The sequence below is a fragment of the Periplaneta americana genome, chromosome 13 (genome assembly GCF_040183065.1).
Source record: "Periplaneta americana isolate PAMFEO1 chromosome 13, P.americana_PAMFEO1_priV1, whole genome shotgun sequence".
NCBI lineage: Eukaryota > Metazoa > Arthropoda > Insecta > Blattodea > Blattidae > Periplaneta > Periplaneta americana.
Genome location: NC_091129.1, coordinates 102,579,298 through 102,688,977, shown reverse-complemented (window position 1 = coordinate 102,688,977; position 109,680 = coordinate 102,579,298). Strand labels below are relative to the sequence as shown.

The 109,680-nt window shown below is 34.4% G+C and overlaps 3 protein-coding genes across 12 annotated transcripts; 2 read left to right on the top strand and 1 right to left on the bottom strand.

The window, feature by feature from the left end:
* Nucleotides 1-13,727: 13,727 nt before the first annotated feature.
* On the bottom strand, nucleotides 13,728-88,322 carry LOC138712183 (NKAP family protein CG6066-like). Of its 6 annotated transcripts, XR_011335655.1 has the most exons (8): nucleotides 87,392-88,262; nucleotides 86,234-86,345; nucleotides 81,378-81,507; nucleotides 75,835-76,066; nucleotides 74,376-74,555; nucleotides 32,442-32,666; nucleotides 22,244-22,413; nucleotides 13,728-14,685 (listed from the first exon to the last, which is right to left on the bottom strand). XR_011335655.1 is itself a non-coding variant. In XM_069843681.1 (6 exons), exons 1-5 carry the CDS (start codon nucleotides 87,991-87,993, stop codon nucleotides 74,378-74,380), a joined length of 1,251 nt encoding a protein of 416 aa, XP_069699782.1. In that variant the 5' UTR covers nucleotides 87,994-88,322; the 3' UTR covers nucleotides 22,648-32,666; nucleotides 74,376-74,377. The 6 variants fall into 6 exon arrangements, 2 of the variants coding, with proteins under 2 accessions (XP_069699782.1, XP_069699781.1); XR_011335654.1 differs by lacking the exons at nucleotides 13,728-14,685; nucleotides 22,244-22,413 and adding an exon at nucleotides 22,648-26,944 and having other exon boundaries at nucleotides 30,625-32,666; XR_011335653.1 differs by lacking the exons at nucleotides 13,728-14,685; nucleotides 22,244-22,413 and adding an exon at nucleotides 22,648-30,764.
* On the top strand, nucleotides 35,091-67,987 carry LOC138712184 (thiosulfate sulfurtransferase/rhodanese-like domain-containing protein 3). 5 transcript variants are annotated; one of them, XM_069843682.1, is made up of 5 exons: nucleotides 54,789-54,816; nucleotides 57,111-57,284; nucleotides 61,083-61,271; nucleotides 64,802-64,964; nucleotides 66,335-67,987. In XM_069843682.1, exons 1-5 carry the CDS (start codon nucleotides 54,804-54,806, stop codon nucleotides 66,387-66,389), a joined length of 594 nt encoding a protein of 197 aa, XP_069699783.1. In that variant the 5' UTR covers nucleotides 54,789-54,803; the 3' UTR covers nucleotides 66,390-67,987. The 5 variants fall into 5 exon arrangements, with proteins under 5 accessions (XP_069699787.1, XP_069699785.1, XP_069699786.1 ...); XM_069843686.1 differs by lacking the exons at nucleotides 54,789-54,816; nucleotides 57,111-57,284 and adding an exon at nucleotides 35,091-35,130; XM_069843684.1 differs by lacking the exons at nucleotides 54,789-54,816; nucleotides 57,111-57,284 and adding an exon at nucleotides 38,434-38,589.
* Nucleotides 88,323-88,345: 23 nt separating the features above from the next.
* Nmd3 (60S ribosomal export protein NMD3) lies at nucleotides 88,346-102,893 on the top strand. The gene is made up of 11 exons (XM_069843679.1): nucleotides 88,346-88,557; nucleotides 89,465-89,599; nucleotides 90,292-90,442; nucleotides 92,831-92,965; nucleotides 93,840-93,948; nucleotides 96,159-96,309; nucleotides 96,758-96,900; nucleotides 97,749-97,900; nucleotides 98,019-98,134; nucleotides 100,087-100,266; nucleotides 102,563-102,893. Exons 1-11 carry the CDS (start codon nucleotides 88,508-88,510, stop codon nucleotides 102,759-102,761), a joined length of 1,521 nt encoding a protein of 506 aa, XP_069699780.1. The 5' UTR covers nucleotides 88,346-88,507; the 3' UTR covers nucleotides 102,762-102,893.
* Nucleotides 102,894-109,680: the final 6,787 nt, after the last annotated feature.

The following is a 109,680-nucleotide window of genomic DNA, read 5'->3' as shown; positions in this document are numbered from 1 at the left end:
GTCAGAAATTTGGGCTCACACCCATCCCCGCCACATCAAGAAACTCGATGCCATTCAAAGAGCTGTGTGCAGAACCATCACAGGAGCTGATTTTTACATTACTAACGCATAGTTCTGTGGTGTTCGGGTAAAGGGGGATAAGTCATTTTTTTTAACAGATGAAATTTTGTTCCCTAGATGAACACACAATCTAATTATATAAGTGAGTGTGCGAAAATCAAAAGGATACTAGAAGTTGATGTGTTTTATTCGTGTAGAAATTTATTTGTAATAGAAGTTCCAAGTTTAATTTTAATTTATCTCCTAACTCTTTTTCTCCCTTTACCCAAACAACACAGAATTGCACAGTGATCTGGAAATCATTTTATTCAGTGACTACGTGCAGCACTTACGTAAAAATTATCTTCAGAAACTTCAAATACAACCTAACTCACTTATTAAACAGTAATTACACACAACATTCAGTGAACAATCAAGTAATGTTAACTTCTCTAAAATCAATGACTCCTACATATACAGCCTACTAGTCTCCGTTCCTGATGGAGGAGATGGTCACACTTCATTTACAAACTCATGTTATACTAAGCAATATTCTTGTTAAGGCAAGGGTCCATGTGATCTGGAACTTGTAATGACTTGTGTCTTTATTGACACCACCAAAAAAACGCATGCCGAGTTCGCACAAGCTGTATGACAGTACAAGCGAGTTTTAGACAAGACCAACTCCAACAGGTATTCTTGGCAGATTTAATAAACTCGGCCCCAAATATCAATTTACACATAAATTCGGCCCCAGCCATCCAGACTTAATCTAAATGTTTTGATTTAAGAATTTCCTTCAATTCACTATCTTATTTGGAATTCAGAACAGTTTCCACAATTATGATCTCATCAAACAAGTGAGACTCAACAATGTTTCAAATCTGCTAGCAGTTTGCTTCAAAGTATGAATTGTTTTAAGAACAATGTATACATTCAATGTCACCTCCAGTGTTGTCAATGTGGAGAATTCCAAAGTCACTAATACTGATGGAGACTGATATTATAATAAAATAGCAGTTGATATTACCAGTTTTGCTTTCTCATTCTCTAATTTTTATATATGGGACAAGAACACATCCCGAAGATCTTTTTCGTGACAACGGCAACCATAGGTAGGTAGGAAGGAAGTTCGTACCAAAACAGTAAATTTCAGTTGAGTACAGCGAGGAGTATAAATGACACCCGCGCCTCGCCCTGCTCCCGCTCGCTACAGACGATAAGCAGTTCACCGCATATTATCATTCTGTGAATCTGTATAGAGTCGTCGTGAATAGTTTGAAGAATATTGGTAATTTATATTAATATTTTAGATTCTGAACAAAGTGAGCTATTCTGTTAATATTGTATTATTTACGTAACGTTAATATTATGCATGATTCCAAAAAAGTAAATTCATCTGTTATTAAATAATTATGTAAACAGGAGTGTGTGATACGTTTATTTTTTCCCGGATTATTCTTCGTTAAATGTTGACGTCTCGTGCTGCTATGCATTCGGTTGCGCTACAGTCCAAGTTCAACATCGGAATTATGATACGAACTTCCTAGCTGACATTACAATTGAAATGAAAAAAATTTCTTGAAAACAACTATGGGTTTAATATTACGTTCCACATACGAAATACATTATTCGATTCACAAAGTAGTTGTTCACCTGATGATAGTACGATATACTATATCATATTTCAGATTTGCTCCAGTAACGTCTCGTGACGAGGAACGAATATTTTCAGAGTACAAATATCTTTTTTCTGAACATAAAAGGAATATTTATTTTGATAAAATGAAAATGTTCATTGTTATTTGTTATAATGAGCCTAGAATCATAATTGTATACAAGGTGTTTCAAAAATACGGGGCATAATTTCAGGTATGTATTTCCCACATGTAGACAATCTAAATAGTTCATTACAACATGTGTCCGGAAAGGCTTTATTTCCGAGTTATGGCCTTCACAACATTGAAATTCACCGGAACGTTTTTCTTTCCGCAGGTCGTTGTCATTACAGAAGATGTTCAAAATGTCCACCTCCTGCTTGAATACACACCTCACATCGATGTCTCATTGACCTGCGAACACGATCCCAAACTCCAGGAGTATTGCGTATGTCCTCAGAACATGCCACAATTCGATTCCGAAGGGATTCCAAATCAGGCACCGGAGACGAATAAACCAATGATTTTAAATGGCCCCACAAGTAGAAATCGAGAGGGTTCAGATCAGTGAGCGTGGAGGCCAAGCAATTGGGCCACCTCTACCTATCCATCGATCAGGAAACCTTCGATCCAAGTACCGGCAAGCCGTACGACTGAAGTGTGCAGGAGCGCCATCATGCAAGAAGTGAATGCGTTGACGATTGATCAGTGGAGTGTCTTCTAAAACATGAGGTATGGTGTTTTCCAGGAAGTTTGTGTACGCCTGCCCCGTAAGTCTGTTTACAAGTACATGGGGTCGATCGCCAATGATACCGGCCCACATGTTGAGGGAGAACCGCACCTGGTGATGAGATGGAACAGTTGCACGTGGGTTTTCATACGCCCATACATACTGATTGTGGAAATTTGTTATGCCATCTCGTGCGTGTGAACTGTGCTTCATCTGTAAATAATACTAAGGCAGGAAAGTTCGGATTTACACCACACTGCTGCAAGAACCACTGACAGAACCTAACTCGTGCAGGGTAATCTGGTGACAGGGCCTGTACACGTTGTAAATGATAAGGATACAATTGATACTCTTTCAACAGTCTCCAGACAGTCATATGAGGAACATTGACTTGCAACGCTACCCTTAGTGTGCTGATAGAAAGGAGTCATGTTCACAGCCTCCAGAATCTCCTCCTGTACTTCTGGAGTTGTAGATCTTGGTCGTCCCCTTTCCAAACCAGGAGAGTTAAATTTTCCATACTCGCACAGAAGGTAATGGAGACGTACAAATATCTTCCGATCTGGACATTGTCGCTGTGGGTACCTCTCCTGGTACAAACGACGAGCCAGCGCAGCATTGCCGTCCGCCTTACCGTACATGAAGTGTATCTCTGCCAGCTCTTGATTTGAATATATGTCGCACAGTCTAACGCCTACACAACACTGAATGTAACCTTCGCCTCGGAATGAACTGTCAGAGTGCCCTCTTAATGTCTCCTTTGACGGCAACGATCTGCGGAAAGAAAAACGTTCCGGTGAATTTCAATGTTGTGAAGGCCATAACTCGGAAATAAAGCATTTCCGGACACATGTTGTAATGAACTATTTTGATTGTCTACATGTGGGAAATGCATACCTGAAATTATGCCCCGTATTTTTTAAACATCCTGTATTTTGTATGATATTTTTATATGTATAAGTAAATTATTTTAGTTTGGGAATTACGAAATTTATAATTACAAATTATTGTTGTTTATATTATTTGTTTATTATTTTTTGTTCTGAGGCCGTGGACGATTGGAGCACAAGTTTGGTTACCACCCGGCTGTACATGTTTGTCGTTCTGGTGATATGCGCTACTTTCATTCGGTAGAGATATAGTCCAAGCTCACACAACTTTACACTTTTGGTACTAACTTCCTAGCTCTGATGGGAACCCTAGTCACGACCAGGTCGGGGATCGAACTCGAGCGGCCTGGGTGGAAGACAAGCGCGCAGCCACAGAGCGGAAAATGTTAATATTAGAACATAATTGCCCTATCTTCCGTATTTCTGTTGCTATTTCACAAAGTTATGAAACATATGGGTGCGGATGTACTGTAGAAGGGCAACTAGATTCCGATGAAAAGCAATACAGTTTATTTATCCTTCTGATAAAAGATTATATAACACCTATTAATGAAGGAAAATCACATTTCTCGCGCCGCTTTCCTCTTATATTTTGAAGTTGTTAAACAGGTGAAGCAAATCTGATAAATCTACAAAATTAGGTTTTCTTAATCTGGTAAAGGTATCCCCTACACACGCCATGAAGGTGTTTGGGGGCATGTAGCTACCTTCCATGCTTCTTGACCTCAGGACTAGAATGAGGTGCTGTGGTCAGCACCATGCTCCGATAGCTTTTCACTCTCGGAAAAGACTCGGTGCTCTATTTGGTAGGAGGCTGAGTGAACTTCGAAGCCGTTCTGGAAGTTCTGAAAACGAGAAAATTTCGCCACAACTCGGGATTGAACGTGGGACCTTCCAGTTCGTAGCCAGTTGCTGTCAACTTTTCTTAATATAGCTGCCATTAACTTTTAAAACAGGCAATGAACGATACTGTAAGTTAGTGTACTCTCATGGAATTTCCCCACATCACTTTGAACTCTTGGATCTCTGATATGACGAGGAAAAAAAAAATTGGTCAATGCAGCTCCACCTTCATTTTCGACATTACTTCCAGAAAATATCTATCACGTTATCCACTCGACATTTTTTTTATCAGATCTGTAAATAACATGATAATCAATTCCATGCGTATCTCTGTGAACTTTATGATACTTCCTGCACGTTTACCAGCAGTGCTGTAGTTGGAAACAAATTTTAGGGGGTACTGTTGAATCTCCTTGGTCAGACTAGACTGTATGGACTCGTACTGCACTTCTTTTCCAAAGTTACTTCTTTGCCATGCTGTCTCCTCTGCAGACCTCCTTCGAGATCGCAGCCACAATTTCATATAGGCCTAAGGCAAGAAATTAAACGCTGACACTAATGGGCCAACACTTTTTAGGAACAAAAGCCTACGAACTCTTTTACTGGAAGAGTATTTCTTTTCTTAGTGCAGTGATGTTCATTCACATTCTTTAGATGAAATTTGAATAGAATCTATAATATCTAACTGAATTCAAGATTCATGAACGTACGAAAAGTAACAATATTTCTCTCCTCTAGCAAACAGCTAGCATTACGTCTGAGCGAGTTTTAAAATTAGCGAATTACTGTACCAGAATTCTTGAGGCGCCACAACATAAAATTAGTGTTATGCGAAGACATCTACGCAAGTTCTGAAATTAGCGCATCAGTGTAGCAGATTTCTTGAGACGCCATGTCATAAAGTTAGTGTTAAATACTTATAGAAATACCACAGTGTTATGCAAGCTTGAAATTAACAAATCACAACTAGGCCTACTCCTGAAGTGCCAGGCCATGGCTTTCGATAAAACAACGAATAGACTAGCGTTTAAGAAAAAGATAGGCCTATGAGATGCCAGCCGCTACTTTCATGCTAGATATAAAAATCAAAACGTTTTTCAAATAGCTAACATCCTCCATTTCAATGTATATTAAAGTTTATTTAAACATAATTAATATATTTTCGAGTCTATATTTTTTCCGGTACGGTAACAGCGAGTTTTTATTTTAGATGGTACGACGTAACGGCCCAACTACAGCACTGTTTACCAGGCATAAGTTCAGCCATGTTAATAGGCTTAAACAACTTCATGAAATCAATCATCGCCTCAATTTACGGAATTTTTGCTCACTTTTGTTCATGCAAAAATTAAGTTCATACTCGAAAAGTGAGCATAGGGGTACTCATAGGAAATAGAACATTCCCTTGGTATTAATATTTTATTATTTATTTGATTAATATTTTATTAATAGTAACTTAAGCACCTGTAACTACTACCGGATGAAAACCCATTTGTAGTCATGTTCATTCATTCATACTAATGATTGGGAACCCTGGTTCCGGGATTAACACTAAATAACATTAAACATTAGGTTTTGCATTAAAACAACTTACCTTGACATTAAGTATTAATGTTTATACTCACGTTTATATTCGGTATTGATCTTTCTTGGTTTGGGTACAATAATACTAGATTAGAAATTATCTTCCTCTTCAAGTTTTCTTTTGCTATAAAGTCTATCCCTACAGCGTGTACAGGATATACGAAAAAAAGTGGACAAAACTTAAGGTGTAGATTCCTCATACGTATAGAAGAAAAAATGGTTATACCAACATGGGTCCGGAAATGCTTGGTTTCTGAGTAGCGCTTGCAAGTATGATCATAGCGCACTCCAGTACGTTTGTTTGCTGAAAATATTATGATGCATTTTGTTTGAATCTCCTTAGATGAACTGTTCAAAAAGTCGCTGAATACTGGTCGCAGGATGTAGTCTCATCGAGATCCGAACATGCTTGGCCTCCACGTTCACCATATCTCACTTGCACTTCTCTGTGTGGGGGCACTTAAAGTCGTTGGTTTATTCTACTTCTGTGGATAATAAGGAACTCTGTCAGCGGATTCTGCATGGCTGTCAGACAATAAAACTATGCCAGGAATTTGGGAGCATGTTCGGATCTCGATGAGACGACGAGTTGCGCCCTGTATCCAGGCAGTTGGTGGACATTTTGAACAGCTCATCTAAGTAAATGTAAACATAATGCATCGAAATAATTCCAGCAAACAAACGTACTGGAATTCATTATGATCTAGTTGCAAGCTCTACTCAGAAACCAAGCATTTCCGGACCGATGTGAATGTAATCATTTTCATCCTATACATATGAGGAATTCATACCTGACGTTTTGCCCAATTTTTTTCGTTACACTCCGTATACTGTGTGACAACCTACTTCCTAATTTATGGTAGGCCCTCACAAGAAAAAATTCGTTCGGCGTGTTCGGATTTTTTATAGCATCACTCACTTGTCCGCATTTCCGAATTAATCATCAAATAGTTTTGTAATTTATCGCTCACTTGTCCGAATTTCCGATTTAATCATCAAATGGTGTTGTAATTTACCGCTAGAGCGCATTATTTTATTGTAGTGTTCTGAATTGAACCCGGAAATAAAATAAATAACTCTGTGACTTAAATAAACTGTGAAGAACATATTTGTCGATTCAGTATTTCCCCAGTTTCATTCCATATGTTTTTTTTTTTTTTTTTTTTTTGCATATTACATTGCTATAATTCCAATTTGATAAAATGCAATGCTATTCATATTGTTTGGGTAAAGAAATAAGCTTTGCGTAAACCATTTCATTTACATCTTCAATATTACCACAGTCTAGTATATACAGTCACGAAGCTCAATACGTAGTAAACATGCATCCATAGATAGTTGCTAACCACTAGGATCGCTACTATCGCCTCATTACAGACAATGCAAAATAGTACCGGCACAGTCTATTGACCCTCAACAACTCAAGCCTCGTGACTGTATATTACCGCGATTCGAGGCCTTGAAATCGATATAATCTTCATGACATTCTCTATTTCGATCTTGGTCCGTACGGAAATCCGTTTAGAAAATTATCTGGCAAGAATTCTGGACGGAATCCGGTCATGTGGACAGAGGCGATACGGCCAAGTTGGCGATGTTCAATTTATAATAATGCAAAGAATAGAAATCTGAACGTTCAGAACGAATCCGATCTCATAAGTGAGCGCCTACCTTTATACAGCGATAAAAACATGTGAAAAGGACAGATGTTCAGTTTTATAAATACCACTCATTACTGTAAATCCAATAAACATTAATAAAATATTACTCGCCATTCCGCCACCAGTAACTTTTTGAAAGCGATCAGATCATTCTTTTCTTTCTACAAAAAATCGTCATTAAACTGGTCATGTTTTTCGTAAAATTTTAAAGAAATTTGGAAGCAGTGTTTCCACTAGGATGAGAATATAAAGAGGTTTTCAAAAGTAACAGGTAACTTTAATTGCTAATAATTATTTTCATTTTCTACATCATCTTAAAAATTCTGGCACTGGCTTATTACACAAAAAATGGGATTTTTTTGCACCACCACAATGAGTTTGTTTGTTTCTAATTGTAGCTACAGATGGTCGTGTTATAAGTAGGCAATTTTCTGTAACCTGGCCTGCAAGATCGCCAGATATTAACCCAGAAAATTGATTGTGTAGCTATCTGAAGGGTAGAGTGTTCTTGGCAAACTTACGACAATTTATTGTTGAGTTGGACTCCATCGCACACACTGTGGCAGATATTCCAGAACACGAACTTAGAGCTGCTGTATACAGCATTGACGACAGGCTGTTATTTGAACAAGAACAAAATTGTGGACACATATAACGTCTAAGATGAGGTTATGGTAATGGGTGGTGATGCAAAAAATTTCATTTCTTGTGTAACATGCCAGTGCTAGAATTTTTAAGACTGTGTAGAAACTGGAAAAAAACATGATCAATTGAAGACATCTCTTACTTAAAAAACAAATTATATTATATATAGCGTCATTAATAATAATAATAATAATAATAATAATAATAATAATAATAGTAGTAATAATAATAAAACTCAGGAGCATAACTAATGAGAATTAATTTTTTAGCCATACGCTGACTCAGCTCAACTTAGATACAATCTAGATTCTGACAACTAATAAAAGTTGTATTAAACGTCACTCACATTCAAGATATTGAAAGTGGTTACGTAAAGTTTCTAAACGATTATGGCGCCTTAAAAATACGGATCATTATCGGAGTTCTGATTAGGCGACGAAACTGTTTTCCGTCGTCAACTGGTTTTCGTATCTCCAAGGAGAGCACTTCTAACGTATCTAATCTTTCTTCATTAGGACATAACGTTTACACGTTTGTGTCCAGCAGATTCCGAAGTCCCTTGTTTTTCCAAGTTTCGCCACGGTTCGGTAAACAATTGAGGAAATCGGAAGATTGTAACCAAGAAACAATGGACCTTGAAATGTATATATCTCACGACCAGGTTGAAAATAGTTTTGAAATGTAAGAAAATTTAGGAGAAAAGAACTTACTGTTATTATAATTTCGACGTCATTCAAACGATGTCTGTTGGTATTGCGTAAAGTTCAGCAAAATCTGAAATACATATTATCAACGAAACTTTATTGGGGTTAAATGAACACACTGATTAGACCTCTTAGAATAATTATTTAATCCAAATTGTATGACATTTACAAAAAACCACTCTTTCGCTGTAACTACAAACCCTGTGGATTAAGGTTTGATCCCCGGAGGAGGAGAGACTGTGTGTCCTTAGTTACAATTTTGCCTTGAATTGTCACAAAGGAAAGTTTTGTGTCATATTGACAACATGGCTAGACATTATCACAGTTTTTCACTGTCAAGTGTTGGTTTAAAGTTATCACAAAAAGTGAGAAAGAAAAGGGCTTTATGCTTTAATTTTTTAAGGTAAATAAAATTATGATATATAATAAAACATGTGTAATTTATGTGCAAAACTTACAGTGGATAAAAAAAGCAATTGAATGTAAAATGTTTACTTCAGTATTACAGAAGTGTACGAAGTACTGTGGCGATGAAAAAATCTAGTTATAAAATTTCACGGAAATACACGTTTTAAACATTCTTGGCATGCAAAAAGCGGTTTTGGACATGTCTGTCTGTAGGGAAATGAATTTTGCTCATATTCACATTTACGAGTCAATTTATCCTGGTATGATGCATATGAAATAGGTATATTTCAGTAAAAAAATTGACGGGAAATTTCTTGAAATCAGAAACACAAAATGGCAAGACGTTTTTAAAATGGCAGACGACTTTCTTTGTGATTTATTGTATCACGCAGAATAAACAGAAAAATTAGACGACGGAATCAATATAAAACAAAAAATTATTTCCTAAGATAAAGTAATTACAGAAAAAGCCCCATATAATGCGACTGCCGGAGAATGTTTCATTTTATGGCCATACTTCGAGTGTTGCAACCCGAAAGGCATTTGAAAAGATGAGATGAAAATTGATCTATTCTTAATAATAGATTAGTATTTATAGATCGTGCAGTAAAATAGAACGATGGTAAACAAAATTAAACTGCATAATTAATTTAAAAAAACTCTTTCCTCAAGGGTATCCGAACCCTGAACTTTATAGTCTGTGAGCAAGCAGACTAGTACACAGCTATCGGAATGCTTGCGATGAACTGTCATAATCAAGGTTGTCAAACTGTATCGTGTTTGTATACATAATGACTCTTAGGCATTAATTTGTAAGGAAGTTTAGAGCTGAGAAAAACTGAATATGAGAGCTCCAGCCTGTTGGACACTTGTCTCACTCCAAGTTTCGCCGTACCACTGAAGAAACTTTAGAGAATTTGAACGGGAAAGCTGAAAATGGACGTCACCTAACAGCTACCAAATGAGGAAGGGGGAAGTACGGCAGAACCGGATCAAGTCCACACCCGTGGAGTAACGGCTAGCGAGTCTGGTCGCGAAACCAGATGGCCTGGGTTCGAATTCTGGTCGGGGCAAGTTACCTGATTGAGGTTTTTTTCGGAGTTTTCCCTCAACCAAATATGAGCAAATGCTGGGTAACTATCGGACTCATTCCACCGGCATTATCACTTTCATCTCATTCAGACGCTAAATAACCTAAGATGTTGATAGAACGTCGTGAAATAACCTACTAAAAAAACAGGATCAAGAAAAATGTTAAAGCCTGTACATTGAGAGGATTGCTGCAGTCCTCGCAAGAGGAAGGTTCCGAGCCCTTCCACTGTGCGAATGATAGGCTACTCAAGCAAACCCACCCTAGCACCGTAGGCAACACACGAAAACCAAGGCTCCTATTTCGAAGTTTTTATTTTGGAAAAAGTGTAGAAACGTTTGTGCGGCGTGTAGGTCCGTGGACCATTTCTTTTAGGGCTTATCCTGACATGTCCTAGCGCCTTAGGAAAACCATGGGAAAATCATAGGCAGGATGAGTTGTCTCAATTTAGGAGATTAACCAACAGGCTCTTAGGTTCTGTTATAATGCACTTATCACTCTTGTATCGCAACATACTATAATAAAATTTAAGTATCGTCATTTCCCATAACTATGGTCCTGGAACACAACTATACTCCATTCAAATCTTGTACTCCATAACGTAGTACCTCGTTTATCTACATTTTTGCCGTACTGTAGTTTGAAGTCAAGTCACTGCAACTATCTATGAACGGTCTATGTTACTTCTACAATGTTCTTTGAATAATTGTATCGTGGACCATAGTTGTGTTCCAGGACCATAGTTATGGGAAATGACGACATGTCTTTTGAATAATAGTTCAAAAACACTAATATAATTCCTAAGGGAACCGAATCGTTATGAAATGCGTAAAAGAAATGATGATAAGGTATTGTCTAATATAAGACAAACACAATTCATGATTTAGTAAGTTAAGTATTATTAAAATTTTGCTCAGGATAGCGACCGATGGGATAGCGGGCTTATGTGAGGGCGGCAATGAACCCCCGGGTTCTTTAAACGCCATTTGTAAGTAAGTAAGTATTATTCAAATTTCATCTTTGGCTAGCAGGACAGATATAGCGGACAGCAACGGGCCATTGAAACCTTCTGAATTCGCCCGAAAAGTAGAAATAATTCATGCGTACAATCAGGAGCTTACGCAAGGTGTTACCAAGTTTGAACCTCTCCCTTGAACTTATAAAAAAATGACATATGCTTTTAGATTTGAGTATTTTTTTAATCCATAATCGTTTTCCCTTCTCTAATTTTTCACTGTCAAACAAGTTCTACATCGATATAAGGCACAGTCCTCCTATCTCTCCTACAATATAATCCCTATGCTTGGTGCTGTGGCATGTTCGAATTATAACTATGCTATCTTTATTATAATAGAGACCTACCGTCTAGTACCGACCTTGTAAAAATAAAATGAAGCCGACACAATATGAAATTTAACTTATTTGTTAAAAATTGGATGTTTGTGAAAAAATTACGTTTCAAATATTTTAAGGATATTCATGAATATGTTCTGTAATATAAGATTTCCTTCATTAAACCCATTTCCTAATAGATATCCTAAAACCAGTGAAGTCAACAATAAAGAAAATAATGAAATAGGCGAAACATGTCACTTTTTGGATTTGCAGCAGTTGTTCAAATCTTTAAAAATTCCTCCTGTAAATTTTGCATAGAGTGACTTAAGCTCTTTCGCTCGCCCACCAGAGAAATATACTGTAACCTAACAATAACAATAATAATACACAAAATTTAAAATGGCGATAATGTAAATTGCAAACAATTTTATTATTAACCCCCTTGACAAAATTCTGCGTACGTCTTTGCGTACTATAATCAATTATCTACATCTACACCAACAACAAGTTCAGTGGTACAAGGAAAAGGCTTTCCATTTTGAAATAGCTCTGCCCACCCGAAAGCTTCCTTCTCAGAATTAAAAATGCTGAACCAATAAATTACAGTTAATTTCGTCAGAATATAGGTGTGTAAAAAAAATCCCATTGGCTTATTAAACAAATCGACGAATTAGTCATTTTCGTTTCTTTCACTTACGAAAGAGTAATTCCTCGGTGCACTGTCATAACGTTATGCAACACGCAAAATATTTCTAATGGTTTACGCGATATGATTAGATATACACTCAGCAAGTGTTCTTTTACAATAAATTGCACAATTTTTCGCTGTTTTCTGCAAATAAACAAATCTGTACGACTCCTTCAGATGTGCTAATTTATTTGTGCGAAAGATTGCGAAGAATTTTGACATAGAACTACGTCTTTGTATTCCACACGGTAAATCGCCAATCACTCGGTAACGATGTGCAAAAAAATGTTGCATTAGAATCGCTTTAACTTTTAAACAAACAAACATAGCGAAAAGAAAAGTGTACCAGAGTGTAGACAAAAGAGTCTCGTAACCGTAAACATCCGTACGAAACCGGTTGGATCCTCAAGGGCGGCGAGTCGGGTGGGACTAAACATGCCTAGAAAACTGCGTTTCTGCGGTCATTTTATGCGCGTAGCTCCGTGAGATCTCTACCGATCCGGGCGTTTGAGATGTCTATCGATCGAGCGCGACGAGATCGACTAAATAAACACGGAAAAAATGATGAGGGTTAAATTGGATCCTCAGTTTTAAAAAGATAGCCGTAAAAACATGAACTTTCAAAATGTGTCGAAATTCAAACGTTGAGTGAATGCAAAAGTGGATACGAGAATTACTGTAGAAAAGGACGATATATGTCACCGCAGCCGATTACATTTGCTCAAACAGTGCATCCGGGCAAACGTGGCAAAATAGTCACCAGGTCCAGTGGTGACCATGGGCACTGAATATCATTCTTGCTCAGAACCGCTCTCGCTGACAAACGTAGTTCCATGTGCATAAACTCTCCGAGCCACTTCACTAGTGAACCATTGCTATGATTTTTTTTCGAAATATGTTCAGTCTGTCGGTAAATATTACCTTATGATCGCAAAAATACAATTGAAGGGGTGAGAATGATACAGTCCTAAGCCACAAAGACAAGATTTTACAGGAGACCGTGTTGAAGGTTTAGAGTTCAATGCTGTTAGATGCTATATCTTAATTTCTTTGGAGTATATTTACGTCATTTGTTGAGTAATTTTTATAATATTTTACTAGCAGCTTCCTCATATGTGTAAGAAGTGAACTCGCACAAAAAACATTTTTCTTAAAAGTGTGGCTTTGGACTATCTCGTTCTCACCCCTTCAATTATCTACATATATTGAAAATTCTCACTTATGAGATACAACATTGTACACTAAAATAAGTATTTTTTTTAACTAATGGCGGGTATTTGACTGTTCGTCATTCATCCATAAGAAGCCAATTATGTAGACCAATTTACCGACAGTGCCGTATATATAGTACTATAGGATCAAGTAGGACTAATATAATACAGTGAAAAAGGTCGGGCTAATTTGATACAGACTTTAAAATGTACCAAAGGCTCAGTTTGTTTAAAACTGCGATTATGTATGTATGTATTTATTTACACTGCAAATGGGTAAATACCCGGTGGCAGTGGTAACTAATTACACTCAATAATTACAATTAATAATAAATTCATAATATTAATAATAAAATAATAGTAGCAATATATAATAATGTTAACAAGGAGCATCCTAAATTAAATGAATCACTTAATATAACACAGTTAATTAAAGTGAATCTAATTTATATCTTAACCCTAAGTTCGAACTTAAAACCACGAGTATATATGGAAGTACATTTTATGCTCTTTATGGAGAAAATCAAGCAAAGTTAAAAAAAAAAACATTATCAACCTCATAAATTTATTAAAAAAGGCAGTTTTGTTGCTTGACAAAACTTCCATGTGATATGTATTCCCTTACTTTTGTTATTGCTCTTACGTCCATTTGAAAAAACATATGCAGACACAAGACTTAGGAGAGTCTCTTAAATAAACTTACAGTTATTATACATACATACATACATACATACATACATACATACATACATACATACATACATACATACATACATGTGTTCTGCTCATGGGCAGTCTTTCACTGCAAACCCAGCATTCTCCAATCTTTCCTATTTTCTGCCTTCTTCTTAGTCTCCTCATATGATCCATATATCTTAATGTCGTCTATCATCTGATATCTTATTATTACAGCCCCTTCAGACGAGGCTACTTTTATAAGTACTGCCGCTTGTGAATATGGGTATAAATTAAATGAGGGCCTGCAGCCACAGCCACAGAACAGTGGCGCTGGAGACGGTCTGAGTGGTTGGCTTCGCCGCTGGTGGCAGCCATTAAAAGTGGCGCTTCACGTCGCGACACATGGAATTAAATTGTAGGTTTCAGACGGTGCCACAAACACGCCACTATTTTAGTGGCGCCGCTAACGGACGACTGTTGGGCCACCAATTCCTTACACCGTCCATGTGCATTGTCAACATCTAAAAAAGTGAAAATTTATAAATTGCTGATTAGATCAGTGCTTTTGTATGGTTCAACAGTACGAGGATATGCACCTAAGACAACGTTAAATCCCATTCGAGTAGTACAAAATAAAGTGTTACGTGTAATTCATAACAGCGGTTGGTACACAAGAAACGAACAGATACATCAAGATCTAAAAGTGAAAAGTATCCTAGTTATCATTAGGAGATTCGCTGAAACATTTTATAAGCAAGCACATTCCCACCAAAATGTGTATACATCAAAACTAGGAACTTATAACCCTCAGTACTACACAAGACATCGTACACCTTTGTTACTCTTCTCATAGTTATCTGTCAAATTTGTTTTCACGCTGTTCATCCTGGTTATGACGGGAGTGCAGCATCATAAATGAACTACCTCTCAGCAATACGTAAAAAGTAATTAGGAACAGTCGGGAGGTCACCCAAATGATTTCGATACTGTATCCAAAAAGTTGACGAATTAAAAAAAAATCCTTACACAGTCACAATATACAGCCTATTGTGTGACGGTATTTTTTTTTTAAATTTCATTGGTAATTCCTGCTAGAAGCTCTTGAAGTGATTTCTTAACATATGGGAGGGGCAGGGGGGGACTTTTTATAGTTCTGATGTAAATCGTCAAATAAAGTGTGAAATAGTCCTCGATTTTGTCCTTCCAAAACCAATGGATGGACCAGAATCGTCGTGCATTTTTACGTCTATTCTTTCTCGGTATGAGCAAAGTTACCAAAAGTATATCTCCCTTTATGTCCATGTTCACTTGAAGACTGAAACATTTGGTGTATTAAGTAATGCTTCAAACGTGCGTTCGCAGCGCCACTAACGAGTCACTAATGGCGCTGCTAAGTGGCCTCGTCTGAAGGGACTCTTATTCATTAGCCTAATTTCAAACAACTCATTGATGTGCAAATCGTTTCGACTACTCTATTAATGATTGCTTTGTTGTATCCAGAATAGGGCTGATGTAATGAGGAAGCAAATATGAAGAGAAATGAAAATAAATACAAACACTTTGTTTAAAATCCCAAACATCCTTATAATCCCAACCATGCTCACAATAACAATCACGAACAGCACATACGTTTCACTTTTTACATTAGTGTTTCACGATTTAGAAGATGAATTACGTTAGATCCTCAATGATTATCACATATATCTCTCACAAACTATTCGTGTACTTCTAGGAAAGGTCTGTTTCATTGTTTACGCGAAAAACAGATAATTACCTGTGTGATACGAAAAGATTGTTGTTGTGATTTCTCGTTATAATCTTGGAATTTTTTTTAGCAAAACATGACAGTCATCGAGAACTCATTAATAAGCAAGCAACACGTGAGTGATTTCGTGTAATCATTTATTGCCAAGTTACCAGCGATATAAATGGTGTAATTTTGCGGTAATAAATTCGATAAAGTATTATCTTGTTGGAATGACCTCTGCGCTGGAGCACTTTATGATAAATTAATAAGAACCGAAATACGTTTTTCGTGCACACTTGAACAGTGGCTGCAGAATCAGACGCATCCCAGTCAGAATTTCACCCTCGACTAGAAGTAACTTTTGGTTCAGGTAAATTCTACACTCTTAGCAATTTTATCATAACTTTGAATTAAGCATTTAAGCTTTCTCATTAGGAACTGCTGATGCATGTAAAACTAATGTACATCGTTGGAGGAATTTCAAGAAAGAAAAAAATTACTTAAAAATTAATAAAAAATCGTTGCCTTTCATGAGAATGTTTCCCATATTAACTAACTTCCATACACAAAATCTTGTAATTTAGGGTCACGAAAAGCTGCAAATTGACGAAATTATCATCGCCTAAATGCAAGGGTGAGATATGTTGCAAATCAATCGCTTTGAGAAAATGCAGAAAGAAAGAAAAATATTTCTTTCATCCGGCTTTTCAATCATACAATTTTCAGCTACAAAATATAAATTTGGTATGAATATATAATTTATGATATTTTATTTAGATTTATATTCGGTTTGTTAAATAATTAATTAAATTATTTAAGACAGTTTAATCAAATATCACATTATTGCGGCGACGTCATTAATATTGAACCGAGTTATCATATTCATTTTGTAAGATGATGCAATATTTCATTAAAGATCTGTTCCCATTTTAAAACTTCTTATAGGCTATTGTCAACTTTTTAAAGAACTTAAAGTTTAATTTCATATTCAAAAACAATTTGTTATGACAAACACAAAATGTTGCATCCACGTTAAAAATTTAATGGTGCATACTTTGACTTTAAATTTAATTTTAGAGGAGAGAAACACTTTAGCGGCAGCCGCTAAAGTTCAATTTTTCAGACTGATAACAGTTTGTTTTAGAGAACAAGTATTGAAAATATATTTATTAAAAACTTCGAACTGAATTGTAGGCAGTTAATCTTACTTTTGAGAATTCAAATTTATATAAAATATTTGTCGAATTTTAGGAATCAGATTGCTATTACATAGACTGATTCTCTTCCTTCGTTTAATGGAATTGCTGGAGAATCTCTATAGGCTGATTCAAGAGTTTCGAAGCTTACTTGTCGGTCAATACTTCTCCAATTGTGTTAGTATCAATTACTTTATATTAAACGTCAGCGTGGCTGGTCTTGTAATATATTCAATTTAGATTACCTTTATTGAACTAAGTTTTTTCACTTATTCCATATCATTTTTCATCCATAGTATTTGTTTGGTAGTTTTTCCAATCTGGCTGGATACTTTTCTCCGGTTAAAAATTTGATCTCTCTTTATTTCTTTTACTAGATACTAGATAAGGATTTCCACTTTTCTTGTACGTTTTGCAATCTGACTGGATACTTTTTTCCAGTTCAGAATTTAATGTCTTAATTTCTTTTACTAGTTAAGGATTTTCAATTTTCTTGCACGATTTGGGAATGGTAACAATTTCACTAGGCACATAAATTGGGACACTCATTAATACCCTCTTTTTTCCCTTTCTATACAGCAGCGCAAAATAATGCTACCTGATTTGCCATTGATCTCTTACATTCAACAATGAACATTTTAAAATATTCCAGTATCACATTTAATTAAAAAAGCTATGAGGATAAAGTAAAGGTCTGCAATACTGACACATAGAACATATCTCCTTATTGCATTTGCAAAAATGTCATTTTTAGGATATTTCCATAGCAGAACATGGGTTGTAGCATTTATCATTAATGGAAATATCATATAATCCTCTACTGAATAATGTCGAGGGAAAAATTGTTCCGGGGCCGGGTGTCGAACCCGGGACCTTTGGTTAAACATACCAACGCTCTCCCACTGAGCTACCCGGGAACTCTACCGACACGGATCCAATTTTTCCCTCTATATCCACAGACCTCAAAGTGGGCTGACAACCGTCAAGCAACCAACATTTGAGTGCACACTAACTCTGTGTGACTTTAAATTGTGGTTTTCTGTTACGTACAGTGACGTGTATTATGCAAATTAAGCTTACAGGAATAACTCCCTGTCCGGGGCCGGAACAATTTTTCCCTCGAAAATATTCAAATTAACTTTACAGGGAGTTATTCCTGAAAGCTTAATTTGCAATCCTCCACTGCATTGAAAAGGGCTTCATTTCCTGAATAAAATGGTATATTTATCTCAATTTTCAACGTTCTGTATCTTTCTGAATTGTTGCAATAATACGATTTCATTTCGAAGATTCAAGCCAATGTTAACCGAGTTCTCAGTTTTCAAATCTTTTCTTATTATTTTGATGAATGAGTTCCTCCTGTTTGTTTCCCCTATCAAACTTCTTCCTCTGAAGATGTGCATCTACTCTCTACACATATTTTAGGAGGTATTCCTCTTCCTCTCTCCTCATCTAATAGTCTAGCTTCTTTTGGCTCTTCTCACCATCCAATCCGGCTTCATTCTATCTACATATTCCTTCCAATATTTTATTCTGTCTTTAATAAATTTAGTGATGTCTTGAATTTGAACGCATGCTCCTGTATTAGACATTCTATCAAACAACGTCTTCCCTGAATATTCCTCAAAATTATAATTTCACAGATGCTCAGTTCTTGTTTAGTTTTCACTGTATCAGCTCTGGTTTCTGTTTGGTCTAACTGCTGTTTTGTAAATTCTTACATCTTTCATTTCGACTGTAAAATACTATACCTAAATAACCTATGATAGTTATCACCTTTTTTAGATATTTAAGGGAAGGTTGAAGACTAAAACGATCAAATTTATAAATATTTCGGATTTCTATAACTGTGTGCATAGGGTTGTTGCCTGCGGTTGTTTGCTAGTGATTAGAGACGTGAACCTAAAAATAGAACCCTATGTCAAGAGGGCTTTCTGAGAAAACAGCCAAAATCGACTCTGCAGAGTCAACTCTTTACTGTGTAGCCTACATAAGACGAGATCAGAGGCCAAATTTTGAAACAAAATTCTTTTTGTTCCACATATTTATGTGGAATTTTCGGCGTAATTTTCTATGTGATTTATTGGAAAATCGATGGTGTTAGTGTAAAGGGAGATAAGTCATAAAAATGAGTTTTGATATAAATAAAAATTAAACTTTTGACCCTTATTGCAAATAATTTTCTACACAAATAAAATACATCAAATTATATATATATATATATATATATATTTTTTTTTTTTTTTTTTTTTTTGCACGTCCACTTGTAGAATTTAACTCGTGTATTCACTTGCACAAAAATGCAAAAATGACTTAACCCCCTTTACCCGAACACCATCGAAATATTAATTGTAAGTGTTTTTAATTATACGTAATACGTTTTGTATGTCAAACTACATTTCTCTCGTCCTGCACCATTGCATAAAAATATAAATATCTCTGAAACTATTTAGTAAAAATGGTTGTGCTTTGGCATGTTTTGTAGCTGAATGTTTGTTTCATAAGTTAACGGCATTAATGAAGACTGTAACGGTTGACTTTGTTGTGAATTTTCAAAACAAATTTAGTATCCTGTTTTTTTTTTAATATAAGTTTTCTACTGTTCATTTTCTCATAAGTTAAAAATTCACAAAATAAGTACCTTTTTCTCGAAAACTAAGAAAACTAGAAGCATGACATTTTTAAGCTTACCTATATTATTATATTAATTGCTGAACTCTAGCTTCAGTTATTCGGATAACAATTTTTTTGTGCATGAATTTTATTCATTCATTAAGTGTTCTGCCCAGGTATTTCAGTCCAAACCCAGCTTTCTCCATCTTTCCTACTTTCTGCCTTCTTTGTCTCCTTATATGATCCATATATCTTAATGTCGTCTATCATCTGCCCCGAACTCTTCTCCCGTTCACCTTTCCTTCCAGTGCATCCTTCAATAGGCAGTTTCTTCTCAACCAGTGGTCCAACCAATTCCTTTTCCTCTTCCTGATCAGTTTCAGCATCATTCTTCCTCCAGCAACTCTTTCCAGCACAGCTCAATTTCTTATTCTGTCTGTCCACTTCACATGCTCCATTCTTTTCCATATCCACATTTCAAATGCTTCTATTCGCTTCTCTTCACTTCGACGAATTCGCAAGTTTACCTTCTTTATTTTTCTTCCTATGACCACGGTCTTCGTCTTATTTGCATTCATCTTCATCCCTTACTGCTCACAGCTATCATTTAGTTCCAGTAAATTTTATGCACTTTATTCTCTTCCTCCTACTATCACTCCTCCAATGTTCTGAAAACAGTTCTTTACTAAATCCTCCGAGTAGATGTTGAACAGGGTAGGTGATAAAGATAGTCTTAACGTACTCCTCTCCCAATTTCACTTCCTTCTGACATTTCTTCTTCTATCCTAACTTTGACTCGTTTCATATAAAGATTATTGAACAGTCTTCTCTCTTTCCAATCCACATCTATTTTCTTTAGGATCCCCATCAGTTTATTTCAATCTACTCTGTCGAAAGCCTTTTCTAACTCCACAAATACTACATATACTTCTTTATTGGTTTCATTAATTGAATTTCACTTTCCTTAAAAAGTAGTCAGTTACAAAGAAAATCATAACTTATTATTTTCACAAGGTATTCTTCCTAAACAAGAATTCAGTATATCTAAGATAATAAAGAATTAGCGGTAAAATGTTCGTAGAGATATTTGTAATACTTTCTGAGATAAAGGCACTTAAAGCTGATCAATCTAACATTATAGGACTCTGATTGATCTCACCTTAACTGGTTTAAAACCGCTATGAATTCAATGCACTTCACAAAACTATTCAGAATCATATCAGTTATGTGGAATTACAGTAATAGGGGGATAAAAATGGCATGGGACTCTCCTATCAACTCGAGATAGGTTTAGTGATAAACTTTAATGCAGCCTAATTTATTGAATCTACTTCTACATTAAGAATTCCACTAATAATGATGTTTTTCACGGTAAACATACTCTTCACCGCGTTATATTCGAACACGTAACGAAAACACTGTTCGTAGAATCGAAAAAATGTTTACGGAAAGTTGAGTCAACGGATTACCGCAATGAACGAAAATGCAGAAATGCTATTAAAAACTATACTTGAGATCGGTAATGCAAATCTAGCTTTCAGGTATAGCTCCCTGTGAAGCAGATATGCATAATTTCGAGAGAAAAATTGTTCCGGGGTCGGGTATCGATCCCGAGACCTTTGGCTTAGCGCACCAACGCTCTACCGACTGAGCTACCCAGGAACTGCACCCGATACCGTCTCAACTCTTCCTTTTATATCCACACAGCTCAGAAAATCACAATTGAAGTCACACAGAGTTTGTGCAAAGTTGGGTTTCTGGCGTCTTTTCAGCCCACTTGAGGTCTGTGGATATAAAGGGAAAAGTTGAGCGGTGTCGGGTGTAGTTACTTGGTAGCTCAGTCGGTACAGCGTTGGTGCGCTAAGCCAAAGGTCCCGGGATCGATACCCGGCCCCGGAACAATTTTTCCCTTGAAATTATTGAGATTAGTAAGTCAGCCGGACATATTAAAAACGAAGTTCACAAAATCAGGAACTGTGTGCAGAAGACAAAAGTCCTTCTATGTGTAAAACGTAAAATTAAGGCGTTTTCTGGAACAAGAACTTAACTACAAAATCTTGACTTTGAAATACAGAGCATCAAATATTTTATAGGGTGGCGCACGAAATGTTATACCATTTCTTTACACATAATACATATTTATTTATATTAAAATAGTGCAAAAACAGTACAGAATTAATCGTTATAGGCTGGAAAATGTTTCCTAGGGAATAACATGTTCAATATGATTGTCATTTTTCCTCAAAACCGCCTGCAAACGAACCATGTTATATACATTCCATTGCTGTACACCGACTAAAGTCTATTAATTGTTAAAAAATCTCAATGTAACTACAAGACGTTTGTGATATGAACTTTCTCATTAATATGTCTTTCTTCAATAAGAACGACGTTAATTTTCCAAACAGTTAATCGAGATTCCTATAAAAAAAATATAGAATTCGTCTTTTCTATAGGCTACAACTCGTAATTTACCAGAATGCGTCTGTACTATAAGCAGCACAAATTCAAGAAATAACTTACCTTAACTGTATTCAAATAAACTGCCCTGGACGAAAGACTAAGCATTTTAGGTTTTTCATCATTTTGTGTAGGGCGCATATTCTTTGTTGGGAATCAGTCCACAGTGACGCGTCCTAGTAAATTATCCAGAAGGCACTCGAACAGCTGATCAAGAACCATGAAAGCTGAAGCTGCGTGAAACAAAATTGTACCAAATAATGAAGTATTGTGTGTAAACAGTAAATGCAACTTTTTTTGTAGTCGCACCATTTATCAAGCTGTGCAACTATTATTGACTTAAGTGTGAACACGATATGAAACTTTTTTTGCGCAATTAAAAATTGCGTACAATAAAATTAATGTTGCACCGTGGACGAATATGTTAACAGCCCTGGCTTGAACATCGGACAACAAAGAAACAAACGTTTTCATTTAATAGTGTAAATACTTTATTATATTCAGTACAACACTGATAAAAAGTATCCAGCGTTTCTTGCAGAAATATACATATATAGAAAGGCTGTAATTTGTGATCAAGAAGTAATCTGTTGACTTTTAGTAAATAACAATTCCCAAGTAAAACCACTACAGTATGTAATTATGTTAGTAAGACTAGTAACAATAATAGATAGTACTGTACAATGTTATTTACAGAAATACAAACTACTGTATTATACCGGGTGATTCAATAAAAGCGTGCAAGAATTGGCAGGAAATAGAGGATTCTACTGAACATTTTGAGATAGAGAACTTGGGGTCTGCGAAGCCAAATTAAGGCAATCAAGTCGATTTCGCTGTAAATGTCTGGGTTGACCTAGACCATTTCATTGGGACATATCTCACACTTGTCCGTCTGAATGGCCACATGTACTCATGAACTTGCGGTTCGTGCAAAGAGTTTCACCTGAGTTGCTGGAAGACGTAACCTTAATCCGTGAAAGGATATGGCTGCAGCACGACGAAGCACCGCCTCACTTCAGTGCAGATGTCCGCAACCGTCTGAATGATACATTTCCTGGTCGCTGGATCGGACGGAGAGATCCTATTTTACCCTGCGAGGTAACCCGACATGAATCCACTCGATTATTTCCTACAGGGATATCTAAAACCACTTGTTTATAAAAACTCACTAAACAAGGATATCGAATTAGTTGCCAGGATTATAGCCCCCTGTGATGTGATAAAAAACACCACGGATATTTAAAAGGTGCGGCAGAATGTCGTACCGATGTCATGCTTGTATTGAGGTTGGTCACGGTAATTTTGAGCAACTGTTGCGAGGTACAAAATGTGGTACGTTGTTAACTCAGATGTGTAAATGATAATGAAAATAGTTTAAACATTAAATAATATGCGTAAATGTAAATAATATGAAAACAGTAAGCGATAACGATAGATATGTTTAAGCGTATATCTCCTTAATCTGTCGTCGCAGACCCCAAGTTCCTTCCCTATCTCAAAATATTCAGTAGAGTATCCCCTATTTCATGTTTAATTTTTGCATGCTTTTACTGAATCACCCTGTATAAAAGGCGCTATATTTATTACATTGTTCTCACAATAAAATCAATTAAGTATGTACATTATTACTCTTGTTTTGATTGGAATTGTACGCTATGAAGGTGACTGCAAATGAATCCTATAGATTCAAAATCCCTTATATTTACTTTCACAAATTAAAGTATTTTGACATTGAGGGAATTTTCAACCTAACAGTGACTTTTAACAAACCTTTTGCTTAAAATTTAGTGGCTTTTTGAATTCAAACTATATAAATCATTAGAATTCATTATTAGCAAGCAAAATGTGGGCATAACTCAATTCTGAACAAAATGGTCTTTAAAGGGTTTTGAATCTAGAGGATTCAAATATCAGTTAAAAAACATTACTTAGCATTATAACATGTATTTTTCTTTATGAACAACTTTGTTGGGCACATATTTAAAAACTGAAAACTACACAACTTTAACGATGACTTTAGATACAGCTTGTCCAAGTTAAGTCTGCGAGTGCGGATATCGGGATGGAATGTAGAGGCAAAACACAGTTGCCACATAGGTCACTTGACGCTCAGATTTCAACGTGTGCACATAGTTTAAAATACACTACGGAGCGCACGCATTTTTTGTCCTTGTCTTCAGATAAAGGCAACAGTTACGTTGTCTCCCAGCCCCCCCCCCATGCAACTTTCTCTCCTACGCCCACGCTTGCCAATCAGAACGCCAAACCTCACTCTCAAGCAGAAGTAGAAGTACAGTCTATTTCAAAGCGTCTTAAATTGTTCTTAAAATGAACTGAAGCGCAGTAGGAAAACTTTGCTGTCATATGAGACTGTACTGGTCTCCTCTCGTTACCGCCTCCTTTCACTACAGAACTGCCTCCAACTTCCCCTCTCGGCTCTCAGACTTAACTTCGTCGAGCTGTAAGATGTTTTACTATACTCAGAGCCGTGTTTTTTTTAACTAAAGATAAACGAGATGAGTCGAAATGTATGGACATGTTTTATATGAATTATTATCAGTGATTCATGGTCACACTTTTAACGTGATTATGAGCTATGTTTGCGAACTGATAAACACTACATACGTCATTTTCGTCACCACTATCGCTATTTCACGTTTCGCCTGATTAAGATAGGTCGGAATTTTGGCCAGGTCATCGCACTACTGTTATGTGAAATGAAAGGCAGATTATGTGTGAATCAAAGCTTTTTCAATGTAGTGAGAAGATTCTTGTTTTTGTATCGTGTCGTAGACTTAGAAAAGTCCGAAGTTCGGAGATATGTATCGGCTACATCAGAAAAGGTAATAAACCTATCCACTGCAGCTGGCAAAAGATTTATAAGGCTATTAAATTTCTTTTCCTCATGATGGAGTCGGTACGTTAACTAGAAACGCTGAATGTTTCTGCATCTGCTGCACAGTGCAAACACCCCGAAAACCTCGCCCTAAGAAGGGGATTATAATGACATTTGCCAACTTCGGTACTTTAACTCTCTTAGTTTTTGGAGGTAATTTCATTCGCTTTGCTTATTTGCTGTTATAAAAGTGACAGATGAAAAGACCGCATGTATTGTGTCTTTTCGTGTGAAGAAAAATATACTGAGAGATTCATTTATAATTTGAGAGCGGCTTTAGCGCATATCGATGCTACGTATAAGCGATCGTAACTTACGATAGCGACGTTACGAACGCACTGTATTTGTACAGGGACATCATTTTATTTTACTAACATTTTTAATATTAACCTGGCTATACCTTTGGATTAATGATTGAGACCCGGAAACACCGTTTGCTACCTTCTTCCACGACTGGAGTTCGATGATACTGGCGTAAAATATAAACAGATCACTTTACTAGGTACAGGAGGGAAGAAAAGTAGTTCATCCATTTACGTAAACTTGGAAATATCGCGATTTTGAGTGTTATAATTTTCATTAGGTTTTGTTTAATCAAAATACAATACAGTATTAACAATAAGTGTTTTTACTCACGAACTGAGTTATCTATGCGAACGTATTCATTATGCAGTGTATATTATACTGTCTACAGCACATTAGCGTACGATATAGAGAATGAAGTTAAAATGAAAAATAATCATAATATGGATACTTAAACACATTTTTGAAAATGGTGGCCGTTCATTTCGATACAGGCTTCAGTTCTTTTGTGCCTATTACCGCACTAGGTATAGACTATTGCATCTAATTCCAATTACCAGTTTCGTCCTTCATACTTAGTAACTCATGTTGAAATAATTCTGTACCTACTCTATAAAAGAGTACCTTACGTACTGTAAATTCAGTCTTCACTTCACCCGCACAGATAAAATTACTCAGACATGCTATCTACTGTCCGTCCAAGTGGTTATGTCGCAGGATCGTAGAAAGGGGGGGAGGGAATCACGTGATAGTTAATTACTTAACGAGGCCCTTTTATTTAAGTTATTTTAAACAGTTGCATAATATTATGTAGACGCCCAATTAATTCCTAACAGAAATTAATGTTTTCAGAAAAGAGCTAAGAAAGCCCAGCCACTAGTCTTTACAGTGGAGCGAGCAGAAACAGGTGGGGGAAATCGGGATGCGACGTAGGCAAACGGACGACAGTACCTGTGCGAAAATATGATTCAATATTGGAAATTTTCGTCACTGGAAAACGCGAACATATTTCTGAAACGTACTATAATCACTAACTCAGTACTGCGGCCTCGGTTCTGTGTGGAGGACAGTTGGAACTTCGTTAGTAGAAGGGGTGGGAGTGAAGTACATTAAAAAACTCAGGTACAATAAAAGTTGAAATAAAAATAAAACGATGTCCCTGTACATATTAAGAGATAAAGGTTTCGTGGGCTCCAAGTCTGCTGACGACTTGTCTCACTCCGATATTCGCGGTTTCCATTTGAAGGAACATTAGATAATGTTGAAGATAAAAAGCCGAAAATGGACGTATCCTAATAGGTATCACATGAGGGAGGGAGTACAAAGCACGAGAGAACAGCAACAGGGCAGGATCTCAAATTATAAATGGATCTATTCATTAATTTTATTTACATAAAAATAATGTTATGCACAGATTTTACAGTAATTTAATTGACTCCGCTTATTTGCTGTTAGAATGTAGTGTTTTAAGATGGAGTTGAAGCAACCATGTGTCTTTTCATTCGACGAAGTGTGATAAAACCGGACGGTTGACAGCAGACTTTACTTTTGGTTGGATCTCCCTGTATTATAAAAGGTTGCAACACAAATTAATAAAATGTTTGTTACATAGAGAGAAGACTTAGTAAATGTATTTATAAGCTTAATATTTTCTTTTCCTTTCAGAAGAAAAGTAGACTTTGACGAGTGGATAAATAAACACTGTGGGTAACCATGACATACATGTATCAAGAAAGATAATGACTTTGCTCTGCAGGCATTTTGTAATTTTATCTAAAACGGAAGTCTTAAAAAATAGTATTTCCCATTGCAATAGTGTAATGTATATAAAAAAAAACTACACGGTTTATTTAATACTTGTTTTCCCTGTACAAACTGGAAATACTGATAAAATGGAATAGCTATTTGCACTCTTGTAATCAAACCTGTACTTATTCATATGAACAGCAGATAACGTGTATTGAGAACTATTATTGATGGCAGTATATTTATCTTTGGACTGCCTATGACGAAATCACGTAGACTACGAATGACTTTACAAACACTAGATACTAGAGAAACTAGAACAGAATATAAATTTAATCACTCACTAAATCCAGTAATATTGTTTGCAATGAGAGATGTAAACGCTAAGGCAGTCAAGATAAGGACGAGAAAAATACATATTTGAATCTATAATAATCAATGTTATCTGAAGTCTGACTAGTGTAATATGTAGCTAGTCGGCGATATATTCAATGGAGGGGGGGAAGGAACTGGCCACCCTAACCCATTATCTCCTGGCCTAGTTGCCTCATAAGTGGTGCCTTGTTGGTATCACTTGTGAGGTTCAGACCTGTCTTCGGATAGTTGACTAAACAACAATCAATCAATCTTACTAAAAAACAATATTAAATAGTACTGTCGCGCTAGTTGCGTTTCCGTGCCTAAATAATATTGTAAAAGGAAGGGCCAGGTTGGCAACACTCGCTCTGACTAGCGTCGTGCATTACAGGCGCTATGTTCGGTTCAAGTTGGTCAAGTATGATGAAGTTGAATATTCGCCGATGTTCCTTATGCAGGAGGAGGCCTGTCACGTTTGTTTCACCGTGTTATAATAGTACATTATGCAACGAGCATATAATGGTAGTAATTAAGACGCGAGGATGTTTATGAAACGAGCGCAAGCGAGTTTCATAATTTTCATACGAGCGTCTTAATTACCATTATAGGCAAGTTTCATACGACTTTTTATGCTCGACCATATTTCTAACTTTAAATTATTCATAATTATTCATGTTATTGTTATGTGAGTGAGTGCAATAGCCTACCTCATGAATTGTGAGATGTCCGCAGACGCGAAAGTATTTATTTTTTCCGGGAAACGAATGCCGATGGCCTTGATATAATCTAGAGAGTAAGATAAACATTAGTCTTGAAATTGAATTCGACATTGAAAAACGAGATGACAAATTGAATTTATTTGAATATATTTACAATTAACGCTAATTATTATAGTAACAGAACATAACCTTCTGCGACAGTATTGGATTTCCAACCTCCGTGACCTTTCGATAGTTGTCTTTCGATTGCATATCCGAGAATAATCGAAAACCTGAACTTTAATGAATAGGTGTACTTTAATGACATGCATTAAAGGACTGCTACCAGGTGTATAATTACTACATTTCGGCATGGTCGAGCATAAAAAATATTCGTTGTCCTCCACTCCATCCCTTCATGTTTTAACCGCTTAATGATTTTAGCACTGACCTTATTAGTTTTTCACATGAAATAAGACGAAATTTGTAATGTCTTGGCTGCCTCTCTCATGTTCGAACGTTGCAGGACATTAGCTCTGACGACTCGCGGCGAAGCTGAGAGAAGCAAAATAGCTATTCGGAGACAGAGAAACAACCTGTCACATTTCTTTCTGGAAGTTAGAGTATAATTCCGCATTTTATTTCCAATGTGTGTAGCGCCCCAAAAGCAGTGGTGTCATTCAGCCGGTTCGCACGGGTTCGACCGAACAGCTTGTTAAATTTGTCACATTTCGTAGAACCGGTTATTAAATAATGTTTTAAGTTTAAAAAAATACAAAAAGAAAGAATATTAATTTAACACGAAATTCTGTAGCTGCTTAAATACAATGGAGTATACATGTTGCAATAATAAACTGCAACACAGCTCGAAGCAATCATATTAATAATAATAATAATAATAATAATAATAATAATAATAATATTATTATTATTATTATTATTATTATTATTATTATTATTATTACGTTGCTGTTTTATGTCGTGTGCAAGCAGTCAGGACAATAAAATGACATGTCTGCAACCTTGAAACCCATCTCTGCGATTATTTTGGCAGTCGTCCACTCTTTCTCTCTTCAATGCTAATACTCCACGCGTAGGTAACAATGAAACATAGTGTTCAAAAACAAAAAAAATAAAAATAAAAATAAAATAAATGGACTTTTAACTACAAAATCCACTATTAAGCACATAATATATGCTTCGTTTTCCTCTTTTAATACTTTCCGTACAATTTTTTATTCCAATAGAACGAAATAATCTTGTCTTTATTAAGATTACTGACAATACTGAATGCATTATTGGTCACTGAGCCGGTAGCATTAGCTATCATTTAAGCTGCGCATATGTTTAAATCTTATTCGCATAGAGCAATACTAGTGTAGTTCAATGAAGCGTTTAGCGTTCGATCAAGCTTCTTTAGTAGTGATGGCAGCGGTAGGCTATGAATAAGAAAAGTATAATAGCTTATGTACAGTGATTAATGTTTCAGTAAGTGGAAAGTTAAAGTGGCGGTGATATTCTAAACCTTTAGAGCCGTATTCATAGACATTTTTAGCGCGGGCTTCCGGTGGATGATCAGAGTTTTTCCTATTCATAAACCAGTGTTAGCGATAGGATATGATTTGAATTCTGTACTAGTAACCAGTGGATAGCCGGGGCTAGCTTAGTACGCTCGTAGCGCGTGCTGCGAAATGTCTATGAATAGCACCCTTAATGTTAAATGAACTTAATGTAACAGTGGATGGTATAAGTGCATGTGCACATGCGTCTACCGATGTTTCATGCAATTTGTTGATGTGGTCAGATATTCAAAGTTAATTGTGAATATTCTGTACTCCCTTCTTTGTGACACGAATCAACATTTGCGAGTTTTTAAATTATTCTACACATAATTCTGCAATAGCATGTTGCGTTACAATTTTCCTTCATTTGTAGCCCCTTATTATTACCTTATTTAATATTTTTATATTAAAACTATGAAATTTGTAGTTATTAGGGAGGAGAAAACCGGTTTAAAAATTCGAATGACACCACTACTTAAATGCAATTAACAAAACTACTTATTGGTATGCACGAAACTGTCTTGTATGGGAGAACTATTGGAATGTTAGGGAACCGGAGTACCCGAAGAAAACTCTATATTGCCTGGATCACAGGCTTGTCCAGCACAAATTATAAATTCAGAGTGCATCGACCAGGATTTGAACCTGATCTCCCCTGTCTTATAGCTAATCCCAGCATATAGAACTGAGCCACCGTGGCGATTTATTATTATTATTATTATTATTATTATTATTATTATTATTATTATTATTATACACATATTTCATCAATGCTAGTTACATTCCTTTTCACTTTTAAAACAGTACTTTCAAGAGAAATATCAGATGAATTATCTCTATAGGCCTAATACATAGATATGCACACGATGGAAGGCATACTGTAATCTTTGACGTCACTTGTGTGCACACCGTTGAAAACAGGTTGGCAGGTATACTGTATCTGCTTCATCATGCGCCCTTTTCGTGCTAATGGTGTCGATTATCTTCGAGTAGATACCTTGCTTCTTTTGTAAGAGTACCTGATGTAGGAAATTTTGACATGCTTGATCTCTCCGTTGAACGTACAAATAGGGTTCGGATTTCTATGACATGTCATATTTTTATCATGGTCTCTTTTTACAAACTTAATTTAAAATAAACACACTGCTAGCTTTTATGAACACGATTACATCGTTTATATTTGTCATAGAAATACATATTTTACCATATTTTGGCACTAAGTCATATTTGACGAAAAAATGATATAATAGTAATATGCGTTACAAGAGCGGTATGTTGACGTTTTCATGTTCGAGGAAAAGATTGAAAAAGCGAAACGTAGTTGAGCTTTTTTAATTTCCGAGAACATGAAAACAAACATACCGCTCGTGTATCGTACATTATTTTGTGCGAAGATAGTTTATTACATACCTGAAAGAGGAATTTCTAATTAGTTGCAATGAAATCTCCATCTTGGTTTCTGTTCAATGACGGCAACTTTGGAAAACAAATATATCTATCTTCAACATTGTTCCTATAAAATGTTTTCTGTGTTTACTATACTGCAGCAGGCCGTGATATATGTCTGTCTTTTTTTTCCCCCCCAGTCTATGATGAGTCTGGAATCTTGTTGATTTTTTCACGGCTTCCTTAATGTTACTTGCATTACAAATGCAGTAACTTTTGTGGTGTTGTAGAGTTTACTTAATTTTTACAAATATTTAAAAACAGTAATTAACAGTGCAATTTAGGTGAAATTGCAGTGGTAAGTTTCCAATTTATAATTATTACTATATTGAACGTCTTTAAAAATAATATGTTAAAAGCCTAAAGCAGTAAAATGAATATGACGCTTAAGCGGTAAGAATAGGGAAATTGTTATGTGTGTTACGTTGGGAATACTGAATGTGGTATTTCACACTTACCACGTATTGGTTTTGTGCGGAAAGCAAGCAAATACGCACGATCTCGCACAAAAGCATTTTTTGGTCATATTACAATAGTTTTAACAGTTCTTCAAGTATTATTCACAGGCTTTATATCAATAATGACAAGAGATTTTGTTTACGTTTGGTTATTTTATTTATTTATTCTGGCGTAGTTAAGGCCATCAGGCCTTCTTTTGTATTTCTTCTGAGAATTTTTTTATGATTAAATTAAGTTTGAAGGTAACTGAATTCGCCAGCAGTAAGTTGTCAAAACACAAAGGACAAAGGAATATGGCCAGATTGTTACTAATCGAGATCGCCTTCAACCTCTCCACCCTCCCAAACATGTGACTCTTAAGAGATTTCAACCTCACTGTTGTCAGGTGATTCATAAACAGTCAGTGACCTTGTTAACATAACGTAAAAGTATTAGTCATGCAGAGGACAGACGTTGCGACATTTTTCACCCCTCTTTTCCCCTTTCTATTTTTTTAGGCTGAACAGTCCGCTATAGCCAATACAGAGTTAATATTCAGAAAACAATTTTGTAAAATGGTGAATAAAAATGTTCCTTAAGTAATTTTTGGACAATATTTAATTTGTTTAGGGTCATATTTCCAAGTTATTGTGTAAAATTTGGTAATGTTACTGGCATAAGTGCACGCATATTTTCAGTTTTTTTTATGTCATAGAAATCCGAGCACTAGTTATAAATAATCTTTTCAAATATTATTTATAAATAATTCAAATACTAACAAATAATTTATGATGTATTGGTGGTCCACGTACCTGTTCAAAGTTCACGATAAACCTACAAAATAGATTATATTCTGTTTACAGTACTAATATATTTTCTTCGTAAGGATAATGTAAAGATCGCCATTAGTCTATTTCCATGGCATAGCTAGCACCTATGACGTACAAAGCTCAGTCAAGAACACTGGTATAGAGGATTCAAGATCCTCTAGTTTGTATGACGATCCACGGTCCATTGTTCTTCAATAATTCTCCATCCTGGAAGAAAGAACAAATAATTCCACATGTTATAAAACCTCATGCCACCTAAGCCAGTGATTCCCAACCAGGTAGCCGCGGCCTCCTGGGGGTGCGCAGAACAGTTAATGGAATGCCGCAAACAAAATAATAATAATAATAATAATAATAATAATAATAATAATAATAATAATAATAATAATAACAGTTATTCTATGAAAATTTAAACGCAACTATTTTGTGTTAAATAAAAACATAGTTTTAATAAATTATTTTCTTTCAAAATTGATAACAAATTTCACATTACTATGTTCTACATTCTACTCTAGATTTTAGGGCACGGGGCCGCATTAAAGTAATGTGAGGAAAAGGAGAGGTCTCATTATGAAAGAGGTTGATAAACATTGACCTAAGGCAAAGAATATAGATTGTTAATAAATTTGTTGTGAAATATATTAAAATTAATTAGCTTGATTGTATTGTTCAATAATGTTCAAGTAACATGTGAAATACGGGCATATTGTTCTGAGTACTATACCGCTACTATAGCAGCAGCAGCAGTAGTAGTAGTACAGAGAGAGGCAGCGAAAAGTTATCGCACTATGCAGGGGACGTCGGGGAACAGATTGCCCGCAATCCATTGCTGGACTCACCGGTAAGCGTAGCAGCGCGGGCGGGCATTCAGTTTCATTACGGTAGGCCTAAAATTCCCGAATGGTGGGGATGGAGTGCGCGAACAGCGGGAAGCGTACGGAGTGTTTAGTTGACGAGTGGAGTCACAAATAACACAAGTAACAAGTAGTAATGCAATACTACGTAATAACGTGCTCTGAAAAAAACACGTCCCCTGCATAGCATGGTAACTTTTCGCTGCCTCTCTCTGCAGTAGCAGTAGCAGCAGCAGTAGCAGTACTTTCGAATGTATTTATTTCGCAATAAAAATGTACGTTTATGGACTTCAGAATTTTCCTACAAAAAAATTCTACGCTGTATCAGGAACATACCGATACGCAGAATATATCACTCAGTTTCGGGAATGAAACTACAATTGTGTTGGTTTGAATGTTTTATTTTTGTTTCGGTTTACAAATGGAGAGTATGGGTCTATGGTAAGAGAAGTAATTAATGAAGGGCATACAATATAATATATTTTCTTTTTCTATGAAGCGACATGCTGAAATTAATCCCAGCTCACAACAAATTTTTCACTATGGTTCGTCCAAAGTGTAGGCCTACCGTACGTATCTATTATCACTTTAATATTGAAAACACGCGATTACACATCGATCGAACGACAGTCTGTAGCTGCTCTCGATGCAGAGACATTGCTAAGAGAGGCTTCGCAGCTCGGCGCTTTCATGCCCGCAGCGAAAAGAGGTGGCGTCATTGGGCGTGGTCACGCAAGTACAGCTTGATTAAGGGATTTTGGCCCCTGCAAAAAGTACGTAGATAGATTGAGAGCGAGTTACTCATCACTACTGGCGGGCTGGGTCACACAGGTCAGGCCGCGTAGTCATAACACCTTACACTTACTTCTTATCATATCACGGTACACTCCGTCTTGAAACACAATATTCTTCCACACGTCCTGTTACTAACCGATACGTCTGTTGACTAAACAATGTCATGATGACATATTTTCTTGACATGAATGTCTCTCAGTTTCGAGCATAGATATTATTTTCGTTCTTCCTCTTTCCTCTTCCCCTCCTATGCACATTTGTGATTAAATTTCTTTCTTATGACGCTACACACAGCTCGCTCACTAGCCAAACAACCAAGGATAGGGGCCATTAACGCTGAATCGAGCTGTACATTGGTTCATGGCCTACTTACTAATAACATTAGCATTTGGCTGTGGTTCATAGTGTTGTTATAGTAAGCATTTTAAATTCTGAAGCGAATAACATACAAATAAATTTCTTATAATTTAGAATTAATTTTTATGTAATTAAATGTAATTTTGCCAGGACCTGTTCATAATTACGTATAACCCAGGTTTTACTGTATCTCAATCAAGAACAATGCTGTAAGATACTGTACATCCACAGTACTTCTTTTTGAAGAAAACTGTAATGATAATATTTATCACCAGCTAATATCAATGGTTATTTAAAATAAATAATTGATTACGGGGCTACTACTTGCTACTTGCTACTTGCTACTTACTACTTACTACTACTACTACTACTACTACTACTACTACTACTTATTGGCATAAGGGGCTTATAACCGTACTATTAATATCTTCGAAATGGTGCAGGTGCATTATGTTCTAAATAAATTACTTTATTAGGGCTAACATAATAAGCGAGAAAATTTAATGAAATCATTGTTCTGTTACAGACAGAACTATTGAATGTCAGTGAAACGCCTATTAAAGCAGGCAATTGCATATCCTCATCAGTAAGCTGAGTCACTTCCTTCGCAGCCAAACGTAGGTTCCAACAGTCTACAAAGATGCAAAGGCATTTCCATAAACTAGGTAAACTTTTGTAATTCGAAGTATTGAGGAAGAATATAGTACACATAATATAATACATAATTAACGTATGTATACTTTATGATTCAAACATTAAAATTTACTGTTTAATAGGCTTCACCACTAACCGTCAAACTTTGTAGTTAGATATAACTAGAGGGAATTTTAATTAAAAATTTACTTGCAATACATTTCATAATTTTTCTCGTTGCGTTAAATATTCTGTCCTCACTCTTTCACTAGAACAGAATACTGTGCCAAACACTGAACACTTTCTCTCGATTTGAGCAGGAACCGTTCGAAGTGCAGTTTATTTCCTTTTCTTTTCTCTTCCTCACTCTCACCTCTCTTTCACAACTACATAATTCCATCAAATGATCAAATGCATCGCGGACCTCCTGAGACCTGTTTTAAATCGACACTAGACAAGAAACAAGAAAATGTAATCACAAGCAATTGCTAAAGTAGGGCCTAATATTTTACAAAGAAGTTGGGAAATGGGCAATGAAACCAGTACCGATGTGTTGCAACTCTCTAACAGTGCAGAATAATGCCGGAAAAAATATAATTATAGCACATTCAGTTATGTATATAAAATAATTGGGGATCGTATTTTTGGCGAAATAAAGTGGTTGATTTCGGTGTTAAACTTGCCACTATTTTGGTGGGTATTTTGTGAATTAAGTTGTAAAGTCTGTGGATATTTCGTAAAATAAGTTGTCAGTTAAATGTGTTATCTCATCTTTAATATGTTACTATTTTTTCTAACACACGTCACATATCAGCATCACCAAAATAAAACTAAGCATGATTTCGTTCCTACATTGTCCGCACGTGAATCTGTGCAGCAGTCATGAGTGGGTATTTTCTTGTACGCAAGAAAGCCCCTCTCACCGTCCACACTGTCTGCAAATAATTCACACCAAATTCATTGTGGTCATCTACTAGTCCCTTCAAACCCTATTCGCATAAAAATATAGTCTCTGGATAGTAACGTACTGCAGTCAACTACAGCAACAGATTTTTTTTTTATATTCATAGAGGTAGCAAAAGTGAGTGTACAAAACACCCATAAAAAATACAGAAATATTGGTGTTACCAAGCGATTAACAAATTGACTCAAACGAAAGTCGCCAAACATGTTCTTTTATTGATTAACATTTTGGTGCATATTTAATAGTTTTTACGATAGAGGGGGGGTATATTTTGTGAATTTGCTTAAATATGGTATTTTAGGTATCTAGAAGGATAAATGTAACAAAGAAAGTAATTGTGGAAAATTTAGCGTATATTGTTATTACCAACAAATACGGTCTCTAACAATAATTACCAATGTACTTGGAATATACAATCTTTTTTATCCTTTTCCCCCATTATATACCTAAGATTTGACTGAGGTGTTATCTTATTTCAGAATTCAATCAATTTTAAGTCCACAATGTAGGATAATTTGCACTAGTAATCCTGGCTTCAGAACTCGTGTTCAAAAAGTGCCCCTTCCAAGATGTAACATTGCACAACAATTTAAAGGATTTGTATTTTAAAAAAATCGAGTTCTAGCAGACGACATCGTTAACAATATACATCATTAAATGATCGAATGTTTATTTTTTGAATAGACAACACAATTCTTAATACCTATTCCAGATATTTTTTTTTATTTATTTTTTTTTTTGGCTTGTAACGTCTATATTCGGTCTACATTAACAGAAAAAATAAAAAGATTTTGTGAAACGGAAATTCACCTTCGGTTGCCATAGAAATGCTTACGTCATATCCGATAAAATGATGAACCAGTCCATTAGAACACACGAAAAGAGTCCGCATATACGTACGTACACATGACTACTTGAGTGAGATGATTGCAATATATTTTTAACATAACGTTATTCAGTTGTGCTCTGATAAGGTCGAGAAACAAACGGGTGCACAATACATGTTTAACTATAAAAAGTTAATACAAGGTTGGCATTACTTACATTCAGATGGATAATAATTAATAACAATAATATTTACGGGATATTCTCAAGTGCATGGCCTACATACACGAAACCAGTTAATTACTGTGGCTCGAAAAGAGTTCTTACTTGTCTTAACAGTACATTATTTCAATGCATTATTATTATTATTATTATTATTATTATTATTATTATTATTATTATTATTATTATTGGAAGATTGGTTGTTACTCATCCAGCTTTTTTAATTTCGTTCATTAAATAATGAAATCTTACAGAAAATTGTATTTATCCTAATTCCTGTAAAGACGTTACACGCAATTATTGAGATTTTCTCAAATCCCATGCTACTTTTTTATTTGACTATTTGCCTTGGAAATCTGTGTGTAGATTGAGGAGAGGTTTCGAAATGAACTCATTAACTGTTCCTTACAAAATTTTAATCGCTTCAGTGTAGTCATTTTCGGTATTGGAAATCCCCTCTGTAACCATGATGGTGTGGGAGGAGAGAATGGGACGGGTACATTGTCAACGCCAAGAGAACACTATTTTTATACTTATTCTACGTCTTAACGATTCAATTCAAAATGAACACTAAATACGAAAGCAAACTGAAAAATCAAAAGTTTTATGTCAGCCGTAACAAAAATATTGAACAAAATTTGTCATCCAGAACCACGTATTGCTTTTAAAATTGTATGATATTTAATTATATAGACTTGTGGGCAATAGTGAGGAGGGAGGGGTAAATAAGTGTAATCAATTTACGAAGGAAATCAGAAAAAAAAACTATTAATGTTAGGCAGAATATGTATTATTATCATCAATAAAATAACTTATTTTCACAGTTTACAGTAATAAATAATGATTAAAATGTAGAATTGGTTTGCGGATCCTAGAGAGGGAACCAGTGTCTCAATGTTTATTTCCATGAAAATCGAGTTGCTCCTTGTCGAGCCTTGGCTCCTTGTTGCATATTGACGTAAAGGAATTCGCGGAAGCTGCGCTACGTGTATGAATACACCCTATGCTACGCACTGCTCCGCAGAAAAACAGGACTGCCAACTTTAAAACTTTCTCACCAGTCATCCATGACCTATGACAGTAATTGATTTTAAAGATGTCACGGAGTTCATTGATCTCAAACAGGTATTACAAGCTTTCGCATATATACGTGGCGAAGTCAGAAAATTTCGTTCCCTCAACAATCTGGTAAGTGTAATATTTGGTAACATTTCAGATCATGTTTTGTGAGGCTATTCGCTCATCGGTAAGAAAGTCATAATCATGTTATCATCTTTGCCGGAGGCAAACAAACCGTGTTTGTGCAACTATGGTTACGCAAAGTTTACACATATGTGAGAGATGTAAAACGATGTACGATTGAGCAGTACAATGGCGAACCGTCTGGTGAGAAGTTTGCTACCGGTTGTTTCAAAAGTAAAATTTTATGTTAATATACCAAAACATGTTGAAAAGTGCTGTTGTGTATATCCGAAAAAAAGTATGTATACAATGTGATTCATTAAAGGTAACAAATTCATATGTCAGGTGATATATAAATAATTAGAATATAATATACCGGTATTATAAACATAGCAACAATTTACAGATATAATTAGTACAAGCTATATTAAAATAACTTGCGTAAATTGCTGTATTAAAATAACTTGCGTAAATTGCTGAGTTCAGTAATTAGTATTTAAGTACAAAGGCCCAATTATAAACAGTCTTTTACTCTTTTGTAGAATTAAATGAAAATGTTGCCAGTGATGTTTGTATTAGGGATAGAATACTTTTAGGTCTCCTATACATTTACTAACTTAAATGACACATTATCTGGTTTCACTGCTACGATTATCAGAGAAATAACTGAACCGCATTGAACCCTATCGTGAATTGGCTTGACCCAGTTCACACTTAATAATCAATCTTCATAATAGTTTGCCTCTTACAATACTTCTAATTCCAGCACTGTCCCAGTAACTTACACATGTTTCTACAGCATTCAAGCATATACTATATACAGTAAATTATCAGTAAGACACACCCAAAAAAAGTGATAGGGTTTGATGGGCTGTATCTCTTTCACACACAATATTGAAATCATTTTAAATAAGTTAATTGGGTATTTTAGTTGCAAGTGTGATTCCAAAACAGTTATATTCTAGATAACTACTATGCCATCAAAAGAAACATTTTGAAACTTGTGTATACATGCCTGTGAAGAATCAAAGTTCTAAATTTGGAAACTTAAAATTTAACAATTGCTATAAATACAGTAAAATTTACATAGTGTTGTATAATGGCAGAATTTCTACTTCGTGTTTTGTGTAGTAGGTAAAATACTGGCGTTTAAAAGAACTTAAATGACACATTATCTCGTTTCACTGCTACGATTATCAGAGATACAACTGAATCGCATTGAACCCTATCGTGAATTGGCTTGACCCAGTTCACACTTAATAATCAATCTTCATAGTAGTTTGTTTCTTACAATACTTCTAATTCCAACACTGTCCTAAGTAACGTACACATGTTTCTAAAATAATCAAGCATATATAAATTATCAGTAAGACACACCCAAAAAAACTGATAGGGTTTATCTCTTTCACACACAATAATGAAAGCATTTTAAATAAATAGGTACTGTCTTGTGTCATTTTATTGCAGGTAATAAAAAAAAATAAACTTTAAGCTTTCAACATCAGTCAGTAAGGTGATTTTTTTTCTGTATTTGCATTATATTCGAAACAAAGAATATAACACTAGAATAACGTGACTATAATAAATTGTAACAGCCAAAAGTTGGATACTGTCATTAACCCACGTAAAAAATATCTTGTAGAAGTTTATTTTAGAAACACGAACAGTATTATTGAATTAATAATTAATTTTGCAATAAAACATTATTATGTAATGAACAAATAACTATACAATGTAAAGCTAGACCTATATTGTTATATTATGTCCACTGTACCATACGTATATTAGCATATGCAATGAGCAAAAAATTGTAACGAAACATCATCTATGTCAGTATGCCATAAAAGGGGTGGGATTTACTGAGGTTTATTATTCCAGTCGTATTTGAGTCTCTGCTGCATTCAATAAGTCAGATTTATGAAGTAAATAACTATAAAAGTCACTGCAACTAAATTTCTTGAAATTGAAATGAGTGAAAAAAGCACAATAATTAATGCTCCTGGTACTGAATCTGTTTCTCTCTTCCGTTCACTGTGAAGACATAAGACTAAAAACTCTATATTGGCATTGCTGGGAGTGAGAAGAAATACTGTACTATATTTAGGGATTTACTGAAGTACTCATCGGTATAACAAGGATAAAAAAATAGATAATGAGCCATTAGCTCATCCTAGTGTTCCCTGTCAATTTCAATTTTATTTTGCGCAAATGACTTGACATTCATTATTTAATTAAATGAATTGTCACTTACAGCATCTTTATCTTTCAACCATGTAACATAGTTTTCAACTACTGGCCAATTTTGTGGTTCTTTTAGCAACAGCCATGAAAATATGGAAAAGTTAGTCTGTCATAAGTAATATCAAGAAGTTAATAATTTAACTGCATCATAAATAATTTATTGTTCAACTTTAAATTTATCATTGCAGTGCTATAGTAAAATTATAAAGGTTTTTTACACGTTGCCATTAAAAATTGGGACAAAACACAATTTTCTATTTACAAAATCGGACATATGGTCACCCTACAATAAAAAAATACTAACTTTAATTCCTGCGACGCTCTTTAATACCATTAAACGCACGCGGCTTCACCTTATCAGTACATAAAACGAGTCATAGAGGAAGTATTTAAGTACAAAATTTAACAAGTCAGAATTTCTGACAAATTTGTTTTGGCATGCCATACGTTTTCACAGTAAATGACTGAGCCCCTGAAGTAAACAAATGATTATTCATTGCGTCAGTGAAAACCACATATTAAGCAAACATAAACATGAATGACCAAGTTAATTACCTTACATAAACAATTTTATAGTAACATGTCACCATCATGAGACAATAAAACATGCTATAATAAATCATAATTATGGTTACTAAAAATTTCTAGGATACCTTTACTTCGTCCCACAATGTCTGACAGGAGACGTAAACACTGCCGAAGAAAGAAGTATTGCTATTCAATCAATGAAGTTAGGTGGGGGCAGAACGCTTTAGATCGCCCTACTTCAAGACAAGCGTGGAATGAGACATCTGCCATTGGCTGAATAGCAATTATACTTCTCTCCTCTTCTACTGGCAATGTTTATATCTCCTGTCAGACATTATGGAACACAGTAAATGTAAATTACTTTTGATAATGAAAATATTAGCATTTACGAGCGTAGTAACAGATATGAATGATTTTTACCTTTTCTCTGGATTATTTCAATTCTGTTCAGTTTAGTTATATTTACTGGTGTTTCTAATGGGGTTTTATCAAATAACATAATGTAGTGACAGTAAGCTATAATTTTTAATGCACAAGTGTTCATGGCGTAAAAAAGTTAAATAGCGTAACTGAACATTCCTTATCACACATGAGAAAAAGGATGAAACAACCAGGTAGATATCAGTTTTAGTAGTGTGAGTCCTAATTACATAGACACATGTAGGTATAAGTTACTGATTTACTTAATAGTAACCTACACGTAATTTTTTTTTAAAACTCCCTCGTTACGTACCAAGTTGAATAAACATACTACACATCCATTAAAAGTGAATATTCACTGATAGGCCTATCCCTTTTCCCTTTATATAAAATAAGTAGTTACGTACGGATTTATACACAGTGAGGTTATTTAGTGTGCTAGTGATGATTCGACACTTGTTTTAGCTGTTGTCATCCCTACTAAATCGAAATATGAAAAAAAAAAAAAAAAAATTATCTGTCCTTATACTGCTTGTTATACATTAAATAAAATATTAAAAGATTTTGGGATGGAAATTTCAGCACAAAAATCAAAAGTAATGGCATTTTTAGGACAAGACCCAGTCAGAAGTAAGATAATACACAATAACCAATGCCTCGAACAAGTGCAAAATTTCAATTATCTGGGTTGTGAAATATCTTATCAAAATGAAAAAGATGTGAACAAGAAAATTACCAAATTTACACAAATTCTAGGAATAATAAACAATGCATTAAAAGCTAAATTAGTACAAAAATCTACAAGAATAAAAATATATAATACACTAGCATTACCCACCCTTTTATACGGAAGCGAAATTTGGTCATTAAAGAAAAAAGACATGAACAGAATCAAAGCAACGGAAATGAAATTTTTGAGGAGGACAGCAGGATATACTCTTTTAGACCGAAAAAGGAATGACGAAATTTTAGAACAATTAGAAGTAGAGTCAGTAGAAGAAAAAAACAGCAGATACAAATTCAATTGGCTAGATCATGTAAGAAGAATGGAAAATTCAAGAATCCCAAAAATTATGATGCAATATAAACCTAGAGGACATCGTCGACCAGGAAGACCTTTAAGAAGACTGCTAGATGGGGCCGAAACAGGTCTACAGAGGCCTAATTCGTGAAGGATGATGATGATGATGATGATGAAAAAAAAATCCCGTCTCACATTACATTTAGTGTGCAGTCATACACAATTTGTGTAGTAATAAAACAAATTATGTGCAGCAATAAAAATTATACAATAGATTACGTTAAAGCAATAGTCTAATATTCATGAACATTTTCATTGTGTAAGTTACTTGATACAGTCACAAATATAAACAATTATAGAAAAAATTATGTAGAAGTAAGGAAAAAAATATCTTGTAAGAGTCATACTATCTTGGAATTCTAATTCTTTATTGTTGTGGCGTTAGTTTCCTGCGAGTTGTTTTCTTGACATTTCTCGGCACGTCTTAATACACTAGTGAAGTACTTCATCAGAATCACCCGACTTTAAAAATTAAACTCTCTAAAGATACTAACTTGCCACGTTGGCAACCCTAACCATTGTTAACTCGTTAGTCATTCAATTTTACACAGTTAAAATCCACTATTTATTTTGCCGTTATTATTTCAGGAGTCTGGGGTTTCTTCTAATGAGTCCGATTTAATATTTAACGTTTTTACTTTATCATTATACAAAGTATTAACTCTCTAGTGCTCGCGCCATAATTTGTGATAGCACTGATAGCAGTACCGGTACTCGCGCGGATTACGTAAGGCCTATGCAATCTCTCTCTCTCTCTCTCTCTCAATAATCAGTTATTTTGCACGTATGTATATCTAATTTTACAACATACCTGTTTGTGATAGAACGGTGTAACTCTGTGCTTGAAATTTAATATTTAAATCAGTGGTCTGAATTTAATATAGGGTGCGGCAGTGGGATATGACGGTTTTTATAGCCCATTTGTGGGACACTCAGGACGAACTAAAAGAAAACACATATACGGGATGTACTTGGTGTATAATAATTTTCGTAAAAAAAAAAATGGTGATAAATTCGAAACGACTTTTCCATAAATTTGGTTTTTGCGTAAGAAATGAGCTGAATATTATGTTCCCAGACCTCTAATTTTCCGATAAATAATTTGGTATTATTATATCGTATTTTATTGCTACATACTACAATATAAAATGAATACACAGAATATACATAGCGCACACCCATCTGAGCAAGCTTGTGTTTGGGGGCAGTTCCTATAAATAACTATTTTGCATTAAAATACAATATAACAAAAATTGAATAAAATTACAAAATTAATGCAATAATTACAGAACACAAATTGAGATAAAAATCAGAGAATAAAATCAACAACTGAACATAAATCGAGAACAGAATAATCTATTTAAATTTGAATGAATAAATATATTGACAATATGAAAAGAAAAAAAAAAAAGAAATTATTCTTAATTGGGCTTGAATTTATTATCAATATGGGGCTGTATAACCTTGGCCCATAACTCTGGCTGTGATTTAGTCCAGTGGCCGTGTAACATTCAGTTCAGCTAAAGGATATGTCAAATTTCTTCTGATAGAATAAACATGCAGTTTTTGTTTATATATTTAACGATTTTTATCATAATATTTTAATAGTGTATATTTATGTATTTGTTCAATTTAAAAAAAAAATCATTAAAATAGGAATAAATAAAATTTGTTGGATAATCAGTTGATTTCTTTAAGGACATTTTAATTATCAGCTTTTCAAGCACTGTCAGTGGAGAATGTGTACATTTTGTTGCTTGTTCTCATACAATTATATCATATTGGATGACAGAACCAAACCTACATAAAATAATCGCAGAATAACTTATTTGTAGGAATATAACAACGAAAGATAAACTTATAAATTGTTTTACGAAGTCTGTTACATCAATCAATCAATCTTCTTAATGTATCCAGCTGTTTGCTGACAACATAAAGTCCACTATAATCTATTCATTTATTGTTTTTCACGAGAAATGAGGGGTATTTTGATCGGTGTTCATTATAGATGACTATTACTAGTAGCCAGAGTTGGGTTAAGTCTGTTACATAAATAAGAAACTTATTTCGCCTTAAATGTTGGTCAATAATAATTCCTAAGTACCGGTACTTCACTAAATAAAATGCTTCGATATAGGACATTTGCAGTCACCATTAAGAGAAACGACGACAAAAACAAAACAGGAAAATTCGCCCAAAAATTTCGCACAATTATCACCAAAAAAAAAAAAAAAAAAAAGCAATGTATTATATAGGCCGAAACAACAAAACATGGGATGTCAATGATAACTTCTGAAAATCATACCAAGAATGTTAACATGTGAAGAACAGTTGCTGTCTGTAGTATGTTTGAATTGTTTCTTGCTGTATGAATTCACTGTGCATGTGCTGGAAAAGTAAGGGAAGGTTGATTTAAGAACAATAGTTGAACCTTCTCTAGTCTTTCAGTAACCTTACTGTCTAACCATATCACGTAATTTATTTTTTTCACTGAACTATTTTTAAAGAAAAGTTCATGTTTTCATAAATATACGTGTACAAATTGTTGAGAAAATGACGTAGTCAATGATTATGATTAACATATCAGTATCCAATTTTTATGATAACCAACGGCCAAAGCCGAACAGCCAACTGCTGGCCTCACATCCATATTGCCTCAGCAGAGATTAATGGCCATGCAACTAGAATGGGGATAACATGTGGTAAGCATGATAATTTCCCCAGCCGTTATAGCTGGTTTTCGAAATCGGATCTCTGTACTTTTCGTAACTCCCCAAATTCATCACAATGCTTGGCGGGCACTGGCCGAAATTTCATGAGAAAATTCCTTCCCCACGAGAACTCATTCAATAACACAATTCCTAAACATGAAACCGTGGGCCAGCGGTGACCAATTCAGCCGCTCTTATTAAGCAGTGTGTGCACTCATGAGCAAAATAAACATTACATGTTCTGCTCTTGCATACTGGGCATATGCAGCGAAGACTGCTTTTGGTCAATGCCTTAGGCTATGGTGTGGGACAGAGTACAAGATGTATCCATTTCTTTAAACACTACTACTACATTTTGTGAAAACATGAAAAAGCATTATATCGGGTTAATGGATTGCTATAAATACTGTAGTTATAAACTTAACTTTAATTAAACCTTTGAAAACAAGTTGGTGAGCATTTGCATTGCATTAACTACACTTTGTATATTGTAATATTTTTCACATTTGTTTGTTTATATAATTTATTTTGCTAGCAACTGAACATTGACACATCATTTTTTTTTGTTCCAAACCCTTAAGATATGTCTAATACAACATTGACATTACGTTTTATATATATTGTCTATGTCCTACCATATTTTTCTAACATTGCTGTGATTTTGTTTCACCATTTCTATTACAACATATCATATCACTGGTACATATCATATTGGTACCTTGTAATACCTTGTCATGCTCAATCTTGCTGGCAATGTTTAAAAATCCATTTGCAGTCTCCACCAGTCACTTTTTTAGGACTTTCTTACCATTATGATTAATATGCTCTTCACTATGAATTAAGCAAAGTTTCTTCTATATTCCGAAGTATGTTTTGCTCTTTTTTTTGGAATACACACCAATGAGCTTGTCCATTGTGAACACACATGCAACTGGACGTGATACAGTACTTATCCTTCTACATTAAGTTGCTAAGCTCCAGTAGAGCCAACTGCTGCCTTTTGAATGCAAAAACAGTGGAATTCTGCACTTTGGGTGTTTTTACACTCAACGGAATATGGATGCCTGGTGCTTCAGAGTACTTAATTGTCACTTCGGTTATTTTTCTGATGAGACTGATGCAACTGTATGCGAAGTAGCCATTACAACACTCAACTAATTATCAGTCAAAATGTGTCTTAGGGTGTTTTTGCAATCAGCAATTTAGTTTATGGAAGAGGTTATTTATTTTTACAAATGCTTTCATCTTGTGGGTTTGTAAGTTAACTGTTTATTATTTATGCTTGCAAACAAGTAGTACGTGATAATACTTGTAATGGTTATTTGGAAACAAATTCTGTTAACAGTTTCGGTTGTTGTGATCAGTTATGTTTATCTGATGATGCCATTTCCTTTTGTAGGCATTTTACAACAAATTGCGCAAAATGGTGTAAATCATAATACATATTAAATTATAAGTATTATTGCTAATTTTCCCTGATAGCCACCCACTTTAGGTACCGTAAACTTATTACTTTACCTTAAAGTGTACACAAACAGTTATATAGCGTCAGTAGACATGTTCATTTATAAACCTGACACTATGAGGAAAGGTCTTTCTGTCGTTCTTAAGCAGATTGGTACTGGTAAGTCTTAACTCATTTCTCAGTGAAATATCTTTTAAAAATATGATCGAAGAAACAACATTCCATCTTGCATTCTGTGAACTATATGGTTTAATTTTTAAGTTATTTTCAATGCTTCATACTGAGGACATCATGCCAGAAGGGCGTATCAACAAAACTGGAAGTATACATTAGAGCCATCTAAATATAGAATCATTTTTGCTATTCTCGTCTACTTAACAGAGTATTTTCTTTGATTCTTCCTAATGTCCAGTGTAATTCTTAAACGATTGTTTTCAAACATAAAAAGGCTCCATTGAAATATTTCATTAACAGTGCACTTGTTGATACGCCCTTCTAGTATGATGTCCTCGATATGCTATTTACTTTGGAAACCCACTTAAAGGCTTCAAACAACAGCATTTGAAATAACAATAGCTAATAATTTGCTCAGGATATTTCCTGTGGTTTTATTTAATTTTGTTAATTACTGAATTTTTTAGTGCCACCTAGGGTGACCAACTTCAGATCACAAAAACACGGGAGACTTGATCACGATAAATTTTAGCACAATTTTTTGGGATGTGAAGCAAGAATTCATTGATGGAATGGTTTATATGAAATAATGTAAAACTATCTATTTAATTATAATACAAATTAATACGAATTAGGTCACAGCATTGAATACAATAATATTTCAAACTGCGCATGTTTCTTAGTTGTCAAAAGGATGCTGCAGAACATTTGATTTTATTTTTTTATCTTGCTACTGAAGCTGAAAATGATATTCTTTAGAATCATACATGCATATAGTTACACCAAACATTACAAGATCACCGGAAGAGATTTTCTGTACAGATTGCTACCTACTAAACTATCGATATGAATGTCAGTTTATATCTAAATATATTTAGCGGTTATTATTATTAGGTTACATTAAAAAATTGGTGATCATGATTAATAAAGAAAAGTATGGGAGGATTACAATACCAGTATCAGAGCCAAGAAGACTGAAAAAATTAGATCATACGGGAGTTTCTGGAAAATACGAAAGAGTTGGTCACCCTAGTGCCATCTTAAACATTTTAAGAGCTCTTCAATTATTTATTATTTAACCAATATTTCTGTCACTACAATTACTATGAGAAAACAATATCAGACAATTTCAATAGGAAAACACTAGTGCAAATTGCGCGTACATATTACAATAAACTTTTTTGAAATCAGAAAAATAAATACACTAAATTACATTAAATGGTATGTAAAATTGTTATTCATATGAAAATTTATAGATGTGGGTTCTTCTTATTACATATACTGTATAAATGGTTTCGCAAAATTTGAATAGAGTATCTCAAAACAAGAAGACCTACTTCGTGACATAAGTGTTGGCTAATGGAAAAGGATTTACATAAATTTATAAAAGTCTTCGTGATAGTTCCACGACTACCAATCATTATTCTGATGATAGAAGCTGTCTTCAAACTATACACCCTACTTTTTTTTTTTTTAAGTATTGTGTTGTGGGTTTGTACATCTTTTTCTCACTGTCTACCTTTTGAGGCTGGGGATCAATTATGAAACTCAATTTCTTTTTCTGGCCAATGCAATGATGTCCACTCTTCTGTGCTCCAGCTATTATCAGCAATACAGTGAACTTCTTGAAATACTTCAAAACACTTTTGAGAGAGGAAGATCGCAATTTTGCTCCCAACATGGTGGTGATTGGCATTTTGCAAGAATTCACCATGGGGACTATAGAGCTAAAACGTGTGCCAATGTTTCGATCAAAGTGCAATGTCTGCAGCAGTTTCCGTCTAGACTGCATCCACGAATGGCCCTTATAGGAGCTACATTTACTTGAAATTTACTGCCGTCTCTCCATTCAGAGCTGCTAAGGCCTTTCTTAGTTTTGAGCCATCTGTTAGCCGATAGGCATACATCATAGAGAATAGCGCCTTTATCATGTGTATGTAATTGGTACCATTTCTTAAATGTGTATGTAATAACCATTCCTGCTCTTTATTGCATAACGATATTCACGATAATATTCAGTTTATGTGGGAACATGGCTGCCATATGTCCTGGGAAACTGGAAATATCCTGGTTTAAGTATAAAAAAAGTCCCAGTTAGATAGTCGGAAAAAAAAAAAAAACGGATTATGTCAAATATCTTAGAAATTTGATAAATTTAGTATAAAAGTATTATTTAAGAAACACCAAGTGGTGGATTTAAGTGAGTTTCTGCTGAAGAATACCAGAATTTTACTGTATTTGAAAAAATATTACAAAGTATTTGATACAATTAAAAGACACTAGACTGCATGGTAACTATACCTAGATGCTAAGCCAATGTACAACCATTTTATTTTTCTAAGATTAGGATAATGCAGACATGTAATGAGTGCTTTATGAATTCTCAGTAAACAGAAGAAAAACATAACAGATTCTGCCAGAAAAATTGCACAATTTCGGTATAACATGACACATATAAGCAGATCAATCCCGGGAAATGATGAGCAAATATCTGGGCTCTGTAAAAAAAATAATAGTGTATAATTTATTTATAATTTCATTATTCTTGCTTAAATAAAGCTAATGGTATCTTAGGCGCGATCATAGCTTTCTACACATTACAGATTCATTATTTGTCCCAGGTTTCTTCAGTTCGGTTATGACAACTCAAAGTGGAAGCAAAACAAATAAATCACTGAGGTATTTGCCAATTCAATTAAAGATATTAGCATCTTTAGTCAAACTGGTATTACCACTCGAGGAATACAAAAACAACTAGATAACGGACTGGTAATAACCAGTTTAAAACCTCATAACAGTAATTTGCTGCTTCGTCTAATCTAATGTTCTTATTTGGTACATTATCTCACCACTTCATATTTGTTTGGTTATCTAACATCTCGAAATATCTTCTATTACGATCTTGTTGTGCTCGTAGGTAATCTAATGGTTAACATTGAACTCGAGGTTTGCAGGTTCAATCCCAGCAAAGGGCGATAAAATCCTTACCATGGCTTCCTAGAGTAGAGGAGTAAAACTTTGGGTCCCATGTCAGATATTATGGCACATAAAAGAATCTTAGTCATCAAGAGAAGGCTCCAAACGAAATTTGTCGGCTATTTCTTGTTCACGTTGAATTTCGACACTGAATAATATTTCCAATTACAGACTACCGGTATTATTATTATTATTATTATTATTATTACATGGTGTCTACCGAAAATGCGAAACAAAATTTAGTTACTTTTAGTTTACCACAACTTAATAATTACCATCAGTCATCTTATGATCTGTCATCTGACTTGTTTCTTAAGTTCTCTTATCTTCATTTCATTGGACAACTTCTTTCCTTTTCTTACAACAACAATTTTATTTTTGCAACTGCAGCGTTTCAACTCCACTTAATCAATATTAAATATATGAGCAATATGTGTAATTTCGTTACCCACGATCATTCGAGTCTTTTGAATTCGTTACTTCTGTTACCAATTGCTTAAAGTGTTACTTTTTAGTTACTGGTAAATACCCTGTTACTATTACTATTATTATTATCTTCCTAAGCACTACAAGACTGGCAATATAAGGACACTAATACAGCGAAATTCATTATCCTTCATGATAAGGCAATAGACGAGGATGATAAGAACGAGAAATGTCTGATCAATTTTTTCCTGAACTATTTAGAAAAAAGTTGTTTTACTTGCAGTAAATTAACACACGTATCTCCCGGTTTTTCTTCTCATCTGATAAAAGCTATGCTTATGATTTTATTTCTTTTAAAGATCCATCATCACTGAGTGGGTTTGAATGTGATCATTTGGATTTTATGGCAAGTATGGTGACCATTTGGTTTAGCCTACACTTTACATTTGATGCTGAAATCATTTATACCTATTTGTAGAAAAAATTCAAGGAGATATATAAACATTAAATTTGTGAAGAATGAGGAACACTGCAATAATTGTTTTCATTTAATGTTCATCCTCGTATGTTTCTGCTCCATGATTTATTATTTTAACACAATGTGACTGAATGCGTCCAAGCAATACTAGGTGTCAAAGAACAACAACTGCAAGAATTTTTGAAGTTATGAGAGAATAGGTCAAGACAGTATAAATGATAGGGAGGAGTGAATTGGGTGAGATAAGTTAGCGATGAGTTTAATTTTGTTCAAATTACTGTCTTGTATTTGGTTAATTTGTTCAGTATAACATTAACTGTCATAATTATATTTTATATATGTAAACATTTTCGTGGAATTTCATTTAGTATACATTTTCAGTATATTTATCATGTGGCATGGTTTTCCTTATTCATTACGTCAATATTGTACTGTAAACCTAACAACTGAGTAACTTCTAATCATACCATTTTTGTTGTCCTTGATAATATGATAGTTATCAGGTTGCTATCAGATTCAAAGTTCATGGAGCCAAACCTGGTCGTGTACACTTTATTCTTAAAGGAAGACAGAAATCATTAGTATGGCGAAAAATGCAATGGTCTCGTGCCACATAAACGAGCTGTCTCAAAATAAGAGGGTTCAAGGCAAATTTTACTAGCTGGGTCTTGTTCGGCCTCGTCTCATCAAGTTCCTTTCTTTGCAAACAAAATTTCACTGCAAGATGTCTTGTGATACAATAGACACATCTTGATGAACAAAGCAGGAAGTGAAGATAATATCTGTAGTGCTCGGAAAAGTGGCACAAGTCAAAAATGTTAATTTTACAGGAGGAGGAAAAAAAACCGTCTTCACACTAGTTTATGTCGATTTGATTTTCTTCTGTATGAATTATTGTAATGGGAGAAATATTTACGTCTCTTTTCCCAAGCGAGCAGATGTTCGTAAGTTGTCAATAAATTAATAAAAAAATGTTTCTGGGAACTGACTTATGCCACTTTTTCCAAGCATTGCAGATATTACAAAGGGAACAATAAGCTAATAGGCTGCAATGTATCTGGAAATGGGCAGAAGGTGAAGTCTTATATTTCTGAATTGATTCGAAAGTGTGAATATTTTCCCCACTAAAGAAGCTTATGAAATAATTTATTATTCAATAATTAATTTCATTGGGAGAGGAATCAATAACTAATCTGGTGCTTTGTGGCCTTCTAGATGTATTGTGTTACACTTTGTTTATAAATTATAGTAAAACTGTTAAAATGTTTCGTTAAAACCCGTTTCGTAAAAACTGTTTGACCAGAATGGGAAGAAGAATGCATAAACAGAAAACAACTGTGTCTTCCGTAATTTTTTCCAGACGAACTGCACTGTAATCTGTGCTATGCGTATGGATTCTAGTATTCAACTGTCACTATTGTCATAACAAAAAACAATAATATCGGGATATTGCAAATTTTCGTGTATAAACATCATGTAGTTAAATATAAATGTAACAAATTATATGAAATCAAGTTATGTCTTATTTTAATATGTTTCCGGCATTCTTTTAGAAATTCGACATGCAAGAGATATGGTTTATAATGCATATTAATTAAATTCTTCACCATTCCTTTTTCATATAGTCTTGTTTGGCAAGAGGTAAACCTACATTTAAATTTTGTCTATCAATTAGAGAAATTAAATTGCTATATATTTTGAAGACTGTATAATCATGGTGTAATTTCACACTCATCCTCGATTTAATGTACATATAAGAAGTCTATTAATAATACGGAAGCCTCAAATATTGCTATGACTATAGTGTTTGGTTATTTGCACTTTAATTAGCACTTTTCAACTCGTGATATGCAGAATTCCTTATTCTTATTTTTCTTACAATACACGAAGATTAGGCCAACTTAATTGTAATCCCCTCTTGAGTAATAGTGGTAATTGAAAATACTTTTTAAATATTTGGGGTCTTCGAAACACATCGAAATCCAATTTCTAAGGGCAAAAGTTTCAATATACTACTTAATTTAATTATTTTTGTATAACAGTCTACGAATTTATGCATACAAAAACCCTGAAACAAATTTGAAGTGTAACCTTTGCTTCCTACAATCACAATAATTTGAAATAGCCAAAAACTTTAGTACCAGTAATTGATATTGTTTAATTTAAGGCAATGAAATCAATTAACTGGAATATCTTCAAAAACTGCGAAAATCTGTCTACATAGCATTACTATAAAAATTGATTTAACTATTTGATAACGAACATATTTTATGAGTTTGGGAACAATGTACAGCACTATAAGGTAAAGGTAAACGTATCCCCTAGATATACCATGAAGACGCTTGGAGAGCATGGATGTAGAGCTCCATACTTTCTTGACCCCTGAACTAGGATGAGGTGGTGTGATCAGCACCACGCTCTGACTATGTTTTACTCCCGGGAAAGACCTGGTATTCAACTTCATAGGAGACTAAGTGAACCTTGCGGCTATTCTGTAAGTTTTGGCGATGAGAAAAATCCTGTCATCACCTGGGACTTAACCCAGGGTCTTCCAATACCTAACCAGTTGCTCTATCAACATTACCTGGTCGCCTTATACAAATTCGTAAGCTTACTAATTAAATGGTATCACGACAAGCTTGGTAATAGAAGCAGAAAGTCAAAAAGTCTACTATACATTCCTCTTGTAGTTTCTTTTAACATCTTCAATAAAAGAATCACTATTATCGTAACGATGGTGTTTAGGTGACTTTTTTTTGCTTTAATTAGTTAAAATTGAATTACAATACGTGAAGATATGTTTTTTTGACAATTATGTATACATTCTTTCATATATAAAGTAACAAATAATAATAATGTGCTAAAATTTAATTATAGCTGTTTCTTAACATTTTTCTTTTGTGGGATAAGCCCTTTTACCTGAATGTCATCGATAATATGTATAGTAAAATCCCTTGTAACCGACACTCAAATAACTGGCACTACCAAAACAACAGCACTTTTGGCTGGGCCAAAAAAAAAAAAAAGTTTAAATATGCCACATTCCCAGTCTGGGCCAACAGTTTTGCCACATTAGAAAGTTCGCACAAACTTTCGTTTTCAGTTAATATTCGAACCTAAAATTAGTGTATTAATTTTGTGTTGTGTGATGTGTTCTAATAAAGAAAATCCAACAGTTTTTATGTTTATTCAGTTATGAGCAAGTGACAAAAAAAAAAAAGATTCACATGGCTGCAGTTTAAATATTTGGTACCATGAAATACGAACTTTTTTTTGTATATACAAGTAATTTATTCAATTATCCGACAAAATTTCGTATCCGGAACTAGCCTGGTCCCTTTGGTGCTGGTTAAGAGTGATTCTACTGTAGTATTATAGGAACAGCTAAAATGTTCGGGAGCATGTATTGCGACAGATTTTCTATGCAAAAATTGTTGAAATTCACTGAAGTTAATCATAATCATTATTTATTTCAAACAAAATAATGAAAATTGTTTCTAGTACTTAAATATGTAATCTTAACTAAATAAAAGACGAGTATTTTCCCTGGACCAAATATACAATATGGCGTTGCTACGAAGTGACAGTTATGTGCTGAACATTTAATTATGTTTCATTTTCTTTGTCATGTTATGAATATCTTTGTAGCAGTACAGTACCATAGTTTTAGTCTGAATTACATAATATCACAAGAAAACAGGATGTGGTTTTAGGTCAAACTAACAGGACAACAAGTACCTCCAAGTGTGTATTATGCCCACTGAAAACCTATATATAATTTATTTAGAGAAAGTGTATTAAATATATTTGCATCGAATTTTACAACAAAATAATATATGTTTAATATTTACACAGTCAAAGTATCATAGTGATGATGATTACGTTTTCCTGGGCCTACATCAGACTAATGTTTCAAGCAAATTTTTATGCCATATCACATATACCGCGCAGTTCTTTTATTCTGCCTTTTACGAAGATTTATGCAACTGGAAGAACTTCAAATAAAATCAGCATGTGTGAAAATGGTAAGTTTCTGTGAATATAACGTAAAACAATGTATAATGTAGTACAACAACTATTCGGAAATTAAGGTCAAGTATCGTATATCTATTTTCTTAACTCCATTTTCATTTATATGTTTCTGGACACAAAGTCTAATAAGCTTATTTTTGTATCCAAATTATAACACACATATTTCATTCCATACTATCTTTTATCTATTATCAAGCAGTACATCTCATTTGACGATGTGTGTCAGAGAACAACTGTTCGTATGCATCTGAAGTTTGATAAGTGTAATATGTAGCTAATCAGTGATGTATGCAATGGAGGGGAACGAAACTGGCCACCCTATCCCATTATCTTCTGGCCTAGTTGCCTCACAAGTGGTGCCTTGTTGGTATCACTTGTGAGGTTCAGACCTGTCTTCGAACAGTTGACTAAACAACTATCATTTGACCATTATGAATATTTATGGAAAGAAATGAAAATAATAGAATAGTCAGTTTTTTTCTTCTGTGCTGCTGTAATGAAACTTATTTTAACTGAGATTTTTTTCGTGGAACTTACACATATTTCTCAGAAGAATATTTTACACAGTGCAGATGTTCTCTCTGCTTCCCAAGACATTACCATTACTCACAGTTTACATAAATGTAGGAGTGCTTTATTTACTTAAGCAGTCATGTGGGCCTATTGAAATGATTACGATTTTTCTTGCAGTAAGTGATTGTCATAAAAATAACAGTTTCTTAATAAATGTGATTTTCAAACACAAATATCAATAAAATAAAGTACCATGGATATTCTCTTGCATACGAAATATTCTTCTACAAAAATACCTACCTATTCTAAGTGCGTAAATGTATGTAGCATCATTGATCAATCATAAATATAGAGTGGACCATATTGATGAGACACATTTCAAATGTATATTTCTAGGCATGGAAAACGCATATTTATTAAGCACTACGTGTAACACATAACCAAAATACAGGACTTCAGCACCGTGTTCATAGTTTGAATACCACATCCCATAGATAGACACCATCTTGATGATAACATTCTTGGGTTCTCGTAATCATTCTCTCCACAGTGTGGTGCAGCAAATCGGCCAGAATGGTCTTTATCTCCTTCTGGATGTTTTCTTTGAGTTCAACAATCATATTGGGTCTCGTGATGTATACTTTTTTCCTTTAGGTATCCCCACAGGAAGTAGTCAGTGGGGTTAGGTCCTGGGATCTGGATGGCCAATGGATATAGCCAAATCTGGAAATGAGGCGTCCAGGGAATTGTCAGCAACATGTTACTCACCTTTTTCGTACCCGAAATAAGAGCTCGGTCTTATTAGAGACATATGGGTGTAACAGGATGGTGCCATTAGTCATACAAGATTAGTGTCAATGACAACCCTTCGACGACAATTCCCTGGATCTATTTCCTGTGGGGTTACTTGAAGGAAAAGGTATACACAATGAGACCCAATACGATTGTTGAACTAAAAGAAAACATTTGGAACATGATAGAAGCCATTCCGGCTGATATGCTGCACCACATTATGAAGAGCATGACTAAAAGAGCCCAAGAATGATCTTGTCACGGTGGTGCCCATCTATGGGATGTGGTATTCAAACGATGAACATAATTTTTGTTATGAGTTACACATAATGCTTAATAAATGTGATACTTCCATGCTTAGGAATTTGCATTTGAAATGTCCCATCAATATGGTCCACCCTGCATAAATATATATATATATATATATATGAAGGGTACACGGGAATAACGATCAAGGTCCATTTTAGAAAGTTTCGAGAAAAACGAATTTTAAAGTTTAAGCACTTAATACTTTGTTATGTGTGTATTTAATAGAAATTGACGTAGTGGAGTATCAAGAATGATTATTTCTTATTACTAGCTAGACCACATGATAGTACTTCCTTTCCATTATAAGATGGCATTATTAACTCAATTTCGATTTCTGATGGACCTTGATCATTTTTCCCGTGTACCCTTAATATATTTTTAATAATTTCCTGCAAATGTTTTCAAAATGTTAAATGTAAGAAGTCTTTTACATATACGTTAGGGGTTACACTTGTTACATACAGTAATTTATATAAAAAAAAAAAATGTTCGATTTATTTAGCAGAACTCGTCTGTTGGTAAAAGCCTCTTAATATTACACATACTGATTCATAAAATGCATTTTATTTTAAGAAATTAAAAATTCAAGACAGTATTCTCGCATATATAGTAGAATTAAACATGAGGAAATAGCAGTACAATATTTATAAGTTTAATTAATTTTATTATCCAGTTCGACCGAGAATCTGCAGATTTATATGGCAGTCCAAAAGAGCTGGAAATATGTCTGGTTCTGTCTGCTATGATGACATACAGCAGTTCAAAAATGATGTTATTTTGATTGACGTTAGAGACAGATATGAAATTCAAGAGTCTGGTTTAATACCAGGGAGTATAAATATACCACGTATGTATATGGTAGTTAAATTCCATTTCATATAGTTTTCTAATTATTTTATTTAAATCTTTTATATCTTAGGAATAATTTGCAAATTTAAGAATGACCACATCTTATAATTCACCCACGATTTAGTAGCCAAGTAAATTAAACTCTCTCTCCCTTTTTTTCAGTCATCATAAGAATGTTTTATATCTGTATTTTCAGTTCTGGAGTTAAATTACGCATTTCGACATCTTGATGATAAATGCTTCAGGAAAATGTACGGCATTAACAAACCAAACAAGAATGCACATCTTGTGTTTTGCTGTTTATATGGAGGAAGAGCTAAAGAAGCTATGATGAGAGCTAAACAGATTGGATTTAAAAAGTTAATACACATACGTTTGGCATTAATCAAGTTTAATCTTTTAATATTAGATGAGAGAGGGGGAAATTTAGGTATACAGGATGATTGAAAAAGGTGTTATCAAAGGAGTATGCACAAGGTTCCAAGTAGATCTTTAAACAGGAACTCTTAATCAGCAGATTCAAACTGTGGTAACATGACCCTCTCCAGGCCCTGTCACATTGAAAGTGTTCTGTGGACGTGATGATGATAGCAAAGCAGTGAAAAAAAATTATAAATTTATTCCCTGGCTTGTCCTCGTTTTTATTATTATTTATAAGAGTATCAAATTAGATAACAGCAACCAACCTCCAGCATCAATGTAGTTTCCTTACATAAAACATTTAACAAGCAATAATCCTCTTATTGCCATGGCCTGCAAGGTCTCCTGATTTCAACATAACTGAAAATGCATGGGATCAATTGGAGAAAGCTATGAGCAAGAGGAAGATTGCGTCATTAAAACAATCATACTACCCTTGCTGTAGAATTTTGAAAATAGTAATATGTACTTATTCTATTACTCTAACAGTTTGCTAATGTTATAAAATTATATTTCATTTCAGAGTTTCATTTTATCCAGGAGGTTACAAAGACTGGAAAGTGCGATCTGGAGAGTAATTCCACATTACTTTTGTAATTGTTACAACATTTAATATGATCATTTCGGATAACAATCTACTGTATCTTTCAAGTGTTTAATATTCTGTTTTTGTAAATATTTGCATACAATAAATTTCTGTTACAGCATATCAAATATACATTTTACTATACTGTAAAACAGTCTGTACCTATAAAGATTCTCATTACTCTTTTTTATTCACTGCAAAAAGCATTTTTAAATTGTTGTGCATTATGTATAGACAATGTGTCAGCAACGTAAAAATTTGTTTAAATGCAGTGGACAAAATGGAAATAAAATCACTAAAATGCGAAATCATTTTAGATCACAATCAGATGAAATTATTTTTATAACTTTTTATAATCTCCAGAATTATTTTATATAAACCGTTTCGTGAAATTGAAAGAAAATTTTCTTCACGGCAATGAAATTTAATTTATTGTATATATACTTAACGAAATTCAAAGGGAGAAATTACTCCCATATTCTAAAGTAACAGGAAGAATAGAGAATATTATTACATCGGTAGTGAAGTTTTGCTTCTAGTTTTTTCTCAGAAACTTTAATTGCTGTAACGATGCATGACAAAAAAAATATCCCCCTTTTGCATAACTCTTGAGAAACTCCGAACAAATGTCTTTCCAGTCCTGGTTTTGCTTGTCTGTCAGTATTTTCGGTACCCACAGGGAGCAAACCTTTTTGCAACCAAGTTCCTTAATGGTGGCTATCAAAGCTGGTTTTCCAATCTTACTGCATCACACAGTTAATGTATTGCGATACGGCAGTCTTTTTGATGAGTGTGTCAATTCGATCCTTGTTGCATTCTATCACTGCTGTTGCTAGCCAGCCACTTTGAGGCTTGTCAACTATGTTCATTTCTCAGTTCTTGAAATGTCTTACCCAGCATCTAACTGTATTGATATCTACAGTGTTGAAATGATACATATTCTTAGATGAGTAAGGATCAAAATTGGACTAATTTTCTCCACAGTGAGGAATTCGATCATCTTTGTGTTACACGGATATCGGAAACATTCACTATTCTGAACAGCTATTGTTTCGCTTTCATCATTTCATGTGACGTATCACATTGTCGTTTGGTACGGTGAAACTAGAAACATCTTGTGGTCACTAAATGAAATTCGTAACATTATGGGTAGGTAGAAAAGAGAAGATATAACTTTCGTACCAACTCACGTAAATAAATTCAACCAAGTTTTAATCTACTTTCAAATTCGTCTCTGTCTGATTCTGTCTTTCTCGCTTGTAGCTTCTTTACACTTTGAGTTTAGTCTTGGCTTCGTTTATGATTGATATCAACTGCTAACGATCCAATGACTTTTTCACTTTTTCCTCCATATTTTCATGTCTAGCTCCCTGAAATCGTCCTTCACATCATTAACACATTCCATGTAGCCAAAAACTTATTCTGCTTATTTTGTTCGCCCTATCGTCTCCAGAAACCAATCCCAGTATGCAGGACCAGACCTCTGTATTCATGTCCCCCATTTTACTACCAAGCCTGGGTATCCATAATGATCGTTTCTTACGACCATACGAGTTATGATAGAACTATTCTACTACTCGATCTCCATGTGAGGAATTCCTATTGGTTTAGAAGCACTAACACAGGCCTGCAAAATTAAGGGTCATAAAAACTTTTCTAACCTTATGGTTTCTTGTGGTGCTGTATCCAATTCTGAGTTCAGATTTTCTCTATCACATACCTTTTGTCCGCAACATGCTTGACACTTTTAGCAATGTGATTGTAGCATTATTGAATTTAATATGAAAAAGTGATGAAGTGAAATATGTCCTGTGGCAAATATTAAAGGTATATTTTACAAAAACTATTAGATTATCATAATTAATAACTCATATTTCGTCAAATGCTTTACTGCCTTTCTCTCTTCATGGAGTAGTTGCATTCGTTGCTTTTCCTCTTAAGTGAGGTTCAAGAGATATTCTTTGTAGCCAGAGCTGTCCCATTCACAGAGGACATAGGGAAACTTAGTATATCCCTCCACAAATCATCCAGTTATAATCTTTATATTTTATCTTTGTAAGAACAAGTACAAGATTCTCATAAGTTTCTTTAAGGTGTACTGAATGACCGACAGGTAACGAAGCATACTTGTTGCCATTCTGCGAAAACACTCTTCACTGCCTTCAGACTCTTTTGGAGGAACTGATAAAAGTTTCCCTTCATCCACTTCGTACTGAACACTAAACTTTTGTATCACTGCAGTATACTAAGGCACCCTCTTATGAAGAGTAAGGCGTAAAATCCTCTTCTGTACTCCTGTACTAATGAAGAAATGTTACTGCTGCCAGCAAATTTATTTATTTTAATCTGGAGCATAAAAGCTCGGCTTTTTCCTTGGGTAATCCTAAATCTCTTATTAAATCATTGAGTTCAAATTGATAAACTCTTCAGGACTTTCACTCTCTATATCACACAGCTTCTAGATTATGTTTCTGATCTTCATCAATTGGTTAGTACAAAATTTTACATTAGAGCACTGAGTTATGGATGCAGCAAAATCACTAGTATGTTAATGATATGGAAAATAAAATATAGTTTTGTGTAAAAATGGTGCATGATGTGCCATTTTTTATATAATTTCTGGCTTCACTACATAAAGGAGAGCTAAGTTTTTTCATCGCAGGCCTGTATAATTAATGTCACATAATAACTTCTAGATATTGTCCTGCTTACCATTTGAAAAACTGAAGCCAAAGTATTGTATGGTATGGAGACGTATGATGATGACAGGAACTTTCTGAATTGTTTCAGTTGACTCATTCCGACCAATTAAAATCAGAAGTATGGCCAGCACTCCAGCAAGTGGACCTGCAGTAAAGGACTTGGCCTATGATGACGTTGTTGAATTGAAAAGAAAAAATGAAATAATTCTTATTGATGTTCGAGAACCATCTGAAATTAAAGAAACCGGGAAACTGCCTGGAAGTGTACATATACCACGTAAGTACAGCTCTAGTAAGTAATGTTATTAAATTACATACCATGACATGATGAATGTACATTGTACATATAGTTTGCATAAAGAAATTAAGCTTATACATGTGTAACTTCACTTAAATTAATAAATATATCGCGAAATTTAGCTTGGATATCTTGCCATGTTTCATATACTGAATGCAAGTCACTGTAGGTTCTTAACTTCACTGTTCACTATGTGAATCTGTGAATTTCCACAAAAAAAAAAATCTTTATTTTGTAGAGCCGGTCACTGAAAAATGAACACACAAATTTTATTTCTGGGAGAGCAATGGTGAAAGTAATTTAAAATTATTCTAGGAGAAGAGAGAAAGACATTAGCCTTCTTACATAGCTGAAAGTGCATCCTGAAACATTATTTAGGTGCACAAAAGACAGGAAGATAGAGCTCTCATATTATGTTCTTGACCTCAGCACTAGAAGGAAGTGATATGGTCAACATTACTCTGTGACTGAACAGGAAAGATCCAGTATTTAATTTTATAGCAGACTGAGTGGATCCTGGAACCATTCTGAAAATTATGACGAAATAAAAATTCCTGCCTACACCTGGGCTTGAACCTGAGCTCTTCTGGTGTGCAGTCTGTCACTTTACTGAGAGAGCTACCTCGACTACTCTCCTGACCTCTGATAAACAGTTGTGCAGAATGTGATAAATACTGTACAATAAAGGTTATTCTCTTTCTCTTCCAAGTGAACAGTTGCTGAGAGACCAAAAGGGCTTCTGGTTGAGAAAACCCGACTATTAGAACACTTTATGTGTGCAGTGGCTGGAGAGCATTTAGTCTGTTTCTAATCAATCATGAAATGTTACTAAACTGAACTTCAGATCAAGAGTATGGGTTTGTGTAATTCATGATCAGAGGTCACTAAACTGGATTGTGTGTGTTAATCTGCTGAAGTGTTTACTCCTTTTGCAATAATGATAAACTTTAAGTGCATATTACATTAATAAATATGGCATTTGAAGATAAAAGTGAGAGATACAAAATGAATATTAATACATGGAAAGTGAAAGCACTTCTTTTTGGCGCTAGGGGAACTTCATTTAAGTTAACCAAAACCATTCACCTTTCTCTTAAATTTTCTAATGAGGACATTAACAAAATTTGTCTAATTGAGAGATTCATTATCCATTTTACACAATCACTTGTATAATACTATGTATTTTTTTTTACTTCATTTCATTACTCTTCAATGTATTTTCATCTCATGTTTCTCCGAAATCAAATTGTACTTTATTTTTAAATTCATCATTGTTCCGTATTCTCTCCACAATCATATTGTATTTTTAATTTAACCTCTGCTTTGTATTCTGGATCCTAGTGGTCAGCCGTAGATTTCGGCCAATGTCCCAAATCGTGGAATTTGTGTGTTAGAGATGATAGTTATGCTTCAGCAATCTAATCCGTTGTGATTTTTGTGGGGAAACCTAAAAGACATTATTTATAAAAGCAGTGCTCACATGTTGGAGAAACTAAAAGCCTATTTTTGGAGGGACATAGCAATTCCTTCATCATAGGATATCAGTACAAACAATTATCTTATTGAGGAAAATCGTCACAAAATAGATTATAACAGAAATTATGAAATTACTTCCTTTCTATGTACCATTTGTTAAGTCACACAAAAAAATACTTTTCCAAATACCAAGATCAAGGACAGTCAATCACAAGAACTCACTTCTAATTAGAATGCTGTCGCTTTTTACACATTAAATTATTTAAATAATATTGATTTATTTCCTCAAACAGATGATGCATTTAAAAAATAAATTTATTCAAACATGACTAATTAAGTAGCTACTTTTCTTTGGCATTACAGTCTGATTTCTTATTGTACAAATGATAAATTCTGCTGAATGCATTGTGTTTTATTTATGTAAATTATTATTTCTTTTTGTAATGAAGTTAGGCCCATTTATATGGCTCCATAAGAATACTGCAGATATGGTGTTAAATCAAACAGAAGACAGAATCAAATCACCTAGACAGAAACCATGCTCTTTCTCCAGCTTATAAATTTTTTACAGCATTAAGGTATTATGATCAGGAAATTTTCAAATAAATGTTTGGGGCCATTACGGCATACATCAGAATACTGTAAGTGATATATGAAGTTTCTCAGACAATAGCAGGATTATCATAAAGGTATATTAAAATGTCATCTACAAGAGAAGAGATGAACACTGTGAAGCATAGTTTTTATCAAAACGCAAGATTTCCTCTGTGTATTGAAGCAGTTGATTGTATAACGTCCTTCTTTTCCTTTACTAATTCTAAAATTAATAAAATTAATTTGCATTCCTTTTTTCTGAAACTTTTTATTATATTTTATTTCAAACTAGTTATCATACTATGCCTATGAGGTAAGAAATCAAACTGCCTGATTTCAGCCTTTTGTTTTTCTTTATTGTTGCACCATCATAATGCGATAATATGAATCTAATTAACATTATTTAATTTGTAAGATATTAAATAAAATATTGATTTTAAATACAAAATAAGATAATATAAATGATTTATTAAGAACAATTAAAATAAACTTTCGTTAATGAACAATTAATCTGTAACATAGGATTACCAACTGATTGTTTTAAATTCAGAACTTCAAGGCTTAGGTTTAAACAATAGTTTAAAGTAATCTGCCTTCAAGAGTGTGTTGAAAATATGGAGTATGGTTTAAGCCATGGATTAAGTTGCAAGAAGTTTAAATTAAACACAGTTTAAACTACTATTGAGAATATGGCCCGTGTTCAGAATGGAAAAAAAATTCCATGGTTATACAATAAATCATTCTGAATTCACTGGTATAAAAGACAACTAATTATCAGTAGTTTCTTATTCAAATGGAATGAAAAGCCCTGACTGATGAACTGTTTTCCCATTTTGCCAAATGTACCTCACTCATATAACTTGCTACAATCTTCACTCATATAACTTGTATTTTTTTAAATTATCAAATAACATATTTTTAAATTCTAAAGCAAAATTTAGTTAAATATTTCACTCTTAGTGAAACAGAAAAACATTAAATTTTGATTAACAATTTTTGTCATTTTTTTCAATGAATATATTTTTTCCCCCCTCATATTGTGTGTATGGTATTCATAAACCCGTACATCTAGTCTACTTTGTAGAACCGAAAACTCTGTAAGAATTTCATGTAAATAGATTCAGTAATTCATGAGAAAAATGCACTTAAGTTTGAAAAATATCAACTTATGGAAAATTGCATTAAAAAAAAAGGATGTATGAATTACATGTGCTGCCAAATTTGAAGAGACATTTAAAGAGCTTATCTGCAGAGATACCCCCTCCCCCCGACAATATATAGTGTATATTGCTATAAAGAGTAAGTTTTGTATTTTTTTCTGAAATACAAAATAAAAAATCGGATTTTTGACCCTTAATCATTACCCAGTTCCCTTAAGAATATTCTGCTTGTTGAGGCTATTACAAATACCTAATGTACATAACTGGTTCTGTTTACAGTTGGTGATGTTAAAAACGCTTTGGAGTCATTATCACCAGAGGAGTTCCTAAAGATGTATGGTATTGAGAAACCGAAGCTTGATGCAAATTTAGTATTTTCTTGTCGGTCTGGGAAGAGAAGCAGAAGTGCGATGGAAACTGCTATGTCCATTGGCTTCCTGAAGTAAGTCAAGTTCTGTTCTTTCCATTTTTATACAATATCTTGATGACATTTCATATATTATGATGATGATGATGATGATGATGATGATGATGATACAATGACGATTTAATCAAATCAAAGCCAAGCAATTTCTTTCGTCACTTTTCATAATAGAACAGTCTTACAAATGAAATAAATGGTATACAATTCGAACTGAACTGAGAAAAGAAATTTATTATTATTATTATTATTATTATTATTATTATTATTATTACATAAAGAATTATTTATAATTTTTGTTGCAAATTCGGTCTCAAACCTTGAAGACTACACAGTTAGTCCCTTTTCCGTAAAGGGATTGGCAGTTACTATTTGCATATCCCTCTGGTTATGGGTGGGCTAATTTCCACAGAAGCAATTAGATTAACTATGATCTCAATAACAGTAATGCAGGAATATGCTTAGTATTCCATTGTAAACCACTGACAGCTTTAACACTTATATCACTTTTGAAGGCCGATTTTTGTAAAATATTAAATTATACAATTTAAATCTGTGGTTCTAAGGCAAAAGCTGATATGTCAATTTTTTACGAAAATGAGATGCTGTGATATGTTGTGCAACCTGATCACTGATGGTATCTTTATTGTGGCAAAAGATGACATACATATCTCTGTAACTTTTCTCTCTAATCGTTGTTATAAAACACGATTACTACGACTTTATACAGTTGTTCAAACTTTAAATGCTTGCTCCTGAAAAACTGTAAGAAATGACATATCACATTTTACCTTGGAGGCACAGAAATTAAGTGAAATACCTTATTTTTTACATTGTAATATAAAAAAACGCTGTATCTTACGTGTACAATTCAGAAAACGAAAGTTTATCTTGTCATTTGGATGTAGAGTTAGAGCTTTTACTGTAACACAAAGATCTTTTTCATTCATTATCATTTTCTAAGTCAGTAAGGGGCAGGATTAATTTCTAATTCAAAACATATCTCCATTTTCAATGTCTGATTTACGTGTATTCGTAATCAATCAATCAATCAATCAATCAAAATGTATCCAGCTGTTTGCTGACAACATAAGGTCCACTGTAGTCTTTTCAGTTCTTGTTTTTCATGAGAAATGAGGGGTATTTTCATCAGTGCTCATTATAGATGCCTGCTGTTAGTAGCTAGAATTGGGGTGTAATCAATATATACTGCAGAGCTGTCTCTTCTGCAACTGGTACTGATGATTTTAATTTACTTTTTTTTGTGGTTTACGAATGGACAATAAAGAAGAATGTGGTTATGAACTAATCAATGAAAACAGATGTCCACTTTCAGTTTTTAGGTCTCAATTATGGTTATATTTAATCTGAATATCATCTTTCATTTTCAGCTCCCGTCATTACGATGGAGGTTTTCTTGACTGGCAAAAGCATCATCCTGCATAGTTATTTCACCGAAATTTGCAGCAAAAAATACAGCTATGGACAGTAGACATAAATTTAGAAATTAATTAACATTAATTAGACAGAAAAATTACAATTTTATATTTTAATGCTTAAAATTGTTAACTGACAACCATCAACTTTTTTTCTCCCCTCTCTCTGGATCCTATTGTAGCTTGAAGGTTTATATCAAACTTCATGAGGAAATGGTAGAGATATTATGCGACTTATTTCTTGACTGGTTAAGGAATGTAATTATTTTTTATTTATCGTAGTATGACAATGAATTTTTTTTACGGACTTAAAGTAAGATTATTAACTGAGATGTAATGACATTTGTTTGTAAGCCCAAACTATTTGTGATATATTTATTCTCTACTGCAGAGGTTAAAATTATGAATTCGAAATTGTGATGTCCTGTGTTATTTTATATGTGGTATAACGATAAATATTAGTGTTTTCCCCATAAAACATTTTTTGCCTAGTGGGCACACAGTTACTGTATACTAATTCACACCCCATCCACCTGATTTATATAATATTTTATGCATATTTTTCACACTTTTCTCCTTTTCTGCATACATATTTTTTAATTTCTATTAAGATCTTTAAAATTATCATACTACTGACTTACAAATCACTTGCCTTTCAAATAAATTTTCTTTATTAAACCAGAATACAATGCTTTTAAAATAATATAAAAATTACTATTATTATTATTATTATTATTATTATTAAAACTTCCTACAATCTGTAGGTTGCCTAATATGACAAAGTGTACCCTACATAAACTGATTTGATAAAAGCAAAAGAAAGGATTGTCAAACAGTGTGGTTGCATGAGGGGAAAAACTGCTACATTAATATGTTTTATAGTTTACATACTGTATAAATGATTTCGTATGATCTGTAGGGATCCTTTAATAGCCAAAATTGATAAATTAACAAGTGGGATTCAGTTACAAAATAAAATTAATTGGTCAGTCTGCACGGCTAAAATGGTCTGGGGAAAATACTGAATATACAGCACCGTAATTAAAAAGGATACTGAACATTGCAGAGATAATTGAATGCGTCTATTTTATACTACCTCATTCTGGTAGAGCCTTTTTATTTGTAAAATTTACTCTACTTAATATTCTAATTTTAATTTAACTGCTATGAATTTAAGCCCATTATGAAATGTTACAATTAAACATTTATATTTGATATGTTACTTCATACTATTTCAAAAATATAAATGTCACAAATTTAATTTTTATAAGTCTTCTGCTTGTGGAAATATATATTTATCGAAATATCGAATATTGCAGAGATAACATCACAAATTTGATCTATTTTTTTATATGTTATTCTCTTAATGACTATCATTGGATAGTTTATCTTTTAAATTTGTGAGCATTCACCATTACACCTGAATGATATTGTATTGAAGTATAGTATTATATCTGTAATGATATGTGAAGGTATATGTAGTAGTAAATTGTCATTTATTTTGTGATCAGTCTATGTAATGAAGCGTCCTTCTTGTTTCAATTTTTTATTTTACTAATGTTTGTAATATATATTGAACATGCTTTGAATAAAAAGATTAATAAATCACGCAGTTTCTGATTCTTAATATAAAAGAAATTTAAGGAACAACACAAGGTGGAAGGTATTCAATGACAGTAATTTTTGGGACAAATCCTTAGCATAGCACAAATGAAGCAGTTCTCTATCATTTTGTTTCTTTGCACTTAGATTTCCCAGAAATAATTATTTTACATGATATTTTTGATCCCATTATTTTTAAAACACACTGAGAAAAAAATATTTTATAAATGTTTTTACTTTAGAGTTCTGAGTGCCAATAAATATTTTATGCTCGACCATGCCGAAATGTAGTAATTATAAACCTGGTAGCAGCCCTTTAATGGACCTCATTAAAGTACACCTATTCATTAAAGTTCAGGTGTTCCACCAATCAGAAAACATCATTGTAGCAATATGAAAGCGCAAGTATCGATTATGCTCGGATATGCAATCGAAAGACAACTAGTGAAACGTCACGGAAGCTGGAAATCCAATACTGTCGCAGAAGGTTATGTTCTGTTACTATAATAATTAGCGTTAATTGTAAATAATATTCAAATAAATTCAATTTGTCATCTCGTTTTTCAATGTCTAAATCAATTTCAAGATTATATCAAGATCAATGTTTATTTTACTCTCTAGATTATATCAAGGTCAGTGACATTTGTGTCTCGGAAAAAATCAATACTTTCGCGTCTGCGCACATCTCACAATTTACGAGATATTGCACAAGGTCAGTTCCGCTCCCCAGTCAGATAAGAATAACATGAATACTTATGAATAATTTCAAGTTAGAAATATAGTCGAGCATAAAAAGTCGTATGAAACTTGCCTATAATGGTAATTAAGACGCTTGTATGAAAATTATGAAACTCGCTTGCGCTTGTTTCATAAACATACTCGCGTCTTAATTATTACCATTATAGGCTCATTGCATAATGTACTATTGCATAATGTTTCTGTCACATTTATGGTTTAAGAGTATTTGAGTAATTCAATTATTAATAGATTACTTTAAGTAATGGATGTTTGGCGATACTATTACTGAATTGTAGATGCAAGCTTCACCCTAAAGCCCGAATTCTGCAGAACATAGGTCTTGGAGCATTTTGTAGAGTGCAAAATGCAGCAGACAGCGTTTGTTTACATAATTTCCCTTCACTTCTGTGGAGAAGGGGTGCAAGTGCTAGAATTTACTGCTACGTAATTTTTTCTACAAAGTCGATTTCTCACTAAATAAAAATAAATAACCAAAATGGCAAAGAAAAATTCTGTTCCTTTCACCTTATTGATTTACTCTGTGATGTTATTGTCACTAAACACCTTCCATCCTGTATACATTCATTTATTTATCTCACTGGATTTTGTAAAGTGAAATTTGTAAATTTCATGGCGAATGACTTCCTCAGATCAGTAGAAATGTCTACATTAGAGGTCTGTAGCAATAAAATAAACGAAATATTTTACTGTAAGCAAGAGTGTCTAGAAAAATGACAATTAATTTGATATGGTCATGCAAAAGGGATGATGAATAGAAGGTTGCTCAAAAATATAATAGAACAGACGTCTCTGGCTTACCAAAGAGAGTGATATGTTGGAAAATCACAAACTGGAAGTGTGATAGGATCAGGAAGTGTAGTACTAAGAGAGCTGTATCAAGATCAATGAACATAAATGGCCTAACGCATTCGTATACAATTACGCCAACTGTTAGTCTGGATGGTAAATTGGCTGGGAAGTTATTTATTGTGCTGTGAGAAGTTGGAGGTGCTCTGCCCCCTACGATTCTTTCTCGTGTCAGTGAGCTTGCAAGAGCAGTAGGGAATATTTGCATCACAGCAAGCAAGAGTGGGAAAATGGGCTTAGCAGAACTACAGCTATGGTATGAGCACTGCTTTTGGCCAATAGCTGGTGAAAATAACTTTCTTTTGCATATAAAAATCATACTCCTTTAGAGCAAACTATCCCTCCTGAAAAGTGTGTGGCATTGCAATTCATACCACCTGGAATCACTGAACAAATTCAGCCTTTGATGTTTGTTTTTTCCAAGCCTATAAAACATATTATCACACCATCTGCAGTTACGTCTTAAAGGTTAGCCAGTTTCACGATAAACTCCACAACAGACTGTTTCGCATTTGTTGCATGCCATCACATTCCATCAGTTCTCATCACCACGTTATATCAATATGATTCTATATGCATTCTTTAAGACTGGATACCTAGCTGTATGTCCTGAACAGTTTATAACTCCCAGGAAGTTTGCCTTCGATCTTGATGGCGCGAACCTTTGTGATTGATCACTGTGGCGTGTCATTTTTCATTTGGTGTTCATGGTGCAAGTTAATGGTTTGTTTTGAACATTTCTTGAATGTCGACGATGTCCATTTTGTGAAATATAATACATACATCCCGTAGAGGATTGATCTCTGCACCTCCTGGACACTCATTTTCTCTCGCTCTCCTGATGCACATAGTGAGTCATTAGCAGCCAATATTTTTCCTGTCATAATTTTTAACATAACACTTTCAAATGAGCCTTACTGGAGATTGAACTTGCGACCTCGCACTCAAGGGGTTCCTTGTTAGTCTCTCAATAGGTTATCTAAAATCTGTACTGTAACCTTTTCAATCCATAACGACGTACATATCTGCAATATATAAAACGAAATAGTCGCGAAACTACAATATAAAATAAAACTGTGATAAACTCCAATTTTTTTCAGTGTACAATTTTCGTATACAAGTCTCAGATGATAATGACATGCTGTAATTAGTTTTGGTTTTATCACTCATGTATCACATCTTAGCTGCATAGCCTAAGGAGACAGTCTGATAGCTGCGTTAGTAGTGGCTATGATTGCACACTTTCACTATATACAAATACTATTGTTGTGTAGTGCACATTATTCATAATGAAGCTCGATGCGGATAAATTAGTTGTTTTAATACAGGAAATATAGCCTACATTGTGTAAAATCTTTGAAACAATATCACGAAAATAATGTGGTTTCTAAAAATATGTGAGAAATTGCAAATGAGATGAAAGCACCAGGTGAATAATAATACTGATAATAATAATTTGTAGTAGACCTACTTCTCTGTTCTATACTATCACTCATTATTGATTTAATATACTATTTTTCTTTATTGTGAGTTATTAAGTAGTCATAAACATAGAAAATGACGTTTGTGCACTACATTAATAGTATTTAATTTTAAAGGCCCATTCACAATGAAAATTAAACATAACCATAACATAAACACAGACATTAACATTGCCTTTAGATATTAACATGAAAGTTTGCGAACTCCAAACTTTCATGCTTATGTTTACATGATTTGCAAACAGTACACAATCATGGAGCGCTGAAGTATAAGACAGAAAATGAGGAAATGGCGTTGTTGTTATGTTTCCGTGGTACTAAGTATCTTTGCGGTTATATTTATGTCCCCATCATGAATGATGTGATTTTACCATAACGTTTAAATTTTTAAGTTAACGCTTACATTATGTGTAATTTTCATTGTGAATGGACCTTAAGACACTTTCAATTAGGAAATAATAACCAAATACAACAGAATTTCTCATACAGACAGTCCTCTTTCATTGACGCCATTTTCTAGTCTAGGCCAGTTTTCCAAACCCACACAGCCAGCAAATCAGTTGTCGTGAGCATACCGTGTTAAGCTGTCACAAGGCGTTGTAAAGCAAAACATCACACTGCATTGCGTCACATCTGATTCTGTGTGCACCCGGCCTAAAGGTGTTAATTTAAAATCCAGCGGCGTTCGCTGAATGTTGACTATTGTGGACTCACTTTTTTACTACTCTTTCCACTTTTACTTTTCCAATTTACTACAATAACCTGTACTATTTTCATTTTCTCACGGCACACTGGTTGAAAATGGTTGGTCTAAGGCATCATGCCTTGGACTAGTGTTACCGAATGAGTGTTGGTTCGAGTCTTCATGGGAGAAGAAATTTTATCATGAAATTTCGGCCAGTGTATGGGACTGATGCTTATCAGCACTGTGAAGAAATGGGGGAGCTACAGTGAGTGTAAATCCAGTTTCGAAAGCCAGCTACTGCCTGGGAGGAGAGGGGGATATCATGCTAATCACATGTTATTCCTGTACTGGTTGGATGACACTTCATCTCTCCCGAGGCATGTGGACATGAGACCAGCAGTTGGTTGGTTGGTAGGCCTTCAACTTATTTTGTTGATTTGTATCACTCATGTCTAAAATGCTAATTTGTTACCTATCTCAAACTCCCAAGAATCCAAGATTTACTTTTTAGTTCTGAGAGCTGGTAGCTTATTTTGCTCTTTACTAACAAAACATTAACTTCTTAGAGAACCAAAATCAGATTGTAAGTTATTGTATTACTCAACTAAGCTTGGAATAGGATGAACTGGCAGCGCTGCTATAATGAGTGAGAGAGCTGACAGCCATGTTCCAGAGAATTATGCTCTATCATGTTCTAGTCATGACACAGTCTCCGAAATTTATGAAAATGAGTGCAGGGAGACTAATTACAAGAGCGTCAAGTGTGGGATACCGAATTGCTTGAAGCGTTCTAAGAAGTTATGCAACAAATGTCTAAAGAAATTGTGATTTTTATTTTGCTGTTGTGAATGGTTATTTACAAAGTTCAAACTTATAAACAAGAAAGACATTAATGAACATAATTTATTATTATTATTATTATTATTATTATTATTATTATTATTATTATTATGTGAAATAAATTGAAGTGTCAATGTAAAAGTGAGGTATCTCAAACTGAATTTCACTCTAGCTTCATAATTTTGTAACATGTAATTAGTTTCTGCTTTAAATTTTAATGTATGTTTAAAAATTATTTTATTACTGTATATTAAAACTATCAAACAAATATATATATATATAAGAAGTAAATTCAATAATATAAAGAAGAATAAAAGCAAATGAAAATTACAGGGACCAACGTTACCTACAACGTAATAAAATTTGTGTTACCACTTGAGAGTTAACAAGTTCTAAATCAACTGTCAATATCCTTGGTCCAATGTAGACCCTTTTCATGTGGGTCACAACACATCTACGAGATGTGATTATTAAATTCCGAGACCTGTCCCATAAATGGAAATAGAATTACCTGATTTAAATTTGGCTGCCATCCCCTTCAAAGTAGTCCCCTTGGACAGCTATACACTGATTCCAACATGTCTGCCATTTTTGGAATGCCTCCTGGAAATAGTGTTCTTGAAGCCTGTCAAGCACCTTCTGTGATTCGAGTTTGATCTCCTCCACTGTGCCAAAAGTCTTTAGCTTCAATTTCATCTTCGGAAACAAAAAAAAAGTCGCAGGAGGCCAAATCTTATAAATACAGGGATGAGAAACGACGACCATCTTGTTATGGGTGCAAAACTGGCGTGTTGCGAGAGCTCTGTGAGCTGGCACATTGTCGTCATGGAGCATCCATTTGTTCTCTGTCCAGAGTTGTGGTCGTTCATGTTCAAAATGGACGTGAGGATCATTTGAACGTCTCTAAATGACAAGTTGACGATGTCGGCAACTTCTCTGATGGTGATGCATCGATCATCAAGGTCAATTAGTCGAATTTTTTTTACATTTTCCGCAATGTTGCACGTGTGGGGTCGACCTGGCCTCTCGTCGTCCTCCAGCGATGTTCTGCCTTTTCTGAAACGCGAATGCCACTCAAAACACCTCGCCTGACTTACTGCTTCATTCCCTTAGGCTTGCTTCAACATGGGTTTCGGTTGCCAAGTTCCCAAGGAATTGGATGTTGGCTCTCTGCTCCAGTTTCGTTTCCATTGTCATTTCGTAAATGCGCTGATCCACAAGCTAACAAAACCTTGTGTAACACAGGTCTCAATGAAGATAGTACTTTGACATTTTGTGTCATATCTCTTCAAGGTCATCTAGCGTCACTGCTGTGCGTGCGTGTCAATCACGTGATCCCTTCGCCCACAGCAGACACAGTCTCGGAATTTAATGATTACATCTCGTGTATCTAAAATGGCAACGTGAACTAAGGCTTCAGTGCATTAATCCTGAAAGGAGATGTCTGGATCAACAAGGAGGAGAATGAACAGGTTATATGAAGACCTATCAGCATTATGGATAATATAGAGTTCTGTTCCAAATGGAGAGAGGCATAGGATTATGATTTTGAATATTTAAAATGTTCTAGTGTTATGTTCTCTTATATAAAACGCCACTTACATTAACTGTACAGTATGTATTTTATTTAACAATCTAAAGCTTTGGTAACAATCTTTACATAAATACCAATATAAGTTTTATTTATGATATTACCTTATAAAATACAATGATTGATACTGGTTGAACTAACAGATGTCACAGTAAAATATTATTTTGTATGTCAGAGGTTTCTTTCACTCACCTTCATCCACTATCTTTCTCACTGGCCAATTTGCTACTGACCATCTCCTTAAATTGACTCAAGATCCTATTCTCACGCTTCTGTCGCTCTTCCTTACTGAACATAGCAAGTGCACGCTTTTCATCAGCTGAATAAATCTGGTTTTCCTTTCGGATACGCACAGCTTCCATGCGCCGATGTCTGAAATAAAAATATATATTATACAATGTGTGCTTTTAAATCCAGAGGCTACATGAAATTATTGTAATATTTATGAAACCTATACAAGATACGCAAATTCCTCTGTATATGACACTATTGACAGAGTACAGAGACGCTGCCTCCTATAATGCACCTGTCTTATGTGCCGAAGTTCGAGGCGTTTATCAGGTGTAGCATGCATGCAGTTCATCTCAGTCTGTTCTGAGCTACTGAAGGTATTGCTCATTTGTGCGTAATGTAGTGCAAGCTATTGTTTTTTTCTAATGGTTTGAGAATAATGAAGGGATTACTCATTCGTGTATAGTGTAGCTATTTTTTTTCAGTTATGTTGTAATAGAAAAAAAGTCATATGTGTATGATCTGGCAAGTTAGTATATCGTATTTTAAAGCACGTAAATTTGGGACTATTTTGGCACAGAACTACGTCATTGACAGTCACATAAAAATGCGATCCCATCTCCTGATTTTCCTTGTTTTCTCCTTGTTATCCTTGTATTTCCTTTGTTCTCATTGCATTTCCCTGCTTTTCCATAGCTTTCCTTTGTTCTTCTTGTCTTCCCCTTCTTCTTATCTTTCCTTTGTTTCCCCTTATTTTCCTAGTATTCTCCTTGTTCTCTTTGTATTCCCCTTGCCTATCTTGTATTCCTCGTGTTGTCTTTGTTTTCCCCTTGTTGTCCTTGTATTTCCCGTTTTCCTTGTAGTTCATTTCTTCTCCATGTATTCCCTTTTTTCTCATAGTATTCTTTTTCTCCTTCTAGCTCCCTTGTTTTCTCCTTGTTCTCTTTGTATTCCCCTTGCCTACCTTGTATTCCTCGTGTTGTCTTTGTTTTCCCCTTGTTGTCCTTGTATTTCCCGTTTTCCTTGTAGTTCATTTCTTCTCCATGTATTCCCTTTTTTCTCATAGTATTCTTTTTCTCCTTCTAGCTCCCTTGTTTTCTCCTTGTTCTCTTTGTGTTCCCTTTATTCTCCTTGCATTCCCCTTGTTCTTTTTTGTATTCCCCTTTCTCTCCTAGTATTTACCTTGCATTATCGCAGCCACAATTATTTCTAACTAAAGTTCTGCAGCATAGTAACGCTATGCACCTGTAGATTTTTTTTTCCCCGCTGGAAGAAAATTATGACTATCAGCTTGTCCATAACAAATGACTACAATAGCGATGTCCTAAGCAGGATGCATTGTGAAAGTATAAATTATCCTCCACATCTATGAATATGTATAAATTAAGTAATATGTTTCCTAATATTTCATTTCACTTACCTGCTCCCACTCATAACATAGCCAACAGCTTCAAAAGAAGCAATCTGTTCTGAAGTAAGCCCAATTTCTCCTCTTCGAGGGATTCGTTTTCCCTCTGCTACATATGCAGCCATGGCAGCTCCTTCTCCTGGCAGGAGAGCCTTTCCATAATCTTTGGTAGACAATGTTACATGCTGTTTTTGTACTGGTCCCACAGCACCATCCTCATCGTCAGAACCTGAGCCCTCAGCTTCTGCAAACACAAACACAGTCATCAAACATTATAAACTACATTTAAAAGTGTTAATTTGGAGTCCTCTGCAGTTAATTCATGCAATAATGTTTCTAGTCACGAATTCAGAGAAAGCTAGAAGTTTCTCTTTCTTCCTTAGGAAATGGGTGCATGAATCTGGGCTTGTCTATATACTGGTAAGTGATTTGTGCCGTAGTAATAATATAATCGGGCAGTCCTGCTGTCTATATATGACGATGGTTTATTATGTCACAAGAATATGAATGGGACGGGCAAAGGGTTCTGTCCCTGAGGACAAATGATTATGTAATTTAAAGGTATGAGACTGAGCTCATGCTAAATTGTATACTCCTTCAATCAAGAAATGGAACCAAGGTACACACAGTCCCCGACTTAAAGTGGATAGTTTGCAGTAAAAGTCTGAGGAATTACAATAACAGAACAATGAATACACCATTAATTTTAAATTTTTGGCATCGCAAACAAACAAACAAAATAAATCTAATTTTTGGAAATAAAATAAATCTAATTTTTGGAAATATCAATCTAATTCAACAATTTTCAACCAGTGTGTTGCAAAGGGTCTGTAGATGCGCCTGGAGCTTGCAGAAAGAGCAAAAAGAAGCGAGAAACAGTTTAAGAGTAAAAAACAAACTATGTTTTCCACAAAAAACCAATAAGAACCTTCTGCAATACAGTAAATTTTATCAATCATTCAACGCCTGACCAACATTAAAGTGGTATTGAAAGGCAACAGTGTTCCATGTAGGCTTATTGCGGGTTATTCCTACAATACACTTTATTTTATTTTTTTAATTTCCCCCACAAATAGAAATCATATAAGGTATTACAAGAATATCCACTGTAAGATCTCGAAATTAATGAGTCTAATGAAAAATAGCCATGTAACACCTTATTGTATTTGTTCAGGAATGCACCCACGTGATAATGCGAGTTGAGTAAATTTCAACAATTGGGTGTTGGATAATGCTAATAATGATTTTACTGATCCACATTAATTTTTTTCAGGGATGAAGCCTGGTTATATTTACACGAAATGCCACTGTATGACCAAACAATTGGTATAAGTGTGCAGTGAATGTTTAAAGAATTATAAAACATATATATATATATATATATATATATATATATATATATATATATATACATACATACAGTTGAACCTCTACTATCCGTGGAAATCAAGGGGGTGTACTGAACGGTTAATCGAAAAAATAGGATAATCCGTATTATAAAATACTTTCGTAAATTAAGTGCATAACAGTTTCATAATTTCCACCGTAGTCTTGGGTTTAACATGCTAGATAGTGAGTCAGAAATTTACCGGTAATAAATAAGTCCGGTTGTCAACAATGGTTTTATAAGGGCCAAGTAAATTCCTTGCGTTGATTCTTTGTGGAAAGATAGAAGTAGTAGAGGTTTCTTGTTGTAGATTTACAGATTTTATACACTTCATTCTTGTTTTTAATTAAATCGCGCACCTTTGTAATGCCAATCTCGTATTCTGATGCGAGAGGAGCCGCGATTTCTCTTAAGTACGAGCACTGGAACAGTAGAACAAGGACTGAATGCTGCACGGGTTTGCTCTAAATTTTGCGGAAGTTCTTGGGACCATTTCTTTGAAAGCAGGTAGTGATTATTTTACAATTTTGGAAAAACACCTTGGAGTAGGTCTACCAGTAACTGTTCCTATTTCTGGCAGTACACTTGTAATATGTAAGGATAAAGGCTTATAATAATAGACTCTAGAAAAGAAAAGGTACATATTTTTTTCCGCAGCAAAGAAAGAAAGAATAGAGTGAGAGAAAGACAGTCGGATAATCCGCTAATCGGTTAATAGGGTGACGGATAATCGGGGTTCTACTGTATATGTATATGTGTATATATATATTAAATACCGTAAATGCGCAGAGGTACAGGAATAACATAATCACACAAAACCTGGAAGAATTATCTAACATTGACTGTACACAGGCATTTTTTCAACAAGACTCCACTACAGCACATACAGCTGGATCTTTCACTAGCATTAATTGTGGAATTTTTTGAAGATGGGTCATCAGTAAGAGAATATGGCAAATGCAATCCCTGGACTGTACTGTATGCAATTTATATTTATGGGGGAATTAAAAAAAATAAATGTACCCCATCAGAATAACCCAGTGGAATGCTGCCAGTGTTATGGGGACATTTCCTCAAACAATGGCTTTGGAGGAAATATTTTATTTTTAAAATTCAATATATTGGCCTACTACCGAAATCAACTGTGTTTGTTGACGCAACAAGACTTGAAGAGTCTTGCAGGAATTCTGTTGGAAGACGTTCAGGAATCTTTGCCACATTGTAATAAAACCCTCAAGGCTCTGCAGAATGAGATCATTATACATCTCGCGACCGATTGACAAGAAGATTGTGTTCTTCACAAACAAGGCAGCAGCTCTGCCTGTGGACGATGAGTTCCAGAAACTCTGGCATTCTGTGGTAGTTGAGAGCACGGATAACCTGAAGATAGAGGAATATCTGGAGAAACAGGGAATCCACTCCATGGAAGATCACAGAAGGCGACACTCCACAAGTGCCAAGGACATCAAAGTGCTAGAAACTGAATTTAACTCAGAGTTTGTTCTGAGAATAATTCCAAAACTGGACTGGGAAACATTCTGGAATGCTGCTGATAGTATTGGCCATTCTGGTGACTTGCCGCAGACCCTGAGTGATGATTATGAAAATGATATTTTGAATTCCTGAAGAAAGTTCACCATGTTTTGCTTGAGGTCGAATTCATCAATGGAGAATTAGTCTGCCCAGAATCGGGAAGAAAATTTCCCATAAATAAAGGGATACCAAACATGCTTCTTCATGAAGATGAACTCTAATTAAGTAAATTAAATTTGTACTGTGCTGCTATATTGTTTGTGCACAAACTTGTATTGCCACTGTCCTATCATTTAATGTGTTTTATATTAAGTTGTTTCATAGATTGTAATATGTGACTTAGGATTGTGAAAGTTATGTAGCCTATAACAACTTGTAATGCAATATAAGTAAAATTTTAATAAATAATAATAATAATAATACTAATACTAATAATAATAATAATAATAATTCAACCATAAAAGATGAACAATAAACTGAATGATTAAAAAAACATAAAGACAATATAAGAAGGGACATTGCAGCTGTAGGCCTATCAGAAGAGCTAATGTGTGTTAATGCAATTTTTTTTAAAGGTGTGAGAGACGTATGGCAGCACAAGGACATAATTTTCAACATTTTCTAGAACAAAGGAAGGTGGTTACTGTAATTATAATTTGCAAGAGCAATCTATGCACTTGACTTAAGGGGCTGTGAACATCCGATTCTGCTGGCAAACAGCATTTTTCCAGCTGCAACGCGCGGCCGCATACTCACGGATGAACGTTAATTTGAAGGTTCTGTACATGCACAATAAAATGCATGTAAAATAGCTGACCAAAGCATAATTGAAAAAAAAAAGTCACCAAGGCGTAAATAATTATACCCGGTGCGAGTATTTACGTAAAAAAAGAATTATTTTAAACTTGCATAGGCTACACAGCCTACATACATAAAACGGTATTCATGATAATGTACGGTAAGCAATAGTCTTCATTAAAAAAAAAAAACTGATGAACCCATAATCCAAATTGGCTTAATCGTCATACAGCTGGGTCGACATATTATTTATAACCCTACTTTCACAATGATATAAAACAGGAGGACACTAATACAAAAGATCACTTAACACAGGCTCATAATAATCAATCACCAGTATTCCGAACGGTTTTCGATAATGAAACAAAACCAATGATGCCGACAACATGCAAGAAAAGGCTTTTTTTTTTTCTTGAATTAAAATACGGTATTTGTATTCATATTATTTAAAATAAAAATTTACACAAATTACACTTACACATTCGTTCTATAAGTTATCTTTAGTTTTCTCTTCACGTAGGCCTAAACAAACAGCACTTCGAACAAGAATGTAGCAGCTTTCCGTTCAAAACACTTAAAGAAAAGCACGAAAGTATCACTCGTCACTTCACGTTTTCCTATATACAGGTAAGCTATTCCATTATGTAACACGAATTTATTCCTACGTCGATAACGTTTTTTAATAAAAATAAATTAATAAAATAACTTTGAAAAATCTGTAAATGCGTATAATAAGTATATTTTACTCACTACTTCATTGTTACACATTTCAATGCATCATCAATCATGATCAGAAAATTCGATATGAGAACTACCTATTTAATTCGAACAGTAGTATAAATATACAGGAGACATAATTAATTATGTTCATGTGGAAACAACTTATGCCATATCGTTCATTGTCCTGTGAAGCGAAAAACTAAGTGCACTACGCTACTTGTAATAGAATACTGCTCCTTATTGTTCTCACTTTTTTTTTTTTATCAGACCTACAAGTCTATGTGCCACTGTAGCGAGCGCGTGTTGTCAGAATCGATCGCAACCTTGAGGTTGCACCAGTAACAGTTAATGTCAAATCAGTATAGTGAAAAAAGTGTAAGTTTACAGATTACAGTAACAATATTCCCTACAATGAACACAACTGGTGTAACCATGACATTTTCGGATAACAGGAAATAAATAACACTATAAGCCAAATGCACTTCAATTACCCTATTTATAATGAAATTTTCTTTTGAATGTGAAATTATTACGAGTAATCGAAAGAATATAATTATAAAGAAAATTAAAATAGGCTATCACTATAACTTACATAACGTTGGTAACAACCTAGTATGTCATTTATCAGATGAAAGCAGTAACGTAATTTTCTACCAGAAATTTTAAACTCGCCCTACAGTTCTAATACACATATGAGTGGAATACTGCTCGTTTTTTTCTTCCTTTCACATTCAGCAATTTATTGATAAGTACCAAAACAAATAGCCTATGTTTTCTGCCTTTTCACATTTAGTGTAAAATTCAAATAATAATGCACAATATTGTTCATGTCCAGATGTCAATACAATTGGGCATGGAGTCGTTAATATAGATTTTAGGAAGTCTGAGGTTGTGGAAAAGTGCATGTTATTCACTTTAAAAAATTTTGATGTTCTGTGCTTCTTGTAGAAGTTTCCATTGTATTGGCCAAGACACTTGATGAATGTTTGCATATTCAGTAATAATAATAATAATAATAATAATAATAATAATAATAATAATAATAATAATAATAATAATAATAATAATAATAATAGCAATAATAATAATACATAGAATGCGATATCGAATAGCTTACTGTTCTTCTCGACCCACAACTCTGTCTCAGCTTCATCTGAAGAACTGGATGAACTACTTGTTTCCTTCTTTTTCTTTTTCTTCTTTTTCTTTGACTTCTTTTCTTTCTTGGTCCTCTTGTGTGAATTCTTCTGGAACAAGTTTAATACAAGTCACAATTTCTGCAGACAGAAGAGTTACAATTTTAAGTTACTTTATGGTTGTGTTGATAAATAAGATAAAGCATTCTTTCACAACTCGCATGATTCATGTAAAATATATATTCAGTTTGTACAAACAACTATTACAGATCAGGTATTCTGAGCAGTGATGAATTCAGAACTGGTCTGAAGGAGAGGGTACGGGAATCCTCCTTATACAAGTGGTACCCCTGCCTAACACAACTTTACTGGCATTTGTAGGGTAATAAGGACGCGAACATTTTGGATTCAATTTGTTTCAAACACTTGTTTAATGGTTATTTACATATATGAGTCTACAAACTTATTAACTCAATTTACATACTCTTTTTGCGTAGCAAAATCGGTAGCACAATTATTTAAAATAGCACGATAAAGTAACCGCTCAATAAACATTTGTTGGTGCAACCTCTGAGCGGAAGTCTTACCGGTTTCCATTTAATAGCTTTAGCTTGAGCATAAATGCTTTTAACTTTATTCGAAGTACCGCTACGTGTCGGTTGACATCGGAGGCTAAATAATACAGTGACTGTAGAGGCTAAGCAAAATAAGCGCCAAATAAAAATAATCACGAGCAAAACACAAAGAATTTGCAGAAAGTAAAACAATATTTTATAAGTATATAAATAGAATCGAAATTCTGAATAAAATTATACTATATAATAAACCAATACTTAATTACAATAATTATTTTAGCATTTTTATTTCTTCTTAACCCTCACTGCAGTTGAAAAAAAAAAAGATAACATTTCAACAGAATCATTATAGCCTAACAAACTTATGAATAAATATCTTTTTTCTCACATCATACTAACTAACGGGAGTTTCTTGAAGCTTCAATATTTGATATTTGTTTCAATAATTCTTTTCCCCACAGCATATGAATGCAAAAACAGTTCCGTTTCAAGATCAAATTCAAACTTATATCCACTTTGATTATGTAATGTGGGCTTCACATCACTAATAAAAATGTTGTACATACATTCATTACGCAACTAGTTAGGTAATGATACTACTATTACGCAACTATCTTACATGGGATTTTGATGATACCAAACATTCAATTGTAGAATTTGCAGCATTTTCAATATCTGAATCCTCGTTTGAACTCATTTTAACAATGTTTGTTTATTTCTCCTAACACTGCTGTTCTATTATAAACAAAAATCTATCGTGTTAAAATCTAATACAACAAACATAAAGAAGCGCCTCTCGCAGGAAGAAACTATACAATCGCCTCTCTACAAGACATGTTCAAAACTAATAAAAATAATACAATTACTTTTATTAAAAATTATTTTTTTATCAAAGTGGATAAAACGTTGTACGATATAATTATCGTAACTTCATGTTACAATACTCGACAGGTTATGAAACTCGGCCTGCTGCCTCGTTGGCAACTTTCCAATCTCGTATTGTAATGTGAAATGTTACGATACTCATATCGCAAACAAAGTTATTTAGCTGGCAGGGCTGCCAGTAACAAAATAGAAAAACTAATTGGCGCTGCACGTCTGGCTGCGCTGCCATCAAAATACATGAAGTTAGATCAAGTATCTCACATTCCAATGCCAGCAGAGCTGCCAGTCATTATTTCAGCACTTGTTGCCTTGTTCCATTGTGATTTTTTTTAAACATGGACAATTTGATACCTGGATGACTGTGATACTGCACTTTACTTACTGCAAAGAATTTTACGAGAAAATTTCCTTAAGAAATGTCGCCTTCAGGCGGAGTTATCGGCAAACCCCAAAACAATAGCTGACATACATCATACGAGTAGACGATTAAGTTGAGGGTAGATCAGTTTTTTCTGTTGCAAAACTTAAATGTACCAATTGATAATGAGATATAATAGTAGGCCTATATGAATCCCATGATGATGACAACCTTCAGCGTTTAGGACAATGTAAAGCCTGGCTAAAGCTTTTGTCACCAATATTAACCCAAATATTTCCTGTTAATGAATTATATGAAAAACATGTAAGCCTATTTTCCCTAAAAACATAAACATGACAACCCGGAACATATACTGAGTGTGAACTCACTGGCATATGCAGAAGTAAAGCATGTCAATCGGTTAGATACGGAACAATTTGAAACAGTAAGGTTCATTACAGAATTACAAAACAAATGAGCGATATGAGATTCGTCGTTGATTAGGGAAATCGCAAGTTGAAAAAAATAAAAAGCAAACCATGTGTGTTACGATCTCCATCACAAGGATGCACCCACAACCAACACTTTTTTCCTTCCTTTTTACTTGAAAGATAACATAAATAGCAATGTGTAGCAGTGGCGGCTCGTGGGTATTGAATTCAGGGGGGGCTGCATACAAAAATAAAGGATACAACTTTCCTTATTTAAAGATTAGTTCCATGCGCCTTGTCTTGTAGGTTGCAAACTTTTGAATTATCTTCTTATTAAAATCCGATATGTCGTTTAACATAGCCTTTACAATGGAAAACATAGCTAATGCGGTCAGTCTCTCTTCTCTCATCGTATTTCTGAGATAGGATTTTACTCTCTTCAAACACGAAAAGCAACGTTCTGGTTCGGAAGTTGTCATTGGTATGGTGATAGCTATGCGTAGTAGTTCCACAACTTCTGAAAATGAGGCCTGCAAGTTCTCAGATAGAAGAAACTGCAAGAGTGTGACTGCATCACTGATATTTCTGAATTCTTGTCTCTGATACAACACAGTGAGTTCCGTTTTTAGTTTGTCTTTATCGAACATTGGAAAAAGCTTCACACATACATTTAGATCATTTTCAGGAAATGAGCTTTTGTAGCATTCAAATTTTTCTTGACACAGAAGGGAAGATATCAGATCTATGAACTGGAATCGGGTGTTAGCTTGTGCGATAATGAGGTCACACACTTCCTTGGCTACCTCAACCCTTGTCTGAATCACTTCGAAATTTACGACGCTTTTTAGGATTTTCATTTTCACAGATCTCGCTGCTCAACTGTGCACTGTTTCGTATTGTCTGTATGGCATTAACAAAGCTTGATATACAGATTCGGCCTCGGTAGCATAGTCGGTTGCGGGTTCGATCCCGGACCAGGTCGATGGCATTTAAGTGTGTTTAAATGAGACAGGCTCATGTCAGTAGATTTACCGGCATTTAAAAGAATCCTGCAGGACAAAATTCCGGCACATCGGCGACGCTAATATGACCCCTGCAGTTGCGAGTGTCGTGAAATAAACCATAATTTTATTTTTATATGCATATTTGAATCTTAGAAATATCTAACTGGCGATAATGTTGTTAGTTGTATAAAATATCTACATGGTACATCAATAAATGAGAAAACTGAGCCAGAAATTGAATTCAGCATCTTCGAGAGTACGAACCAGGGCGCTGGCCTCATTTATTGTGATGTTGTTAGATGTTTCAGATTCCATTATGGTTTGAAAACATTCTAGCAATGGCTCCTTCTCATGAACAACATTTACTGTTCTTATTTTAAAACTCCATCTTGTTGCCGCAGCTGATGGAATTGTCTTTGAAACACATTAATGTAATACAGACTGTGTGGAAATCGAGAGAAGAAAGCAGGGATACTGGATAAATTAGCAAACAATATGCGAGCTTCGTAGGCTATTTTGTTTAGCGAATCTTTCCATTATGAGATTCAAATGATTGGCACTTAATTCCACATTTCTCCTGAATTGTTAAGGTACTGACTGTAAATATTGTACAGAATTAAACATTGTTGCACTTGTTATACTCGCAACATTAAAAAAAATGTATTTAAAACTGCGCGCTACTGACAAACTGCTGCAAATTTTGCAGCGCCTGGATTCATGGCGAGGGGCAGCAGGGGGGAGGGGTGAAACTAACGCACAAAGCATCTGGGATGAGACCGGCAGCTCCAGGGGAGGAAGTGGCTTCACCAATCCGTCCTTGTCTTTCGTTTCGCTCTGGCAGCACCAGGGGAGGAAGTGACTTCACTAACGATTGCGTGCATGTCAATGAGAGCAAAATTAAAAAAAAAAAAAATTCGAGCCGCCAAATAGAGACTGTATAATAAATAAATGTATTTCACAACATGAAACGAGACAAGAGCTACAAATGTCTAGGGGTGCTGCAGCTCCGCAGCCCTCCTTCGAAAGCCGCCCCTGATGTGTAGGCCTACTAACATTTCAGCTTCCATTTTGAGACTGTAGCATACGCTGGCACCTTGGTTGGCATCAGGCTGGCAGACCGTACAGATGCTAGCACCGTTGCTAGCAGAGCTGTTATGGCATCCTAATGTGACACGGGCCTATATGGCAGTTATATCATTTGCCTCATCCTATGGCACGCAGCAGAAATGTTGTTACTATAAAGTATTGAACTGGGGAAAAACTTTGATCGTGTACAAGCAGTTTAACACGGGTTAGTGATGCTTAAATATAGATCAAAAGCACAAACTAAACATACTTGAGAAAAATCGCACATAGCGACTTCTTCCTACGAATTACAAAAACACACACTTGAATAAAAGTGCAGTCTAGTAATCTTTCACAATGGAATGCAAACAAAGACTATCCCTAATTGCCAGGCTTTCATGACTGACATTCTTGGAATGAATGATAACTCTATCTTCTAGCCACATAGTAACAATTGACTGATGGAATAGCAAGAAAATAACTACATAATAATTTTTTAAGTAAATATTGAATACTCACCTTCTTCTTCTTGCTTGATTTTAGTTTCTTTTTCTTTTTCTTAGGCTCTGATATGTCTGATTCACCATCCTTCTTCCTTGCTAACTCAGATGTTGAACCCACCTCATCCGAACTGTAATGAAACAAAATTTTAGTTACATGCCAGTTACGAAGTTGAGAGAAAAACAAATTCTTCTTCGATTTCATAACACAGTGAACGTGAAATTAATAAAATATACTGAAGGTGAGTGTTTACTTAATGTTTCAATTAATGACGACCTCAATTGCAGAATTTATTCAGTATCCATGATATAACTGACATCTATCATCTGTGACACAGTGCATGAGGGTTGGCCACTAAAGAGAAACAAAGAGGTGGAGCTTAAACTGAGAGGATTCAATCTGGCATCGGAATTGGAATCCAATATGGCTTAGTGGGTAGAGCGTCAGCACATAGAACTGAAAACCCGGGTTCTAGTCCCGGTGCCGGAGAGAATTTTTCTCCGTTCCACCGATCCTTCATCATTAATTTGAAATGTTTAATGTAATGGAATGCTAGATTAGTTTTGTACATCCTTAAGCGGAAGAGAAGCCAAGTTCATGTGATGTAAACACGTCCGAAATATTGTGGAAAGAGTGAACTGGATCATATTTATCTCTCCTCCATTATACCCATGTCTGGATTAGTGTAATATGTCACTAGACAGTGATGTATGGAATGGAAGGGGAAAGAAACTGGTTACCCTACCCTATTATCTCCTGGCTTAGTTGTCTCAAGAGTGACACTTTATTGGTGTCACTTATGAGGTTCGAACCCGTCTTCGGACAGTTGACTAAACAACAGGATGGACAATACTTACCGCAGCTACTGTAAGAAGGCTGTTGTTAATGTAGGCCTAACATATATAGTACGTAAATTTAATGCAGTGAAACGCCTTGAGTTCACGGGTGCAAGCAGCGATAGTAACGGCAAGTGGGGAACGGCAACTGGTTGGTCGGCAGAAACATAGGGAAAATTCACTGAGATTCACTGTAGGACTAGTACGGCGGTGGTTCACTTCTACTGAAGAATTACCCCATATTGCAGCATCGGCGACATAAAAGGTCATTGAGCTAAAGAAAGGCTTAATGACTTTAATGTCTACACAAATATAAATACAATATACGTTCATTACTTACTCTTCCGACCGAGGTGGTGATTTTCCCCATACTTGTGCAACTCCAATTAAGCCAATTCTCTCTCGCTCTTGCCTGCGTTGGTCCATGAAGTCATCTTCTTGCAGACGCCGATGTCTGTCTCTGTAATTATGGTATCCTTGACCACCGGAACTTGTTTGCTCACTATCAGAAAACTTGTCATGTGGCCATCGATTTAACTGTCCATTAAAATCTTGATTATCTTTTATCCCTGTGCTTTTGCTCTGTGAACATTTATCACTTCTACTGCTGCGTGATTTATCATTTTTTTCTCTGTGCCTATTTGAACTGTGAAATGAATCTTGATCCCTTGAAGACACTTGATGTCTGTTTCTTTCACGATCTTTTTCCCCTTCTCTGAATTTTGACTTCGGTGATGTGATTCTGTTCCTTTCATACTTCGCCTTGTCGGATGCTCTCTTTCTCTCCCCAGATCTGGAACGAGATCTAACCTCATGTACTTTGGATCTAAAGTTATTACTTCCATAATGAGCACGCTTGTTGCGTTTATCTGGTGATGGAGAAGAAGACTTTCGCTTTCTGTGAAGAGGACTACGTGAAGGAGATCTCGAATCTGGACTCATTATTTAACAACTTATCTAACAAAATTCCACGCTAGCATATTTCGTACAGCACACTAATATTGCTGGAATTTATACTATTACTGACACATTATATACATTAACTTGAACACAACTTAGCTCGTATTTATACTTATGACAAACGTACACACTAAAAACATTGCAATTATCTTGCAATCACATCGCATATGTAATAAAGAAACAAAAGACAATCTATTATTTTACAGTGGCAGAAATCGTACCAGAACAGAATTTTCACAGCAATGTGTTGTTTCGTATACATTTTGTAGGCGGAGAGAATTACTATGTTGGTGGACCTGCTCTCATATGCTAGAATGTTTTATTGCCCATTCTCGATCGAGAGATTAAAAAAAAAAAAAAGTCTCGGTCGCTCCGAAGCGGATCGGAGTTTCCAGTTTCCTAAATTTCTATTCCTTTGTACATAGGAGAAGTTTGAGTAAAGTTGTACGCGTCTGCAGCCAGTACATCTATATTTCGAAATATTTCAGCAATTGTCATGGAATACATGACTGAAGAAAAAGATGTTGGAGATGGAATAGGGAAAATGTTAGTACAAGGCCACGTGTGCATGTCTCTTAATTTTGAGGTTATGAAAGATTATTATATTTAAATTGTATAGTTTTAAACTGAGGTGTATTATAAGAAAAACTCGGCTCTTCTTTCTCAGCTGGGCTCGATATTTGTTATATCTTCTTAAAATAACATGTCCGAGTATATGATTAATTATATTTTATGACTGACAGCTTATGCATAATATCAATATCGTAAGTATACTGCCTTTGAAACGAGACATAAGTGGATTTATAATGTTGTCAGAACAACAGCGATGTAGGATTGTAGCAATTAACGTAACATAATTTATGATATATTTCTCACTTTGGTTAGCTTAAATGGTAAAGTGGCTGACAGTTGGAAGTTTAGGTACCATGGTCAATTCAGTGTTTTTCTCCCCCCCGGTCTCTTCTTACGGAATGATTCTAGACCCCCCTCTAAAATTGGTAAGAGTGGTCATTTCTCTTAATTAGGCCCTAATTAATTATAACCAGGCTTCTCTCTTGTGAGTTACAGCAGTACATTGTAGTAAATACACATGTATTTCGTAGTTTTTTTGGAGAATTTATGCTTTCAAAACAGTTTTAAGAGTTTGTGTAGCATAGTATACGACAGGAACTCAATAATACGTGATTGAATCATTGTAATATCAAAAATGATGTTGGGTATGCGTAACTTACTGTTCTTGCACTTTTCACAGTGTAAGAATTGAATAGGTCCTAAGTTTATAGTATCTTCTAACTACACCTACATATTAAACATAATTTTCATTATATTATATTAAAATCAAATTGATAAGCTAAGCAGTTATTGTCAGAATATAATAATACAATAATATCGGTAACTTAGTTATGTTGTCAAAGTACAATCAGTATTATTACACTCTGTTGATGTGTTTCAGATTATGTTGCCAGTGTGGTACTCTCATAGAACCAAATCCATCAAATATGTGTGTTGCTTGTTTGAGAACTCAAGTAGATATTACAGAAGGAATACCAAAACAAGCAACATTGCATTTCTGCAAAGGTTGTGAAAGGTAAGTTAAGTGTGAAATAAATTAATGATGATTCTTAAATCCTTTACTTAGACACATACCCTAGCTTTATGCGACCACTGACGACGACTCCATACGTATTAATTTCTTTCTTCATAACAAATTAAATTATTACCTGCATGGAGTTATTGTCACGCCGCCTGCGTGACAGTTTGAAGGTCTGACCATTCAGCCACCGCAGGGAAGTGCAATGAAAACTAAGATGATATATACTTTTTCTTAGTAAACTTGCCTACATATAATTATGGTGAACATTGGTCATGGGAAAAAACAGAAAAGTGGTTCGCCAGCGACCATAATTATTTCTATTAAAGACGATTTTTACCATTTATAATAAATTATACGATTTTTGCGACAAATTTTACATTTTAAAAATTGATTATTATTTAACGACTTGATTTTCTAGCGTTAGTAGATTTGGTGATAGCGAGATAGCATTTTGGCAAAATGAGACCGAGCATTTGCCATGGATTACTTGATATTCTCCTTACAGTGGTGAAAAGCCCTGAAAAAAACAAGCGGGATTCGAACCCACGTGCAGGCGCAGCCTCAGACCAAGAGATAGTTCTCATTTCTCAGCTACACAAGTGGCCCAATTCTATATTGTAGAGAAGTAATTCTGTACAGGATTTAAGAAATAATAATAGATGTGATGTGCTACAATGTATGTTCAGGTATCTGCAGCCGCCATCTGAATGGGTTTCTTGTGCCTTGGAATCAAGAGAACTGCTAACCCTTTGCTTGAAGAAGCTAAAGGGGCTTAATAGAGTAAAACTGGTTGATGCTGGTTTTGTTTGGACAGAACCACATTCTAAAAGAATAAAGGTAATGTTTTATATATTCCATAACTTATCCCGAAAATTTCTGTTTATATTTACAACACTTATTGTTGCTGTCTAAAGGCCTTTCTGGATTCTAGATTTCTAGAAGAGGATATAGTATGGCAATGGTGAATTATATCTCTGAGTTAATAGTATCTGAAAGATGGAATTAAATTTCTACGATGATGGACTGGAGATGAGGATTGAAAACTGAATTTTGACATGAGCGAGAAATAGTCTGTAAATTTTGCCTGGAGCCCTCTCGTTCATGGACAGCTGTTTCACATGCTAGATGTTGACGACACATCGTATTTACTCCCATAATTTTTCCCCTTTTTTCTAATAATTCGGAGGTGAAAATCGAGGGGACAAAATCAAAATGTTTGTAATAAATGGTAATAAATATCGAACACCTCATGCAGTGGCGGTTCCTCGGGGGAGGGAAGGGAGGAACGTCCTCCTCACATTTTTATTCTTTTGAAAGTAAATACCAAATAAAATATGTGCCTTGAAATTCGAGGAAGATTCGATAATTTTTAAGTTCACAGCTATAAGAAAAACTCGGTTGATCGAGTTTTAAACGACGCGCGCTCATGTGCTGTAGAAAACTGTGAGAAAGATGCGAGATTGTCTGTGTAGAGGAAAGGCACTCCAGTCTTCCTCTACTGCAGTTAACACACATAGATAACAGCGCACTAGCGGCCAGAGAAAGAACCAGAGTTTTAAAGAGAGTACATGAACGGAGAGGGAGGAGATCCTCCTCTGAATCAGCGCATGGGCGGGAAATAGAAACCAACTGGTCGTGCAGGAAGCTCGTTACTGCTGCCATCTAACGATCTTGCATTCAACTAGACTAGAACACATCTAGGAGGAGGCACAACAAAAACAGTTTTAACGCAACGCTATGAAAGACACCATATAAACTTTTTTTTTTTTAATTATAAATCAAAAATATTATTCATTGCACTTTATATAGGCTGCTATTCATGGTTTGAAACTTTCGTGGATATTTGAAAGTTAAAGTCGGGTTAATGTAAAACAAAGAGGAAGTAGTTCTATGTAGTTGGCCCCTGAAATTCACTTCTATTCACTGTTTACTAGACAGGGCAACAGCCAAGTTGTCAGTTTTGTACAAATATATTTGAAACTGAAAGTAGGTACTCCAAACTACATCATTTTTAACATAAAAAATTAATCGGCCACCGGCAGCTTTGAACAATAATGATAGTATGACTTTACAAGAACTGACATTCTTCAAAAGCATGTGATACTGAACTTGTAAAATGTACATGTGGCAACAGGGACCACGTGGGTGGGTGCAGTGTTCTCGCTTTCCTCAGATTATTTCCCATTCCCATTTCCATTTCCGTAAAACGGTTCCGGTTACGAGTTAGTAGCTAGTCTCTTCCAACACGTGTGATGCTGCAGTGTGCTCGAAAAATGCTACGAGGTTGTGAATTTCCTTGTAATTGTTAATTTGCGCAATTAATCAACAATGAAAGGAAGTGAAAACATGATATATTTTGGACAATTTAGGAAACTCAGTTTACAAGAACAGATTATTGCTATACAGAAGGGAAGGCCAACCCCAACACTACCTGGTCTTACAGGTATGCATGTAGGCTAATTTGTAGAATATTTCATTCAAGAAGGTGTCATTTCATGCTGTTAACCTCTTTCCTCCTCTTAAGAAATATGCAGGAGCCGCCACTGACCTCATGCACTAATCAAATTAATGTTTAATGCTAAATAACTACAAATGTAATGAAGTAATGACATAGAATTTGATAATTATGAATAATTTTGCTGTTTTTCTTTGTACCGCTGTTTGTCATTTCTAATGCCGGTAACCTGACCTTGACTAACCTCAGATCATGGTGTTAATTTTAATAATATTTTTCGCGCGAAGTCCAACTTAATTACGTAAAGAAAATAAATGTATATGCATTTTACACTGCACTACTTTAATCAGACAACAAATCCTTGCATCAGAGGACTCATAGGCGTTTTTTACTATAGAAGGGTTTTTCATTCGTATTCTTATCATACTTGGAATCTTCACGAAAGACTCTCTTGAAGGGATTTAGGTGTCCTAATTTTTTTAACGTTAGATGGGGAAATTACTTGAGGGAAATGGAATTCTGAAAATGTCATAAAATCTGGGGAGAAGGAAATTACGCGAGTAAATATAAGTTCCTCACCTTTACTTTTTTTTTTTTTCTTTAAAGGAAGCAATGCTAAGTGTTTTCATTACCCTCAGAAATTCCTCACTGTTAGCTGGACGTGATTCTATGAACTTTAATGCAATTACAAGCATGGTAGCAACATAGAACAATCAATTCTTTCGTCACATGTTTTAAAAGTCTTTATGTTTGATCATTTTTTATTACAGGTGAAGCTGACAGTTCATGGAGAAGTGCTGGGTGGGGCAATTCTACAGCAAGTTTTTGTTGTTGAATACACAGTAAGTCACCAGATGTGTGAAGACTGTCATCGATCAGAAGCTCAAGATTATTGGCGTGCTCTTGTAAGTAATGTGAAGTGTGATTGTGTCTGATGGAAGTTGTGTCACATTGACATAAGAATCCCGTCATTTTTCTGTCCAATAAGGGTTAAACTCCAACAGTGTATGAAAACCCTCAATACATGTAAGCCCAATCTCAGAACAGGATTCTTCTTCATAAATGCCAAAAAAGTAGGCAAGGGCACAAATGGCTACACACCAATATGCTGGGCATTAAAAAACACATAGGTGTATGCATATTTATATACCTCTATAAATAAGATTACATATCTACACAAGGATTTTATTCAAAGTAACGTCATTGTGCGTTTTACATTTGCTGATCTTCATACATACAGTCTTTAAAAATATTGGGCCTTCATGTCAGCAGATTTTCTTTTGTCAAAACCGTATATTCTTGAATTTTGGTGTTTTGTTATGTACGTGTCTTATGGTTTAAATATAATAATGAGGAAAGTAGTATACAAAGAAAAGCAGTAAACCTAATAAATGCTGATAAATTGGTTTTCTCTTAAGTCTCAATTTAATTTACTTGATGTAATAGAGCTTGTAGAGTATACTGTACTATTTGGAAATTGTATGACTACAAAATGCTGTCCAAGTATACTCATTACACTGGCTGATTTTAAATAATTGATTAAATGGCGATCTTACTTGTGTTAATTGTGTAAGCATGTGCGGCTTACAGCTGTTTCGGTGCTTCTTCACACCATCCTCCGAAACACCTGTAACAGCTGTAAGCCGCACATGCTTACACAATTAACACGAGTAAGATCGCCATTTAATCAATTATTTATATTCAAGTGTTAAAAGTAGTGTACGAAAGATTCAACATTGACTGATTTTGTTGAAATTTTTTGTGTAATTTTGTTTGCAGGTTCAAATTCGACAGAAAGCAGAAAATAAGAAAACATTTTACTACTTGGAGCAGCTAATTTTAAAGCACAAAGCTCACGAGCATACTCTGGGAATTAAGCCTATACACGGTGCGTGTTGGATTTACTTCAAATTTAAAACCAAACATTTACACTGAACATATCGAAAAAGATAAATACTAGACTCATATGTTATAGATATTGTTACTCAAAATATGTCTCTCCCCAATGTCAGGGATTTCATGTTTACGTTTTTTATGTTTCACAATGATAAGACTGCAAATCTCTCAGGAAGTTCTAAGGTTGCCTTGCAAACTGTAAAAATGACGAGTTTTAATAATAAACGCAAAAAAAATAATTTTAAAGCTATAAAAGAAGAATCTTCTGTATTTGTTAAAGAAATAATCCCTCTTTTAACTTCTCCTTATCTCCATCTTTCGAATTCAAAGGATGAATGTAAAACAGAAAGTGTTAAGATATCCGAAAGATTTTCTTTTGTATCTGAATTTTAATATTGCTACTTACAGACCTGTTACTAAATCTACGTATTACTCTGTGAAAAGATTTATTAAATCTACATACTTAGAATTCAACAAACAAAATTTGATAATACAATCTCAAGGGGAAAATGGAACTCTCTGCATCATAATCCACAGTTAATTCCCGATTTACCACGAAAATCGTCTGTAGCTGCATTTAAACTGGCAACAGGCCATGACTGTTTGGCCAAACACCTGTATAGAATTGGAATATATCAGTCCCCTAACTGCCCAGTGTGCAACTCAAACCAAGAAATGGATTCGGGACACCTCAAAAACTATGCTTCAGTGGCTGACCATGATAATATTTAAAAAAAAAATATTGGAGTGCAAGAGGTCAAATGACTTTGTCAAATGCCTGCCATTAGAAAACAACAACAACATATGGTAGAAATATATTTTCAGTCAAATGGAAATAGTATGAGGGATACATGGTTAGCATTTCTAGATTTCAGTATGATGCATATTTCAAACCATGGAAACAATGTGAGAGATCTGTGGATAAAATTTTGATTACGTAATGAAAATAACATGAGAGCGGTGAATAAAATTTTTATATTTTCAATATTTTGCAATAATTATATTTTCAATCAGTTAAATTAATATGAAAGATCTGTAAACCTTTTTTTTTTAGATATGAAAGATCTGGGAACTTTTTTATTAATATACTTGATGGCTTTTAAGGAACCCGCAGGTACATTGTCACATTCACATAAGCTCACCATCGGTCCCTATCCTGTGCAAGCTTAATCCAGTCTCTATCATCATATCCCACCTCCATCAAATACATTTTAATATTATTCTTCCATCTACGTCTCGGCCTCCCCAAAGGTCTTTTTCCCTCAGGTCTTCCAGCTAATACTCTAAATGCATTTCTGGATTCGCCCATATGTGCTACATGCCCTGCCCATTTCAAACATCTGGATTTAATGTTCCTAATTATGTCAGGTGAAGAATACAATGCATGCAGTTCTACGTTGTGTAACTTTCGCCATTCTCCTGTAACTTCATCCCTCTTAGCCCCAAATTTTCCTAAGAACCTTATTCTCAAACATCTCTCTCAAAGTGAGAGTCCAAGTTTCACAACCATTTTATATATATATATATATATATATATATATATATAATACAATTATATCGTATTTTCAATTAATGACGATGTAATAAGTGAAAAAATTGCGAGACATTTGTGGATAAAATAGTTATATTTTAATACGATACAATTAGATTTTCAAAGCAGAAGACGGAGAAGGTCGAAAAACACTCTAAAACTACAAATAAGACATGAGGCATACATACATAATGTTCTGCCCGAGGGCAGGGATACCAAACAGATAATGAAACACGAAAACAAAAATGCACGCACTACAAGAATACACACTGGCTGTCATTACTGATTCTTCTTAAGTTAGTTGCAGCCATCTGAAAGAAACTCTAGTGTTATTTCGATTTCATTCTGTAGAAAAGACGTGATTCAGACAATACTGGAAGTCTGAAATTCTCGTTTAAATTCGTCTTCATAGTTAATAATTTTTAGTAGTTTATTTTCATATCAAACATTCATATAAAATCAGTCGTATTGTGCAGAAAAAATTATTTAAGATGTCGGATGTATGTGAAGGAACAAAAGTTATATGATTGGCTCAATTTTTTTAACTCCATGATTTGGTTACCGGTATTTTCTGCAGACTGTACTGTAATTCTTTTATGAAAGCATCTATCAGATTAATATAGGTAATGTATAATAATAAACCTTTCCTATTTGTTTTTTTTTTTATACAGAGGGTCTGGACTTTTTCTACTCTACAGAAGCTTATGCAAGGAAAATGATTGATTTCTTAACATCAGTTTTACCTTGTCGATATCAACATTCCAAAAAACTGATATCCCATGATATCCACAGCAACTTATACAACTACAAATTCACATACAGGTAAGTTGTACAATGTTATGCCTAGAAACCAGTGCTGCTATGTTACAAGAGACTGTGCAGCAGTTTCTGTTAATTGATTAATTTAGGAGAAACTTATGCAATAAATATGAGAAAAGTAAGTTTCAAGATTCCTTAAAATGTTCATATTTCTGTAAATTGCTACTGACAATACAGATCTTTCAGCAGGAGAAGTCAATCAGACTGTATACATGGTGATGGGAGATGAGTTCCATTACAGACTGTTTTAAAACAAAAGTCAGAGTGGCACGACTTCTATATATTTTAAAACTATGACAGTTTTTAGACTCAGATTAACGAAATTAATTAAATCATGAACAAATGAATGGGAAGTGGTAAGTATCATGGCAACAATTTAGAACTGCTGTTGTTCTAATAGAAGCTGTGTTTTCTATTTGACTTACTGTGATTTTTGTTTGTATTTTTACAGTGTGGAGATTGTTCCCGTTTCTAAAGACAGTGTTGTGTGTTTACCACAGAAACTCACACGTCAGCTTGGTGGAATCAGTTCTCTGTGTCTTATTTATAGAGTGACTAATTCTGTACATCTTATAGACCCAGCTACAGCCCAAAGTAAGACTTACTGATAATCAGCTATAGTAATTAATGATAAGGTGATAGAATGATGATGACAGAGCCAAGAGAAGTGATTAAAATGTGATGCTGGTGTTACAAATAATAATAATAATAAAAATAAAAATAATAATAATAATAATAATAATAATAATAATAATAATAATAATAATAATGTAGAAGGAAGTATTTGTAGTTGCTTTGCGTGTATTTTTCAGACCTCTATTTCAAGTTAAAAAAAAAATGAAATCCCTTAACCTTAAATTGCATGAAACGTCTTTTTTCTTGGTATGCTATAATATTATAAGGATGGATTTAGCCATAGCATTGTGCTGTAAGGCATTATACCTAGGACTCGAGTTATCGAATGCATGCTGGTTCGAATTCTCATGGGGGAAGAAATTTCCTCATGAAATTTCAGCCAGTGTATGAGACCAGTGCTGCCCACTTAGCATCATGATAAATTTGGGGAGCTATGCTAGTTAGGAAAATACTGTTTCAAGAATCAACTATAATGGCTGGAGGAATCATTGAGCTGACCACTTATCTCCATGCTGGTTGGATGATCGTTCACCTCTGCTGAGGAATATGGACGTGGCTGGTCGATTGACCCTTCATGGGCTATCGCACCACGGATAAAAATTAAAAAATTAGGATGGATTTAAGATTTAAATAAAACTGTAATTCTTGCAGAGTTCTGTTCACCTGACAAAGAAATTGAATTCATTCCAACAGTAAACAAAATGGCTAATACTAGTAATGTGGTAAATTCCAGATTTAAATATGAATTTTGGAATAAATAAATAGTAATACAGATTTGATATTCAGTATATGTGTGTGTGTTATAGTTGCAGAAGTAAACAGCACCACCTTTTGGCGTTATCCTTTCGACAGCATATGTAACCCCAAGCAGTTGACTGAATATGTTGTAATGGATATAGAAATGATTATGGATAAGGATCGGAAAACATTTCCTGGCCAAGGAGCTATTTCAAACAAGGTACTCGAATTTATTAGTGTTAGCATAAAAAGGAATTCTGCAATACTGTTTAGAAATTATTAACTATATTGTAACACAGTGTTCAGATACACTCATTTAGTATTGTACACTGTTTCAGCATGTTGTGGCAGACGTGTGGGTGGTAAAATCTTCTGAATTGGGAATGACTGAAAATGTAATTCATACACGAACTCACTTAGGACATATTCTAAAGCCTGGAGATTCTGCTCTTGGGTAAGTATGTGTATTAGTAGGGACACCCATAGAACGGTGAATAAAATACAAAAGTCTGTAAATAAAACTGCTGCAATTCGTGAAAAAAAAAATAGTTATTTAAATATGTAAATCGTGAAAAAAAGTCTGTATTTAAACATGTAAATTGTGAAGAAAAGTTTGAATTCAACATGGAACTCACTTTATAAAAATTGGTAATAAAACACTCATTCCCCTACATTATTCCATAGTCTTCGTTGCGTACTCTTGCTGAAAATATGGTCAATATATTTGACACATTTCTTCTTATTGTGTTAGTATGTAATAAACCTAAACATTGCACATATGTGAGAGACAGATTTTTCATTTTTCAGAACTGAGCAGTCATACTTTCCACATGACGAAACATGAAAGACAAACCCTTTTCTCGTACTTATTTTGAGGGTTTCATTGTCGAAAATGAAATAATGGAATTTTATGACCAATGAATGTATAATTCAGAGATATTCGTAAAAGAATTCGTGTTTACGGAAAAAAAAAAAAAAAAGAGCAAAATTTGTGACAAATCGCGATTGTAAAACATGTCTATGGAACGAGTCTTGTTCATACCTATACAAATTTTAATTTTCTGACTCAATTAGCAGAAATTCGTGAAAATCGTGTGTCTCTATATATTAGTGACTTAGCTATAAAATAAATACATTGAAATGTTAGATCTGTATAAAATGCTGTTTATTTTAATGTAATGAATAATGCTTAAAATTTCTTTGGTTCTCTGCTTCTTAGGGCTGGTTTCACCAAACAAGATTATTGTCGCAATTAACTTAATCTCAGTAAATAGTTAATCTCATTTGTTAATCGAGATTATTTTGTGTGTGTTTCACGAATTTTATTCAGGCAGAAACTAATCTCAGTTACTTTAATCCAGATATATTTATATTTTCCAGAGATGATGTGAAGACGCACAGAAAACAAATTAAATTTGGGAAGGATTTGTGTAATAAAAAGTGCCCGATTCTTTATTACTTCTTTTGTTTCTAACCTAAAATCTGTTAACTTCAAAATGTCATCAGCAGAAAAGAGATCAAGAAGCTTACATTTAACTGCAGAAGGAAAAAATACATTGGTTGATCTCGTTACAAAGCATTTCGAAATTGTAGAAAATAAAAGAACAGATGCTATGACACAACAGACGAAGCTTAAGGAATGGAATATAATTGCACAAGAATATAACTCCATATATATTTATCATCACACAGCCAAGTGAAGCACTCTGTTCTGTTCATCTTGAAATTATTTCTGAAGATGTCACTACCATAAGTAATTCTGCAGAAGGTAATGATGATCCATCCACCACCAAGGATAGAGAGGGAACATGAAAGAATACAGCTTCGACAGCGACACCACCAACTACAAATCCATCTTGGACTAGGAGGAGGAGACCTAATCTGCAGAGAGATAACAATGACCTGGCTCTTCTGCAGAGAACAAAAAGTGAATTACTTGAACTGCAGAAGATACATGCCATCGAACAGCAAAATATGCTTAAAAAATAGATCTTCGTTTATATAATCATCAGACGAAATTTCATAGGCAATATTATTCATTTGAGCAGCCATGATAATCGTCATTAATCTAGATTAATGCTGTAAACCAGCGAGATTTGAACAGTTAATATTTCATCTCGATTTTGTCTTATTAATCTGGGTTATATCAGAAAAACACAATGGTGAAACACAATAACAGAAAATCTCAGATTAAAAAAAGCATTATCCGAGTTTAAGAAAATAATCTATGACATAAGCTAATGATAGAGCCTATTACGGGATAATGAGAGGTACACTTTTGTCAGCATAACAAACAATAAAATTTAATTATAGAATCTGTATATTCATAAGCATTTGACCTGTGAAATGCAGGTTTTGGTAAGTTAGTCTAATTTTTACGACTTAAGCTGTTTCTTGACTTTCAAGGTATGCCTTGGGTGACAGCAACATTAATGATCCAAACTTTGAGAAGTTAGATGCAAGCAAGGTACCAGATGTGATTCTAGTGAAGAAGTATTACGGAGATAGATCAGCTAGAAGACGACTCCGTAATTGGAAATTGAAGCACCTTGCAGAAGAGAATACAAACCTGAACACAGGCACAAAGTGAGTACTAATTTATAGTAGTAAATCAAATATTCATTTACTTGCACTTGATTAACGGAACTTCCTTCCCAGGCAAGGACTTTATCCCCCCCAACCACAATTCCACTGTCATCAGTTGCCTCATGACCACAGAGTAATCAAGTGCTGGTTCTGTTCACAGTATTACACGCAGTCCTTTCTGTGGAAATTATTTTAAAACATTCCTTTATTATCACTTGTAGCATACAAATTCCAAAAATGATCCTCCATACATTCTTAAGTTAGATTCCATGGAACTACTCTGCAGTACATATAAGGATCACCTTCAAATTTATACAGATGGATCTCTAAATCCTAATAATGGGACATCAGGAGCAGGGTATTATATTCCAAAATATCAAAGTTATTTCATACCATGTTCATCCTCCTCCAGTCTTGACACTGAATTGCTAGGTATTGATGCTGCTCTTCAGTGTGTTACTCAAATTTCTGAAAAATATATTTACATATTTACCGACTCCAAGGGGGCTATATTTAATATAATTAAATATGTACCAAACCTATATGCACATAGAATTATTCCAATTCAGAAACAACTAAGTAAACTAAAAGAACTCCAAAAGGAAATAACATTTCAATGGATACCTAGTCATTGTGGTATACCTGGAAACAAAGTCGATAATATTGCAAAACAGGCAACATATTTGCAACCAAGACCTCAAGTGATATCTCTATCCAATGCTTTTGCTTCAATAAAGTCTCATTTTACAAACCTATGGATCAACAATTTCCTCTCTTCTGACAAAGTAAAATTTTACAGTCTGTACAAAAGAAACCAAATGACCTGGAATGTACAAAAACTTGCCCAGACATGTTCAAACATTTTTAACAAGAGCCAGAACAGGTCACATTGTCACTCAATTGTACCTACACCGATTTCACATTTCTGATAATCCTACTTGTCTGTGGTGTAATAATCATGATGAAGATGTGGAACACATTCTTCTATACTGTCCATCCATAAACCACAAAAGAAGTAAATTAAAATCATCAGTACCAGTTGCAGAAGACACAGCCCTGCAGTATATATTGACTACACCCCACCTCTGGCTACTAGCAACAGGCATCTATAATGAACACCGATCAAAATACCAGTCATTTCTCGTGAAAAACAACAACTGAATAGACTACAGTGGACTATAGTGGACTTTATGTTTCAGCAAACAGGTGGATAAGAAGATTGATTTATTATCACTTGCTTGACGAGTTTCATTTCATTACTTGACCCTTGCTTTTCAGTTTTATGCAGTCCTAAATTTTATATCACACCCTTGAAATTGCTGAAACTATTTTTAGGAGATTTAAAACTTCTATGCTTCTAGATTGGGTTATGTGCATTTTTCTTACAGAAGATAGACAACTCTGCATTTTATTGGGTGACCAAGAAATATTAGTAACAGTTAATATTATACACCTTTTGCAATAAAAATGTTAATGAAGGAAGCACTTGTGATAGGCTAGGTTTCAGTAATATATTTTAATAACATACTTTGTTTATTGCTGCACTGGTGACTACATGGTGTAAGTCACTCTCTGAAGATTCGCGGTTTTTTATCTGGTTCTAGAATATCATGATATATATATATATATATATATATATATAATTAAATTGTTTCCACTATTAATTATTCTGTCTTGATCTGGTAAAATTTGAACATGAGTGATTGATTGAAAAATGAACTTACGATTTAGCTAATAACACTCTCGATTTGTTTCGCAGCATTGTTCTGTATGTAACATCTGTTTTCAAACTGAATGTCTGAAGTTACACTCTGAATTGAATGTCCGGATTACACTGTGATACCTAACTTATTATTTGTAAAGTGTTGTTGACACAATAGAAGAAACAGTTTGACGTACTCCACACTCGATGTTCTTTTCTCAGAATTCCTAGTTCTTAACCCACAAAATGCTTTTGTCGCAGTAACTGAAAACAGTATTTGTCACTAATGACATTACAATCTACCTAAGAATTCCACTCAGTAATATACATAGAACGTTATCGCTATAAATGAGTTGCTTATTAAAATGTGTCATTATAAAAATAATAAATGATATTTAATATATATAAAAACAATAATTCTTAATGACTGTCGCTACAGCCCAGATGTCACACTAACCATGTTCGTTATAATCAAGTTCAACTGTAATAATAATAATAATAATGCATTTGAAGAGGTATAATTTTTTATTATTTTATGAATATTGGATGAAAGTGTCTTCTGTCATGTAACAAGAATATTATGTTTTCCTACAGTGACTACCAAGAATTTCTGGATGATCTGGAGGAAGACCCAACCTATCGGCAGAATGTGAACATCTTCCGCGATAAGAGCAAGGAGCAAACTGCTGTGGATGTAGATGATTTGGGAGACGAAACTATCCCACGCATTACCCTGGACGAAATGCTTGATGACCTCAATCTGGAAGATGTAGAAATGGAAGAGGCTGGCTGACAAATGCAACATTGAATGCTTTGTGTGAAAAATATTGTTCTGGTATTATGTTTTATATTCAGCCTTATGTCGTGTACAAAGCAAGGTCTGTTCTTTCTAATGGATTGGAAATAAAATGATATGCAAGATTAATTTCTGTTATTTATTACCTTACATTATGCAATGTCTGAGAGACTGAGACATCTATCATGTGATGTTTCATCAGTAGAAATTAGTGTCAGAAAGCTGACATACTCTCTCGTAATCTACAAACAATTCATACAAGGTACCCAAGTTAAAAATGGATAAATATACTTTATTTACCCGCATAATGGACACAACCCAATTTTTCGCGTTAAAATTAAAAAAAAAAAAAAATTTCTCCGCTTAAGGGGACACTCAACTTAAAAATTGCAGAAAAAGTGTCATAGAAATGAAAAATTAAATTTCTATACTAATTTACGTGACAGAACTAAATCAATATGCAGAATTCTTCCCCTATTCATTGAGAAGTCACAGTCAAATGCACAAAGCCAAAAAAATAAAAAATGATAATTAAAAGTGATATTTCAATTAATAAGTGATTAAAAATTGAAATATTTTTTATTTTGAGAAGTATTGGATCTAATGAGCTGAGATTTTGCATGTTACTTTCCATGTGTATATTAAACTTTTTCTCCAAATTTGAAAAAAATTGGTCAAATAGGGAAAAAGTTCCAAAATATAGTTGAGTGCCCCCTTAATAGATGCATCTCATTTTAAAATCGTAAGATTGGATGCTCTGAAGAATTCAGAATTACAGCAGGAGTAAGACAAGGGTATATATTATCACCATATCTCTTTATAATTTTAATGGATGATGTTTTAAAGAGTATAAAATCTAAAATGAGGAAATATCAACTAGGCAATTGGAAATCAAAACATATTAAAATATCTGAACTGCTTTATGCAGATGACGTAGTACCGTTTGCTAATTCACAAGTAAATTTACAGAAAAATCCAGAAACAATAAATTGTAGCTTAATTAGTAGAGGCATGGTAATAAATACAGAGAAGACTAAAATCATGAGAATAGGGAGAGAGGATAAAGCCTGTATAATAACTATGGAGGGTAAAAATTTAGAACAAGTAAAGGACTTTAAGTACTTAGGTGTTAAGATTAATAGTGATGGAAGAATTGATGAAGAACACCAGGATAAGGAATACCAATAACCTCTATTATGCAATGAAAAGAGGGTTTTTTTTAGGTAAAATAAAAGTGAAAGAACAAAATTGGCTGTATACAAGTCAACCTACATCCCAACACTTCTAGTATATGGAAGTGAATCTTGGGTATTGGGGAAAAAAGTCAAGAGAAATGTACAAAATATGGAAATGAAGTAATTAAGAAGAGTAAATGGGAAAACAAGGAAAGACAAAATTATGAATCAAACTATAAGGATGTCTCTAAATGTTAAATCCTTCCAACACGAAGTAGAACAAGTACAGCTTAGGTGGTTTGACACTAAAACAGAATGAGTGATGAAAGAATACCTAAACAAATATGGGAAGCCAGAGCTAGTGGATTGGGAAGAAAGAGACCGAGAGGGAGACCATGAAAGACCTGGAACAATAGCGTAGAAGAGATCTTGGCAAGAGAAGGAGTATCCTTAGAACGAGCTAAAAATATTGCAGTAGATCGCAAACAATGGCGAGCTCTTTGCAAAACCTCGACACCAAAAGGTAGAAGAGGATTGGAATAAGTAAAGTAAAAGTAAGATTGGATGCACTGCTTAGTATGTTTAAATTAAAGTTTTTAAACAACTATGCATGGTACAACTGCAGTCGTGATTGGTTCTTTTTTACGCGTGCAAAATATAGGTACTCTCCAATTAATAACGCAGTATTCTTAGGACATCTACAGTAATCAGTCGTGTTGATAAAATTGTGTTTTGACAATGAATAAGAATCGACCGAAATATTCAAGTTATACGCGAGTTTTAAGCTGAAAGTTATCAAGCTGACGCACCTTTAATACATGTTTCCCCCCTCCCCCCACTAAAATTTTTTCCTCGAATAAAGGACGCATCCTAGTTTTTTATTATAAAAATCGAAAAAAAAAAAAAAAAAAGTACATCTTTTACATGGGTAAATATGGTATTATGGATAGATTCGTAATAACAAAACAGAAAGGTGCTGGAGCAGGAGCTACGAATTAATAGTTTTCCTTTTACAAACCATTAGGATATGAGTCAAACTCAAATAGAGAACTGGAAGCTATCTTCGCATCCATTATAAACTTACTATGGTAGATCAGATCGACAAATTCCACAATGCAGTGATATGGTCAGAATCTCGAGCAGCAATCGTAGCAATAGCAGTTGGAATGTCAATAAAATCCATCAAAGAAACTTGAAAAACTAAAGAAAGAGTTGCCCTCCAATGAAAGTTTTCATGAAAATATCCCCTTATTAAGCAGTATTTTTTTGCTTACTGATTCTGTTAAGTTTTATAATTCTACTGATATGATTATAAATTTACCTGAAAATTAACTCATACTAAGCAATTTTTTAGCTTACTAATTTTGCTAAATTTTGTAATTGTACTCATATATCTATGTTCCTGAAAATGTTCTCCTTATTAAGCAATTTTTTAGCTTACTGCTGTTGCTGAGTTTCATAATTGAGCCAGTCCCTGGAATAACATCTTTACATACATCATGTTGTGTTTCCATTTCCAGCATATATATTGAATCCTTCATAATACATCTCCTTACTGACAAAATATTACTTCCCTCCAGCAAAGACAGCGCTGTCTGCAAACATTTGAATGTCATTCTGCGCAATGCTGTTATACCAGATCTAAAATGTTAGGTGCCCTGTATCTCAAATTCAAGATTTTGCAATTGAGTTCTTGTTCCATAGAATGCCTGAATTGTACTGATAAAATTACACATTTTCCTGAAAACTTTCCCCTTGTTAAGAAATTCTTTTAGCTTATTGTTTTTGCTAAGTTTTCAAATTACTGTAATACTATAACTATAAATTTTTGTGAAAATTTTCCCCTTACTAAACAATTTTTTAGCATATTATTTTTCCAAGTCTTTTAATTGTACTGATTTTACTAAGTTTTATAATAAATTGTAGGCTACAGATACAATTATCACTCATCTCTTATTTTGATTGGCGTCTAAACTAGTTGCTGCTCAAGAAGCCACCTTTACACAATGCATTTTTGTGTTACACAAATACACGAAAACTGTACACGTGTAATTTAAAAGGGGATATAAACCCTTAAGTACTGAAAAATTGGACAGTGATTAGCAATAATGATCCAAGCACCAAAAACCTCTTTTGAGATGTTGGCCATTAAAATAAATCTGTTTTTTTATGAAACATTTTATGCAATAAGTATTATAATATTCATACTATTATTAAAAAATAGCACAAATAATACGAAAAAAGGCTAACCGATTTTTAATAAGAGACCAGCAGTTGAATTAATATTTCAAAGCAAAATAAATAAATGAATTTGCTGCAATAAACGAATTTTTGCTTATAAACAGCAGCAACATTCAGATAGCGCATTCTTGATTTTTTCAGAGTTAAATTAGCCTGCCATCAACAGATTTGTGCAAATACCTCACTTTTTTTCAAATTGTCGGTTGGTCTATTATTGTGAAACTCCGTCCAATTGGTGATATTCAATATTTTTTTTTTCCAACAATGAATAAATCTGAAACTTTGAAATTTTATATGCTCAATATAGTCTACGCCATTTCTGTAATGATATACTATTTTCAGACTTGGTAAAACTATTACCATTACAGTTAATTAGCAATTCAAAATGGCAGCTGCATTTTGTGTATTGAAATGCTATTTCCCTAATAATTTCAACAAATATCAGTATTTCTGAGTGGTTCTTTTTCTGTTTATTCCTGAATGTCATATAAACAACATGACTTAGAATCTTTGAAATATATTCAGTAGAAATATTTATTTTAATTTATATTTTAATGCCTATTTATAAAAAATTGTTATTACATAAAAAAGTAAAAAAATAAATAAACTTACAAAGCATTGCAAGTCCTTGAAAGATGGTCAAACAAAAACAGAATGATAGTAAACACTGAAAAAAACATATATCTTTTCTATGGCATATAAAGTTGGAAAACTTGACCTGCAATATAAAAGTGAAAACTTAAAAGGAAAGTTCAGACTCTAAATATCTAGAAATGCATTTAAACACAAAGCTCACTTGGAAAAATCGTGTTAAGATAACAGCTGAAATAGTCAGAAACAGATGTCACGTATTTAAAGCAAGGGGATGTTCATTAACAACTCTGAAGAATACATTACAATACCTACATAAAACCAATAATTCTATATAGAAGTGAGAACTTAGTATCTGCTGATATAAGTGAATTAAATAGAGCACATGACCAGGCCATGAGAATAATTACCGGCGCTGTGAAAAGTAGCCCTATTACAGCCCACCTCAGCATTCCGAGATAAACAAGTTGGCTCTGATACAATATGAAAAACCAATTATCTAGACTGCCCTCAGAGAAGTTTTGGAGAAACTATGTGAGAAAAGAGAGAAATCTCAAAACCACGAAAGGATTTATTCAGTACATAGATGAAATGAGACACAACTACATTCCAGACATAGAAGCAGAAGAGTACACCCGACTAACACACTAGAACAAGTAGAGGTAAAATTCAATTTAGATCTCACAGAAAAAGTTAAAAAAGCCAAAGTTCACACTGACATATTAAAATCTATTGCATTACATACAATAAATACTGTACTTCATATACAGACAATGAATGGCTCCACATATTCACTGGTGGCTCGTTGATGGAAAGTAGTCAATACGCAGGCACTGTGTCAACAGTAAACTTTTTAAGTTCTACAGCTCTGCTGGTAAATTCAAAATCAACTTCGATGGTGAATTAGAAGCCATATACATTGCGCTCACTCAACTTAGCATTCGAACAGAATCATTTCAGAAAGTCGTCATATTCTTGACTCCACCTCCGTAATATAAGAGATAACAAATTCAAATATCCATTGACTTCCAAAGTGCTGGAAATACGACATAAACTTGCAGAACTCAACAAAATGAGAGAAGAAGTTACATTGCAATGGATTCCCTCCCATGCTGGAATACACGGTACAGTAATGAAGAAGCTGACTATTTGGCAAAAAAGGGAACAACAATATTAAACATCTCAAAAGGACATTATTTATCTTTCCATTCTTCAAAACTCAAAATAAAATCTGGCTTTAAATCTAAATGGCTTGCAGCATTCCGCTTAACAACGCACTATGACTGTTTGGCAAAACACATACACCGGATGAAAATAATAGCCTCACCAAACTGCATTCTGTGTAATGAACTAATGAAGATACCATAGTGAACTGGGAACAGCACGTGTGGTGCACTTCAGATCTACTGGCTAAGATTGGATTGACAACTTTATTGGGAAGCCAGAAGACTAATGGCCTTGTTCCAAATGTCTAGAGCAGACGTCTCCAAAAGCCTGCTCGCGAGTAAGCCCCTGAACGGGACCGAAGCCAGTACATAATGAGCGCGCTCCGCCTCACCCATCTCCACCTGTACTGTACTCAATGTTTATGCGCAAACCAAGAGCGGTGGTGGACTGCCATTATCATTGTGTTGGTCGGATTGTTCGACCGTTTCACAATGTCTTCTAATACATTCAAGGATGAATGGGAAGAGAAATATCTTTTTGTGTTAGTGGGGAGAATGTAAAATGTTTAATTTGTTAAACAATTCTTAAAGGCGTGTTAAAATTCAAGATGCGACACTATTCAACTATTCACAAAGAATATCATACAATTACAGGTATGTTGGACATGTGAAAATAATTTATTTTGGGACTATCTGTATAATTGTTGGTTACACATAATAATCAGTACATTACAATACTTTTACACTCAGTTCCGCATGACATACTTACAGTAGCAGCCGGTGATTGAAATCCTCAGTGAGGCCTGATGTAACTAGTTTAAGTGCCTCCGATAGGAAATGTTTATTCATGATATTAATTATTGTTATTATATTATTAATATCATGATTACTGTATTATTATTATTATTATTATTATTAATGAAAAATAATAATTTCACTCACCAAATAAGCTGTTATGCTATGAGTTTCAGGGATTGTTTCAGTGTGATGAAGCAACCCATATTATGTGTTAAAATTCCCCTTTCTTTCTTTTCTTTTTATTTTTTTTTTTCCTTTGACAGTAACAAACAAGGTCAACAGAAAAGTTTATTTTGCACCACATTACCACATAACCATTTATGTTGGCCACTCCAGGATGCAATAGAAATTCGCGTTTTAAGATTATCTATCAGAAAAATTGTCAGCGATGTCGTAGGTATCTCGGTAGGCTCTCTCTTTACTTAAAACTTCCTTTCTTTCAATATTATTTCTTCTCGAAAAAAGGACACAGTAACAATGAATTAACTACACCAGCATTATTTCTCGCATTTGTTTCTGTTTATATTTTCCCGAAATACATAACAATATTAGCCTAGATTCACTACTGTACTATGAAGTACAAAAGTACAACACCCTCGCTTAAGTCATAAGTTGAGACATAAGGGGAGAGAAAAGTGTGGGTCTCTGCCTGCCAAAGAGCTGGAATTTTTGTTACTTATGGACTATTTAGGAAGACAAATTACCACTGCTATTTCCACCCCACTCTACCCTTGAGACCGGTCCATGGATGAGAGGAGTGAAAGCTGACCAGACCACGAGGCCAGACGAATTGTGCCTCAGCTACAATGTTTCAAGCGCAACCTCAAAGCCCGCAAAAACATATGGAATGCAGAAGCCTGACCCAGCATGAGCGATCCTGGCCTCAGGAACAAATTTTACTTCAAAACAGGTCTATATACATCACAAAGTTTTCGAATGCTTCTA

Coding starts and splice junctions, on each gene's coding strand:
- LOC138712184 (XM_069843682.1), top strand. Junction 57,285..61,082: donor AGGGAGTATAAATATACCAC/GTATGTATATGG, acceptor GAATTGTTTCAG/TTGACTCATTCCGACCAATT. Junction 61,272..64,801: donor TGGAAGTGTACATATACCAC/GTAAGTACAGCT, acceptor TTCTGTTTACAG/TTGGTGATGTTAAAAACGCT.
- LOC138712183 (XM_069843680.1), bottom strand. CDS start 87,993: ATGAGTCCAGATTCGAGATCTCCTTCACGTAGTCCTCTTCACAGAAAG. Junction 81,508..86,233: donor AATCAAGCAAGAAGAAGAAG/GTGAGTATTCAA, acceptor AACTTGTTCCAG/AAGAATTCACACAAGAGGAC. Junction 74,556..75,834: donor TATGTTATGAGTGGGAGCAG/GTAAGTGAAATG, acceptor TTTTTATTTCAG/ACATCGGCGCATGGAAGCTG.
- Nmd3 (XM_069843679.1), top strand. CDS start 88,508: ATGGAATACATGACTGAAGAAAAAGATGTTGGAGATGGAATAGGGAAA. Junction 96,901..97,748: donor AGACCCAGCTACAGCCCAAA/GTAAGACTTACT, acceptor TGTGTGTTATAG/TTGCAGAAGTAAACAGCACC. Junction 100,267..102,562: donor AACCTGAACACAGGCACAAA/GTGAGTACTAAT, acceptor GTTTTCCTACAG/TGACTACCAAGAATTTCTGG.